Source organism: Eleutherodactylus coqui, chromosome 10 (assembly GCF_035609145.1).
Source record: "Eleutherodactylus coqui strain aEleCoq1 chromosome 10, aEleCoq1.hap1, whole genome shotgun sequence".
Lineage (NCBI taxonomy): Eukaryota > Metazoa > Chordata > Amphibia > Anura > Eleutherodactylidae > Eleutherodactylus > Eleutherodactylus coqui.
Genome location: NC_089846.1, coordinates 112,215,273 through 112,337,948, shown reverse-complemented (window position 1 = coordinate 112,337,948; position 122,676 = coordinate 112,215,273). Strand labels below are relative to the sequence as shown.

The window sequence follows — 122,676 nt, the reverse complement described above, 5'->3', positions numbered from 1 at the left end:
CTTGTCTAACTGAAGAGGAGCTGTTATACAACGCCTCCTCTAAGCTGTCCTAAAATCATTTATTCAGCTTCTCACATCTATAAAACAGTAAATAATGTCTTCCTAAATGCTGGTTCCTTATTATTTTTTGTCGCTATTATCCAAAGTGACAGAGCACAACTAAGAAGAGAACACACAATAGGATTAGGCATGATTAGATCTGACGGTTCATGATAGCCTCAGCTTTAACAGCAAGGGGAACTAAAATAGACAGTGCAAAGTATTCTGGGTAATATCTCTCTGTCCCATTCCCCCCCCCCTCCTGCATGGAAATAATTGCAAAACTTTGTCCTTGCTTTTACTGTTTCTCTTTGCTTACATCAATGTCCAATTGAATATTATTAATAGACAGCAGTCACATCCTTGAAGTGCACTCACTCCTTGTGTTTTGATGGCCTCTGACTCATATGACATCAGTGCAACGATATGTGTCACATGAGATCAGGAGAAAAACACTGAAGGCCAATAACAAAAAATAAGATATTTTTCTATTTATACAAAAAATTACATTAAAGAATGGCTTCTAGTATGAGTAAGTTGTGCCATCCAACTTTGATTTTCTTAGACCAGTCTGGCATTCTGATGGACAGGGCAGAGCAAAGACAAGTGATATTAAGGTGCCTTTACACTCTTCAATGATTTGTACAAGTCGACTTCTTTTCAATAATTGCTTATGATTCTCTGTATATAGTCGTACACCACCTGCTTAGTCGAAATCAGATCTAGCAGGTATGGTAAACATTTGGATTGTACAATCTGAAAATCTTTGTGTCTAAATGCAATTACTTAGATTTCTGGAAAGTAAAACCCCCATCTAGACTTTGGTGTCCCACCTCTATACCATGTGACTACAGTTACGATTTTATCGCAATATCAAGGCATCTCCAAATGTAAACATGTGTCATTCAATACCAACAGAAAATAATTGTGCTATCAAGAAATCACTGAATGAAACACATTTGAAGCATGGTAAGGCATCCTTAGTTGAACAAAAAGTAAATAGCGTCTGACACTTTTCTGGAGTTTTTTTTTGCCATAAAACAACAAGTCGCAGCCTAACCATGTGGTGCAGAATACAGTCAGGGCCGGTGTTGGGGAGGGGGACGAACTGGGCAATTGCCCAGGGCAAGCATTCCTAAGGAAGCCCCCCAGGTAATCTAAGGTACTGACTGCAAGTGTGGTTCATTTGGCTGGCTAATGCTGTGGTGTTCTCCAGCCAATCACCATCGGTCTGTGCACATAAATACCAGCTCTTCTTGCTAGAGAGTGCTGGTCATTTATCCATTATCCCTTTCCCACTCAGCTTGGTATTTGTTGTCATGCATGTTGACAGTTTGAGTTGCTTTCCCCACCTTTCCTGAAGATGGTCTGGACACCTGATCTTCCTGTCTGCGTGTTATGCAGACCCTTGCTCCCTTCCCTTTTATCAGGTGCAGCCTCCAGACATCTAATGTTCTGTACGTTGTCAGGTGGGTGATACCTGCCACTATGTTCTTTTATGTCAAATTGGTGTCTAACACGCTCGCCCCTTTTTCAATGTGTGGACACTTGAACTAGCTCCTGTTTATCTATGCATGCATCAAGCTCTTAGTGGGGTTTCCTTTGAAGGTGTGGACTATACTTAGTAGGAACAAGGTCCTGTTCAGTGTATGTCTAAAGGTGTGGACTATACTTAGGAACAAGGTCTTGTTCAGTGTATGTCTGAAGGTGTGGACTACACTTGGTGGGAACAAGGTCCTCTTCATTGTATGTCTGAAGGTGTGGAGTTCACTTGGTGGAATTGAGGTCCTGCTTAGTGTATGTCTGAAGGTGTAGACTATACTTGGTGGGAACTAGGACTTGTTCTTTGTGGTGTTCACCTTATGTTGCAGTCACTCGGTGTGAACAGGGTCGTGCTCTGTGTATATCTTTGGGTGTTGACTACACTAAGTGTGAACTGTCCTGTTCAGTGTGTAGTATGCTGTAATCCTCTTGCTCGGATGTTCCTGTCTGTTAACATCTAGGGTGAGCCTGGTTCCTAGGAACCAGCATGCGGCCGTCCCTATTAGGACAATTGCCTAGCTTGTAAAAAGGGTTACCATTTTGTGGTTTTAATTGTCTTGTAAGAGTAAGGACAACGAGGACCCTTGACGTGGGCTTGTGAGTTTCTGTATTCTGCTCAAAATACAAACGAATACCTCATACTTACTTACAAATATTTCCATCTGTCTGGTAGTTTAGTACATTGGTATTTTGGCGTCAGTTGTCTTTATGATTGTTTGTATGTGCGTTTGGTTTATGTTTGATGTTGGTGTCCAGTCGTGTATTCACGTCCTCATCTCCCCTTTCTCCTTTGCAGTCTTAAAATGTGTTGCATTTGTGTATGTCACTGTTTCCATGGCCTGCACGGACGTAACAACTGGACTTGCCAATGTGCAAGTGTAGAGACAGATTGAGGCACCCTCCCTGAGCAGTGGCTGAGCAACAGGGGTTGCAATTCTGGGGGCCAATAAGCTAGGGGGCCCAAGAGCTCCCCTAACATGCACTTACAAATAGCACATGTCCTGTCACTGCAGAAGGCCTTGAGCTGCTGTTTGTCGGAAATCCCTCCGTAAGCGATGTGGCCCCTCACAGCCCTGCTGTAGTGCTATACCTGCTACAGAAACTAGAGTACTTTTACACTTAGCAAAAAATCGCTCACCCCAGCCAACTAGCAAACGATGACACAGTTTGTTCACTCAGGTAGTCAGTTTAAATACAAAGATAGATTATTTTTTTCACAGCATCGTTCAGTCATTCAGTTCACTGAGCCAGTGAATGAACGAGCCAATGATGATTTTTATGCTTGCATGAAATGAACAATAAGCAAACAAATTGTCATTGATCATTCCATTGTTGGTTGTGCTGATACGGAACAATTATCGTTCAATTTCGAAGGATCTAGCGATTTCTAGAACATAAAAGCACCCTTAGTGACCATTGAATGTTTATATTGAATAACCCTTAGATTCCCTATTGTCTTCATTGCTGTGGGAGGAGCACGGGTCAGCTTTCCAGCAGAGAAAGGGTTACAGTCTGTTTCCATCCAGCATCATCAAAAAATAAAATACTTTCCTATCTGTATATAGTAGTCAAAAGAAATCACTGAATGCATTACTGTATGGTCTGCTAAGAGTTAACTTTTACTATTGCAACTAAGCATACATAGACACAAAAGTGTCTGGCTACACAAAAAGTGAGTTAGTTCAGCCACAGAACTTAAAGAGACCCCATCACTTAAACCTAGCCACAGTTTTTATTTAAAATCTCACTTGCCACCCACTCCCAAAAAATAAAATAAATATTTAACCAATTGGAACCCATTAAATTGTTTTTTGTTTTTTTAAAGAGGGTAAATTCCGCCCCATATCATCACCGACTTTTCCAAGAAGATCAGCCAGGCACTTATGGTTCATGGCTCCCGATGTGCCCCACAACTCCAGCATGCTCATGGCTTAAAGCTTTGTAAGGAAACTTTCAAATGGGTAGAATTCTCTACATTCCGCACAAAAATCCTTACAGCTTTGTGCAGATTTTCATGCATAATGATAGTGGGTTAAATCAGCCTGCAATTTCTGACTAAAATCCACAGTTAGCCCTGCGGATTTTGGTGCAGAATTGCATAGTGGCAAACTCCGCTGCTTCTCCTTGGAAATATTCTGCCTGTGTGAAAAGTCCCTTAAAGCAGTAAATAGCACAGTTTTCATATTCCAAGGTTGTGTGGAGCCGCAGGGCATGCCAATAGCTGTGAACTACAGGTTCTTGGCTGAGTTTCTTGGAAAAGTTAGTTAAGATACAGGCTGGTATGTAGTCTTTGTAATCGGTCCCAATTAGTTAAAGAAAATGTCAAGTGGGGGAAGCAGATGCTCCTGTCACAGTTACTGAGGATGATTTCACATCTCCTGTCACACAGCTATAATAGAGGAGATCACAGCTCATCCTCCTGACTGTATACTTATGGTCTGTATCTTACTTAGGTGAATATAGAAGGTAATGATAATACTGGGGAACAACATTTTTGGTGACTGAGATGTTAGAATGCTTTACAATCATACAAAACAACGACCTTGCACAAGGTTGTCCAGTGAATCTTAGAAATGCTGGTATTTAACGAGGTCCCAGATTTTTGGTCCATCGAATTTACCTGCTTTTAGCTTCTCTATACTCATTACAGGACATTTTCTACATTTCTAGCCAAAACACATTCCATTTCTCTTCAATCTCTTTACACTTTGTTTCATGAAACCAAGTTTGTTGCGCAGCGGTGGCGATATGTATCATATGTACTAATACTTAGCAAATGCTGGCGGGAAAATAAAGTACATGTAACAAAAATAGATAATGACATCAGAAATATCTCAAAAACTACAGCTTCTAGAGCGAAATGGATGGTACTTTCGGTATCAGCGGTACAAGAATACCCAGAATACCCAGTCTAAAATTTCAGGCAGCATGAAAAAAATATTTTTCGGACCCTGTGTAATTAAACTGTTCCCAAGCCAGCAGAAATGGTACAACCTGTAGCTAATGCACCATGGGACAGATGTGAAACTGAAACTGAAAACTCTCAAGATGGAGCCTGATAAGCATCAGACAGGGAGCTACACTGCATGGAAGTGGCTGCAATACACAGAGGATGCTTTCAGAGTGTGACAGGCAATCAGGCAAGGGGGTCATGGATGGAAAAATGTCTTTTCTCCAGATTGGCCCTTTAGTAATTTTTTGTCAATTAACTAAATGCAAAGGGAATGAACAAAAAATAAATGTAAATCAAATCAATATTTGGTGTGAACTGACCACCCTTTGCCTAAAAACCAGGATTAATTCTTCTAGGAACACTTATACAGAGTTTTTGAAGAACTTGGCAGGGAGGTTGTTGCAAACATCTTGGAGAACTAACCACAGATCTTCTGAGAATGTCGGCTTGCTCAAATCCTTCTGTCTCTTCATGTAATCCCAGACAGACTGGATTATATGAGATCAGGGCTCTGTGGGGCCAAATCATCACTTCCAGGACTCCCTGTTCTTCTTTACACTGAAGACATTTCTTAATGGCTGGATGTTTGGGGTCATAGGAGCCAATCAGAAACCTCCTTTTTTTTAAAAAAATCTGACTTTGCAGCATTTTTTCTACACCTGCCTAAAACATTTAAAGAGTACTGTATATACATAGGTCTGCCAGTATTCCTTGCTTCTGGGAAGCACAGTCTTTACACCAAGCACTCTGATGTGATAAAAATAACTGCCCCACTACATTATTGGAGCTGTGGTTGTGTAGGATGCCATAGGTCGAATTATATGGATGATTCCTTGTGCTTAAGGGGTTACACTTGGGACAAAATTGTGATACCGGACGCAACGCATTGACGTTTCTAAAAAAGATTAACCCTTTCCAATCCACTATCTGACATCTAAAGACATTCTGATTGAAGGCTGTACAGCTCCGATGACGGAAGACCTCTGGCAGGGTATTCTTACTGTAGATTACTGGCCGCTCTGTTATCTTGGGCCTCTCCAGCATGTCATATACCGCTCTAGCCAGCAGATGGCACCATTGTATAGTGGCAGAAAGAGAAAGCCCCCTAGGAAACCCTGAATCCAAAATTGGATTGCAACGGGTTAAAAATCTGTGAACCAATGTAAATAAATGTATGTGTACGATATAGTAGTTTTGTACCAATGTGTCCAAGAATTCAAGGAATACAATTAATTTCTGATAAAACTGTAAATCACCCACTCATATTCAGGGCCATTTCTAGCAATATTACTTCAAGCACAGCTCACCCGATCACACGATTAGTTCCCACCCATTAATGAGTTTCTATTGAGAACTTTGCAATAAATTTGTTTGCAATGGTGTTTGGACGTTATCCGATGAAATAGACTGCATGATTCCGGCGCTGTGTGTACTCAATATCATAAACCCATAATGCGTTAGAGCTTCAGTGACCCACAGGCCTGAGCTTTTATGTTTGTGGACTATACACATTTACATTTTAATGGAATAATTCTGACTTTAATGAATAGAATTCCACTGTAGACCAAGGAGTCATTGATGGAGAGTGACAGACATAGGTGAGACATGAAACAAGGTCCTACAGGCCTTTCAGAATTACAGCAGGTTAGCGGCGTGGAGGCATAATAGGCAATATTTAATCTAGTTGTCCATATTAGTAGGGCTGCAAATAACATATTGAGAGTTTCTACATGGTATGAAATGGAGACGTAAAAACTACTATTCAGACAGTCGTGTCAGTGAGTCATTCAGGAGGGCAAATTTATGCAGTTCTGTTGGTGCTTGATGCACATTTATTTCACAGACTCAGTAAATAGGATAATGCCGCCAATTTTTTTTTTTTTTTATAAAAGCGGTACAACACATCTCCTGGATTATGTTTACTCACTTTAATCTACTGTCTACCATGTACTTAAATGTAACGACATAGAAGGCTTATTTTATTAGGAGTTTACTGGTATCTCAGCTAGACAGACTATGCTGCGACGTTATTTTAACTCCTTAACCCTTTCCAATCCAATTTGTATCCTGGTTTTCCTAGGGGGCTTACTCTTTTTCTGCTGGTATACAACGGCGCTATATGCTGGCTAAAGCCAGTACTGCATGAGGTGACATATTGGATAGGCACCGACAGCAGAGAGGCTGGCAATATACAGTAAGAGAACCCCGACGGACGTCTTCCAACATCGAAGCTGTACAACCTTAAATCATAATGTCTTAGGACTTCTGACAGGGGATTGGAAAGGGTTAAAATTAGAGATGAGCGAGCATACTCACTAAGGAGAATTACTCGATCGAACATTGTCCTTAGCGAATACCTCCCAGTTTGGAAGAAAAGGTTCGACTGCCGGCGCGGGTGAGAGGTGAGTTGCGGCAGTGAGCAGGGGGGAGCGGGGGGGAGAGAGGGAGAGAGAGATCTCCCCTCCGTTCCTCCCCGCTCGCCGCCCACCGCCGGCAGCCGAACCTTTTCTTCCGAGCGGGCAGGTACTCGCTAAGGACAATGCTCGATCGAGTAATTGTCCTTAGCGAGTATGCTTGCTCATCTCTAATTAAAACCTATAACTCACAATTCTATATTATCAGAAACCAATCAGATTTTCACTTGCATAATGTTAAAGCATTATGTCCACGGGGAAAATCAGGCCCACTACGGATCCTCCATGGAGAATCCGCAGCGGGTCTCTCCTGCCCCGCGGACATGAGGCATTAAATCAGAATAAACTTCCCCGCAGCGGACCGTGCAGGTCTTCTCTTCTTCGCGGCCGGATCTTCTTTCTTCGGCCCGGCGGATGTGCTCGGCACGCCGGCAGTGTGCCGGGAGCATGCGCCAGGCACATCCGCCGGGCCGAAGAAAGAAGATCGTGCCACGAAGGAAAGAAGATCTGCATCGCCCGGAGCAGGTAAGTTTAATTCAGGCGTGGGTCTCCTGTGGATCCGGACGGCTTCCATAGGCTTCAATAGAAGCCTGCGGGAGACCCGCACCTAAATGGAGCATGTCCATTTTTTTTTCATGCTCCAGGATTTTTGTAATTCACTTTTATTGACCATCCGCCGGTATTTATCTACCCGTGGGTGGTCAATGCATCCCTATGGGGTGCGGATCCGCGTGCGGGTGATCCGCTGCGGATTTAAAATCTTCTTTTCCCCGTGGACATGAGGTCTAAAAGTGTTGCTCGATAGAAATAAGCCCCAAGAAAAGCCCTAGAATTTTAAGGACATCTGCAAAAGGTACATTTATGTACTAGTATTAACATGACGAGCACCTCTATTGGTAGCATTTTTCAGATTTCGGCATCGATAATTTTATTTAAACATTTAACTCCACTCTCCTAATTTTAGATTAATTGGGAGCAGAGGCATAACGTGAAGCTCCTGGGCCCCAATGCAAAGCTTGTAACAGGGCCCCCAACTATAATGCTTTATTCATAGTACTGGGCTCCCTATATGGAGAAGAGAGGCCTTATGGGCCCCCTACGGCTCCTGGGCCTGGGTGCAACCGCATCCCCTGCATCCCCTATAGTTACGCTAGTGATTGGGAGACGTTAACTCACTTCTCTATCAGTTGTCAATGTTTGATTACATTATTTTGTATGCAGCCGACATTTTCAGATGAGACCTATGAGAATGTTGTTATTGTACTTCTAATACTACTTTTCTTTTTTCTTGGCAGGCGTACTGTGGATATGCAGTATAAGCATTTTGTGACCTTTCTAAGGTGAAGTGGGAAGTATCTCTTTATCGGCTAGTACAGACACATGCAGTAGTGCAATGCTACAAGAGTCCTGCTTCTTTCAGAGCTTTGTATTCAAATCTACCAGATACCCCAAATGGACTGAAAGTGAATACCTTACATTTTCAACTTTCCCATCTAAGATTTTTCTCTGTTGGACAATTTTGGTTGTTTGTTTCCCACAGCTCGTAAACTCTCTCCCGTACAAAGTTGGTGTTGTCGGTCCTTGGACCTGTGACCCATTGTTTTCCAAAGCCCTTCCACATGTCGCTGCCAAGTTAGCCATTGAACGCATCAACAAAGATGCTACTTTAGATTTAGGACTGTCTTTTAACTATGTGATACTTGATGAAGATTGCCAAACTTCAAAGGCTCTTTCAACTTTCCTTACACACTCTTTGGTTGCATCAGGGTTTGTTGGCCCTTCCAATCCAGGATATTGTGATGCTGCTACTCTTTTAGGGAAAAACTGGAACAAGGCTGTATTTTCTTGGGCTTGCATCAACTACGAGTTGGACAATGTGAAAAGTTACCCCACTTTTGCCAGGACACTACCTTCTCCTACCAGGGTTCTTTTCAATGTAATGAAGTATTTCCAATGGGCACATGTCGGGATCGTTTCATCCAGTGAAGACATTTGGAAGGACACTGGCAGGAAAGTGGCAAATGCCCTTCGCAGTAATGGATTGCCTGTGGGAATAGTTGTGTCTATGGGAGAGGATGGTAAGAGTACTCGGCAAGTTTTGGAGAAAATCCGGAAGGTTGACAACCTACGCTGTAAGTTGGTAGTTGTTCTTAGCTTGTGTTCCTAGTTTACAGTTTTACCTCAAATCAGTTGTTAACGGTCACACAATTTTGTAGGGGAACAGCATTTTGATATACAAAACATATAAATTATACACACAGCCCTCCATATGAGGGTAAAAATATTCGAACATTGCATAATAAAATTACTTATCATCTTGAAGTGTTTTTCACAATATATGGCACAACGCATCAGCCAGCATAACACGTTGTATAACCTCTCAGGTTCTCCCAAACTGGAATCCGGGCCTTTTCCAAATATCCACAATCTATCTGAGATTTGGCAACTCCCTTCTAAACGGTTCTGCTCCATGTACATTCTTTCTGGTACACTCATACTGGTAGTTGCTGGGCTTCCACATCCAGTTTCCTCCCGCCATGGTCATGTGGAAGGTCCATAGCTAGGCACACTAAGCACACTACATACATCCCATCTACATCCAGGGGCATTACATATTCCTGAGAGCATTGTAGCAGTTAACACATGCATGGAAGCCTTTGCCAAGCATACGCTTAACCTGACTTACTTTAGTTTAGACTTTCTAGACCCTTCCCTCGGATTAGCATATCGAAACACCTTTCAGTAGGGTGCAGCCTTGTTGGATATATTGCTATCCGCAACTTTATCACAATTCTAATCACTATTGGACTTTACACATATAACTTGTCACATATAACTCAAAATGTAGCATGCTGCTTGCTATTACACTAATTATACTCTTGTGCCTTACTGTGCCATTACAAACATAATAAGCATGTAACATCCGATATGTCACTGGAGGGCAAGATGACCGGACTCAGACTCACGTATTTTGGCCATGTAATGCGATCAGAGTCACTAGAAAAATCTATAATGCTTGGATAGATCAATGGCAAAAGAAGACCCGGCCGCCAAAGGACACGATGGCTGATGCTGTCAGAGCTGATATTGGCATGGATATTAAGGCTGATACTGCCATGGATATCAAGGCTGATACTGGCATGGATATCCCACAACTGAAAGAAGCAGTGCAAAACTCGAAACATGGAGGGAGCTCGCCTTTAGGATCGCTGAATGTCGTTAACGACTAAACGGCTAACAACAACATTACATCGCAATAAAAATACAGCCATCACATCATCCTATCACATAACTAAGTGATAGGATGAAGGTTGCATCCATAGTTCGCCTTGCATGAACTACGGAGCTACCTTCACACTCCTTCCAAAAGTAAAAGCTATGCAATAACTAGCTTTCCCTCACAGTATTCAGAATATGTCAACGCATTTGCAAGAAGAAAAAAAGTACTAAACAATTCGGCTCATAACTCAATATCACATTACTGGGTACAACTACAAAACGGATAATGAGCATGATGCTGATATACACTGTGATCTGATGCATTGGATTCCAATGCAACAGATCACATGGCCGTATTCTCGTGCATAAAAGCGCCCGGCCGGCTAATATAGCGCCAGGTGTTTTTACGTCGGGCCCAAAAGATAGTCCTGGAACTATCTTTTGGGCCAAAATACGTCGTCTGCTGCATGGGCTCCTATGGGAGCCCATGGCAGCGGCCGGAGGTGGGAGGGAGTTTAGCAGCTTGGCAATGGCAGGGGGCGGGGCAGGGGTGGAGCTAGACTCTGCCCCCGACCCTTGTCCACAATCAGCAATGGAAGGAGGCGGGACAGGGCTTAGCTCAGCCACTGTCCTGCCCCTACCATTGCAAAGAGCAAGCAGGAAGGAGAGCAAAGGTGAGCCTGTGAGGGGGAGGGAGGGGAAAGGGGCGATGGCATGGTAGCCTCGGCGTATATGCACATGCCGTGTGAACGGGCGCACAAACGTTAGATTTGTGCGCCCGTTCAGGAGCTTTTACTCCACAGATGGTAGCGTATATTGGCTAACTGTAAAAACGGCGGCCCATATACGCTCGTGGGAAAGAAGCCTTAGTTCAAAGAAAGGGCCTTTTTACTGGGATGACCGTCAGGCGCAAATGTCCAACAGGCCATCCCATCGATGATTGTTCCTGTGCTCTTACACCAGAGCTAAGTAAATGGAGGCAAAGCGAGTCGGGGATCGTCCCGGCCCACCCGTCTTTATTCACAGTAAACAGGCAGTCATTCATAAATGAACAACTGCCTGTTTAGACGGGCCGATTGTCGTTCAGTTTTTATGCCTGCAAGAAATGACTGACAAACAGTAAGAAAACGAATCATTCATCGTTATGCAATTAGATCGAACGACAATCCAGCGTGTAGAAGGACCCTTAGGGCTCTTTCACACGGACGCCTATATACACTGCGTTTTCACACCTGACTGTATATACACTACCAATGGGAAGCATTGGTTTCCAATACATCCATTCACACGGGCGAATGTATGGCGCATAACAATTTGGAACCGTGAAAAATGGAACACATGCGACCAAAATATGCGCTAGCGCATATACGTTGGCCAAAAAGACAGCTCTGGAACTATCTTTTGTCCAATATACGCTGGTGGGTCCCATAGACTCCTATGGGAGCAGGAAAAAAAGGGAGTGGGAGGCATTTTTGCCTGCAAAAACCTTACAGGTAACTCTATGTAGGCATTGGAAGTCAATTCAGAGGATTTAAGCTGAGTGACGGTTTTCCGGGGTGCGACGTATTTTTTCGCTAAAAGTCACGGTCGTGTGAATGGGTGTGAAAACGCTAATTACCCTGGTGGAAAAAAAGTCCTTTCACACGATTTTATGGTGTCGGCGAAAAAACGTAAAAAACGCCTACGCTCGTATGAAAGATCCCTTATTCATACACAAAGGGAGAGCAGAAGTGCAGCAGTCAGGAATCCAGACACGGATACTCATCCTCATTCTGCATGCCGCTCGCGTTCATCATCTGGTCACAACAACTTGTTTAAATGGAAATAGGGCTGTTATCTAAATAAACAGAATAGGACATCGGCGATAACATTATCCGGCGTAAATAAGGATTAATTATTAAAATGTCTGTGTAGTGAAATCCTCTTTGGCTATGTTTCTTTTGAAGAGTAGGGCATGCTTATGTGGGTTATACACATTATGTAATAGAAACTCCAGAATAACAGGATGTGCATTGATCAAATATGCAGACTATAAATATGTGATAGCAATTATACTTGGAGCACAACGCTGCATTGTGGACATGTTTACTGCAAGCGCTTCTAACAAACCATTTACTCTTATGTTTATAGTAAGAACTACAGTTAATTAAGCAAATGCTATTTTAAGAATTTGGGCAAATGCATTATTTCCCGTCTCCTGATTTTAATTGCAAATCATGTCTTTTTTTCCATAAAGTGCATGATATGTCACAGAGCCAATGTCGGGCCATAGACTACAAAGGTGCAATAGCGTCTTTCCTGATAATGAGGCCCTTCTCTTCTGTTCTGTTGGAGTGGGTTACAGACATCACTTAAAGGGGTTGTCTCGCGCCGAAACGGGTTTTTTTTTTTTTCAATAGGCCCCCCGTTCGGCGTGAGACAAACCCAAGGGATGGGTTAAAAAAAAAAAAAAAAAATATATATATATATATATATATTACTTACCCGAATCCCTGCTCTGCGACGACTTCTTTTTTCCTTCTCCAAGATGGCCGCCGGGATCTTCACCCACGATGCACCGCGGGTCTTCTCCCATGGTGCACCGTGGGCTCTGTGCGGTCCATTGTTGATTCCAGCCTTCTGATTGGCTGGAATCGGCACACGTGACGGGGCGGAGCTACGATGATGACGCGGGACCAGCTCTCCGGCACGAGCGGCCCCATTCACCAGGCAGAAGACCGGACTGCGCAAGCGCGTCTAAAAACACCAGAAGACAGCGAATTTAGACAGATCCATGGCGACGGGGACGCTAGCAACGGAGCAGGTAAGTGAATAACTTCTGTATGGCTCATAATTAATGCACGATGTACATTACAAAGTGCACTAATATGGTCATACAGAAGTGTATAACCCCACTTGCTGCCGCGAGACAACCCCTTTAATTAAGTATTTAAAGGGGTATTCTGGCACTTTTACTATTGATGACCTATCCTCATAATAGCTAATCAATACTTGATTGGCAGGGCTCTGCTTCTCATGATCCCCGCCAATCAGCTGATCGTCCAACCTGCTGTGGGCTTATATCATCATCAGTGATCAGGGTCGGAAGTAGAGTATCCGACTTCACTCCCATTGAAATCAATGGGCGTGATGCCTGCTATTACATTTCTGGCTCTGACCGCAATGAGTTGCTATAAGTGTAGGAGAGGGCATCCCTTCTATTGATTTCAATGGAAATACAGCCAGCTATTACACTTCCAGCTCTGACGTCCGATGCCACCGATGATGACTTCAAGCCCCCTGCAGTGACAGCAAGCCGGCAGTCAGATGATTGGCAATGATCTCGAGCGGTGGACCCCTGCAGATAATGTATTAAAGTGGAAGAGAATCTCCAGAACTGCACCTTAGGTTTCATTCACACAAGCGTATCCCCTTAACGACCAGCCCATAGTGTTTTTACGTCCTCCCGAAGTGGGCTCTATTCTCTGAGGACGTAAAAACATGCTTCCTGCAGAGAATAGTGCCCCTCGGGCTGTGGACGTGACAGCTCCATGCTGTCGGTGTCCGCAGGTAGCTGACAGCATGGAGCTGTCATCCCGGGCTGTTCGGAGCCCCCCCCGGCATTGCGATCGGCGCTATGCAATGGATAGCGCCGATCGCAAAAAAAGTAAATAAAAGTACATAAAAGTTAAAGATTCAGCTGCTCTGATGGATCGGATCCATCGGAGCAGCTGAAATTACTCACCCAGGTCCTGCACGCTGCTCCCCGCTCTCCTGCCGCTCCGGGGCCCGAAGCCGGTCTTCTGCGCATGCGCGCCAGGCGGCATTACGTCAGCCGCATGCGCAGAAGGCCCGGCGGCGCGGGAGATTTAAAATCTCCTGGCTCCCGGCTTCTGTAGGTAGCCGGGAGGCAGGAGATGTCAGCGGGGACTGCGGTGAGCGGTCCCCGGTACCGCGATCGCCGTTATCCAATGGTTAGCGGCGATCGCGAAAAAGTTAAAAAAAAGTTTTAAAAAAGTCAGTTTCACCTCCCCTCATGGATCGGATGCCCCGGGGAATTTAAAATCCCTCTGCTTCTGGCTGCCATGTGTAGCTAGGAGCAGAGAGATTATACCGGGGACATGATCACTGTCATCCAATGGATGACAGTGATCATGTAAAGTGAAAAAAAAGTGTCAAAAAGTAAAAAAAAAAAAAGTAAAAAAAAGTTTTTAAAAGTTTAAAAAGCGTACGTTTCATCTCCCCTCATGGATCATATCCGTGAGGGAGGATGAAAGTACGTACCTAAGGCCCCCAGATTTATCCGCGGACCTTACCACAGCTTCTGCACACGCGCCCGTCGCCAAAATGGCGGGCGCATGCGCAAAAGCTGTGGATTGCCAGGATAATTTAAATTCTCCCTGCTCCTGGCTACAAAACGTAGCCAAGAGCATGGAGATTTAATGGGGGTCCGCGGTGAGCGGTTCCTGGTCACGTGTTCGCCATTATCCAATAATGGCGATCACGTAAAAGTAAAAAAAAAAATGTGAAGTTTCATCTCCCCTCACTGATGCGATCGGTGAGAGGAGATGAATCTTTTTACCGGAGGCCTGCGTATTTAAATCCCGACGCGATCTTCCTCCGTGGACCTTCCAGGATTCTGCACATGCGATTGCCGGCAAAAAGCCGGACACATGCGCAGGAGTCAGGGAGCCCAGGAAACTTAAAATCTCCTTGCTCCCAGCGACCAACGGTCACAGAGAGCCTGGAGCAGTGACGGGTGGCCTCGTTGAGCGGTCCCCGGTCACGTGATAAAAAGGTAGCGATCTACCATAGGCCGGTCTCACATGACCGGATAGGAATTACGGATTCTGCATGCTTCTGATCCGTGGTAATACGCAGATCAATCGCATTGGATTACACAATTCCGCTCACATTAGCGGGTCAGAATTGCGTAATCCACTCGCAGAAAAGAGAACGCAGCAGGTTCTATTTTACTGCGGAATCGGCAACATAGAGCCCATTGTGCTCCATGGTCGCGGATATACCCGCAGCCCATATGTAACTACCTTGTATACGGGCTGCGGGTACCCGCGTCATCGCTAAGCGATGGTGCGGGAAATACAAACAAAGGTGTACTGTGCATGACCGCCTGTGTGAGTAGGCAGTTATGCGCAGTACATTACGCGGCCGTACGCAGGGTCACAGCCGGGCTCACAGATGGGATCCGCTGTGGGCCTCCGCAAGCGGATTCCGCCTGCACCCGTGTGAGCCCGGCGTTATTCAGACCGCTACCTGTGATACGTATTTTACAAGAAGCCCCGGGAACGCTCGCTTTCCTGCAGTTCCAGGAGCACCTTGATGAGCGCCTTCTGTGTGAGACCGCCGCACCTCATCAAGCTTACGGAGACTCACGGAACGCCACTTTTTACACCCCATACCCGCCACTGAGGTCATGAAATACCCCCAAAAAGCATGGGAGGGGGGGGGGGGATACCCGGTTTTATTGCCCCATGGGCCCATTCCAACCAGCCTCCGTAATTACCCCTGTCTTCGGAAATACTACACAGTTCACATTTTTACTTTTATCTAAGATTTGCGAACGCCAAAAAGGGCGTGGAGGGGGAGGGGGGGAATTTTTAGGGAGTCAATCTTTATTCTGTACAAATAAGCAATGGGGCCTGGAATTTATTCAGTTGTGCCCTAAAATCCAACAGGTGTTCCGTCCTTTATAGGCCTTGCCATGCGTCCTGTAAGTAGATTAGGGCCACAATGGGTATGTTTCTGAACTCGGGACAAACGGGGGTATCCATTTTGGGGTGAACGTCTTCATTCCTATGTGCACTGTACAAAAAAACAGTTTTTAAATTGAAAAAATTGCCAAAAAAATTGAAAATCGTAACTTTTTCCTTTTGCTTTGCTTAGATTCATTCAAATACTGTGGGGTCAAAATACGCAGTACACCCCTAGATGAATTCATTAAGGGGTCTAGTTTTCAAAATGGGGTCATTTGAGGGGGTTCTTTATAGTTTTGGCCGCTCAATGGCTCGATAAGTGGGCAATGGGGCCTGAAATTTATTCAGTGGTACCCTGAAATCCAACGGGTATTCCTTTCATTGTAGGCCTAGCCATGGGTCCTGTAAGTCTATTAGGGCCACAATGGGTATGTTTCTGAACACGGGACAAACAGGGGTATCCATTTTGGGGTGAAAGCCTTCATTTATATGTGTGCTGTACAAAAAAAACTGTTTTTAAATTGACACAATAGCCCAAAAAATGAAAATCCTATTTTTTTCCTTTTGCTTTGCTTGAATTTATTCAAAAACTGTGGGGTCAAAATATGCAGTACATCCCTAGATAAATTCGTTAAGGGGTCTAGTTTTCAAAATGGGGTCATTTGTGGGGGTTCTATATGGTTTTGGGCGCTCAAGAACTCTACAAGTGGGCAATGGGGCCTAAAAGGACTTCAAGCAAAATCTATGTTCTGAAAGCCACCGATTACTCCTTTTATTTTGGGCCCCGTTGTGCATGCGGACATAAGATTAGGGCCACAATGGGTATATTTCTGAAAACAGCACAAACAGGGGTATCCATTTTGGGGTGTAAGTCTTCCTTCATATGTGTGCTGTACAAAAAAAGCTGTTTTTAAAATGACAAAATTGCCAAAAAAACAAAAATCCAAATTTTTTCCTTTTGCTTTGCTTGAATTTATTCAAAAACTGTGGGGTCAAAATGCGCAGTACACCCGTAGATAAATTCGTTAAGGAGTCTAGTTTTCAAAATGGGGTCATTTGTGGGGGTTCTCTATGGTTTTGGGCGCTCAAGAACTCTACAAGTGGGCAATGGGGCCTAAAAGGACTTCAAGCAAAATTTGTGTTCCGAAAGCCACCGGTCGCTCCTTTCATTTTGGGCTCCGTTGTGTATCCAGACATAAGATTAGGGCCACAATGGGTATGTCTCTGAACACGGGACAAACAGGGGTATCCATTTTTGGGTGCAAGTCTTCCTTCATATGTGTGCTGTACAAAAAAAGCTGTTTTTAAAATGACAGAATTGCCGAAAAAACGAAAATCACAATTTTTTCCTTTTGCTTGGTTTGAATTCATTCAAAAACTGTGGGGTCAAAATATGCAGTACACCCCTAGATAAATTCCTTAAGGGGTCTAGTTTTCAAAATGGGGTCATTTGTGGGGGTTTTCTATGGTTTTGGGCGCTCAAGAACTCTACATGTGTGCTATGGGGCCTAAAAGGACTTCAAGCAAAATTTCTGTTTTGAAAGACACTGACTACTCCTTTCATTTTGGGCCCCGTTGTGGACTCAGATATAACAATAGGGCCACAATGGGTATATTTCTGAACACGGGAGAAATAGGGGTATCCATTTTGGGGTGTAAATCCTGATTTTCATGTAAACTATAGGAAAAAAATATGTCTTTAAAATGACAGATTTGCAAAAATATGAAATTTTACTTTTTCTCCTCTAAATTGAATTAATTCCTGAAAAAAAACTGTGGGGTCAAAATACTCATGACACCCCTCAGTGAATACATTAAGGGGTGTAGTTTTTAAAATGAGGTCATTTGGGGGGGTATCTATTATTCTGACACTCATGAGCCTTTCCAATCTCGGCTTGGTATAGGAAAACAAAGTGTTCCTCAAAATGCTAAAAAGTAATGTTAAATTTGTACGTCTCCTAAATAGTTAAAAAAAAACGAAAGTTTTTCCAATGTGCGCCCAAAATAAAGTAAACAGGTGGAAATATAAATCTTAGCAAAAATTTCTATATTATGTTTGCACATATTTAAGATATTGCAGTTGGAAATGTGAAAAAATGACGATTTTTTCAAAATTTTCCCAATTTTGGCGCTTTTAATAAATAAACACAATTTCTATCGGTCTATTTTTTCCGCCTAAATGAAGCACAACATGTGGCGAAAAAACAATGTCAGAATCGCTTGGATATGCAAAACCTTTCTGGTGTTTTTCCATGTTAATGTGACACATGTCAGATTTGCAAAATTTGGCCTGGTCATTAAGGCGCAAACAGGCTTGGTCACTAAGGGGGTATATCGGCCATGCTTTCACGCCTGGCCGATATACACTGCCCATCTGATGCAATAATTTAAAAGGCCTCAGTTCAGATAGGCGTATTACTGCGGCGTAAAAATGCCTGCCCGGCTAAGATAGCGCATATGAGCACATTGCGGACAGATGCTTTTACGCTGGCCAGAAAAGATAGTTCAGGAACTATCTTCCTGGCCGGAATACTTCGGCCGCTGCCATAGACTCCTATGGGAACCTATGGTAGCTGCTGGAGAAGGGAGGTGGGAGGGAGTTTAGCAGCGTGTCCTCCGCCCCTTGCCAGCTGTTTGCAATGGGAGGTGGTTGTTAACCTCCCGCCCCCTCCAATTGCTGGCAGCCGACAAAGGGGAATAGAGGGAGCGGATGCTTAGCATACTAGCTCCGGTACTGTCCTGCCCCCTTCCTTTGCCAAAAGCCGGCGAGGGGGAGGAAAGGAGGAGGCTGAGCTAAACTGTCCCCCGCTGCCCGACGGCAATCCGGGCTCGGCGTATATGCACCGGACCTGGGCCGTCTGAACGGGTGCACAAACTGAAGATTTGTACGCCCTTTCATTCAATTTTCAGTCGCTCTGAGGCCGTGACACGGCTAACCGAAAATTGCTACGCTCGTGTGAAAGAGCCCTATAATGGCAAAATGTCTTCATTTGCGTTGCATGACATGATTAGTTTATTTCATTTTTGTCATCCGTGGTTTTATTGTTTGTAGGATGATTTTTTCTTTGTAGCATTGGAAGTTAGCATTGTCTTCTGGTGTGTTTGTTGTGAGACTAGTACTTAAGGCCCTTTTACATGGAACAAAAGCATTAAAAAAATCATTTAACCCTTTCCAATCCACTGTCTGACTTCTGAAGACATTATGATTTAAGGCTGTACAGCACCGATGCTGGAAGACGTCCGTCGGGGTTCTCTTACTGTATATTGCCAGCCTCTCTGCTGTCGGAGGCTATTCAGCGTGTCACCTCATGCAGTACTGGCTTTAGCCAGCAGATAGCGCTGTTGTATAATGGCAGAAAAAGAGTAAGCACCCTAGGAAAACCAGGATACAAATTGGATTGGAAAGGGTTAAACAAGCGAAAATGACCGCTAATCATTCAGTGTAAACCTAGCCAACGGTCAAACGATGGTCAATCATTGTTCATTCTATGCAGGCATGAAAACCATCGTTGGCTTATTTGCTAATCGCTCGGTTTCAATACGGATCGTTCAGTCGTTCTCAGTCACTTATAAAGCGGATGTGAACGACTAAACAATAGCAAGTGTATGAGCCAACTATTTATCTACCTGTATAGACAAGCTGCACGAACAAACGAATGAACTCTGGCTTCATTCGTTCGTTTGAATGACAGATTGTTAAGTGTAAAAGCACAGCAGATAATCTGACCTGCAGTAAAAAGCATGGAGGCAGAAACAGAGAGAGAATCATAATATATTGATAGCATAAAATGCCTACACGGTCCATCAAGTCTGCCCTTATATTATTTATTTTTTGTTTTCCTCTTAGGATAGATATATGTTCTTCCCAGGCATACTTAAAGGGGTGATACATTTTAAAGAAATTGCTGTAAATGTGATTAAACAAACGAAAAAATTGACTACCCCATTTTTTTGCCCCAAAGTTCCCTTGCTGCTCTCTATTTATATGTGCGTTGATTCCAATTGTACCGGCACGTGACTGCGGCAGCCACTGATTGGCTGCAGTGGTCACATGTTCTCCACATGTGAACAAGGACTCAAAGGACAGCAGGAGAGTGAGTGCTAGATTGCCAGCTCAGAGAATGGCTTAAGAGTAGTGGATGCTTGGAGCAAACTCCCATCAGATGTGGTTAGAAAATCAACAGCAGATGAATTTAAAGTGGTTATCCAGCTTAAAAAGAACTGCCACAAATGGGATAAAACAAAAAAGAACCAGTACTCGTAAGGCCTCATGTCCACGGGGTTAAAATCCACAGCGTTTTTCCCGCACGCGAATCCACACCCCATAGGGATGCATTGGACACCCACGGGTAGTAAATACCTGCGGGTGTCATTTGTCCCTTCAGGCGCTGATCCGTGTGCGGGGAAAAAAAATGGACATGCTCCATTTTCGTGCGGGTGTCCCGCGGGGACTGCTCCCGCAGGCTTCTATTGAAGCCTATGGAAGCCGTTCGGATCCGCGGAACACCCGTACGAGAATTAAACTCACCTGTCCTGGACGCTGCAGGTCTGTGCCCGGCGCATGCGCGCGGCATGCTGCCGGCGTGCCGAGCACATCTGCTGGGCCAAAGAAAGAAGATCCGTCCACGAAGAAAGGAAGATCCGCAGCGTCCGGAGAGGTGAGTTTATTCTGATTTTTGAGCCTCATGTCCGCGGGGCAGGATGGACCCGCTATGGATTCTGCATGAAGAATCCGCGGCGGGCCTGATTTTCCCCGTGGACATGAGGCCTTACAGTAAAATAATATTTTATGACTTTGCTTCTAATCATCCCCCCAACTAATCTCAGATTGTGCCCCCTTGTTCTAGTGTTAGTTTCCTAAAAAATACTTCCCTTCTGAATCTTATTTATTCCTTTAATGTATTTAAAGTTTTGATCGTAGCCACCTTTCCTTTCTGTGCTCCAGGATATGCAAACTAAGTTGTTTATTTATCTTCTAAATCATTTTATTCTTGAGAAATTCCACCATTTTTCTGGGCTGTCAAAAACTTACAGTGTAGTCAGACAGCAGGGAAAGGAAGTAGGATACTCAGCTGCATAGATAGAGGTATTACCAGTAGAAAGAGGGAGATTGTGATCCCGCTGTATAGAGCTCTGGTGAGACCTAATCTAGAGTACTGTGTGCCGTTCTGGAGACCTCACCTACAGGAAGACTTTGATAAAATGGAGCTAGTTCAGAGATGTGCTACAAAAATGGTGAAAGGTCTCAAGAACAAAACTTACTAGGAAAGACTTAAATAACTTAATTTGTTACCCTGGAGGAGAGGAGGGACATAATGGAAACCTTTATATATATTATAGGAGGAGAGAAGGGAGAGGGGGACATGATGGAAACCTTTATATGTTACAGGAGGAGAAAAGGGAGAGGGCAGACATGACGGTGGCCTTTATATATGCTACACGAGGAAAGAAGGGAGAGGGGGACATGATGGAAACCTTTATATATGTTACAGGAGGAGAGAAGGGAGAGGGGACATGATGGAAACCTTTATATGTTACAGGAGGAGAAAAGGAAGAGGGCAGACATGATGGAGGCCTTTATATATACTACAGGAGGAGAGAAGGGAGAGAGGGACATGATGGAGACCTTTATATGTGTTACAGGAGGAGAAAGGGGAGAGGGGGACATGATGGAAACCTTTATATATGTTACAGGAGGAGAGAAGGGAGAGGGGGACAATAATGGAAACCTTTATATATGTTACAGGAGGAGAGAAGGGAGAGGGGGACATGATGGAAACCTTTATATATGTTACAGGAGGAGAAAAGAGAGAGGGCAGACATGATGGAGGCCTTTATATATACTACAGGAGGAGAGAAGGGAGAGGGGGACATGATGGAAACCTTTATATATGTTAGAGGAGGAGAGAAAGGAGAGGGGGACATGATGGAGACCTTTATATATGTTACAAGAGGAGAAAAGGGAGAGGGGGACATGATGGAAACCTTTATATATGTTACAGGAGGAGATAAGGGAGATGGGAGCATGATGGAAACCTTTATATATGTTACAGGAGGAGAGAAGGGAGAGGGGGACATGATGGAAACCTTTATATATGTTACAGCAGGAGAGGAGGGAGAGGAGGACATGATGGAAACCATTGTATATGTTACAGGAGGAGAGAAGGGAGAGGGGGACATGATGGAAACCTTTATATATGTTACATAGAGGAGAGAAGGGAGAGGAGCACATGATGGAAACCTTTATATATGTTATAGGAGGAGAGAAGGGAAAGGGGGACATGATGGAAACCTTTATATATCTTACAGGAGGAGAGAAGGGAGAGGGGGACATGATGGAAACCTTTATATATGTTACATAGAGGAGAGAAGGGAGAGGAGCACATGATGGAAACCTTTATATATGTTACATAGAGGAGAGAAGGGAGAGGAGCACATGATGGAAACCTTTATATATGTTACAGGAGGAGAGAAGGGAAAGGAGGACATGATGGAAACCTTTATATATATATTACAGGAGGAGAGAAGGGAGAGGGGGACATGCTGGAAATCTTTATATATGTTACAGGAGGAGAGAAGGGAGAGGAGGGCATGATGGAAACCTTTATATATATTACAGGAGAAGAGAAGGGACAGGGGGGACATGATGGAAACCTTTATATATCTTACAGGATGAGAGAAGGGGGAGGGGGACATGCTGGAAACTGTTATATATATTACAAGAGAAGAGAAGGGAGAGGGGGGACATGATGGAAACCTTTATATATATATTACAGGAGGAGAGAAGGGAGAGGGGGACATGCTGGAAACAGTTATATATGTTACAGGAGGAGAGAAGGAAGAGGAGGACACGATGGAAACCTTTATAAATGTTAAAGGTATAAAATAATTTTCCAGAGAGAAGTGTATTTTTTAGAAAGCTATCCACAAGAACAAAGGGGCATTATCTGAAATAGCTGAGGGAAGATCAGAAACAACATCAGAAAGAGTAGTGGATACATGAAATAATAATCATAAAAGTAATGATAATGAAAAGATTTATTTAGCACCAACATATTGTGTGTTCTGTACATTGGTCCAGCCATGTTATATGAATAAGGTAATATACTTACAACTGTATGATTTGGTCTGCAACCAATATCTACATATGTATAAATAAGTGCATTAGTATGTATGAAGTGAAGGGGATACTGCAATCAGGTTTGGACAGAGTGTAGAAACAGGATAAATGGAGAAGAGTTAGATTAGGGGATATGATGCGCCTTCCTAAAGAGATGAGTTTTTAGGGCAGGCTTAAAATTATGGGTATTGTAGATTAACCTTATTGCCCAGAGTCCTATATTTGGGAAAACTTGAGTGGTTCAGTAAAAATGTCTTTGAGATATTAGCATGAGGTTTGAACTAATGCAGAACTAAGGGTACTTTTACACAGGATGACTGTTGGGCACTTAAGCATCCCAACAATTATTGCTCCTGCGCTTTCACACAAGACCAATAAATAATCACTAGCTGCATGGAAGCAGAGCGTGCCAGAGATCTCATCCAGCTACCCGCTTGTTAAATGGGCCGACAAGTGCTTGGTTTTTATCTGATCTGCAAACCAAGTGATTCCGACAAGTGAGTGTTTCTCGCTCACTTACCCTGTTGGGTCCTGTGTTTACATAGAATGACAATCACCCATAACCACTTTTTTTAGCGATTACTCAGGTGACTGACGGCCCATGTCAAAGTACCCTAAGTCTGAGGTCATTACAAGCACAGGTAGGGTGGTAGACATACACGAGGGAGGAGATTTCAGGTGGTGCAGAACTGTGGAGAGCTTCATGGATGAGAGTGATAAGTTAAAATGGTATTCTATAGTGTAGAGGCGAGAATCTGACTCTTTTCAGAATCCTGTGCGCCCGCTCTGCCATAGACAAGTATAGGAGAGTGCGTGTGCAGGACTCTGAAAAGAGTCCAATTTTCGGCTGGCATGCAGACTTAACAGGCAGGCACCGTGTGAACCACGAAGTGGGCGAGGATGAAAAATACTGCACCCGCTTTCCTTTCACCTGACCTAACAACACCATAAGTTAGTTTATGGTGCTTTAGGAAGGTGACAGTAAGTATGTTAGTAGATGGCGGATGTGGTTGGAAAATCAACAGTAAGTGAGCTTGGGCATGCCTGGGATAATCCTATATCTATCTAAAGAGAAAATTAAAATAAAAAATGATTAAAAAAAACAAAAAGGAAATAATATAACAACCAACTTAATAGATCTTGGGTTTTTTTGGCCATCAATCTTCTATGTTTCTATATACAGTAACTTGACTTTTATTAGTGTAATAAGTTACAGTAGTATACAGTATGTGACTTGGTGGACTCATAAAATGTGTAGAGAGGTCCAAGCACTGGTGTAACTATAGGGGATGCAGGGGATGCGGTTGCACCCGGGCCCAGGAGCCTTAGGGGGCCCATAAGGCCTCTCTTCTCCATATAGGGAGCCCAGTACTACGAATAAAGTATTATAGTTGGGGCCCCGTTACAAGTTTTGCATTGGGGCCCAGGAGCTTTAAGTTACGCCTTTGGGTCCAAATGCTGCTTTACTAGGTGCAAGAAAAAGTACCAGGGCCAACTTTGCACCTTACTTTGATGCAATTACATGACATGTGCTGTTTTTCCTGTATGACGGCTCAAGAAATTCTCATTGCCCCAAAATGTCTGTTCTGTGAAATTCTTCTGGTTTTGCTTCTCATGCATTTTGGCAATATAATATGATCAGGTTTAATATGTAGGTGATTTGTCTATATTGCAGTGATCATCATGTGCATGCATTCTGTACTCATTGGAGGAAAACCACAACGGCAGTTTCTGGAGATTGCACACGACATGAAGATGACTGATGGCACCTATGTGTTTATCCCCTATGATACTCTATACTACAGTTTACCTTACCATAAGACAACGTATGACATACTGAGGCTAAGCTCCAAGCTCAGGGCTGCCTATGATGCTGTACTCACCATCACTATGGAATCAGAGGAAAAAAGCTTCCATCAAGCCCTCCAACAAGCAGTCGACAACGGGGAGATCCTCTTCCCAGCAAACCCCACAGAGGTTCGTAGAAATGGCATGGTTTGTGATCACCAGTATTAATTGAAGCATCAGTAATTAATGTTATAGAATTCAAATGATTGGTGACCAACCAATACATAAAAAGAACATAACGTCATTATCGTAAACAGTCCGTTCATCAGGAGGACGCAGAAGGGTTCTGATAATATCTGTGGGGAATTAAAGTCACTCATGTTTGCCCTACAGGGGTAGAAACAAAATGCCGTTGGGTTTAGTATGGTACGGTTTGGTACGGTGTTCTTCTTCATAGTTGTTGCTGTTCATACATAACCCCATGTATGAGTTGTATGTAATACATTTAAATGGGTGTTCTGGTTAATTCATGTTTTTTCAAGTTTTCATCTATCCACTGGATAAGTGAAAACTGATAGATCAGTGGGGGTCTGATCCCTGGTACCCCTACCAATACCCAGAATGGGGATCCAGTTGTCCCTTAAATGAATGCAGTGTAGGGCGAGCAGGCAATTTGTTTCAATGAGAGCGTTAGAGATTGCCAAGTTCAAGTGCTGAGCAATTTCCGGCGCTCTCATTGATATGAATGGAGCGGTAGCACACCTGCACGACTACTGCTCCATTTATTTGGCATCCAACAGGACCCCCATTCTCAGGATCATTGGGGGTCTCAACAGTTGGCCCCACAACGATTTATCAGTTTTCCCCTATCCGATGAATGGGTAAAAAAAACTTTAAAAAACATTAAGCAACCAAAATACCCCTTTAACTTATATTTCTTTCGCCCAGTTTTGATCTTTGGCGTATACTTTTCCTCTATGTATTAATTTGTTTAAATGTATCTATCTCCAAGGAATACTGATAATCTATTTTCTCATGTTTGCCTACTTAGGTGTCTCCCTTATTTGGCACTATATACAATGCAATCTACTTTACTGCACATGCCATGAACAACAGCAAGAGGCACCACAATTGGGTCTCGGGGTCGAGTTTGGTGAAGCATTCAAAGAACATGGAGTTTTATGGATTTAACCAGATGATTAGGACTGATGTGAATGGCAATGGATTTACCGACTATGTCATTCTGGACACAGACATAAAGACCTGTGAACTGTACCGCACATATATTGTGGATATGGAAACAGATATGGTCAGATACATGGGAAGACCGGTTCACTTTCCAAATGGAGTCTCTCCAAAGTCAGACTCTTACTGCTGGTTTTCACATAGTAAAATCTGCACTGGAGGTGAGTAAATAGTTTGAATCGAAGCCAATGTATTGAATAGTGTGTGATTTGAAGGCGTTGTCCAAGAAGGTAACATTTTCTGAACCTACATAACGTTAGCATATATATTGTACTATTCAAAAATCAACTAACTATAAGGGCTGGTTCATACAGGCTTAATCACATTTTGGTCGGGATTAGGATATTATAATCCAGGACAAGGGGAGCCACTAAGCACAGGAAACAAGCCACACGTGGCACCCGAGCCATTGGTTGGACACCACTGTCCTAGAGAGTGGTTAGGATATGTCTGCAATAACATACGTTGCCAGAGTATTAGGATATTATAATCCAGGACTCACAAGGGGAGCCACTAAGCATAGGGCACAAGCCACACATGGCACCCGAGCCATTGGTTGGACAACACTGCCCCAAGGACTACACACGACCAGTGTAGGAAGTAGATTCGGTTTAATCAGCCCAAGCTTGTGTCAATCTCTCTTTTCCTCCACTCATCCAATAATGTAGGCTAGCATTGTTATGGGGCGTATGACTACAGGTTAGACTTCCTATGGGGTCACCGTAGCACATTATATTGCTATGGAGGCATTGTTGCTGATAGGGAGCAGTAGGAGTGATGTGATTGACTCTGTTTTGAAGCTACGATAGCTGCCCCTCCTGTAGTAGGTTTCTGATAGGGTACATTTTCCTGATTGTAAACTGCTCAAGTTAACAGAAATAGTTAAGGGCCTTTAACAGACTGTAGCAAAAACAAGAAATGGGCTAATTATAAAGCATAGACAGACTGCTAGCTAAGGGTCCTTATACAGGGGACAACCTGTCGGGCTCAGATACCCAACTGGTCATCCAAGCGATGATCACTCCTATGTAAAAGCACAGAAACGATCATTGCTGAGTGAATAGAGGCAGAGTGGGCCAGGGATTTTTCCAACTAGCCCGCCTCCATTCACAGTAAGCAGGAAGTTGTTTATAAATGGGCCAATTGGTCGTTCAGGTTTTTAGGCATGCATAAACTGAACGGTGAACGAATTATCGTTCGGGAATTCAGTTGAGGCATATTTTTACACTGAATGACAATAGTTCAGATTTAAGCTGATCACGGCAATCTGAACGATTTTTCGGCCCATGTAAAAGGGACCTAAGATATTTCATAGATATCTGCAAAATAGGATACATGCATTGAATGAGGATTGAAAGGTGATCAGATATACTTAAAGGGGTTGTCTGAGTTGCAGGTTTTCACTAAAACCCTATTCCCCATGCAGTAAAATAACTAACCAGCATATATGCTCCCACTATGTCCTCCCGGCTCCCACTATGTCCTCCCGGCTCCCACTATGTCCTCCTGGCTCCCACTATGTCCTCCTGGCTCCCACTATGTCCTCCCAGCTCCCACTATGTCCCAAGCCACTACTCCAGGTCTCGCCTCTCACGTCACGTTTACAGGCTACCCCAGCCTAATTATGGGACATGACATGTGCTGTAGCCAATGTACAGCATGGAAAATGGAGTTTAAGTAAAAATCTACAACTTTAACAACTCCCTTAAAACTGACTATGTTTGTTGTAAATTGATTATAACTCACCCCTTAATTTATCCAAACAAGATGGAAACTATAAAAAAAACTGTTGCACTAAAAGAATGAATTCTGCTCTATTTTGACTCAGAACTCTATAGCGGCATTAACCCCTTCCCGACGTGCACCCTACATGTACGGCGCACGTCAGGTGTCTGTATACGTAGCGGGATCAGGAGCCGAACCTGCTACATACACAGTGGGTGTCAGCCATCTTTGACAGCTGACAGCCACCAACAACAACACTGATCAGCGGTCACGTCAGATTAGGCTTTAATTTCCACTGACAGTGGCATTTAAATGCCCCATTTGAAGTTTGGGGGCCCTGAACGGCCCCTCGCAATGCGATTGGGGGTGCCGTTCGGCTGTCATTGCATCCTAAGACCTTCTGAAAGTGCGTAGGGCTGTCATGAGCTCTAGATCAGTGTTTCCCAAACCCTGGTCCTCACAATGTCCCCAGCAGGTCATGTTTCCAGGAAATCCTCAGTAATTGTAATTATTGCCAGACATTGCCCCAGATATTTATTTATGGGACTTTTCACACCTGCGGAATATTTCTGCAAGATGCACCTAACTGGCATGAAGAGTTCTTGTCTGATTTGTTATTACTGTGCTTTAATGTAGCGGGCAGAAAAATCCGTCAGCTTAACATTATTGTGTTGCAGTGGAAGGTACAGTACTTTCATTGCGTTGCATATACAGAAGCGTACAGCACGTGCCGTAAAACATTTGTCACAGCTTAGTACAAGTGTAATGCATACGCATAAAATATCTCTGACTTCTGGCTGAGCATACTTCTGTAGTTTAATAAGAAGAAGGGCATAAATGGCTGGCAGACGTCACTGGCACTGCCTATCTTCCAGGGAAACAAAGTATCGGGCATGTTAAACACCTATATGTCTGATCCTTGTGTTTCCCAACAGCAGGCATTGGAGGATAGTCAGGCAGGAACATACATGTCAATTTGTGGACATTTATCAAATGTGTATGGCTTGCTTAACCCTTTCCAATCCAACTTGTATCCTGGGTTTCCTGGGGGGCTTACTCTTTTTCTGCCGTTATACAACGGCGCTATATGCTGGCTAAAGCCAGTACTGCATGAGGTGACACGTTGGATAGGCTCCAGCAGCAGAGAGGCTGGCAATATACAGTAAGAGAACCCTGATGAATGTCTTCCAACATCAGACCTGTACAGCCTTAAATCCTAGTGTCTTCAGAGGTCAGACAGTGGATTGGAAAGGGTTAATGCTTCAAAAACTAATGATATTCCTTAGAATGAGTTGTTCTTTACCTAATCATAACTGCAGTTAGCTGTTAAAGTGTACCTGAGTTTTCAATATGTTTTCTAAAATATCTCAGGTTCTCCTTACCCTCTTATTTGCTGCTGCTTGCACCCCGTTTAATGTCTGTAAGTTCTGATTTTTATATGGTTTTTCTATTTTTCTGCTGTTTGCAATCCACTTTCAGGGAGGGGGTGTTTAGCAAGCCTGGTATTATGCCAGCAGTTCACTATCCTGCAGTTCCTTGCCTTTACTTTCCATGCTGTATTGCACTGTCTCTGGTCCAATCAGCAGGAAGGTCGTATCTGAATGCCCAGCCCTCTGCTTTCCCAGGAAGATTCAGGCATTTAGAGATATTTTGGCCAAATGGTTATTAAACACACAGACACACATGGTAACAGCAGGAGAGGCAGAGGCAGAGAGTGCACTAGAGCCATCTGTGAAAATAGCTCCCCCCTGTTGCTATGGAAAGTCCATGTGTCCTTGTTACTAAGGAAGCTGTGTACCTAACAACAGAGAATGGATTGCAGAGAAGCTGGAAGGGAGACCCCTTGTGCACCCATTTCAAACGTAATTTACAGCGGTAAAGCAACAAACTTTTAATCCAAGTATATTACAGAAATGATAAGACTAACTCAAGCTATTAGATGAGCAGATGTCCGAAAAGTTAGTGCCTCTTTATTAATATTATATTACCGCGTTTCCCTGAAAATAGGTTCTACCCTGATAGTAAGACTTATCGGGTTTTCGGGGGAGGTTTGAGATATAAGGCCTCCCCGAAAATAGGACCTAGCCGAGGTGCCCCCTACCCCCAAAAATCAATACTCACCTGGTCCGCGACGTCCCGATGGTCTCCGGCTGCGTCTTCCCCGTCTGCCTGCTCAGCTTCTGCTGGTGACTGGGCTTTGAATACCCCACCTCCAGCAAAGCGAGCGCTGTGATTGGTTAATCTCAGCACCATCTGCCAATCACAGCCGGCGCTTGATGAGCCAATCACAGCCATTCAGTGGATGACATCACTGAATGGCTGTGATTGGTTAATGGAGCGCTGGCTGTGATTGGCTGCTGGCACTATGATTAGCCAATCACAGCGCTTGCTTTGCTGGAGGCATGGTATTCATAGCCCCATCGCCAGAAAGAAGTTGAGCAGGCAGACGGGAAGGACACTTGCCGAAGCGCCGCCTGAGACCATCGGGACGCCGCGGACCAAGTAAGTATAAGCCCCCCTCCCGAAAATAAGACACTGCGCCCTTTTTGGGGCAAAAATAATATAAGACAGTGTCTTATTTTTGGGTAAACACGGTATTACCTTTTGAACCGTTGCCCATTGCTGTCATTGCAATTAGAAATTGTGATGGTGCACAAAACTCGCATGACTTTTATAGCCTATGTAAATGCACCGTAATACTTAAGTACTGCTGCTGAATTTTTCAGTTTCAATGTACGACTTTTATTTTATTATTACGTTGTACTGCATATCTTATAATTTGTGTGCAGTATCCAATATTACAAATTAGTTATTTGTACTAATCTGTGCAGAATGTGTATCTGGGAGTCAGGCAGTTAATATTTCCCAGAACCTATTATTTTCATGTATTCTCACCTGAATCATACAGTCATTCTAGAGTAAAGGAGTGATGGATCAAACTGAAGAATACTATCACTGAGCTGATTCTCTAAGACGTGGATTGATTTAATGCGTATTCACTTACGAAGGAGCATTGTGTGCTTGTAACTAGATGAGGGTAGCATGTAATGTTCAGTCATTTTCCTGTCAATCATCTTAGAACATTTTAGTTTGTAACATAACTGCGTATCAACTGAGGAATGTATCATGTTGTATAAAACGTATCAAGTCCCTATAAAAGTTCTACTAGTTTAAATGAAAGTGCAAAGTTATATCCATAAAGTATAATGTCATTTTTCTAGAATGGATTTTTCTTTCCTATTGTACATTAACTCACCCTTGGTATCACTTATATTATCTATACACGAACTAAAGCGCTCTTACTATCACTTGAATGGGACTAAGATTGTCATTCTAGCGCAATTCACAATGCATGGAGTTGTGCTAGTCAGGGGGCTCAGCAGCTCCAGCAAACAACTGATTGGCTGGGGTGCCACCCAACTGATCGGCTGGGGTGCAACCCAACTGATTGGCTGGGGTGCCACCCAACTGATTGGCTGGGGTGCCACCCAACTGATTGGCTTGGGTGCAACCCAACTGATCGGCTGGGGTGCCACCCAACTGATCGGCTGGGGTGCAACCCAACTGATCGGCTGGGGTGCCACTCAACTGATTGGCTGGGGTGCAACCCAACTGATTGGCTGGGGTGTCACCCAACTGATCGGCTGGGGTGCCAGCTGTTGGACCTCCAATGAACTGATATTGAAGGTCTATCTTCCAATATAATAGGTTATCAATATTATAGTGCCGGAAAAAAACCTTAATTCATAAGCGATAGCAATTTGTGATGTGCATTAGTAAACCTGCATTTCAGATTGAGCTTTTTTAAATGTTTTTTTGGCCCTTCTATGCACACACCTTTAATAAATCATGTACTTGCATTAGTTTTACTTAAACAAGTAATTTATATAGCAAATGTCATCAGTAGAGTAGGTCCTGTCCCCATTGGGGCTCACAATCTATACTTGCCCACTAGAATGTTTTTGAGTGTCGGAGGAAACCCACACAAGTGACTGCCATGCAGATGTTACTGTTGGTCAGATATGGACTCAGGACCCCGGCACTACAAAGCAACAGTGCTAACCACTGAGTCACCATCAGTCAGAAGAGAAGCCAGAAGTCAGCAACGAGAGGTCTTGGTTTGCAGTAAACCAATCACAGCCATTGCATTGGTTAATCCAGCGCTGCATTGATTGGCTGAGTAGCAGTCAAAGAACCAATCACAGCCATCGCTTCCTGGAGGCGGGAATCTTGTAACCAGGAAGTGATGTTGTATGAGCGGCCGAGGACTGCGGGAAGCGTGTTGGAGCTGTGGAGAGCAACGGGAGGTACCTGGTCCCAGCCTGCTAGATAAGTATAGTAAGACCTCCCCAGAAAATAAGACCTAGTGCCTCTTTTGGGGCAAAAATTAATATAAGACAGAGTCTTATTTGGGGGGAAACACGGTAACTAGGCGTCATCAAGGAAAAGAATGGGGTTATAAGATATACATGAGGTCTTAATAGAAGTTTCCTGTTGAAACATATGGAAGCTCATGACAAACAAACACTAGAATGCATTTATAATGGGGTCTGTCAATTGTTATATTCCTATAGGTACAGCTTGTCTAACCAGCTTCTTTCTGTTCTTCCATCTCAGCAGGGACGTCTCACAGAAAGTACTAAATGTAATGACTTACAAAGAACACTATAATCAGGGTGTAAAGGCACACAGCATAATATTAGAACGTTCCCCAAATTTATTCCTGAATTGCTTTGACTGAGGTGACAAAACATAGCTTAAATTGGCATCGTTATTTGCAATATTTGTCATAGGCAAATTAGGCAGTAAAGTCAAAACTATATCACTAACTATTAAAAGTAACAGTAAAAGTCATATCTTTAAGAGGAGTTTTCCATTTCAACTTCCATTGTAACTTCGGTGCCTTTGTTCTAAGGAAGCCTGTTTTTTGTACAGCTTGACATTCGGGATTCTGTGAAGTCTTTGCAACAAATACTCTGGAAACTGTAGAACTACAAATGTAGCAGAGCTGAATTAGCCAATGCTTAGAGCTGAGTTTATACACAGGATAGGAATTAATAATAGATCAATAGGGTCTGCCACACAGGACCCCCACCGATCAACTGTGTACTTTTCCACTGGGCTGATTTCTGCAGGAGGTGAACAGCTCTGTTTTCATTGCAGTGGTCAGGCTTGGTATTATGGGCAAAGTTCTCTTTGAAGTGAATGGAAATGTTGCCTGTAATACCAAGTCTGGCCACTGCAGTGAGAATGGAGCTGTCTGCTTCCTGTAGAAATTAGTTCAGTGCATGAGCACACTGGTTTGGTAAACAGCTTATCAGTGGGATCCATCAATAGTTTACAACCGGACAACTCCTTTAAGGAAATTACTGCACTTTATATATGGCTTTGAGCTTGTGTGTCCTGGTTCAGATTGGTATAGGATGTGTGCATATACAATTCAGTTGTGACAATATAAATATAAGGTAACAGCAGGAAGTCAAGTGAATTCAAGGAAGTAAACCTTCATCTAAACTCCTGCAGTACTCATGGATGAGTTTTGTTGACAGGGTCAACTTTGGGGTTCTTTCACACATGACATAAATGTTGTAGAAGGTGAGGTTCAGGAGCAACAGAATGTATCATCCAACAACTGGCTACTGATCTAGTATACTAAAGTTTGCTCACCACGAAATAGATTTTCCTGTATCTTAGGAAATTTGGCCTGTTAGTAGAAAAAGCTGTTAGTAAAAGCAGCATTGAGGACATTATACAGCTGTAAACCCAGCACTGGAGGAGTTAAAGCATTTACTGGAGCCATTAGCAGCATATGTGTATATGTATCTGCCTCTGTCTCGCATCTTTGATGCGTTCAAAAATTTGTGTGCCCTAGGCGGGCGTCACGGCGGGAAAAATGCTGCTAGCATCGTTTATCCGCTCAAAAGCGCTCGGCCACACGGCCGTTTTCTGCTATCCCATCCTGCTTCTCTGACAGCTGTGGCAGAGGATTTCTTCATCTCCGCGGGGAGTCCCATTGTCACTGGACACTGTGACAATGCTGTCACAGTGTCCAGTGACAATGGGACTCCCCGCGGAGATGAAGAAATCCTCTGCCACAGCTGTCACAGATGTGGCAGAGAAGCGTGATGTTCTCCCATTGAATTCAATGGAGCCGGCAATACAGCCAGCTCCATTGAAATCAATGGGATTCTGGCAAGCACTGCAGTGATTTTCTGGGAAAGGCTTCAAATATAAGCCCTTCCCTGAAAATCAATCTAAAAAAAAAATCTATACTCACCTCTCTGCAGCTGCCGGGGCTCAGCTGCGTCCAGCCGGTTCTTCTCCTGCACTGCTTTGAGTAGTATTCAGCAGGTGGGGATTTAAAATCCCCGCCTGCTGAATGGGCTGCCTCTGATTGGCTGAGCACTGTGACCAATCAGAGGCAGCGCTCAGCTATTGAATGACAGGTGAGCGCTGCCTCTGATTGGTCCCATCACTCAGCCAATCAGAGGCAGCACTCACCTATTCATGAATTTGCCGCAGTTACATGCATTCTATGAACCGGTGTCCTATAAATTTTCTCCTCAGGCTTTTTTCCGCATGTAAAATTCGCACATGTGACCGCTGCCATTAAAAAGCATTGGTTCTATCTAGTGCGAATTTTTTGACGTGCGGAAAAACGCATGTTAAAAATACCCGTGTGACTGAGCCCTAAGTGAGGAAAATGCCTTATTTATTTAATTAACTATTTTTTTTACTGAATGGTAGGGAATATAGGAAAAGAAGATCTATCAATGTACTGTACTGATGTAATGTACTAATAAAAGAAGAAAGTAATTTGTGGGTCCACTGATGAAAAAAACTTTTTAAAGCTCCAATATTTGATACTAAATTGGATGACCTTGGACAAACTAGCTGCATGGACATGGGGTGCAGAATATTACTCAATATCTACTTCCTGCAATCTCATTTAGACCTTTTCCCATAAACTTGATGCCTGCAAGGGACACCAATTTGGTGAATACTTTCTCCAAGACATTCTTTCTACTTAGCACCTCTACCTAGGTTGTTGGCTTCCCACAATGATTAAAGGAGATGTCCCGCGCCGAAACGGGTTTTTTTTTTTTTAAACCCCCCCCCCGTTCGGCGCGAGACAACCCCGATGCAGGGGTTAAAAAAACCACCCGCACAGCGCTTACCTGAATCCCGGCGGTCCGGCGTCTTCATACTCACCTGCTGAAGATGGCCGCCGGGATCCTCTGTCTTCATGGACCGCAGGGCTTCTGTGCGGTCCATTGCCGATTCCAGCCTCCTGATTGGCTGGAATCGGCACGTGACGGGGCGGAGCTACACGGAGCTACACGGAGCCCCATAGAGAAGAGGAGAAGACCCGGACTGCGCAAGCGCGGCTAATTTGGCCATCGGAGGGCGAAAATTAGTCGGCACCATGGAGACGAGGACGCCAGCAACGGAGCAGGTAAGTATAAAACTTTTTATAACTTCTGTATGGCTCATAATTAATGCACAATGTACATTACAAAGTGCATTATTATGGCCATACAGAAGTGTATAGACCCACTTGCTGCCTCGGGACATCTCCTTTAATGACCATTGTTAATTTGTGTACAGAAAGACTAAAGTAACACTTTATGAAGCTTCTATTTCGTACTTAATAAAGTCTACTGCATTTCAGTAGACTTTATTAAGTGTGTGTGTGTGTGTATATATATATATACATTATATGCATGTATGTACCCAGAGAGAATGGACTAATCATTAGATTCAGCACCCCAAGATTACATATAACTACCTGTTTTCTTTTTCTTTCTTTAGGTATCGATCCCGCCTTTGCTTTAATGGTGTTTATTTCCATAGTTGTTGCCATCGTCTCCATAAATGGACTTGCTTACATTATAAGGTATTTATTTAGCCTAAGTACATCATTTTAAGACTATTTTGACCACTGTGTACTGTATACTCTGTGAAAATATTACAAATCAAGGAAAGATAATTACAAATCTGGGCAAATGAGAGACATTCGTAAACCTTTATTACACCAAATATTGGAGCAAACCACTACGCCCCGATAAAACATTTACCGGCTTCAAAATGAGCCCTTTTGTTGTATATTTATTACGCATCATTTCTATCATTTAAATAAAGTGTCATATTAGACAAAGAGAACTTGAGTGATGCCATAGTAAGTCTTTGAAGATTGAACTCAATAGATAATCTGTGGTTGGACCTGAAAGTTGTAATTTTTGCATAAAAACTTGGCAATATGTCTGAATTAGGAGAGTTCTTTTAAGAAGAGTGAGGTCAGATTCTTCCATAGTGATACATTACCAAAGGAGGTGCGACCAACTTTTACATATTGTACCTTCAGGTGCCCATACACCTTCAACTATCAGCTGAACACTTGTTTGGCTGACAATTATTTCTCCCGCCTCCACCATGTACATGAATGCTCAGTTCGGATGATCGTTGATGTGTTTTCAATGGGCATAGGGAAGTAAAGGCCCATTTAGACACAATGATTATCGCTCAAAAGATGTCGCTCAAGCGACTTTTGAGCAATAGTCGTTGTGTTATTTATAGTGCAAGATGAGCGATCACTTTCGCTGCCAGCGGAGGATGCAGAAGACAAGTGGGGTGTCCCCGCTTGTCTTCTGCATCCAGCTGTTCCCCGCTCCGAGCGCCCGGCTGCTAAACGAGTACAGCCGAGTGCTCCGAGCGGAGGATGCAGAAGACAAGCGGGGTGTGCCCGCTTGTCTTCTGCATACAGATGTTTCCCCACTCTAAGCGCCGGCTATTATGTCATAGAGTAGAGCGCTCCCAGCAGAGGATGCAGAATACAAGTGGGGTGTCCCCGCTTGTCTTCTGCATCCAGATGTTTTCTGCAGGGAGCGTCCGGCTGTTATACAGCCGAGTGCTCCGTGCCGGGTATGGAGAACAGAGATGGACCGCTCTGTTCTTCATACCCAGCTGTCATCAGGGAGCGGGATACAGCTGCAACAATAGTATCAGAGTATCCCGCTGTGAATCCCTGATAAGGCTCATGGTCATCTTTCAGCACACTGAAAGACAACGATGAGCGATGTCAGTGCAGTTACACACAACGATTATCGCTCAAAAGACGGCTTTTGAGCAAATTTTGAGCGATAATCGTTGTGTCTAAATGGTCCTTTGGTCGCTGCCAGGCAGCTCTGGCAATGGCTTATCTTGAGGGGGAACAAAAGAATCGGACATTGAAATTCAATGTGTTTGATACTTTCTTTCCAGACATTATTTGTCAGGGGAGAGAAAGAAGACCTCCATAAACATTTCATAGTGGTTTGATACCATTGGAATTGTGAAGTTTCGATGACTGTTCCCTAATGTGGAAAAGCTGGCTTTGTAAAGGTCCATTTACACACACAGATATCTTTCAAAAGATTGAAAGATCAGTGATCATTTTGCATAAAAGTACTAATAGGCATTAATTGCTATTAGCACTTATCAGATTCATTTGCATGCAAATGAGCTTCTGGGAGCTGTTACAGAACTCAGCAGGAGGTCTGAGCTTTGTAATTATCTGTATTGTTCAGCCTCAGGCTGAAATGTCGGGCCTCAAGCTGTGAGGAATCTATTCTGAGTGCAGGAGTTTCCATAGACTCCTGCTCCCTTAGGAGTCAATGGAAACTCCTGCACAGCGCGCACCAAAGATAGCCAATGTTCTATCTTTGTTAGGTACATGCTGTTTTGTGCTGCTACATTCTCTCATGTGAGCGCTTTTATAGGAACCCATTGTTTTTTTTTAGAAGCGCTCATTTTGCACACCCAAAACCAACGGTCGTCTCACCGAGCCTTTATAGAGAAATCCCTGATGCGTCCACTGGCACCAGTGTACACTTTTTGAAATCTGTGTGCATGGGTGTTAGTTTTAATTCACATTTCAATGCAGCATAACTGGTGCATGCACACCAATGCGTGCCATGGATGAATAGACACACAATGGATCCACACAATGTGGCATGTCAGATTATTAGTTCTTCTAAACTATAAAGCGGTAGATTCAAAAATGCTGTGAGAATAAGTAATCACATTTATGGACCTTTTCTGCTGTGTTGAACATTGCTATGCAACATTACCTTACAAAATGTTCACTTCTTGAATATTCGGCATCAATATTATTATACAAGTGGTCCCTCAAGTTACCATATTGATTGATTCAAAGGTGACAACTGTAAATTCAAAATACTGTAACCTGATAACATAACTGTATGGAAAGACTGTAATTGGTTCCATATCCCCAAAATGTTAACCCAAAATAATACAAAATGAAGATAAAGGAAAAATAAGCAGATAACTAATATAGATAAAGCAAGTCCCTACACATAGAAGTCAGAAAGAGTTGCTGCGATCACAGCAGGCCTATTTACACGCAAAGATAATCTTTCAAACGATTGAAAGATTGAAAGTTTTAGCGATCTTTTTTCATAAAGTGTTAATAGACACTAATGTCCATTAACACTTTATCATCTTTTTTGCATGTAAATGGGCCTCCAGGAGCTGTTTGCAGAGCCCAGCTTGTGAATAATCACATGTCCTGCTGTGCAAAAAGCTGCATTGTTCTTATCGGAGCTGTCGGCAGAATACAATGTAATCTCCTGGCTCCCGTGGAGAAAACAGCATGTGGTCTGTTGACAGATACTTTATCTCTCTGCAGCTGAACGATGGATTTTAAGTTCACCTTAAAATCATCGTTCAGACGAAAAGTGCACGATGGCCGTATTTGCATGTAACGATTATTGCTCATTTTCTGGAGTTTGAACGCATTTTGAATGATAATCGTTACATGTAAATGGGCCTCAACTTTCAGAGCTGAGGACAGGAACCTCTTTAGAGTCATGTAAAGTACACACAATGCACCAAAAAAATAAAACAGAGCCGCCCTTACCTCGTATTAGAGATGAGCGAGCATACTCGCTAAGGACAGTTGCTCGTATCTCCCCGCTCGGAAGAAAAGGTTCGGCTGCCGGCGCGGGTGACAGGTGAGTTGCGGCCAGGAGCAGGGGGGAGTGGGAGGGAGAGAGAGATCCCCCCTCCGTTGCTCCCTGCTCTCCCCCGCAGCTCCCCGCCCGCCGCCGACAGCCGAATCTTTGCTCCCGAGCGGGCAGGTACTCGCTAAGGGCAATGCTCGATCAAGCAATTGCCCTTAGTGAGTATGCTCGCTCATCTCTACCTTGTATCTAAAGCAGCCGCTCATCCTTGCACCAGGAAAGTGCAGTACAGGGCATATAGTACCGCACTGTACTGTATAGAGGCAATACTAGACCACCAATCATGGCATTTACTTCACTAATATAGGAGTTTTGCCAGTTAAATGCTCATTTTGATTAGCTTGATCTTCCAGTCAATCACACGGTGTCAACATCTATATCACAGATCGGCAGCATTGGTGACATGAATACTGAATGTGGTTTCACGTTAACAAGCCCCAGAATATATTGTAACATAAAGCCTTTGTGATTTCAGACCATTGTATTATAATACTCTAATATAAATAATGTGAATGCAATTAACTGTGATTTTAACATTTCCTCCATGATAACATTCTAATGTACAATATAATCCAGCAACTTGTGTGTTAATATTTTTCAGGCGTCGAATTAATAAAATTAAATTAGTCAGAGGGCCAAATAAAATTCTGCTGACACTGGATGATGTCACTTTCATAAATCCACAAATGAGCATGAAGGTATGTAAAAGGTATTCCATTAGAGTACTGAAATATCCATGCATTTATACATAAGTGATGAGATTGTACTATATGTAAATGCTGACTCATCTCTCAATTGGGTATCTTTAGCCCCAATGTACACTGATAGATGATCGCTCAAATATTGCTCAAATGACAGTTTGAGTGATCATCTTTGCATAGTCTATAGTAGCTAAGTAGCTACTAAAGAGCTATGCAGGTGGAGCAAGACACCACGGATATTGGTCGGTGAACAATACAGCTGTTTTGCATAAGCTGTTTAAACTCCGCGCTGTGAACTACCAGCGGGACACGAGCTGAAAGAATCTTATCAGCGCTGCCGACTGTGATAACAGCCTGTACTGCTGATAAGAGTTCATCGCTCAATTCTAGAAAACTAGAATTGAGAGAGGAATGAATCGTGCATGAAAACTGCACGATGTCCGTGCATTTAGACGCAACGGTTATCGCTCAAAAGATGGCTTTGAGCAAATTTTCAGCAACAATCGTTGTGTCTAAATGGGCCTTTTAAAGCTATTTATACCTTTGACAATGAAAAAAATATTATTACATAAGCTCTAGGTTACATTCATAGGTGAACGACTGCCTGCTAATCCGTTGACCAGTTTTTACGCATGCAGGAACTGAACGACGAACAAATTTAGCGTTTGTCATTCAGTCATGCATGCATTTACACTGAATGATAATCATTCCAATTCTCGCTGATCGCCGGGAATCCGAACCATTTTTCGGCCCGTGTAAAAAGACCCCAACTAACAGCACTATTGTATTGCTGGTGGGCTAGATAAAGTAGAGATACATTGACAACACTTGGATTTTTCATAAGGAAGTGCTCATGAAGAAGATTACCCAGAGATCAGCAGTAGAAGAAATCAGAGGACTCTCCAATAGATCCGTTGCTAAAAGGGGTTGCCTGGTTTATGGACAACATTCCCCCTCAGGGGCGTAACTATAGAGGATGCAGGGGATGCGGTTGCACCCGGGCCCAGGAGCCTTAGGGGGCCCATAAGGCCTCTCTTCTCCATATAGGGAGCCCAGTACTATTAATAAAGCATTATAGTTGGGGGCCCTGTTACAGGTTTTGCATCGGGGCCCGGGAGCTTCAAGTTACGCCTCTGTTCCCCCTATACTATCAACTGTGTTAAAATAACAAAAGTATCATTACTTTCTCTTCCTCTGCTGCCACGATCCGACGCTGCAGCCCCACTGTGGTCCCGGTGTTTGTTGGATCGCTGGATTGTTGCGGCAGAGAAGGGTGAAATACTGATACTTTTGTTATTTTAGCGCAGTTGGTGCTTTTTCGATAACAGATTAGTTTCAGCTTTCTCCAGCAATTCCTTGTGGGAGGGTAACCCGCCAGCACCTCCAGGTCCTGGTTCGCTGTGTATAAATGGTAGCGGCACTTGGCTCCTGTCCTTACCCGGGTGATGGTCCAGAGAGTCGTCAAAGAGATTTATGCCCACTGATCTTCAGAGGGTATATAATAAGCAAAAATCCAAATACAGGAAAAAAACAGAAAGATCTCCGCGCTCAATGGACCGGGAAAAAAGTTGGTCGCAACAGTTGGACGATTGCAACTGCCTGCAAGTGATTGACCTGTATAGTTAATAAAATATGGAACATTAAATCGTCCAACTATTGCAACCAACTTTTTTCCCGATCCATCAAGATCTTTTCTTTTTTTCCCTGTATTTGGATTTGTCTATTACCAAATGTGACAACTTGAGTAAGGTCCGGAATGACCAAAACACCCTGAATGACTATAATGTCGAACTTCCAATTATTTACTCTTACATATCTTTGTAAATACAGTAAGCAGCAAGTCTTTTAGAGAGTGCTGTGATTTCTTCTACTAGTGGTGGCCTAGATAAAGCAGTATGGCAACATTATTACATACTTTACTATATCTTACTATACTATGGTCACTGGGAGAGGGGGCTGCACAACATTACTTCTGGGAGACTAAAATAATCTATAAAATTTCTCCATCAATCGACTTTCAGCTGCCATTAGAGGGGTTATACCAAGATTACAAGCAAGTTATTTAGGGTAGGGATAACTTGCTGTTCATGGGGTCTCTCCAATCTCGAGAACAGGGGTCCTATGCCCCCCTCTGCCCACTTCTTCCCCTACAGTGACATTAGAATGAATGGAGCACCAGCTCAGCATGAGTGGTCAGTGCTCTATTCATCTCATTGAGGCGGACGTAAATACTCAATATTCAATTGGACTGAGACCCCCACTGACGGCAGGGTGAGAGAATAACTTGAAATCTTGGTATAACCCCTTTAAACACAGTGACCCTGTGCTCCCGGTAACTCCCCTCTGTTGGGGAGTCTTGCAAGCCTATTTTTTATTGACAAGATTTAAGGGCTCCCATCACCAAAAATTGTAAAATTATGCACAAGACCAAACAAAAATAACCTTCCTTACATATGATATATTTAAGCAGCTCAGTCTTTAATACGTCTGAAGCAGCCTGCTTGTTCTTTAAGCCCAGAACTGCTGTCAGCAATATCATTTTGACACAATACCTGTTACAGAATGTGAGAACTCTATGTACTCACATGGTTTAGGGCAATTTCTTATTAGTCTTCAGCTTTAACATTTGGCCAAGAACATTTTTCAAAATGTCAATCAATCTCTCACATTGTATTGGCTCAGGTGTCGCTATGGGCTTTACTTACAAGATGAGTTTTTTTTCTTAGTCTGTTAGATGGTTTGCTGATATTCTTACTCTGTATTTATTCTTGGACTGTTTTATGTATTTTTATGTTGTCTGGATTGTTGTTGGCATCATCTAATTGCAGTATACGGCAATTTTTTTCAGAAAATGAGCAACGATGGAAGCCGCACCAGTGACAGCGGGCAGGTTACGGATAACAGAAGTATGAAGTCACCAATGAGGTCTGGCTCTACCAAGAGTCTCACTCCAGCTACCCACGAGAATTCCAATGTTGCAGTTTATGAGGTAGATTACACTTCAGAGTAACTCACTGCATAATGAACATTATGTATGTTTTCTCAGAAAACAACACATTTTCCATTGTGGAGATCAACATGTTTTGAAGCATCTGAGCGCTGTCTTCTCAGGATTCAGAAACCGTTAATTAAACTTTTGGGAGGTGAAACTTGTGAATTTGCCAATGGTATTATGGGTATTCCTGTGGCAGAAGTGGCAAGGGATGCTGAAAATATACTTTGTTTTATCTGCAAGTTCTGCTGTGAAGAGTACCAGTAACACTGATCTAATGGGTCACCACTAGAGATGAGTGAGCGTACTCATTAAGGCAAATTACTCGAGCACGGATCGGCATTTTCGAGTACATGCCTCCTCGTCAGAAAAGATTCGGGTGAGGGTTAGAGTAGAGCGAACATACTCTGCCGAGCTTGATGCTTGTTCCAGTATTAGCATACTCAATGGTGCTCGTTACTCGAACGAGCATCAAGCCGTGTTCGACCCTGTCCCAGTTTTCGGCTCCTCCCCGCTGTGATGTGCCTGTTTTGGCCCCTCCCTGCCTCAGCGCACGTCAATGGCAAATTTTTTGTCTGGCAAGCAGGGGGAAGAGAGAGAGAGAGACCTAGAAAAAAAAAAAGCTTGGCGTCCCCCATACAAAAATGCTCGAGTCTCCCATTGTAGTCAGTGGGGTTCGTTACTCAAGTAGAGCTCTTGAATTTTACGAAAAGCTCGACTCAAATAAAACGGACCCGAGCATTTGGGTGCTTGCTCATCTCTAGTGAGGGTGCCATATATATTATTCACATCACCTATTTATACCCAGGACTGTGACTGTAACAAGGGGCATTATCTACATCTAGAAGAAAGAAGGTTTCTACACTGACATAGAAGGGGGTTCTTTACTGTAAGAGCAGTGAGACTATGGAACTTTCTGCCGGAGTACGTGGTGATGGCAAACTCACTTAAAGAGTTCAAGAGGAGCCTGGATGCATTTCTCGAGTGCTACAATATTATATGTTATAATCATTAATAACTTCAAAAGGTTATTGATCCTGGGATTATTTCGATTGCCAGATTCTTTGCCGTACCCATGCTGAGTGTAGCTTCATGTATCCACAATATAAGACCTTTACACTTGAAAATGATTTTGCTCATAATATTTTGGTTTTCAGTATTTCACAAACTCAATATGCTGTTCTAAACTATTTTGTATGCAGCATTCATGCTATTGTATATGTTTTTATATCTTCTAAGGGTGATTGGGTATGGATGAAAAAATTCCCTTCTGGAGATTTTGGAGACCTGAAACCTGGAACAAGTGATGTTTTTGAAGTGGTATGATAATTCTTCGTAGCAGCATTTCTCCGTGTGTCTTACTATATATACTGCATGCTTATTTTACTGTTTGCTTTATCCTTATGGACAGATGAAGGATATGCGTCATGAAAATGTCAACCCATTCCTAGGTTTCTTCCATGATTGTGGGGTTTTTGCTATTGTCACAGAATTTTGTTCAAGGGGCAGTTTGCAAGATCTCCTTCGAAATGAGGATGTTAAACTTGACTGGATGTTTAAATCCTCTCTTCTACTGGATCTGATTAAGGTAAGAAAAACACCAAGATAAATGTGCAATAAATGTGAATTTAATGTCTTTAGGTTTATTTATGGTACACTTAATTACATGTTAACAGTCAATGGAGGGAATTTATCATCAGCCTTGGTGTGAAATGGTCAAAACTAGAGATGAGCGAGTATACTCGCTAAGGCACATTACTCGAGCGAGTAGTGCCTTAGCCGAGTATCTCCCCGCTCGTCTCTAAAGGTTCGGGGGCCGGCGCGGGTGACAGGTGAGTTGCAGCGGGGAGCGGGGGGAGAGAGGGAGAGATCTCCCCTCCGTTCCTCCCCGCTCTCCCCCGCCGCTCCCCGACGGCCCCCGAATCTTTAGAGACGAGCGGGGAGATACTCGGCTAAGGCACTACTCGCTCGAGTAATGTGCCTTAGCAAGTATACTCACTCATCTCTAGTCAAAACGTTCACGCATGCAGTATGTGTGTATATATATGCATGCCTCTTCGGATCCATTCCATTATGCCTTGATGAAGGACCCTGTGAGGTCCGAAAGCTCGCATTAACATCATGTATTTTTGTTAGCTATTAAAAGTTATCATATCTACAAGATTACTTGGTTTCTCTTACTGAGAGCAATCACACTTATATCAGCGATAGAATTACTGACTATTCTCTTCTCTTGACACATCTAAAAAGTAGCAAGAAAAGTTGATGGGTTTTAGTGGAATGGGTCTTAGCTCTTAGCCAATAACAGTCTGTAAAATGTTTTAGTTTAAAGCCAGAAAATGATGCAGGAAGCAGAGGACATCTATGCTTGATCATAGCAGGTATAGATTGCTTTTTGTAGCATTCAGACAGACCATAATATGCCTAAATTTGTTAATAGGCGTGTGCCTTTTAACCCTTTCCAATCCACTGTCTGACTTCTAAAGACATTATGATTTAAGGCTGTTCAGCTCTGATGTTGGAAGACGTCTGTCGGGGTTCTCTTACTGTATATTGCCAGCCTCTCTGCTGTCAGAGCCTATCCAATGTGTCACCTCATGCAGTACTGGCTTCAGCCAGCAGATAGCGCTGTTGTATAATGACAGAAAAAGAGTAAGCCCCCTAGGAAGACCAGGATACTAATTGGATTGGAAAGGGTTAATAGATTTTATACGTTATACTCTAATAAATTTCAATGTAAGACTGGCTTATGAAATATTAGTTTAAATAAATGTCCCTAAAGTTTTTATGTACTGCAACTGTTCCCTTTATTACCAAATGGTTCCATTCACCCATTACAAAATAGTCAGCACTGCCTTGAGGATTGATACAGGAGATGATTTGCAAGTTTTTCACATTATTTTTTCCAGAATTTGGGACTTTTGTATGCTATAAAACTGGGGCAACTAACTTGATAAGTTCTCCCCATGGAGGCAATGTCTGTTCAGTTAATACTCTCATTTAAAAGGGTTGTGTGGTCTTAACAAAGAAATGTTCAAAGGCTGGGCAGGGAAGTAAATTAAAAATACACTATACTTACCTGTTTTTGCCCCCCCCCCCCCCCCGGATCCTGTCAAGCTGCCCCATCCTCCTTTCTGTATGCCGATGGCTGACGGGAGTCAGGTGACCGATGTGGCCAATCAGAGGCTACAGTGTCGCCATCCGAATTCCTGGCATCAGTGCTCACTTCCTGAGTGCCATGATACCAGGAGTTCGCTTAGCTTCTGATTGGCTGCAGTGGTCACTTGACTTTGGGTGTCTGTCTGCAGATGGGCAGGAGGACGGGGCAGCAGGATTGGCCTAGCTGGGTCCTGGGGGTCCAAAGAAAGGTGAGTACACTGTGTAAATGTTGGCATGTATGTATCATGTTGCATTTTTAAAAGAAGTAAAAATGATTGCACACATATGTTCTACACAGGGTATGAAACACTTGCATCACCGAAAATTTGTTCATGGTCGGCTCAAGTCTGGAAACTGTGTTGTAGATGGACGTTTTGTTTTAAAAGTGACTGATTATGGTTACAATGAGGTTTTACAAGAGCAAAGGATTGCACATGAAGAGCCTTCTGCACTCGGTAAATATAACAATGATACTCTATGACTGTGTAAAGAAACAAGCCCTTAAAGTTATTACTGTAGTGAACCCCTTTAGCACCCCTGAAATTATGGCCATCTTTGCACCCAAGAACAGGCTGAATCTGTTCTTGAGATAGATGTGGGGTCCACCTCTTCGACCTGCAACTATCAGACATTTATGGCAAATCATGTAAATGATATAAATGTCTAAGTAATGCCCCTTAAAGGGTTTTTCCGGTGGAATTTTTTTTCTTTTAGGCCCTTCGGTCTTCACGTACTTCTGTGCACAGTGGATTATGTGCTATCTAGACTTGGGACTGCTGTAGTCAGTCAATGGCCTCAGCAGTGCCAATGCTAAAGCTAGTGATTTGCCAAGGAGGTCACAGGGCACAGGCCCCCTTTTAGAAAATAATGCGCCTCCAAAACACCATTCTGTAATTTCGGAATATTGGTCAGATAAAGCTATCTATTATTATGTACACTTAGGCTGACACACACAGATTGAGATGACGATGAAGGAATTAGGGCTACACTGTGTTGCAGATTTAGGCCTCCAGCATATTAGCGTACTTGGGTCTGTGTGCTATCCATCTTAATTCAGGGACAGTACATGGAGCCATTAGAGCCTATGGCGCTATTCACCTCCCGTTTTTTAATGTGGGCCAATGATTCACGTAAAGAAACTCATCACATGTCAATGCGTGGGATATCCATATATCAGATAGCACATGGACAGGTATCCTCTCGGGCACACGGCAAGTGTGTTGGACACCTACATAGAAGGAAATAGATTCCATACTTTTAAGTATTTGTGCTATAAATTTGAAATAGAGCTTAAACATTTTTTTTATATTTGCAATTATATTACTTACAGTGTTCAGTGACAAGGGGACTGGCCGTGGGGATGAAGGAATCCCCTGCACAGCTGTCACAGCTGTGGCAAAGGACCGCAATGCCATCCCATTGCTTTCAATGGGGCTGGCACTACTACCACCGACCCCATTGAAAGCAATGGGATGCAGGCAACCCTCGCAGTGATTTTTGAGGAAGGACTGGAAATATAATCATGCTGCTGTTAAATAAAAAAAAAAATAATACATCACCTCTCCGACGCTGTTGGGGCTCCGGCATGTCTTCTCGCTGGCTCCCCGGCACTCTTCTGAAGCTTCTTCTCTTGCCAGCGATTTAAAAATCCTTGCCTCCTGAAAGGGCTGTGTCTGATTGGCTGAGTGCTCAGCCAATCACAGGCAGCGCTCACCCATTCATTGAATGACAGCTGAGCGCTGACTGTGAGTGGTCACAGCGCTCAGCCAATCAAAGGCAGCGCTCAGCCATTCATTGAATTCAATAGGTGCTCAAAAAAAAACCCCGCTTATCTGACTGAGCCCTTCTTGAGGTAGACTGGACACAGAAAGTCTCTTCAATAGAAACAGCAGGAGGCGCTATTCTAACATTAGTCCTGGACTATCTGGGAAAAGAAACAGAAGCCTGAAAACTTCTGCAGCAAAATAATTTGAAAGGATGAAACCAAAACTGAACTTTATGGTCATAAATATAAACTCTGTGTGGAGGTGAGTCGGCAAGGCCTATGAAGAGAAGTATACCATCACTACCATGAAACATGAAGGCAGATATGTGCTGTTATCGGAGTCAATAAACTACAGTGGCAAAAAGAGTCAAAATTGATTCCAGAATGAATGTAGCATCTTATTGGAGAACTTGCATTTATCAGGTAGCAAGCTGCACCAGAGTGAACTATCCAACATAACACTGATATGAAACATAAAGGAAATTGTGGTCAGCATGTTATAGAAAAGGAGAAGCTGAGTAGATGAATATATAGTGTAACAATTTGTGTGGACCAGACGGATGGTCACACACCAGTAAATCATCTCCAGGGCAGAAGTTTTAGTAAAACTTGATAAATCCGTCCCTTATTTGTGGTAAATCAACATAAATCAACACATTCATCACACTGTTGTTCCTTGTCACAGTGTACACAAATATATACAAGTCCTTGGCCATCTGGATGCTAAATGACATGGACTTTATCCTGTCTACCAATACAGGCCTAGTGCTTTAACATATCGCATATAGTCCATCACATCATACCCATCCAGGTTATACCCAACCCAGGGGCCGTTACCAATGTCAGCTGGCAGCAGGAGCTCACTTTGGACTTCTCTGAGGTCTCTCTCCAATAGACCCCCCAGGGACCTAATGGGCCATGGCTTTGTCTGCAATGGATCTAGGCCTGAGCAATTCTAGAGGGTTTCTTTCCCCTCAGCCACACCCTGACAGGCAGTGGCATAACTATAGGGCATGCAGTTACACCCGGGCCCAGGAGTCTTAGGGGACCCATAAGACCTCTCTTCTCCATATGGGGAGCCCAGTACTATGAATAAAGCATTATATTTGGGGTCCATGTTACAGAATTTGCATTGGGGACCAGAAGCTTCACGTTATGTCTCTGCTGACAGGTATTACCTGCATAAACTCTTTCCCTGACAAATATTTATTTAAGTAAACTTCGCTTAAGCCCTCTTATGGCCGTTCACTCAACTGCGTTCCTACATATTTCCTCCCTCTGACTAAGGCTGTAGGTCTTGTCACCTGATTTAATCCTCCAGGTCAAAGCTCCTAGACTCAAAGATATTATCTGAAAGACACCTACACGTTCTCTTCACTGTAACTGGTACATTCTCCTTGTGACTCAAGCATCCCAGACTTTGACGCTTTCCATTCCTTCTCTGCTTTCACTTCCAGCACTTGTCTGTCTTCTGTCAGACACACCAACTCATATTTACTGCCATCTTCACTGGTTAAAACACTTATGTCTTCCAGATTTTGTCCAACAGTTTTCTGACCAGTAGTTTGAATTTTTGGATAGGTTCTCATCATTATTGGGTTCTACTCCATGCCCCCATCACATCCCTCTGTATTACTCATTTTGGTACTTTAACTAACCTTTTCTTTCACTGTTGACATCATAGATTTTTCAAACACTGCTGCATCTGCACCCCATTCTGGCACAATAGACTTTCCCAATGACTTGACTTTACCTCTAAGTGTTAGGGTTTCTGGACCATGGCCACAGCCCACCCTCTCAGAAAGCTTAGTTTTCATACATCTCTTAACCTTCTTAATAACAACCTGATTGACAGCCAACAGGTGTTTTACTTCAGGCCCAACTGCATTATTAGCCCCTGTAATATAGCCTTTCCCTTAAGGACATCTCTCATCTCCATCTTCTCTTGGAGCGCTTTCCTTTTCAACAATCTATTTAGTTGTTCATTCTCATCTGCCTTCTGCTGCAAGGAGACCTCAGCCTTTATTTTCTTTTTCAGGAATCTTCTTCTTTCAGCCTTTTGTCTGGCACCTTCTTCTTCTGTCGTAGACCTTCGCCTCTTGGCCTCCCCTATGAGAGTGCATTATCTGACAGCTTCCTTTTCTGCCAACAACCATTGCTTCAGTGCTTCTTACGTATGAGCACTCAGCCTGAGAACTTCTGCAAGTTCTCTTACCTTGCTTTCTGCTTCCAGTACCCCCTGGTTAAACTCTTCTTTTACAGAGCAACACTTCTCTTCTACTTCAGCACGTACCTTTACAACTTCACATCTGAGGTGGACACACTCCTCTTCCAGAACCATGCGCTGCTGCTCAACCTTATTTGCCTTTGTCTTCAGCCACATTATTTCTAGAACAGAAACTTTTAGTTCAGCAGTCCACTCTCGCTGCCACACCAGGTACATCTTTAGGAGTTCCTCCATGGCAACTCCACAGCAGCAACCGTTTTTCATCAAGAATAAAGACAGTCTCTCATACACAGTTGAAGTTGCAGAGCCCAACAGCACTCAAGTCAAAGAAATCCAAACAGGATGAGGTGGAAAAAAATGCAGAGCCAAACCGGGAACCAGAATCCTCAGATTCCCCCAACTTCACATAAAAAAGTGGCAGCATACATGGTGACATTTAAAATATGAAGATTTTTATTCTTCCATGTTAAAGACAGGCAACGTTTCGACCTTCCTGGTATGCTGTCCCTTTTTATATGTGAAGTCTTTCATACACAGACACTGGGCTGACGGCCATTGAAGTCTTTGCAATTCCAGCAGCAGACTTTTCACATGCAGTTTCCAGCTTTCAGCCTTCCTGGCTCTTTAGTTTCAACATATCACTTTTTATCCATAGAGACCAACACTTTCCACTCACCACAGGACATCGGGCCTTTCAAGCCACCATAGCAATATTTGTGCGCCATTTTCTTGGCAGCATCCAAAGCACCATATGTGACAAGTTGGGAGTTATTAGCTCATTGGATCACGTTTTTTCCTCCACCAGATGTATGGATGCACACCAGTAAACCACATCCACACCAGAGGTTATAGAAAAATGTGATAAATCCGTCCTTTATTTGTGGTAAATCAACAGCAAAAAAACCCTATGTTGATATTTGTCACAGTGTACACAAATATATACCAGTCCCTGGCCGCTAAATAACATAGACTTTATCTTGTCTACCAATACAGGCCTAGTGCCTCAACACATAGCATAAAGTCCATCAGCCTAAGAGCTGTTCACCCCTGATAGGTTCATGGCTTTTCAGCCGGCAGCAGGAGCTCACTCTCTCTCTACAATTACCTGCATGGACCTCTCCAAGGTCTTTCTCCAATGGACCTCCCACGGACCTAATGGACCATAATGGACTATAGTTCAGCTTGCTCTGCTCTGTAATATGCTGCCTGCAGTTTAGACACCATGTCCAAAGCGATAGGTGCCCCACAAGACCAAGTTGGACCTTAGGTGGCTGCAGCAGAATAAGGTGAAGGTTCTGGAGTGGCCATCACAATCTACTAACCTCAACATCACTGAGACACTTTGAGGAGAACTCAAACATGTAGTTCATGCTAGAAAAGCAAAGCATTTACTGGCATTTACTGACTCTTGAGGTTTGTTACCAAGAGGAATGGGCAGCTGTAACACATGAGAAAATAAAGGGCCTCAATCCCAGCTATCACAGAGGAAAACAAGCCATTATTGATGAAAAAGAAGACAATATACAATGTTAAAGGGAATGTGTCATCAGAAAATGGCCTATTGTTTGAATCAAGTTAAATCAAGTTTAAAGCCGCAGCCAATTTTACCTATCCAAGGGATTCTAAGACTATTTTGGTCAATATGTTTTGTGTTTACTAACACTATAAAAAAAATCCTAAATTTACAGAAAAGTTTGTAGAATTCACAATTTATAAACTGAATTTTTCTGTGTATAAGGCCGACTTCACACGGCCCGTCATGGCGCCCCCCCCCCCCCCCCAGAGATCCCAATACTTACCTCCGGATCCGGCGTCCTACGTCCTGCAGGACGCTTCAGCGCGCATGCGCAATAGAGCACGTGACGCGCCGCAGCGCCATGTGACGCGCTAGCCTCGTCATATGACACACCTACAGCGTCACAGTACGTGGCTGGCGGTAGGCGGAAAAGCGGTTTCACGCTATCTTCCGCTGTGCTACAGCGGAAGATAGCGTGACGGATGGCTTCCATTGACTGCAATGGAAGCCGTCCCTGCGTAGACCCGCAGCAAATAGAGCATGCCGCGGGTGAGGTCGGGTGATTTCATGGTGCGGAATTCCGTGGTGGAATTCCGCACCATAAGCATTGTGCTATTAGGTTCAATAGAGGCTAATAGCTGCGGGCAACGCAGCAGATTTCCGTCCGTGGGAAGGAGCTCTAAGACAGATACATATGCCACACAAAAAAAGCCAATAAACAACATTTACCGTACGTCCAGTTTATGATGGCATCATTTTGTAAGTGTCCTCTTAGTTTTTTTTAGACATCAGAAAGCCTATAAGTACAGGGAGAATTTTTCAAATTTTGCAGAAAATATTCAAAAACTATTTTTAAGGGACCAATTTAGTTCTGAAGTGACTTTGAGGGAAATATAATATATTAATAATCACCTAATTTTAAAAATGAGCACCTAAAAGTTGGCACTTACAAAGTATCTTATCTCTTTAGGTGTTTCACAGGAATTAAATAAAAGTAATGAAAAGTAAAGTATTGTAATTATTCATTCCAAAGCAAAATTCTAAAACACTCCCTATATCCTTTATGATTTCCTTAAGGTGGGGTTTTCTAAATTAAGTCTTTGGAAGGTGTTTTTATATGTCTTGGCACCTCAAGGTCTCTGCAAACCTGATATGGTGCCCAATAAAAAAAGTCCCCAAAATCAACAAGTTGCTCTTTCATTTTGGATCCTGTGTTTGAGTCATGCTGCACACTAGAAGGAAACAAGTTTGGTGCAGTGTTAGCCCGAGGAAGAACTCTAAGTAGGTTCGAAAGCTCGCTAGAAATATCACATATTTTTGTTAGCCATTAACTTTTTTTTACGTCAACCTTGCAGCATAAATCACACAATACATTTTGTTCTGCTGGTCGGTACAATTACGATACCAAAATTCTTTTTGTTTTTTTTTTAGATTTTTCTACTTTTCTGCAATAAAACCCCTTTTTGGAAATTATTTGTTTTTCTTAAAGTCCTATAATTTTTTTTATTTTTCCATGTACGGAGCTCTGTGAGAGCTTGTTTTTTTGCGTGACACGCTGTAGTTTTCATGGGTACCATTTTGGGGTACATAGGGCTTTTTTGATCCCTTTTTTATTTATTTGTTTTTTAGGTGTTTTTTTTACACTTTTTGCTGTGCAGAATAAAAAGTGTGTTCAATTTGTTGTATGAGTCATTACGAATACCACGATAGCAAATATGTGGGATTTATATATTTTTTATACTATTAGGGGAAAAGCACATAAAGAAGTTTTTAAACTTTTTTTTTTTGCATTTTTCCTTTTTTTACACGATCTTTAACTCCTTTTTACCCTTTTCATATCCCTGTTGGGGATTTGTACTATAGCTGCAATGATTGCTATGATAAAGCATTGCAGGACTTCTGTCCTGCAATGCCTTATCACTTGTACTAGCGATCATAGGCAATGGCAAAGCAGGACGCCTGTAGCTAGCACCCTGTTGCCATGGCAACCTGTCAGCCCTCCATTTTATCGTGAGAGTCTGAGGACGTCATAGAGGGAGCGTGCTTCCTCTGTGAAGCATTTACATGCCGCAATATACATAGATCGCGGCGTGTAAGGGTTTAATAGCAAAGGTCGCTGTCCCGATGCATCCCTGCTGTTGCAGCAGGAGTCCAGCTATCGGTGACAACTGCCTCCCGCTGCCGGATAGCATGGGATCTCTTCTGATCCCGCGCTATCCCCAAGGCGTAAGTGTATATCCTGTTGCGTTAAGTCCCCCACAGCCAGGACATACATTTACGTCCTGTGGCATTAAGTGGTTAAAAACATTTTACTGCTTTTGCACAATAAAAGCATTTTACATAAAAATAAATATTTTTAGTTTCGCCATATTCGGTGCACCATAACTTTTCTAGTTTTCCATCTACAGAGCTGTATAGGGCTTTGATGGGATGAGTTAATGTTTTCATCAACTCATTTTGGGGTGCATATCACTTAATGATTGCTTTATATTTCTTTTTTTTTTTGGGGGGGGGGGGGGGGATAGGACACCAAAAACAGCAATTCTAGAATAGTTTTTTTTTTTTTTTTTAATAGTGTGTCATTACAAACATGTCAATAAATTTGTCTTGTTTTTTTTATTTTTCCAATAACATACGAAAACAGTATATTTGTTTTTTTTTGTACAATTTATTCATCCCACAAGAGAGCTTGAAGTTCCTGTCATCCGATGGCTTACATAACATAACTTATATAATGTAGTATATATTGTCTGTCACTAGGCCTATTCAATCCTGCCTATGGTTCTGTCTAATGGGCCACAGTAAATGGCAGACTGGAAGGCCATGATTTGGTCTCTGACTGCCTTAGCAATCATTGACACACTGCAATCAAATCCTGAGGGTGCCATTAGGTGGAAGGAGGGATCCCCCTTTCCAAAACCCATATATGCCACACCTTGTGGATTGACAATGCCATCTATGGGGTTAAATTGCCACGATCTCTGATCTTGGTGGCCCTGTATGTACATTACATGTTGCCAATTGGTTAGACTTTTTTTAATTGAATTTTGGTGCTTTAAAAAAAAAATTGTCATGTCATTATTTGTATAATAATAATAATAATAATAGTGTAGTCCCCTGACTGATACTTATCAGGCACCATCCTAATAGTGATATATTTTACTTTCAGTTTCACATCTATCCCATGATGCATCAGCACAGCATTAGCTGAGGCTATACCATTTTTGCCTGCTGGAACAATTAAATTATCATTGCCTTCTATATTCTTCTAAATAAGCTACCGTCCATAAGTATAGAGTCAGGGAGAAGAGCTGTGATCTCCTCTATTATAACTGTGTGACAGAGACTGTGTGACAGGAGTGTGTGTCCCCATCTAAGCAGTTTTTGAGGCAGAGTCCATGCAACACTATCACACAGACTGAGAAACTGACTAGAAACTGAACAAATAAACCCAAGTAAATCTGAGCTTGTGATCACCTGAGTAGAAAGAGGTCAGAAGTTTCAGATAGAAAGGAATAACTAACCCAGGTAATACTAGACAATTTATATATACTGAGGGGGTAGCTACATAATGAATGAAAAAAAATTCAACAGAGCAGATCTTTAATAATCGTGTGTGTGATGCATAATAGTTTAATCTGAAACTATGCCTGGTGTGTAAACCTTTGAGCACGACTGTACACACTAACATTTTTTGGGTTAGGCCTTAAATGTAATATTTTATATCCTTCTATCCTCTTACAGAATTACTCTGGACAGCACCGGAGCTGTTGAGAGACGCACGTGAAGCTCTGCATGGCTCATTCACTGGAGATGTTTATAGCTTTTCCATCATTATGCAAGAGGTAGTGGTGCGGGGGCCCCCGTTTTGTACTTTGGAACTAACTCCTGAAGGTAAATACATTGTGAATAACATGTTGATTGCGATTAATGTTTATCATTTAAGGTTTTAACATTGTTAGCTGTTGGTTATATATTTGCTTTTTATATTGTACTTCCAAAGTTCAATGCTGACCGCTTCTTCACTTGCAGTTTCTAATGAAGCAACTGAAACAAAGTTGCAAGCCATATATGTAATCTACAAATGTTTTCCTTCAGTACAATTCAGGGCGCAGTCACACCAAGGTAAAAGCACAATGTCCCCGGGTTCCATCATAGGGTACTGTCTGAATCCTTGAGAACAGAATTCAAACGAAACCCAGAAACAGAACAATAAGGTTTCCGTTTCAGCAGGTTTCTGTTCGCTTCTGTCATTTGTACCAGACTGAATATCATGGTTTAATTGCGCTATTCTGTCTCGCACAAATGGAAGCCTGCTCAGCCGAGACTTTAATGATCTCTTTTTAAACAATGACAGCCTTTAGTTCAGTCTCAGGGTTCCAGATAAATCCCATTTTTGTGGATTCAGTTGGAACCCTCTGATTTAACCCCGGGACATAGTGTTTAAAGTGGTGTGAATGGCTCCTAAGCCTCTCTAATATATTGCCATTTTATCATCTAGCCTTAATCTAGATGATAGAACTACAAAAGGTGCATGCATTCTCTTTCTCTCTATTAGGCCCAATGCACACGGACGGATTTGCATTGTGGAATCCGCAGCGGGCTTCCGCCTCCGGATTCTGCAGCAAATACCTGCCATAGCATGCATTCTAAAAGCGGGTTTCTATGCCCATGAGCGGAAATTAATTGCAATTTTTTTTTTTTGCTTGCGGGAGGAAAATCGCAGCATGCTCTATTTTGAGCCGGATTCTGTGTAGATGGCTTCCATTGATCCGCGTCATCGCCTAGTAATGGCACGGTCACATCTGTACTGCGCCTGTGCGCCAGTGCTCAGGTCAACACATCCGCAGTACAGAAGAAAAAGCATTCGGACAGGCATGCAGGGCTGCGGGATCTCACATGCGGTATCCGACCCGGTGGTGTGCACTTGGCCTAACAGGAGCATAAAGTATTCACACTGTGTTTGGGCTAGAGTTACGCCCACAAAGGATTGGTTTTCTGAAGACAACCCCAGTCTGTATGTCCTATTAGGGCTTAAATGAGTTTTCCATTCAAATACTATTGATGACCTATCCCCAGGATAAGTCGCCATTTGGATGGGGTCCACCGCTGGGGACTCAGGCCGATCAGCTGATCCGGCGACCACTCTCAACACAGAGGTATGGAGCGGAAGCAGTTAGTTCTGACCCCTGCGTAATGACCAGTGCTTGTAATTGTAGGCACAGCTCTCATTGATTTTAATGAGACCCCAGTTTGTAATTATGAGTTCAGGTCACTACACAAGTTGGAGCTAACTGATTTCACTCCGTACCCCTTTGTGCTGTGGCACCAATAGCGGGCGCCTGAACAGCTGATCAGCCGGCACGGTGGACTGTAGTCAAGCAACTATTGATTGCCCATTCTGGGGATAGTATTTGCCCAGAAAACCTGTTTAAGAACATCATACAATGAGTTCCCCTGCCCAGGACCCTCCACTATTAACCAGAACAGAGATCCAACCAGACCTGAGCTATCCTTGTATTTTACATGGATGCCCATTCATCTGAATACATTTCCCAGATAGATACTACTCAGCGCTATTTTTGTGGCAAGTCTTGACTTCTGACAGAATCAGTTGATGATACGAATAACATCCAATTTAAGGTTTTAGGCTGGATGTATTGCCTAAATGCTGTGTGATCGTAGCCCAAGCAGTACTAACACAGTACAATTTTTTCTTTGGCGCATAAGACAAAGCCAATGTTTATCTAATTATGCAAAAGAAGAATGCAGTAGTAATGTCTTAATTAGAGATGAGCGAGCACGCTCGTTTAAGGCTGATGCTCGAGCGAGCATCGGTCTTTTCGAGTAACTGATTACTGGTCTGAGCACCATGCGGGGGAGTGACGGAGAGAGGGGGGGGGGGGAGAGATCTCTTTCATTCTCCCCCCGCCCCCCCCCCCCCCTGCATGGTGCTCGGACGAGTAATCAGTTACTCGAAAAGACAAATACTCGCTCGAGCATCAGCCTTAAACGAGCTTGCTCGCTCATCTCTAGTCTTAATGTATATTCAGATGACACTTATAAAACGTTATTTTGCCCATAAAAGTTCTGTTTTTTTCACGATTAGAGAGGGTTATATTTTATAGTCATTCATGGTCTGGGACATTAAATATCACAGGTCATAGCAGAATCTTCTGAAATGTTAATATTGATGGACAAGGAGCACTTGGCCAAGTGACATGAAAAGTCACGAGAAAAACAATGTAACTCTTTTTGTTTTTGCTGCTCTAATAATCATTATTTGGTCTTCTTTGAATGTAAGTACATATATATCAATGTTCAATATCAATACTATCTGCATTTCAGAAATCATCCCAAAGATTAAAAAACCTCCTCCTTTGTGCCGTCCTGTGGTGTCTCCTGACCATGCTCCTATGGAGTGCATTGTGCTCATGAAACAGTGCTGGAATGAAGTGCCGGACAGACGTCCTACCTTTGATGAAATATTTGACCAAGTGAGAAGTTAATTTTTTGATACAAAATGTGAAGTTGATACATGTTGAATAACTTAAATTGCATTAAAGGGGTTGGAGCACCAACAACATTTATCACATATCCACAGGATGGGTAATAAGTGTATGACCATTCAGGGTCCAACTGCTGGTCAAACAGTATTCATTAGGCAATCAACATTCATATTCCCCTTCTATCTATGTCTTGTGCACAAGGGTCCAGAAAGCTACCGTAGGATGTGATATGTTGTTTGTATCTGTCATAGCAGTACATGTGTGCATGAAGAGAACATTATGGTCGTTGGTAATCTGTAATGTCTTAAAGGAGTTGTCCAGTTGTAAACTGTTGATGGTCAATTCTAAGGATAGGCCATCAATAGTAGATTGGCAGGTGTCTGCCACCACAGATTCCCTCTGATCCACTGTTCTATGGGCTGGTGTGCTCATACACTGAGCAGGAAGTAGACAGCTATATTCCCACTGCAGTGGCCAAGCTTGGTATTGCAGAAAACGTTCCCATTCACTTCAATGCCTGCAATACCAATCCTGGCCACTACAGTGGAAATGGAGCTGTCTGCTTCCTACAGAAATCAGCTCAGTGTACGAACACATCGGCCTAAAGAACAGCTTATTGCTGAGGGTCTTATCCAGCAGACCCTCGCCAATCTGCTATGGATGACCTATGCTAAAGGATAGACCATCAATAGTTTACAATCCTTTTGACCATGTAAAGCCAGGAAATTGTGTTCTTTTAATGTATCAGGAAAGGCACAGGAATGACTAAATCAGTTCAGTGTAAAGACCTCATGAAATATCTCCCCAACGTCCTGGACCATTGTGAATGTGAAATACGATGTTGCAGGTAACTACAGTGACAGCTGAATTTTCGGATGTTGTAGGTATCAGGTAAATGTAAATTTCGAGCTGCCCAATCACTTCGCATTTTAAGTAATAGTTAAAAATGAATAGCCATTCCTTCCCCCTAAAACCTGTTCCAATAGACTAGGCGGGGGATGGGTAAGTATAAACTCCCTACAGCTAATTTATACAGTTCTGATAGACCGATTCAGTTTGTGAACCGTAAAAATATACTTTTTCTCTCTTTAATGTGCAGTTTAAAAATATCAATAAAGGGAAGAAAACAAACATCATTGATTCCATGCTGCGCATGTTGGAACAATACTCAAGCAACCTTGAGGATTTAATACGGGAAAGGACAGAGGAACTAGAGATAGAAAAACAGAAAACAGAAAAGCTCTTAACACAAATGTTACCTCCGTAAGTAATTAGTCAGTGTTTATCACGTTGCAGACTTTCTGATTAATGGCTTTATTATATGAACGGTAATACATGAATGTGGAGAACAGACTCTGCGTTACTTACAGTAATGGATGTGTGTCGATGAAGATCTGTTAGACTCAGATAGTTAGATTGTGTGTTAAGATGGCAACTACAGTGTTTCCCCGAAAATAAGACAGTGTCTTATATTAATTTTTGTTCAAAAAGGTTTAACTTTTTTACATGTATAGCTGCCTGGACACTATTTAAATTGACTTTTTAAAATAACTGTTAGCAGGGCTTAATTTTGGAGTAGGGCTTATATTTCCAGCATCCTCAAAAAGCCTGAAAAATCATTTTGCATCCTCAAAAATTCTGGAAAATCATGCTATGTCTTATTTTCAGGGTATGTCTTATTTTCAGGGAAACAGGGTTGATGGAAGGGTATATTAACATGTTGCAGGTAATGCTATAATTTTTTTGGCTCACTTGTGCAAAACCATAATGTTTTCTTGTGATTTTGCAAAAAATATTATGACCACAAAATATTAATATACCTAAACAGTGTTTTTAAAAAAACTGTCCTCAAGGAAGCCCAAAAAGCCATGTCATGAGGATTTTCTTAATGTTATACATGAGATTTAGGGCTTATTCAGACAGGCGTCTATCGGTCAGGTTTTCACGCCCAGCCTATATACGCTGTCCCTCTCTGCAAGGGGAGGAGGCGGGCCTGGCCGGGAGCTAGTGCACTGAGCAACCGCCCCCTCTCCGCTCCGCGCCACTGCTTGCAATGGGAGCTAAATTCAGTCTGTCCCAGCCCCTCCCATTGCAAACAGTGGCAAGGGGCGGAGGGAGGGCAGAGAGGTGGGTTCTCAGTGCACTAGCTCCAGGCCAGGACCGCCTCCTCCCCTTGCAGAGCGGGGCAGCGTATATCGGCCGGGCCTGAAAACCCGACCGATATATGCCTATCTGAATAAGCCCTTAAGGGGTTTCAGTAGAATCATAGAACGGTAGAGTTGGAAGGGAGTTCCAGGGTCATCGGGTCAACAAAGCCTTATTCAAAATCACTCAGATTTATAGATTTTGCCATTCTAATGTGGATTCACACTGAGACTGACCCATGAAAAACTTGCTTACTTGTATTTATACTGCACTCTGGGAATTTACAATTATGAAAAGGCATGTCTCTAAAAAAGGTGGCTATTCAGTGTATACTATATAAATGTGTTTTTCTATACTGGTTGCCTACTCTACTATCTATTTGAATTTCAGATCCGTTGCAGAAGCTTTAAAAATGGGCTGCACAGTGGAACCAGAGGGGTTTGATGAGGTTACAATATATTTCAGTGATATAGTGGGTTTTACCACAATATCAGCAATGAGTGAACCTATCGAAGTGGTTGACCTTCTTAATGACCTCTACACATTGTTTGATGCTGTGATAGGAAGTCATGATGTCTATAAGGTGGGTCAGAACTTAATCATAAAGTCATAACTTAAGGAACAAATATCCTTACCTGTTTCAACATCATTTAAAAATATACTTTTTCTACACATACTATATATATATATGTTAGAATTCCTTTTATAGTCCATTACAACATATGAACAAGAAAACAGATTTTCATTTCCTGAACCATTCTACCATGCCAATGATCTGGTTGCTTGTTTGTAGTATATATATGTTGTATTTACCTGAATAAATATATTGATGGATTATATGTAAACCAGTATAGCCTTTTTCCTATAAGCATTGAGGGAGATGTAGCAATACATGTGCAATAGAAGAATGGAGAAGTTGCCCATGGCTGCTTTTCAGATTGCTGCTTTAATTTTCCAAAGGGCCTTTGCAAGTGAGAAGTGGAATGTATTATAATTATATAATATTTACTATTGGCTACAACACTTTTGCTCTGCACAAATTTTGATACAGTTCTCTTATTTCTTACCTAAGCTCCAGCATCACCACATTCCTTCAAAAGTGGCCAACAATGGCATCTTAAGAATAGTCCGTAATATGTAAGGAATTGTTCCCTGTGTTTTTTCGTTAACAGGTAGAAACCATAGGAGATGCCTACATGGTTGCATCAGGCCTTCCGAAGAGAAATGGAAATAGGCATGCCGCAGAAATTGCTAACATGTCTCTGGATATCCTCAGTACTGTAGGAACGTTCAAAATGAGGCACATGCCTGACGTCCCTGTTAGGATACGTATAGGCTTGCATTCAGGTAATATTCTCTACATTCACACACGCCTGTCATCTGCCAGCATCTCACAAATACATTGTATGTTATTTCCTTAACATATAATTCTATGTAGCTTATCATTTCTTCTTTTCAAATCTAATATTGTTTGTTTTTCTTCCCCCTGGCTTCTCTTCTCCATGCCAACAGGAAGTAAAAAAAAGACATTTTTTGGGGACAGAAAGACTTTTTTGAAGATATAAAGTTATTAAATAGAAATTCCATATAAAATTGTGTGCCGATTTTATAACATTTTTCTACATTTAATTTATCAAAGTCAGGCTGCGTTGAAGACTGACTCCATTAGAAGTCTCTGTTGCAGATTCTGGGCTCAGTCACACGGGCGCCGATCCGCCCATGCTCCTGCACGATAAGACAATCGCACCGCTTGCGGGCGACTCTCTGTATGATCGGCTCCATTGCCGGCCATGTGTTCTTTCTATTGGCGGTGCGGTCTGAAGCGTGCAGGAACATAGGTGGATCGGCGCCCTCTCTCAGAAATGCAGTATCCAGTGCTTTTTTTTCTGTAAATTGACAGAGACGATGATGGAAGCCCAACAGACTCCGTTATAGTCAGTGGGGGTCCATCAGGCACTGCTAGTGCCCGTCATATAACTGGCACTGCCATCAGTCTAGTTTGTTCTGCTCCTATTATTAAACAAAATTGAATTGATGAACGCAAATGTGAACAGTCCTAACTATGTATCAATGCATCATGTAACTGTTACACACAATCTTGTTATTATAAAACATATTTACTGCATTTGCTAAAACCAAAACACTAGTAAATGGATACTAAATAGTCGTCTTATGTAAAACAAATTGTATTCAGCCCTCGACTAGTTGTCTTTTTAGAGCAAAACTAACTGCTTTGTGGCAATTGCAGCTTCCACAGGGTTGCTACCCAATCTGTCCAGACTCATAAATACAAATCTCATGATGGATCTTCTGGTCCGGTATCACAGCTACACAGAACGAGGCCTTTTTATCACGTTTTCTTGCAATTTGGGGGTCACCTCTTAAAGGAGTTGTAGAGGCTGTGCTGAAAAAAGGAGAGAAATAACGCATAATGCATACAGAAGTATCACAGTTTTGGACTGCCTCATAGTTGTACATCACCTATATATATATATATATATATATATATATATATATATATATATATATATATATATAATGTCCTTTCTGCATCTGCTTTTGCATACGATTTCTTACAGATGCATAGAGTTTTTATGGTAATTAATGAAGCATGCCATTTTTTACTGTCAGGTTAATATGGAATCATACAGAAAAAATATGAAGAAATTTAGTCCTTTCTTTATATTTCCGATTTTGTTTTAATCCACTTCTAAAAAAAATGCACAAAAACTGCATTAATATTGGCTGAATGTGACTTTGTATTTACAGACAATGAGTTAAATGAGAGTTTATCGACTTTCTCTTCTAGGGTCTGTGGTTGCAGGTGTAGTGGGCCTAACAATGCCAAGGTACTGCCTCTTTGGAGACACAGTAAATACTGCCTCCCGCATGGAATCAACAGGGTCACGTGAGTAAAGAAAATGACCGATTAATGTAAATAGGCATGTTCTGTCATCATGTGACTGTAACGCAGAAATGTCTGTATTTGTGGTGCTGAATCGTAGGGACAGAAAGAGTGACTAGATCTTCACATGTTGCCAATTTGCCTTTATGTCCAACAACAATATAAATAAGGTGGCTAACAATTACTGGTTTATATTAACAGGAAACAGATATTTTATGTGCGTTTTACTTTTCCAGTGTCACAGTCGGTTAATGCCTATATTCCTTTACAGCCTATCGGATCCATGTTTCCCAAAGTACTGTCAAAACCCTCAGAACTTTAAATGAGGGATATATTGTGGAACTGAGAGGAAGGACAGAGCTGAAGGTAAGTGACATGTTTATCTGTATCATACACAATGTTCCCTGTTAGACGTCACTGATGTTATTTGTTCCAATTACAAGCTGAGGTCAGTTCTTGAGAAATTTCCAGGAACTAACGAGCTTAAATTCTTGACATATCTGTGTAGACTGGACACCCACATCACTGGATTTTACCTGAATTGACCATAAATTGTTTCAGTTAATTAGTAACCCTATGTGATCACGAGGGTACCTTCACAAGTGTCCTTTTGATGTAGTCCTTGAAGCCAAAGCATGGAGTGAATTGAAAAAACAAGAGAAGTAGAATCTTTGCTATATACTTTTGCTACCTTTAGTAATATAATCACTTTTTTTCTCCGGCTTCATTAACTGCATAATAAAAACTACTTAAACGTGACGCGACAAAGCACCCTCGTATCTGTGCATGCAAGTATTTAATCACTTGTATTGTTTAATCAGTTGCAAACACTTCAGAAAAGTTGGTTTACAGTAAGGATGCTCAACACGTTGCAGCCAAGTGGTGGTAAATGGAATTGCAAGTACAGGTGAAATACGGCAACTAGTCATAATCTGTGTGCGCTTACTACGGCTTAGCGGCAACATGTTCCAGCAACTAAATTACGTCACATGTTGATGCCTGATCTTCTATGTTTTAAAGGCATACTTCATTTCCTAATGGGTTCAAATAACTCTTGATATGTGCCTTAAAATGTGATCTAGGGTTCCTACCAGGAAGTTTCACACGAGCGGAATATTTCCGCAAAGACACTGAAAATTCTGCACCAAAATCTGTGCAGGTTATGGAGCAGAAATCCACAGCAGCAGATTAAACTGTGTCTTTAGGTGCATTTTTAGATGCATCTCGCAGAAACTTTCACCTGGGAAGCATCCTTAGGCTGGGTTCACACGGGGCGGATTTGCCACGGAATTTCCCTGCGGAATTTTGCTGTGGCAAAAGGAATCTATATCTCATTTGGTCTCTATAGATCTAAATGGGACCAACACAAGCCCCACACAACAAAGGGATAGGGACTACTCTGTATTTATGTACTCATCTATTAAGTAATGGATTGAGCAGTTTGCAATATACATAAGACTAGGGCTACACGGTGAAACAGCTCACATGTTCAAAGATCACAGGGCAGCCTTTGCCTTATATATATGTTGCAAACGGTATTAGTGCATCTTGACGCCACCAGAAGCTAGGGGTTTGACAGGAGGAATACCCCTCTCACACCCCTAGCTTCCGATTGGCTAAAAAGCTGAAGGATAGCCTAGCTTCAGTTCCCCCCAGCCTTCCTCTCTGCTCCCCAGCCTGCGATGCTCACCTCCCCCGGCTGCACTGCGGGCTACAGCGCTGCGCTTAAAGGCTCATGTCCCCCTGTCTTAGCTCCGTGCTCGGCCAATCGCGCTGCTCACCTCACCACCGGCTGCTCTGCAGCCTCCAGCGGTGCACTTCAAGGAGTTCCTCAGCTCCCCTTTGTCTCCAGTTGTCCGCGCTGTGGTGGACTCCAGCAGTGTCTTAGCACCTCCGGATCCTCAGTCATGTACAATGTTCTGCTCTGTCACCCGCTGTGCTCCACGCTCACCACTGGGTTCCAGAGTCTGAGGTGGGGCTGCCTGCAGTCTCCCCCGTGCTCCGCTGCAGGCTCCGGCATTGCTATGTCTGCGGCGCTGTTCCCCACTGCCGCTGTGTCTCACCCGGTCCTCCGGCTCTGCAGTGGGAGGCCTCACTAAAGTCCTCCGCCGCACCAAAAGCAGCACCCAACGGACCCGCGCTGAACCACAGAGCAACGAGGCGCCCGGCTGGTGAGTAACACTGCTGCGGGGGCACGGCACTACACGCTCACTAACTGCCAATGCGGAGGTTAGGGTGTGACAGGGCCGTCCCTCTATGTAAGCCCCGTCACATCCCTACCTTCCGGTGGCGTCAAAATACACTAATACCATTGCAAACTGCTGAATGAATTAGTTAATAGATCACACTGTAGTCATGTGACCTCCTAATCTGATAGAAGTCAATGCAGGTCATGTTGCAAGTTGCTGCAAACGCGACCAACAAATTGCAAGTCAGCCTTTGCTACATTGAATTCTTGAGGATTGCGAGATGGCAGGGCTACATTGTGATCTTTGGGCTCTCTACATCCTATGTTGCCGCCAAAGTCACTGTGTAGCCCTAGCCTAAAATGTGCATGAGGCATACGGGTGAAGATCTGTCTCTACGTTATAAACCACTTCTCAATTATTTTCTTAAGGACACAGTATTTTCTTAATGATCGTAATCTCCGTTTTATGTGTGATGCTATATAGTCGCTGTATCGCATTGCGTACACTTTGCTTCTTGCTTGAGAATATGTCTGTTGTTTATTTGTACACTGTTGTTCCGAAAAACACACTAGCCTCTTCATAAGTGACACAGGGCTCAGTATATGATGCAAAGTACAGCTGCACCCATGGCCACACAAACAACATATCAGAATGTCCTCTTATGTGCTCGTAGTTTTCTACTCACGGCTTTAAATGATCACATAGGCAGCTTTTGTTTCAATTTCTACTACTGGTGTCGCTGGCTTCAAATGCATGGTTTTTCTCATAACCGGGGTCATAGGTGCATATGTTTATTTTTTACAGTATTTTTAACATGTTTGGTTAATATGTGCTTAACTCTGAATTTGTAATTCAAGAGGTTGTCCAGTTGTAAACTATTGATGACATATCCTTAAGATAGACCATCTATAGTAGATCGATTGGGGTTTGTCGTCCAGGACCCCTGAAGTTCACCAGCCAGTGTGATTGGATTTCTACAGGAAGAAGATAGCTCCGCTCTTACGTCAGTGGCCTGGCCTGGTATTACAGGTAAAGTTTCCAGTCATGTCAATGCCTGCAATGCCAAGCAGTAAGAACGGAGACATCTGCTTTCTGCAGAAATCAGTTTGGTGCATGAGCACACAGACACAATAAATAGTTGATCGTCGGACGCTCCAGGCGGTGAACTCCCACAGAGCTACTACTGATGACCTATCCTACAGGTAAGTCATGAATAGTTTACAACTGGACAACCCCTTCAAACATCTAACCGAAGGGTACAGTCACAAATCCCATTATTTGTGAAATGTAACTATTCAGTGAAGTATTTGCTATCAATTGGATTATTTATGATTATCTAAGTTTGATTCAAAAGAATCGCAGGAGGTCTAAATATTGTGGATGTACTAATGGCCATATTATGGTCATCTGAAAATGGCTTTAAATGGATAATACTGATCCTTTTAGTAACTGGCACAAATGTTGGTACATCTACTACTTTTATGCAGATGCTTGCTCAAAATGTGTACAATTGGAGCAAACTATGAATGTAAAAAAGCATGATTATATTCACTGATAGAGATTCCGAAAGTCATAGCGATTTAGGAGTTCTAAGTAGAGATGAGCGAGCATACTCGCTAAGGACAATTACTCGATCGAGCATTGCCCTTAGCGAGTACCTGCCCGCTCGGAAGAAAAGGTTCGGCTGCCGGCGCAGGTGAGAGGTGAGTTGCGGCAGTGAGTGGGGGGGAGAGAGGGAGAGAGAGAGATCTCCCCTCAATTCCTCCCCGCTCTCCCCCGCCGCTCACCGCCCGCCGCCGGCAGCCAGATCTTTTCTTCCGAGCGGGCAGGTACTCACTAAGGACAATGCTCGATCGAGTAATTGCCCTTAGCAAGTATGCTCGCTCATCTCTAGTTCTAAGTAAACTAAAAAGTTGCATATTTTCTTCATTACGCAATCATTCAGCATTTTTTACACAAAACCAAAAAACTCTCAGGCCCAAATGCACACGTCTGGGTTTACATTGCGGAATCCGCAGCGGCGTCTGACTCTGGATTCTGCCGCAAATACCGGCCATAGACATGCTATATAGGCGCGGGTTTCAATGCCCACAAGCAGAAATCAATAGCGATTTTCCGCTCACGGGTGGAAGTCAATGGAAGCCGATCCACAGCCCGTGACAGCAGTGACAGCTGCGGACGGGCCGTGGGATCCGCGTCATTGCCTAGCAACAGCGTGGCATCATCTGTACTGCGCATGTGCCGGCCGGTTAAACCAGCACATCCGCATATACAGATGAAGACACTGCGGACAGGTATGCAGGGGGTCCACAGTTCGGATTCTGCTGCGGGATCCCGTATACGGAATCCTATCCAGTCGTGTGCATTCGGCCTTAAACATACGGATTGTCAGCCACACATTTGTATGAAGCACATTATGACTCTGATTCTTGGAAAGAATGATGACCAGCACTTAGTAAATATAACTTTTAGGGCTCACTCATATAGGCGTCAAAATCGTGCGGACAATAGCCGTGCAAAAGAATTGCAGCGAAGTCGCTCAAAAATCGTGTGAATGGATGATTTTCTGCGATCAAGTTCAGGGCCTCATTAGCGTTTAAATCGCCCATTCACACAAGTGTGGGAGCTTAAAAAATGGCATCCGGGCAGCACAAAACCTACATACACCCATTTAACACTCTCTATCAGCACTCCCCGCTACTTAACTCACTCCCCCTCCCTCTGGCATTGTTTCTCACACTCCCTCTCCCTACCATTGCCATTGTTTATCAGCACCCCCCCCTACCCTCTGATAATCTCACTCCCCCTTACATACACTTCTATAGCACTATAGTCAAGACCTATCTTTTTGCTCAGCCGCTGATGTCCTATCCTTTTTTTTTGAGTGGCTTAAAATGGTTCATCTGAAAGTTTCCATTGGAAACCGTTGGTTTAATTAGTTGCAATTTTTTTGCGTGTGTAACATAGCTGCGCAAAATCGTCCATGTGAATGAGCCCTTAAATCTAAAAAAAAAATCCTTTTCCTGAGATACAGTGGACTCCCAATCACTGGATAAAACCAGGTTTTTTTTGTACCTTTATATTTCACTATACTGAATTGGAGGCTTTTATTTAGCCCGACTTTGGTGGAACAGCGGGGGTCCTCCAAAGCCACCTGGTAATTATGTCCTTTGTCTCTTTTGGATAAGGGTAAAGGTATGGAAGAGACATACTGGCTGGTTGGAAAAGAAGGTTTTACAAAACCGTTACCTGTCCCACCAGTGATCAAGCCAGGGTAAGCGGAGCCACCATGCGGTCCAGGCGCAGGATATCCTCTTGCTGTCCACCTAACTGTGTTTTTGTATTTTTTCCGTCACTATTTTGATATCGTTCACAGGCAAGTGGGTCATGGTTTTCTGCAGGATGAGATAACCGCTTTCAAAAGAAGAAAAGCAGAAAAGCAACTTGCAAGGAAGAATATCTGAGGTAATGTTATGCATGAAAATGTATAACATTACATGCTATATGTGTCACCACTTCTCCTGCAGTCTAATGGCAACTTCTCTCCTAATTGCATAGCAATAATCAGGAGGTTCTCTATGCATCACTTTTAGGCTGGAGCTATTTGGAGACTTTTTGGAGCACAACTTCTACAACTTCCCGACTATTGAGCAACAGCTGGACTTCAGAGGAATGCACTCGGTTGCATACAGTTCACAGTACTCCCCTGGACTGCAACTGTACTTGATAGTTAGAATTCAAAAAGTTGCACTTACAGTGTCTCCAAGTAGCCCCAACCTTACTGTGTGACCTTACTCTAAAGCTGGCCATACATTACTGATTTCATGTAGTCACTTTCTAAACGACGTGTTGATCATGGTTGGCCTGTGAAGGTTGTTGTATTGTTAAAATGGCAAATCATGGATGGATCTCTGTCTTGACCTACAGCTTTAGTATGGGCTTCAGGATGCAAATCTGTTGTTGGATGGAAGACAGTCGAAACAAAATCCAACACTACAGATCAACTTTTCACAGATATCTGCCTTCGATCAACATCTGTCATGCTCTTTGGTCAGGAGAAGGTGACGAAAATGCCTTTTTCGGTCATCCAAAATCTCTAGTGTATAGCCAGCTTAAAGATAACTGTCTTCTTGTTGGCCAAAAGATACTAATGCCAACCAGGCCAGATAACGGTAGTAAAGGTAGGAAACCATCGGGAGAAACTTCCCTTTGCTTAAAGCACCAGTCTCTTAAACAAGCGTGTACAAAACAAGCTTAAATTACTACTGCGAGAGAAGACTCAAAAAGAGAAACACATCCTCATGCCCTCATTTGCCTTTTAATCACCCCCCACACCCCTCAAGAACTCAAGTCAATCAATTATACTTTAATAATTCTTAATTTAAAGAAGACAGAAATAACTCATATTTTTAGCTTTCCTCGGATGAATCTACTGGTGATCAGAAGACAGGAAAAAGCGAGTAATGGTATGTCTGATATCATTTGTATTTGTCTGAGAAGTTACACATAAGGAGCTGGTGCTTTAAACTGACTGTCCACCGTGTCTCTTGTTGTTTGCTCAGCTTTTGCAGATCCGGCTAGCTGAGAAAAGAACAGAGGAGCAGATTCTGGGTGCTGGTCTAAAGATAGTGGACAACCATCAGCAGCATTGAGACTTTTGGCCAATCAAGTTTGTTCCATCCCACTTGCTCCTTCCCTTTTTTCATATAAACCTATTGAACATGCATATGATAACTCAACTAGTCCCAGTGCCTGCTTAATTTACTGTTCTCTCTTCATGTTCCTTTAATGTGAACCATGAAATGTCAAGTAGAAGGAAGATTATTAAGTCAATATTTTGCTTATTAGTAAGATCTAAAATCCAAATGACCGATTCGCATTTTTAGTGTTCTGTGTCGGAAACTAATATGGGTTTGTATATTATGTTCATGTATAGAAAGGAAACTATATTCTATGTGGATGACATACAATCCATGGTCCATACAAATACAATGAGACAGTTTTCATATTACGACCAATTAGGTGTATGTTTTTTACAAGGGTCGTCATTCATAATTGGAAAGATATTGAACGCTGTGTAAAATATTGCCGACAGCAAATAGACTATATCTTTGGGAGAGATTCTGTAAGCTTTATAGAGGTTGCCTGGACAATCATAATTAAAGGAAACGGTCTTTGATTCACGTCAAAGTGTACAGAATCCGACCCTCTATCTTACATATGTATGGGCACGCTTCATGTTTATGGAGTAAGAATTTAAGGTTGTCTTCTGGGCAAAAGCTATTCATGAGCTATCCTCAGTTAATCATCGGGGACCCACCGCTCAGATTTCCTGGAGATGAGCTGATCGTCCGGGCCGCTGTCAATGCAGCGAGGCCAGATGTTCATCATAGGGCGCGGAAGTGCTTAGCTGGCTACTCTCCCATTGAATTCTGTGGGAGCTGAAGTGGCTATTACACTTCCACAGTCGTCTCGGGTGTCGGGGGTGGAAGTGCCGGAAGTTTAATAGCCAAGTGCCGGAAGTTTAATAGCCAGGTTTAGCTCCCAATTGATTTCAATGGGAGTGAAGACAGCTAAGACACTATCTCTCCCATCCTCTATCATGCACATCCGGCCCTAAGAGTAGGTCGGGTGATCAGCTCATCGCCAAGGATCCCAAGTGATTAGCTATGGTTGACCTATGTGGATGATAGTTTTTGCCAAGCAAACCCCTTTAAATTCACAAATTTACTATTTCTACTCAAAACAATTTGAAGATATTGTAAGACAAATTGACTGAATATTAATTATCTCTCAGTGCACTACTAGGAAATGTCAGCAATTGCTATATCTGTGTTGCTTTCAATACATTCCATTTTGGATTTTTTTTTTTAGAGTTTTTCAAGAAATATTGCCACATAAGTACTGTATTGAAGGGTTTTTTCAGGACTAAACTATTGATGACCATTAAGCTAGAGGCATAAAATAGAGAAGTGCCGTCTTTGTATTGAAGAGGCTATTCTGCTTCTTCTGTAATTATACGTACTGTATGTTATTTTTTAGGCAAATTCTAAAAATTATGAATTAAAACAGCCTAATAGAGATGAGCGAGCACCAAAATGCTCGGGTGCTCGTTACTCGGGACGAAATTATCGCGATGCTCGAGGGTTCATTTTGAGTAACGAACCCCATTGAAGTCAATGGGCAACTCAAGCATTTTTGTATATCGCCGATGATCGCTAAGGTTTCCATTTGTGAAAATCTGGGCAATTCAAGAAAGTGATGGGAACGACACAGCAACGGATAGGGCAGGCGAGGGGCTACATGTTGGGCTGCATCTCAAGTTCCCAGGTCCCACTATTAAGCCACAATAGCGGCAAGAGTGGGCCCTCCCAACAACTTTTACTTCTGAAAAGCCCTCATTAGCAATGCATACCTTAGCTAAGCACCACACTACCTCCAACAAAGCACAATCACTGCCTGCATGACACTCCGCTGCCACTTCTCCTGGGTTACATGCTGCCCAACCCCCCCCCCCTGCACGACCCAGTGTCCACAGCGCACACCAAATTGTCCCTGCTCAGCCTTCAGCTGCCCTCATGCAACGCCACACTCATGTCTATTTATAAGTGCGTCTGCCATGAGGAGGAACCGCAGGCACACACTGCAGAGGGTTGGCACGGCTAGGCAGCGACCCTCTTTAAAAGGGGCGGGGTGATAGCCCACAATGCTGTACAGAAGCAATGAGAAATATAATCCTGTGCCACCGCCATCAGGAGCTGCACACGTGGGCATAGCAATGGGGAACCTATGTGCCACACACTATTCATTCTGTCAAGGTGTCTGCATGCCCCAGTCAGACCGCGTTTTTTTATAAATAGTCACAGGCAGGTACAACTGGGAATCCCCAACTCCGCAATGGGAATTCCGTGTGCACCCACAGCATGGGTGGCTCCCTGGAACCCACCGGCTGTACATAAATGTATCCCATTGCAGTGCCCTGGACAGCAGAGCTAACGTCAGATTAAATGCAGGTGGGCTTCGGCCCACACTGCATGCCCCAACCTGACCGGGCTTTTTAATTCATAGACACAGGCAGGTACAACTCCCTATTGTGAAGTCCCTGTGGACCGACAGCATGGGTGGGTGCCAGGAAGCCACCGGCGGCACATAAATATATCCCATAGCATTGCCCATCACAGCTGAGGTAATGTCATGTTTAATGCAGGTGGGCTTCGGCCCACACTGCATGCCCCAGTCAGACTGGGGTTCTTTAGAAGTGGACACATGCAGTTACAACTCCATGTGGACCGACAGCATGGGTGGCTCCCTGGAACCCACCGGCGGTACATAAATATATCCCATTGCAGTGCCCAGCACAGCTGATGTAACGTCAGCTGTAATACAGGTGGGCCAAAAATTAATTGGATTACACTGTAGGCGAGGGCCACAAAAAATTGGTGTACCAACAGTACTAATGTAACTCAGAAAAATGTGGCTTAATTGGTAACTAGGCCTAGAGGCAGCCCAGTTAAAATAAAAATTGGTTCAGGTGAAAGTTTCAACGCTTTAATGAGCATTGAAACGTATAAAAATTGTTTAGAAAAATTATATGACTGAGCCTTGTGGGCCTAAGAAAAATTGCCCGTTCGGCGTGATTATGTGAGGTTTCAGGAGGAGGAGCAGGCGGAGGAGGAGGAATATTATACACAGATTGATGAAGCTAAAAGGTCCACGTTTTTGATGGTGATAGAGAGCAATGCTTCCATACGTATTGTTTAGGTATCGCTGCTGTACACTGGTGAAGAAGAGAAGTCTGGGGAAATCCAGGCTTTGCTCATCTTGATGAGTGTAAGCCTGTCGGTACTGTCGGTTGACAGGCGGGTACGCTTATCCGTGATGATTCCCCCAGCCGCACTAAACACCCTCTCTGACAAGACGCTAGCCGCAGGACAAGCAAGCACCTCCAGGGCATACAACGCGAGTTCAGGCCACGTGTCCAGCTTCGACACCCAGTAGTTGTAGGGGGCACAGGCGTCACGGAGGACGGTCGTGCGATCGGCTATGTACTCCCTCACCATCCTTTTACAGTGCTCCCGCCAACTCAGACTTGACTGGGGAGCTGTGAAACAGTCTTGCTGGGGAGCCATAAAGCTGGCAAAGGCCTTGGAGAATGTTCCCCTGCCTGCACTGTACATGCTGCCTGATCTCTGCGCCTTCCCTGCTACCTGGCCCTCGGAACTGCGCCTTCTGCCACTAGCGCTGTCGGATGGGAAGTTTACCATCAGTTTATCCACCAGCGCCCTGTGGTATAGCATCATTCTCGAACCCCTTTCCTCTTCAGGAATGGGAGTGGAAAGGTTCTCCTTATACCGTGGGTCGAGCAGTGTGTACACCCAGTAATCCGTAGTGGCCAGAATGCGTGTAACGCGAGGGTCACGAGAAAGGCATCCTAACATGAAGTCAGCCATGTGTGCCAGGGTACCTGTATGCAACACATGGCTGTCCTCACTAGGAAGATCACTTTCAGGATCCTCCTCCTCCGGCCATACATGCAGAAAGGATGACAGGCAAGCAGCATGTGTACCCTCAGCAGTGGGCCAAGCTGTCTCTTCCCCCTCCTCCTCAAGCTCCTCCCCCTCCTCCTCCTCCTCAACGCGCTGAGATATAGACATGAGGGTGCTCTTACTATCCAGCGACATACTGTCTTCCCACGCCTCCGTTTCCGAGTGCAAAGCGTCTGCCTTTATGCTTTGCAGGGAACTTCTCAAGAGGCATAGCGGAGGAATGGTGACGCTAATGATTGCAGCATCCCCGCTCACTATCTGGGTAGACTCCTCAAAGTTTCCAAGGACCTGGCAGATGTCTGCCAACCAGGCCCACTCTTCTGTAAAGAATTGAGGAGGCTGACTCCCACTACGCCGCCCATGTTGGAGTTGGTATTCCACTATAGGTCTATGCTGCTCATAGAGCCTGGCCAACATGTGGAGCGTAGAGTTCCACCGTGTGGGCACGTCGCACAGCAGTCGGTGCACTAGCAGATTAAACCGATGTTGCAGGGTCCGCAGGGTGGCAGCGTCTGTCTTGGAGTTGCGGAAATGTGCGCTGACCTGGCGCATCTTTCCAAGTAGGTATGACAAGTGTGGGTAGCTTTTCAGAAAGCGCTGAACCACCAAATTAAAGACATGGGCCAGGCATGGCATGTGCGTGAGGCTGCCGAGCTGCAGAGCCGCCACCAGGTTACGGCTGTTGTCACACACGACCATGCCTGGTTGGAGGCTCAGCGGCGTAAGCGAGCGGTCGGTCTGCTCTGTCAGACCCTGCAGCAGTTCATGGGCCGTGTGCCTCTTCTCTCCTAAACTGAGTAGTTTCAGCACGGCCTGCTGACGCTTGCCCACCGCTGTGCTGCCACGTCGCGCGACACCGACTGCTGGCGACGTGCTGCTGCTGACACATCTTGATTGCGAGACAGAGGTTGCGTTGGAGGAGGAGGAGGAGGAGGGTGGTTTAGTGGAGGAAGCATACACCGCCGCAGATACCAGCCCCGGGCTGGTGCCCCCAATTTTGGGGGTGGGTAGGACGTGAGTGGTCCCAGGCTCTGACTCGGTCCCAGCCTCCACTAAATTCACCCAATGTGCCGTCAGGGAGATATAGTGGCCCTGCCCGCCTGTGCTTGTCCACGTGTCCATTGTTAAGTGGACCTTGGCAGTAACCGCGTTGGTGAGGGCGCGTACAATGTTGCGAGAGACGTGGTCGTGCAGGTCTGGGACGGCACATCGGGAAAAGTAGTGGCAACTGGGAACCGAGTAGCGCGGGGCCGCCGCCGCCGCCATCATGCATTTGAAAACCTCCGTTTCCACAAGCCTATACGGCAGCATCTCCAGGCTGATCAATTTGGCAATGTGCACGTTTAACGCTTGAGCGTGCAGGTGCGTGGCGGCGTACTTGCGCTTGCGCTCAAACAGTGGCGCTAGCGACGTCTGGACGCTGCGCTGAGAGACATTGCTGGATGGGGCCGAGGACAGCGGAGGTGAGGGTGTGGGTGCAGGCCAGGAGACGGTAGTGCCTGTGTCCTCAGAGCGGGGTTGGATCTCAGTGGCAGGTTGGGGCACAGGGGGAGAGGCAGTGGTGCAAACCGGAGGCGGTGAACGGCCTTCGTCCCACCTTGTGGGGTGCTTGGCCATCATATGCCTGCGCATGCTGGTGGTGGTGGCTCCCCAGCTGATCTTGGCGCGACAAAGGTTGCACACTACTGTTCGTCGGTCGTCAGGTGTCTCTGTGAAAAACTGCCACACCGTAGAGCACCTTGACCTCTGCAGGGTGGCATGGCGCGAGGGGGTGCTTTGGGAAACAGTTGGTGGATTATTCAGTCTGGACCTGCCTCTACCCCTGGCCACCGCACTGGCTCGGCCTGCGCCCACACCCTGACTTGGGCCTCCGCGTCCTCGCCCGCGTCCACGTCCTCTAGGCCTACCCCTACCCCTCAGCATGCTGTATTACCAATAGTGCAGAAACAGAACGCTGTAATTAAATGTGCCACTTATTGGCCTGTGGTTGGAGGCTGACTTCGCTTACGGAACGCACAGCAGAACCAGGAAATAATTTTGCGCAAGCCTGCTGTAACACTTAACTGGCTGCGTATGAATTAGAAGGACAACTACCCCCAGCACAGACCCAGTACACTGAGGACAGTCACAGGCAGCCCAAATAGATTTTTTTCCCGAAATGTTTTTGGAAAGGCCCACTGCCTATATTCAATAAATATATGTCTTCTGTCCCTGCCTCACAATAGATGTCTTCTGTCCCTGCCTCACAATAGATGTCTTCTGTCCCTGCCTCACCACTACTGGCCCTGCAGTATGTATAATTACTGCAGGGCGCAATGCTCTACACGGCCGATATACAAAAAAAAAAAAAAAAGTGCAACACTGCAAAAAGCAGCCTCCACACTACTGCACACGGTTAGATGTGGCCCTAAGAAGGACCGTTGGGGTTCTTGAAGCCTAAAATACTCCTAACACTCTCCCTATAGCAACTCCAGCAAGACAGCACTTTCCCTGATCTCTGTCAGAATGCATGTGTGGCGAGCCGCGGGAGGGGCCGATTTTTATACTCGGGTGACACCTGATCTCGCCAGCCACTCACTGCAGGGGGGTGGTATAGGGCTTGAACGTCGTAGGGGGAAGTTGTAATGCCTTCCCTGTCTTTCTATTGGCCAGAAAAGCGCGCTAACGTCTCAGAGATGAAAGTGAAAGTAACTCGAACATCGCGTGGTACTTGCCTCTAGTAACGAGCATCTCGAACACGCTAATACTCGAACGAGTATCAAGCTCATCTCTACAGCCTAATCAATAAAAAATATTTCGCTAAGTTTTCAGAACCACCAGGGACCTAGTTTTATTTAAAGGGGGTGTCCAGGATCAGTGAGGGGCCCGACTCCGGACACAACCAACTGTCATCTGTTTGAAGAGGCTGTAGCCAATGTTAGCCATCATTTGTTGATAGAGAGCTACGACAACCAACCGGACTAGTATGTGTTTTTGTTGGAAGAAAGGGCAGATCTAGTTAGCAGCTACTTACTTACTTACTTAAGATTCAGTAATCCTTTAAAGAAAGTGGTAAGTTATTGCTACAGTTTCATAGCGAGTTACATTGTAATTTGGGATTCACAGCAGAACTTCCCAAGCTATTTATCATGCTGAGAGTCTTTCCTTGGGAGTTAAAATAGGGCATTTAATTAAGGATTGGCATCAAATTCCTTGTTAAAATATACAGTTGTGTGAAATATTAATGCAGCTCTACTGGGGCGTATAAATACATCTGATTCTGTTCATAATGGGGAAGTTAAAGCGGTAATAATTCTCGGGGTATTTTATTTTTCATCTTAAATGACGCGTTCTTTCTTCTATAACGCACTCACTCTGAAATTCCTGCTACCTTCTCGATTTATTCCTTTTTGAAGTAAGAAACAAAACAGCAAATTGTCGGGGAAAAAAGATAACATCATTTGTATTTCTACACTAAATTAACTCTTTCTAATGGGCCTGTAGTGCACTGAAAGAAGCATTTTTTAAACATTGTTTAACTACACAAGCAAATAGAATGTAGACCAGGACTCATTTAGATGAGCAAATTGTATCAATGTTTAACTATTTGTATTCCAAACGAAATACATAAAGCCCCATGATGCTACTAAATTGAACTTACAGCATCATAGGTGACTACAGCACTGCATATTCAAATACAGAGAACTGCAGGAACCCGGGTGCTACAAATAGTTAATGACTAGAGATGAGCGAGTATACTCGCTAAGGCACATTACTCGAGCAAGTAACAAGTGAGGCGAGGGTGACAGGTGAGTTGCGGCGGGGAGGGGGGAGGAGAGAGGGAGAGAGAGATCTCCCCTCCGTTCCTCCCCGCTCTCCCCCGCCGCTCCCCGCCCGCCACCGGCCCCCGAATCTTTAGATACGAGCGGGGAGATACTCGGCTAAGGCACTACTCGCTCGAGTAATGTGCCTTAGCGAGTATACTCGCTCATCTCTATTAAGTACAGATACAATATTCAGTCTGAATGAAGCCCAAGGATGTTTCTGTGTTTCACATTTCAGGATCAAGCCAAAACCAGTAATAGTCCACTCCAAAAAGGAAAATGTATACTTTAACGGGAACCTGTCATAACTTAAGTTCTGGTGCTTATACTTTAGGGGGCGTGGAGTCCAAGGAGCCAAGGAGTCTCTTTTCACACTCACCAGGTCCCCCCATCCTGCAAGGTCCCTGGCAAAGTCAGCCTGTGCTCCAGTTTGATTGTTTTCAGAAGCCCATGCCATAGAGATGAATGGGAAGGCATGATCAGTCTTCTCGAAATTAGTCATGCTGGCTGTGCATGCACTGACTTTGTTGGGGGACACTGCAGGAATAGGGGACCAGGTGAGTATGAAAAGAGGCTCCTGGACTCCTCGTCAGCTAAACTATAAGCACCAGAACTTAGTTTATTGGGCTTATAGTTGATGACAGGTTCCCGTTATGGATCTACTCCTGGTTTTGGCTTTATAAAAACAACAGAAGAAGTAACAGAATGAAATAATGGTCCTATTTTTAGTATTTCTCATCGTTTTTAAGTCACATGTTTAATTTTTAATAACGTTATATAAGAATGAAATTATTTATATTTGGGGAAGTCATAAAAAAGGTTCCTTTGAGTCCTTTGGTTGCTGCCAGCTGGTTACAATGTGTTGTCACATAGTTTGGTATTTTGTCCTTAGTTGACAGATCTTACTGCTAGGGCCATATGTTCTTAATATACACAGTTAAGCAATAATGTTTTAGTACGAGAGGTCCGATGCAATTCCTTCCTTTCGTGAAATACACTGCTTTAATTAAAATGAATTGCAAACTTGTAGCCATTAATGGTCCCAGTGCACATTGTGCCTCGAATATAATGATAGCTGAGGGAACGGCAGCAGATGACCACCCATCCAAGTGAGATAAGAACATTAGGGGGAACGTGTCAACGGTTTTGACTCCTCTAAACCACTATGAATGCCGGGCTAGGTAGACCTTTCTGGACATATAGATGTGTGCCATTAGTAGTAAAGCATATTTCATAAAAAGCTTTTTAAACAATTCCTGTGCCATATGCAAATTAATCTCCAAGCTGGGGCGTAACTATAGAGAATGCAGGGGATGTGGTTACACCTGGGCCCAGGAGCCTTAGGGGGCCCATAAGGCCTCTCTTCTCCATATATGGAGCCCAGTAGTATGAATAAAGCATTATAGTTGGGGGCCCTGTTACAGGTTTTGCATTGGGGCCCAAAAGCTTCAAGTTATGCCTCTGTGCAGCATGCTTTAGGTATGGGTACGGGTACAGATACAGATAGAAGGGGGCCCCAGCTCACCTTTTGCATTAGGGCCCCTGAGCCTTTAGTTACGCCCCTGTCTCCAAGTGTCTACTGGGCAGTTCTTCAGCAGGCAGGTGTCTTGTGATACAACCCCTCCCATCTACACTTCATTGATTTCCTTCTGATACCTCCTGCACCATCTACAGTTCTCTACAAAGAGACAACAGTCAAGCCTACATGAGAGTCTACAAAGATCACAGAACACTTGACTGATGAAGAAAGGCTCAGCAGACAGATTACTTGCATGGCGGGTAGGAGTTCTTCAAAGTATTTTGACTAGGGTATGCTATATTACTGATGGCACACATAGATAGGTTCACAAAAATCTCCCTAGCTCCTACATAGTGGTGACAGAAGTTTAGGAATGGATCAGAACAGCTGACCGGTTCCCTCTAAGGGTGTTTTATGGCAACTTGACAAATTTCTCCGAACAAGTTGCAGTTATGTTCTGGGATAGGACTGGTGGGCTTTGGTGCAAATCACTGCTTCTACTACAGCTGTCATTGCATGTGCAAATTAGAAAACTATACTGAAGAAAGCCGTACATACTGTATGATAATCCCCAAAAGCTTTCGGAAAGTAGTGACTAGGAAATTCTGAAGTATCTCGGCGGTACTTCCAACTGTCCATCCTTCAATTTTTATCTTTTTCTGAAAGTAAAGAATCACCTTCAAGGCTAATGCTTCCAAGAGAATAGCAACATAGAAAGGATAAAACAGGGTGAAAAAACAAAAATCGGCTATAGGAGCCAGATACGGTGTTTTACCAGCTAAGATAAAAGTATTTAGAAAGTACCCCAGAAAGAAGGTCATTATGATGAAAAACAAACTTGGTATGTGTTTATGTCAGTTGGGTAAGCAAACTAATGCAATATGACTATATTATTAAAAAAAGTAATGGCAGGGAACCTTACTTTTTTGACTTCCCCCGATTATATATATATATATATATATATATATATATATATATAAAATCGTGCAAAACGTTTGGTTGCATGTCATGTAGGTCAGCCAAGCATAACTATTATTGAGTATTTCTTGCTAGCACATGTCTTACTAAACTTTGTGCCATGGGTTTAATGGCAGCTGTAGGTGTAGGGCCAACTTGTTAATGTTCCCATAAGGGGAGATAGGGATTTATTCATCACTTTTTTAATGATTTTTACATGATTCTGTCCTTCATGTGTGTACAGCGGTACTGTAACAGAGCTATAGGAATGTTTACAGGGGTCCTATGTGTAGGGACAAGTTGTGCTTGTTTAACGGAACACTAAAAGTTTACAATCTTTATAACTTTTACATTTGAAAGGAAGGAAATCTAACTTACCAAGCCACATAACCCATAATAAAACATTTTATTTGTACAATAATAGACCATAGATTTGATAAAATATCACAAAAATATAACAATCATAACTGAAGTGGGTTAGACATCTATCTGTGAGATCAGAGGCGTAACTTGAAGCTTCTGGGCCCCAATGCAAAATCTGTTACAGGGCCCCAACTATAATGCTTTATTCCTAGTACTAGACTTTCTATATGGAGAGGAGAGGCCTTATGGGCCCCCTAAGGCTCCTGGGCCCGGGTGCAACCGCATCCCCTGCATCTGCCATAGTTATGCCCCTGTATATATTGCAATTTACCAGACATAAAGCAAGGAGCAATGCACACATCTAACATTCTAGCGAGGACTTGTGTCCACTGAGCAACTTCTGTCTTGTTGTCTACTTTAAAGGGGCTGTCCAAGTTGTATTTATTCAGTAAAACCTGTTCCCCATGCTATAACATATGCACCTCTCCCTATATCCGCTGCATCCCACGCTGCTGCTCCGGGTCTCCTCTCTGACTTCACATTTACAGGTTGCCCCAGCCTGTTTACGGGACATCATAGGTGCTGCAGCCAATGACAGAGCTCAGCACTTGATCAATGAGCTCTGTCATTGGCTGCAGGGCATGTAACGGCCCGAAAACTGGCAGGGACTGCAGCCTGTAAACAAACAAAGGAGCCCTGGACTGAGTTGAGTATATGCCGGTTACTTATGTTATGGGAACAAGGTTTTACTGAAAAAATAGAACGCGGACAATCCCTTTAAATATTTTGCCTGCCAAACACATTAGTGTCCGCTAGTTACAATTAGTATACTGTAACTAGCTGCAGCTTCCACCTTAATCCCCGACATATTTTTAGTATGAAAATGAATAAAAAAGCCCAAGATACGTTGTATGTTATTTTATATAAACTGACTGCCTCTTATTTGATACTTCAGTTCTTTCTGGCAGCTTCCACAACGTATATCTCCATACAGTTGCATGGAGTCATAATAACTAATGCATGGTCAAATTACAAGCGCCAGGAACCAACTTTAAATATAATGTAAATTAAACACTATCACTGGCCATTGGCATCAGAACTGTTTTCTGACAGATCCTATGGAGGTCTAAGAGGTTAGATGTTATCCACAGGAAAATACGATATGAAGTGCTCCCCACTCCTTAATAGCAAACCATTAACCAGCACCGTCTTTCTAAAGCAAGGTCCAGCAGAAAATTATCCAGAAATAGAAGAAAATACCAGGACAGCCCCTGAAATAATCTTCTCCTTTATTTATATATTCATTAGAACATCATGATAAATGTATCCGCACATAACTGTATGCCCCCGCACCATACGTGGTCCAAAGCTCTAAGGCTTCTTGATCACAGCATGGTGGGCAAAACCATCACAGTTCCTTTAGAGTTTCAGAAGTGTGCTGCTATACACTTTCTGACAGAAGCTACAACTTGTTGAAATTGGGTTTTTAACTCCTTAAGGACTAAGCCCAGTAAAGTTATGGCGCTTGGTCCGGGGCTTTTATCTCGTTCGATAATAAAAATATGTCGTGGGACTAAAGCTCTTGTTCCTGCAATGTAGCAGGCTGTTAGTCGCAGCTGAGCACCTGAAGGAGAAGGCAGAAGCAGTTTTTAACCACTTCTGCCTTCTCTCTTTCAGGCTACATAGCGCTCAATGATCACTATGTAGTGAAGAGAACAGAACAGCTCTGTTAGTGACTACTGTTACTACACGGCTATGTTTTCTCCTGTAACTGAGCCTTCCATGGATGCTGCTCCTATTGATGCCCCAGGTAACAGTGGAAGAGTGTGAAATAAAAAGAAAAAAACAATGTAAATGTCCCCCAGAGGTCTTATATGACACCATGGGGGACATAGATATTAAAAAAAACTACTTAAAAATAAGTAAAAAACAATTATAGGTTTAACCAAAAATATATCTAGATTAAAGAAAATGACCCATCGCCGACACCAACCAAAACCATTGCCATAAGCACCCTGTCATTCAAATCAACACCTTATAAATTATATATCAAAACAGACAGAATCAAAATGAGGAAACCATTCCCATACTTTATTTTAGCATAAAAATACTAATTTTAAAAATAAACAACCATAAATTTAAAAATAATTTTCTTAGCTTTTAACCCCTATTGAAACTCAAAAAACAAAAAAAAAAACGCAAAAAAAGTCAGTGAAAAAAGTTGCAGCCCTACATGTCATGGGAAAAAAATAGTTTTGGTAGCTGAAGAAAAAAAAGAATAGGGCAGTAAAACTACCACATAGGTAAAATCCCTAAAAAGTGTCTGGACAAAAACACCCTGGCCCTTAAGGGGTTAATGGAACTGTGATGTTTTTGCCCACCATGCTGTCATCAAGAAGCCTTAGAGCTTTGAAATGCATCTTCTGAAGGCATATATACCAATTCAGCATTGACTGAGTTGCGCTGCCGATTCCAGCCACCTGATTGGTTGTTGGGTACACACAACCCCTTTGGAGATCTGCACGAGTGGCCGGCCCGTTAAATAAGCAGCAGCAGGGCCGTAGGAGGGTCAGCAACTAACCCTAAACCTAACCCTAAGCCCTAACCCCCCGCTGGTCTCGCGAAGTTGCACTCATGCAGATCTCCTAAGGGGGGGGGGGGGTGTACCCAACAACCAATCAGGTGGCTGGAATCGGCAGCGCTACTCAGTGTGCTACTCAGTCAATGCTGAATTGGTATATATGCCTTCTGGAGGGGGCATAAAGTTATGTACGGATGCATTTTATCATGGTGTTTTAACGAATATGTAAGGGCTTAGTCACACGGGCGCATCGGCGTTACTGCAGGAAGAAGGCAACCGCGCTTCAGGACGGACATCTCTCTGCAGCGCCAGAAGAAAGAACATGTGACCGTCTCCATTGCCGGTCATGTGTTCTTTCTTCTGCGCTGCGGGGAGTCGACCGTCTTCTTCCTGCAGTAAGGGCTCAGTCACACGGGCGCATTGGCGCCCCTGTACGGGCGCTAATGCGCCCGTGTGACTAAGCCCTAAAGGAGAAGATTTTTTTAGAAGCTGGCCTGGTATTTTTTCATTTCTAGGTTTGATTTTAACCTGCTGAATACTTTGTTTTCCTTGTGATGCTGGATAGTAGATGTTAGTCGCAGGACTGATACCTTTGGCTGAAAGCCAGAGTATGTCTATATGTATATCTATGGCCAATTTAAAGCAATTTAAAGCACTTTTAGTGGACAGATAAAGGAGCCATGCTGTCTTCAACACATTCGACCTCTTTAAAAGTGTCATTGGCTTAACTGCAATCGCATTGATATCTTTCTGCCTTACCATTATACCAAACTGTAGGATAAAGATATTGCTCTGCCAATACAGTCTCCAACTGAATATAAACATAATCTTTTTTAATTACTTTTTTTCTTGATATTTTTAATCGCTGTCATCTCGTTATTAACTTTCCATGGCCGGGATAGCAATACCGAAGCTGCTTGTCATATATGAAGAGTAGAGAGCTACCTATAATCAACTTCATATACTATATCGTGTTTAGATTTCCACTCTTACCCTCTTTGCTTTTTAATAGGGGCTCTCAAGGCAGAAAGACATCTTTGCGCAATAGTTCCGAGGAGATACGATATTGTTTCCTTGCACATTGTGTCTTTAGAGCCTAGGATTATTTTCTTGATTTTGGTTGAACGCGAAATGCAGATTCTGCTGATGTAATGTACTTTGTGGTGTATTTGTAGGGATGAGATAGCCTTCCGAGATCTAAAGCGACTCCTGAAGACGGCTGTAAAAAAAATATCACAGGTCCGGCACATTACCGCCCTCATGACACCTGAAACAGAAAGTGGATAAATGAAGCTACAGATGGTGACCTTAATCTTATGGATTAAACCAAGTCTGAATCAGATAAGAAGGACACCTTTCAGGAGGTCATACTTAACAGGATTTACATATTACACCAGATAAACCACCTACAGATGGATCATTGCTATGCAAAAGACGAAATCCCTGCATTTACCCAATCATCAGTCTCTGATCTATGCAAAGTTTTTATACCCCAGGATTGTTTTGTCCAATACAGGGTGTTTTGTTGTATTACGTACGCCCAAAAATGCTATGCTGTGAAATACCCGCCTTTCTGTCAGGGAATGGGCTCAATGCATAAAAGAAGAAGATCTCAATAACATGTGCATGGTTTTCATATTCAATGTGATTATTTTTATGCATATTTATTTTTGTCTTAGAAGTAATACTAATAAAGTACCTGTATCATTTCTAGGCAATAAAAGGTAGTATATGGTAAAAGTTGTGTGGATCCATTTTACTCTCCTGTTTTCATTGCTGAGAATATCAAAAGGGGCTTACTCTTTTTCTGCCATTATAAAATGGCGCTATATGCTGGCTAAAGCCAGTACTGCATGAGGTGACACGTTGGATAGGCTCCGACAGCAGAGAGGCTGGCAATATACAGTAAGAGAACCCCGACAGACGTCTTCCAACATCGGAGCTGTACAGCCTTAAATCATAATGTCTTTAGACGTCAGACAGTGGATTGGAAAGGGTTAAGCCCCATAAACTCATGTTATGAGCTTGGTTCTGGTGCTGTATTTGTGTACTGAGGTTAGTCATGATGCAGTATTTATAAGTGGGTTTAGGATGAAATGACAGGCTGTGGCTGGCTACGCATGGCCAAACCTTGGCTACCCGCAATGGTCGCACAATTTTGCTAGTAGTTTGTGTGACCATTGTTTTGTTCTGTGTGGGCAACTGCACTGTGTGTTTCTACCCTACGGGTGCATTAACATGTGGTAGATGTGGAGCTTCCACAGTGGAAAAATCTGCAGCAAATCCACACCCAAAAATCTGCACTCTTTGGTGTAGATTTTGACACTTATTTTGGTGTGGATTTGCATCAGATTTTACCATTTTGGTTATTCTGTACAAAGCACATAAAGGACGGGAGGAATTGCGCTAAGCAGCGTATGTGAAAAAGACTTGGGTATACTAATAGATCATAAACTGAACATGAGTCAACAGTGTGATACAGCAGCAAAAAAAGCAAACACAATTCTGGGATGTATTAAGAGAAGCATAGAGTCTAGATCACGTGAGGTCATTATCCTCCTCTACTCTTCCTTAGTCAGACCTCATCTGGAATACTGTGTCCAGTTCTGGGCACCCCACTTTAATAAAGACATAGACAAACTGGAGCAAGTTCAGAGAAGAGTTACCAAGATGGTGAGCGGTCTGCAAATCATGTCCTATGAGGAACGGTTAAAGCATCTGGGAATGTTTAGTTTGCAAAAAAGAAGGCTGAGAGGAGACTTAATAGCTGTCTACAAATATCTGAAGGGCTGTCACAGTGCAGAGGGATCAGCCCTATTCTCATTTGCACAAGGAAAGACTAGAAGCAATGGGATGAAACTGAAAGGGAGGAGACACAGATTAGATATTAGACAATGAGCGTGATCAATTAGTGGAACAGGTTGCCACGGGAGGTGGCGAGTTCTTCTTCAATGGAAGTCTTCAAACAGATGCTGGACAGACATCTGTCTGGGATGATTTAGTGATCCTGCATTGAGCAGGGGCTTGGATCCGATGACCCTGGAGGTCCCTTCCAACTCTACTATTCTATGATTCTATTCTATTATTATAGGAGAACACTAGAGATGAGCGAGCATACTCGTTAAGGACAAATACTCGAGCGTGTATCGTCCGCAAAGATTCGGGTGCCGGCAGGGGTGAGCGGTGGGTTACAGGAGTGAGCAGGGGGTAGCGGGGGGGGGGGTTGGAGAGAGAGATCTCCCCCCGTTACACCCTGCCGCCCCCCGAATCTTTGCGGACGAGCAGGCAGATACTCGAAAACGACGATACTCGCTCGAGTGTTTGTCCTTAATAGAGATGAGCGAGTATACTCGCTAAACGCTATTGCTCGAGCATTGCCTTTAGCGAGTACCTGCCCGCTCGAGACTGAAGGTTCGGGAGATCTCTCTCTCCCTCTCTCCCCCCCGCTCCCTCCTGCTGACTGCCGCTACTCACTGCTCCCCCGTGCCGTCACCCAAACCTTCAGTCTCGAGTCGGCAGGTACTCGCTAATGGCAGTGCTCGCTCGAGCAATTGCCTTTAGCGAGTATACTCGCTCATCTCTAGAGAACACTATTACTAATGGAGGCATTATTACTGCTGGGCGCACTACTATTGATGCTAGCAGTCTGCAGAAGCAATATTACTATGGGGGCACTATTACTAATAAAGGTATTCAAATGGAGTATCATTACTATTGAAGGCACTGTTATTAGTTAAGAGGGTACTCTGGGGGAGCATTACTGGTGGGGACACTGTTATTAATCAGAGCATTATGTGGGAGAGTAATGATTATTGGTGCAATATTACTCATTACACAAGGCATAATTACTAATTAAAGCATACTGGAGGAGACAATTGTGAGGGTATTATTAGTATGGATGGCCCTGACAGTGACAATTGGGATCACTATGTGGTAGCATTATTACTGCTGAGGGCTTTTTTGTTAGCATAGTTCCTTTTAGGGGCACTGCATAGAAGAACAGCTAATGTTGGGCACCCTCTGCTTGGCACACTTATTTTTGGGGGTACTGTGTGGGCACAACTACTGTTTTGGGCATTCTGCTTCCCACAATTTTTTTAAGCACTACTTGAGTATTATTACTGTCAGGAGTGCTATTTAGTTGTTAAAATTCTTTTTCAGGGGAATTAGTGGATGTTATTACCGTTAAGTACACTAAGTGGCACTATTACTGTTAGGGACACTGGTTATAAGGCACAACTATTTTTGAGTTCACTGTGTAGCATTAATTACTGTAGGGTGCACTCACTATCTGTGTGGTACTAGTGTTTTCAGGGCGACGATCTGCATGGTAATAATATGTCTACAGTACAGTATTTGGTGGCAATGACTGCCCAGAAGGCACAGTATTAGGAGTAGCAGCAAAATGACACTGTTAAAGTGCCAGGGTGGGAAGTTTGTTTTAAGAAGGTAAGAATGATGGAAAAATGAGGAGTCTAAGATGTGTGAGCGGTAAACTATACAGACACAAGTCAAGGCTGGAAGAAGTCATCATGGTTGTTTGGACCAAATGGAGAAGAAAAGGAAAGAAAACAACTCTAATAAGAGGCAACATTACTTGAGCTACTGAATGTAACAGTTTTGTATTCTGACTGTGATAAATAATGCATTCCCCTGTATGTTCTGTAGTGTTCAATTTAATTTAAAAGGTATTATCTGTTACAGCGTGCAGTTCACCCATTGTACCTAGGCCTAGCAAGTAAAATTTGCCTTTGCTTGAGGGGGCAGGGATTTTGGTACATACAGTATGACTTGGGGCTTGTGCCTCTGATCCTTTAAGACCATAGCAATATGGTCTTAATAGTGTTCTAATAGGTTGAGATTAGCATCTCCAAAGCTAAATGCTCATATCAAGCTATGCTGCCACTTCAAAATTAGGCACTGGCCACAGGCATACCAGTAGGCATTCCATTTCCAGGTACCACGGATATGAAACAACTCTACTGGAACATCGTGCAAATGGCACAATCATATGCCACCACTACGGAGTAGGGGACATAGGTAAAAAGTACATGTAAGTATTGTCATATAAGATAGAATCAGATAGTGAGAGGCTTATTTTGAGATAACTTCTTTAAATGTAGGTATAACTAATGAAACTTATCTCAGAATTGACTTTCATCACCTATCCACACAATCGGTGCTAAAACTTTTTGGGGGTTAACCACTGAAAGCCCCACTGATCTTGAAAATGGGAATCCCATGGCCCCTTCTTCTTCTCACTGCTCCCCATGCAGTGAGGAGATTCTTGAATGGACTGTTGGCTGAGCACCCCAGTTGGTGCTCCATTCATTTCAATGAGACTGCCAAGTGCTTGACTATCTCTGGCAGTCCCATTGAAATGAATGGAGCAACAACATACATGATCGGCCACTGCAGCATTTGAGTTCCTGTGTGTGCAGGGGTGGAGGTTCAGCGAAAACCAAAGGGGGACATGAAATCCCTATTTTTGAGATCAGAGGGTGTCTATGTGGTGAGAATTCCACCATTTAGACAGTCAGCACTAGAGATGAGCGAGCACCCTCGGATACAGCAGTTACTCGAGCGAGCATCACTCATCTCGAGTAACTGCTTACTGGTCCGAGCAAGCTCGGGGGGCGGCGGGGGTGAGTGACGAGCTGCGGGGGAAAGTGAGAGATCTCTCTCCCCCCCACTACCCCACGCCACCCGCTGCTCACCTCTGCCGCCCCCCCGAGCCTGCTCGGACCAGTAAGCAGTTACTCGAGAAGAGTGATGCTCGCTCGAGTAACTGCTGTATCCGAGCGTGCTCGCTCATCTCTAGTCAGCACTTATCCTTTGGATAGGTGATTAAAGTCAATTCATTGAATCTATCTAAAGTTAAAAAGGAAACCAAGAAAAATTGTATTGGTCCCTATTTTTGTTTATCGACTGCATATATAGAATATTAGGGGGGCCCATATTTAACACTACATGGATATGTTAAATGTTCTGAAAAGATAACAATTGAGCAAGAGGCTCTTCATAGAGTATAAGTGGTTTATAGCTGCTTCTGCTTTGTAGATTAATGTTTCCACTTCAATCAATGAACGCAGTTTAGACATAACAAATTTGCCATGGATGTTCAGTACAAATGCAGCCGTGCGATCAGCAGATACTGGAAGGATAAATCATCATCTGTAATAAAAATATTAATAAGAATTCATTTGAGGCTGCAATCTGATATTCTGACTCAATCTTCTACTCTTCTACTGCCGATTCTCCAACAAACCCAATGGACACGATGGCTGATACTGTCAGAGCTGATACTGGCATGGATATCACACGACTGAAAGAAGCGGTGCAAAACCGGAAAACACGGAGGAAGCTCGCCTTTAGGGGTCGCGAGTGACAAAACGGCTAAGAACAAACACCTCTCAAAGATGATCAAGAGAAATGGGAGGCCCCAGAGCTAGGTCAATACAAAATCTTAGTTTTTCATTTTTTTTTATTTCTAAAGATTTCTAACATTCTGTTCACACTTTGTGACTATGGGGTAGTGAGTGCAGAATGACAGGGAAATACTTGATTATTTTTTCAATTTGCACAAGGTCATAACTAGAGATGAGCGAGCACGCTCGGATTAAGCAGTTACTCGAGCGAGCATCGCTCTTCTCAAGTAACTGCTTACTGGTCTGAGCAGACTCGGTGGGGCGGTGCGGGTGAGCGGGGGGGGGCAGCGGGTGTTAGCGGGGGGTAGAGAGAGAGAGAGATATCTCTCTCTCACTCTACCCCCCGCTCACCCTCGCCCCCCCGATGCTTTAGTTCCACACCATATATTTACCATTGGCTGGGATTAAAGCCCAGGACCAAGCTTGGTCCTTAATGTGTTAAAACTATAACATACCTCTTTGATTGAACAATTATGCTACTGTTATGTTTTGCTTCTGTCATGGATACCGGAATTCCATTTCCCTGTTGATAGTTTAATTGTCAATTTCTAGTCGCTGAAGAAATGGAAATGCCGGAATTTCCCTCCCACCTCATTCTGTAAGAAGGAATCTCTCCACAAATATTCTTCATTCATACCATGAAGATCATTTTCCTTCCCACCTCATCCTGCATGAAAGATTGTTTCCACAAATATGATTGCATTCTTTTAGATGAAACTTAGAATCTTTCCATTGTGTCAGCCACGACTTTAAGTATACAGCGGATTAATGCATAATTAAGCAATATATTTAATTATAGGAGATACACTCTAAAGATGTGTTTGCAAACCGAATATGGTTCTTCTGGTATTTCAGCCATCCCATTGTAGCTGATTAGTATTTCTATTTACGTATTTTTCTTTCTCTTAGTTATTTCCCCTCAATGGGTCTTGTAATATAATTTCCACTACTTCAGTCCTTCACACATTAGTCTAATTTAATATGAAGCCAATTAACCTACCGATATGATTTTGGAGTATGGCTGGAAACCAGAATGCTGTGGCCACTCTTAGCGGTCAGGGGTGCTCACCTCAGCTCTCCTCTCTGCCAGTTGCAGCAGTCAGCATCCTCTGTTCTCATTGCATGGTGGAGTACCCCTGGCTATCAGATCTTCCTTTAGGGTACGCAGGTGCTCGGTTCACCATTTGAAGGACCAACGCACTCCTTTTTCCCATCCTCAACAAACCTGGACACTTCATGAGTTATTGGCTCAGCGCTGAGCCAATCAGGGGGCAGGTCTGACTCACACCTCCTTCACACCCACTGCAGGCCGGCCACGCGGAACTCCGGCTGCCGGGAGCAGGTAAGTATATATATATTTTTTATTTTAACACTTTTCTGGATGAATTGCAGGGAAGGGCTTATATATTTAAGCCCTTCCCGACAATTCATCCCACACTCGCCCGCAGCGCATTGCTTTCAATGGAGCGGGCTGTATTGCCGGCTCCATTGAATGCAATGCACTGGACAGCTCCGGCCCGTTTCTAATGAAACGCGGCTAGGAGCAGATTTTCGGGCGATTTTCGGGCACCGGTCGCGCGATTTGTGGATGCGCATCCGTCATGCGATCCGCAAATCGCGCGAAAAAATGCCCGTCTGACTAAGGCCTTAGACTGCATCCACATGGGCGACTTTCTTGCAATGTGACAGTGCTACAAATCGCATGTATGTAGAGCCCATGCTTTCCTATGGGTTCTTCCACATGAGTGATGTTGTGTCCCCTGCAAAACTACAAAATTGCATCATGCTCTATACAGCTGTGATTTGCGATTGTTTTCTAGCCCATGTTTCCCTATGGAGCCTCCCTTTTTGTTGCATCGCATCAACTGAAAACACAGTTTTCGTGCTGTGCAATGCAACTTTGACAGTAGGAAATCCCACTGTTAAAGCCCTAAACTAATTCCTAGTCACAGTAAAAAAAAAAAAAATACATTACCTAAGAGGCGCTCTCATCTTCGGAGCAAGTCTCCTATTCAGCTCCGGCACTCATTTTCAGTCCTCTGCCAGCCCTTCCTGGTTTGGAAGATAAAAATTCCCGCCTCCAGGAAGCGCTGGCTGTGATTGGTTCATTGAGCACTGGCTCTGATTGGCTGAGCCTCCCGCAGTCGTGTACAAATCACAGCCAGCCCTTCCTGGAGGTGAGGAGTTTGATCCTCCAATCCAGGAATGGCTGGCAGAAGACTGAAGACGAGTACCGGAGCTGAAGAAGAGACCCGCACCGGAGCCGGACATCGATTTTCATGCGATGCAACTTTTACAGTGGGAAATCCTACTGTAAAAGCCCTAAACTCAGGCCTAGTTGCAGGAAGAAAATAAAAAAAATAGAATACATCACCTTAGAAGTGCTGTCAGCTCCTCTGTATCTTCTTCCTGGTCTCAAAACTGTTCTTTATCATCTCTTCTGGCCAGAGAGTGAAAAATCCCTGCTTCCTGGAAGCGCTGCCTCTGATTGGCTGAGTGCTGTGACACTTTGCGAATCAGTGCCAGCGGTCGGTGAATGGCTATGATTGGTTCATCAACATTTTTTTCTGCAGCTAGAGCTTATTTTCAGGGCAGGGCTTATATTTCAAGCCACCTCCCACCCCTCCCCCAAAATCCTTGCAAGTGGTGCTGCAAAGTCGCGTGACATTGTACCACCACTTTTGACTTTGTAGCCCCACAAAATCGCAGTATCGTTGCAAGAAAACTCAGTGATATTACACAGACCCCCAATAGCGTTGCTATGTAAAACACAGCCCCGCTGTCCACGAGCAGAGAGTCATAGCGATTCTCCACTCGCGGGATTCAAATCACAGCATGCTGCAATTTGCTGCGATTCTCCGCGGTGAGCCTATTTGTCAGATAGGCACAGCACGGAGAGCTGTCAGCTCTCCCCTGCTTCCCGGTGGCGACTCCCACGGCGGAGATTCGCCGCTGGATATCGCTACACCCGTGGAAAGGGGGTCTAAGGCTGTTTTCACACGGGCTACAAAATCGCATGTATGTGAAGCCCATGCTTTCCTATGAGTTCTTCTACACAAGCGATGTTTTGTTGCCTGCTACATTGCGAGACTTCAAAATCGTGTCCATGCTCTATACAGCTGCGATTTGCTATATTTTGCAGCCCATTTTTGTTTCCCTATGGAGCCTCCTGGTTTATTGTGTAGCACGAACTTGCAATTTTCTTGCGATGCGATTTTAAAATTAGAAAGTCCTATTAATAAAGATGAGCGAGCCTGCTCGGATAAGGCAGTCACTCGAGCGGGCATCGCTCTTCTCGAGTAACTGCATTCTCCTCCCAGCAGGCTCGGGGGGCGGTGGGTAGAGAGCGAGGGTGGTGGGGGGAGAGAGAGATCTCTCTCACTCTCCCCTCCGCTCCTCCCCATGCCCCCTCGAGCCTGCTCGGACGAGAATGCAGTTACTTGTGAAGAGCGATGCTCCTCGAGGAACTGCCTTATCCGAGCAGGCTCGCTCATCTCTACCTATTAACTTTCTTGCTACAAAATCACGTCATTTTTTTGCGTGACAAAATCACAGGTGGCAGCGACGCAATGCTACATTTTCCCAAGGAAAGAAGTATCACTGATGCTACAAAATCGTGTGTACATAGCAGCGAAAGAGGCCTTAAAACCAAGCAGCAGTTAAGCCGGCAGCCAATCATAATCATTGAATAAGACCAGAGGCGTAACTTGAAGCTCCTGGGCCCCGATGCAAAACTTGTAACAGGGCCCCCAACTATAATGCTTTACTCATAGTACTGGGCTCCCTATATGGAGAAGAGAGGCCTTATGGGCCCCCTAAGGCTCCTGGGCCTGGGTGCAACCGCATCTCCTGCATCCTCTATAGTTACGCCCCTGAATAAGACTGATTTTCTGGTAGAATCCATTGATAGTATGTAGCATATATTATGAACGGACTGCCTACTGTATGCAGCAAGACCAACATAGCAGCATCCTCTTCACTCGGTTACTGAGCTTCATTCACAGACAGAACGACTCATTTTATATGAATGAATGAATCGAGACAACAGTAATGAAGCCAGTGTCTGCTATACATGGGACCAAACAAATATCTGTCGGATGAAATATGTCAGATTGTCTATTCTAGGTAACAACTGGTGGGCGGTTATCTGTATAGCCTTGGCTGACAATACAAGACGGGATGCATACCTGCAATTTCAACGTCCTTTCTTTTAACTCTTCCTAGTTTTCCATCTTCATGTTAGCCTATGTACTTCTTTCAGTAGAGGTTTTCTAAGCAGTTGACAGAATTTAACCATTTGATGGATAATGACAAGTGTGTTAATCAGGAGCTGCAGTTAGCAATATCATGGCATTGTGATTGTGTGAACACGGCCATTGTGCCGCTGCCACAATCCTGTTCTAAATTTGGAGATCAAAGAAACCTTTGATCTCCTGTGTTTAAAGCCCCTGTATACAGTAATATAGGAAGGCAGTTGCAGCTGAGATGGTGATTTATTTTTTAATCACTCATGTCACTCTCTATATTAAAAATAATCCTGAAGCCTTGCAGTTTTCCCACTGGCCACTGATGCTCATAATAGGCTGACACTTACTGTTCTGTAGAAATCACTTCTCGGTAATCATCTAATAGTAACATAATATTTTAGGCTGAAAACAGACTTATGTCCATCCAAATCAGCCTAGTTTCCTACAATGTTGATCCAGAGGAAGGCAAAAAAAAACAATTTTCCTTTTAGGGAAAAAAAAATTCCTTCCCGACTCCAATCTGGCAATCAGAATGATCCCCGTTTCTCCGACCCTTCTGAAGTAATCAGTGATTATAACCTGTAATATTGTTACACTCAAGAAAGGCGTCCAGGTCCCTCTTGAACTCTTTTAGTGAGTTTGCCATCACCACATCCTCAGGCAGAGAGTTCCACAGTCTCACTGCTCTTACAGTAAAGAACCCCCTTCTATTTTGGTGTAGAAACCTTCTTTCCTCTAGACGCAGAGGATGCTCCCTGGTTACTGTCATGGTATGCTCTGTATTGTCCCCTAATATATATATATATATATATATATATATATATATATATATATATACATATACATATACATATACATATATATACATATACATATACATATATATATATATATATATATATATATATATATATATATATATATATATAATTAAATAAGTACAATTTAGGTAACCTCTCTGGGTATTGTAGTCTGTCCTTTTTTTCAAATATTAATTTAGTTGACTGCCTTGAAACCAGCTCAGTTTCTGATATGTCTTTCTTGAGTACCGATGCCCAAAACTGTACACAATATTCCATGTGTGGTCTGACTAGTGATTTGTGAAGAGGAAGAACAGTGTTCTTGTTTTTTGATGCACCTCATGATACTATTTGCATTGGCAGCAGCTGACTGACACTGGTTGCACCAATTAAGTTTACAGTTAACTAAAATGCCCAAGACCTTTTCCATGTCAGTTTTACCCAGTGGTTTCCCATTTAAGCCTCATTGAGACAAGCGTGTGTTTTGCACGCTCATAATGCATGCTTCTAAAAGAACCAATGGGTTCTTACAAAAGCGTTCATATGCACAGAATTTGAAGCGCAAAACAGCATGCGCTTAAAAAAGATGGGACATAGATGCGCATTTTGCAGAAGTTTCCATTGACTCCTATGGGAGCAGGAGTTAATGTAGCAACAGATTCCCTGCTGCTAACAGCAGGACATTTAAAAGGTGCTTCTGTCCCGCTGTTAACTCCTTCGTCCCTGCGGGGATGAAGGGAATCCTGGAGGGTTTCATTAATACCCGAGGAGAATCCCCTCAACACTGAACACACTGTGACAGCACTGTGACAGTGTTCAGTGATGAGGGGACTGCAGCGTAGACGAAACACTCCCCTGCAACAGCTGTGACAGCTGTGGCACGGGAGTGTGATGCCATCCCATTGCTTTCAATGAGGCCGGCGCTACTGCAACCCCATTGAAAGCAATGGAAGCGGATCGCTATACCCTGCTGTGGCTGTGACTGCTGCAGCAGGGGATTCCTTGGATGTGAATTCCCTGAATGCTGTCAGATCTGGGGGCTTCACCTTTCAATGGGGCGGCAGCAGCACCACCCCATTGAAAACAGAGAGAAGATCGCATTCCTCTGTTACAGCTGTTAGAGGACCGCGATGCCATTCCATTGCTTTAAATCGGGCTGTCGCTTCTGCCGCCCCATTGAAAGCAATGGGGTGAAGGCAACTCCTGCAGCGATGATTTTCAGGGAAGGGCTTGTATTCCATCCCTGTAAACCCCCCCCCCCCCCCCCCAAAAAAAAAGCATTAACTCAACTAGAAGCACTGTCTGGCTCTTCTTCCTGTCCCCACAGTCATCATCTGTATTCTGCTGGCCAGGGATTGAAAAATCCCCGCCTCCAGAAAGCGCTGCCTCTGATTGACTGAGCGCTGTGACCAATCAGAGACAGCACTCAGCCACTGAATGACAGCTGAGTGCTGCCTCTAATTGATCACAGTACTCAGCCAATTAGAGGCAGTACTTTTTCATGCGCAAACTTTACCCACTCACACTTTTTTCACATAGGCGCGCAAAAAAATACGCTCATGTGAATGAGGACTTAGTGTGTAATGGTAACATGGTACCCCACCCGTGGTACTTTACAGGTAATGGTGACTCAATCAGAGTATGTACCATCAATAACCACCCTCTGCTTTCTATCATTAAGCCATTTACTTACCCACTTATACACTGTTACATTTGTGTGGGCTAGTGAACACCAGGCCCACATGAACACTCCCAAGATAGGGAACAACAGGTAAAACAACCACTGATTAACACCTCTCCCTATCTTCTACAAAGGAAGATGATCAAGGACCTACCTGAGCGAGGACATCGCCCCAATAGGGGGTGGCCCAGTGGTCTTCAGAACTGGGCCCTTGCTGCCCCTAGGAACCCACACACCAAGGCTAGGATGCATACACATGCTACAACCGACAAGGAGGACAGGATAAGAAAACACACAGAGCCAAAATCACACCATACAGCAGCCAATACGCAAACACTAGTAGCAGATATTAATGCTGTAAATGCCAGGTGTTTGTTGACATTTTGGCCAAAATATGGAAGCTAGCGGCCACATCATGGATCCCGGCAATACCGCTAGTCACTACTCTAACCAGGAGTCCAGCAAGATAACCAAACAAAACCAGAAGACACAAACCTTTTTTGCAGCCACCACACATAGAACCTGCTCACACAACACAGAGAGAGAATGAGAACAGAGAAAGCTGAGCACACCAACACCTGGGAAGACAGCTTTTATATGTACCAACCTAGAGTAATTAGCTAACTGGAGACACACACACGCCCAGCCAGCATAATCCCCACACCTGAGCAGGAAAGCTACACAGTACCTCTAGTAAAACAGACCTCAGGAGACAGACATGACACACACATTTTCACCCAGACTAGGCATTCTCATTTTATATAAAAACCTTTTACACAGAATAGTATCAAGCGCTTTGGAAAAATCAAGATATGCAAAATCCAGTGACTCTCCCTGGCCCAGTCTAGAACTTAGCTCATTGTATAATCTGATCAGATTGGTTTGACAGGAGCGACCTCTCATAAACCCATGCTGATATAGAGTTACACAGCGATTTTCATTAAAGGGGTTGTCCCGCGAAAGCAAGTGGGTCTATATACTTCTGTATGGCCATATTAATGCACTTTGTAATGTACATTGTGCATTAATTATGAGCCATACAGAAGTTATCAGAAGTTATTCACTTACCTGTTCCGTTGCTAGCGTCCTCGTCTCCATGGTGCCGTCTAATTTTCAGCGTCTACGCGCTTGCGCAGTCCGGGTCTTCTGCTTTTCTCAATGGGGCCGCTCGTGCCGGAGAGCGGCTCCTTGTAGCTCCGCCCCATCACGTGCCGATTCCAGCCAATCAGGAGGCTGGAATCGGCAATGGACCGCACAGAACCCCTGCGGTCCACCGAGGGAGAAGATCCCGGCGGCCATCTTCAGCAGGTAAGTAAGAAGTCACCGGAGCGCGGGGATTCCGGTAAGCGCTGTCCGGTTTTCTTGTTTAACCCCTGCATCGGGGTTGTCTCGCGCCGAACGGGGGGGCTGTTGAAAAAAAAAAAAAAACGTTTTGGCGCGGGACAACCCCTTTAAGGTACTGCAGGACTGTATCTTTAGAAACCCCTCAAAAATTTTACCTACAATGAAAGTTAGACTTACCAGCCTATAGTTTCCAGGTTTGCTTTTGACCATTTTTGAATATCAAAACCACATTGACTATGTGCTAATCCAATGGGACAGACCCCATCACTAAAGTCCTTAAATATAAGAAACAATGGTCTGTCTATTACATTCCCTTAGGACCTGGGGGTGTATGCCATCAGGACCCCTCGATTTGATATTTTTAATCTTTTTAAGGTGGCTCTGCAGTTCCTACTGGGCTAGACTGGTGACTTTTAATGGAGAGTTTACTTTATAACTCTGCATTTTATCTGACATCTCATCTTCCTGAGTGGACTGGACTCCTACCATTGATGGCTATGGATAAGGGGCAGGGAGAGGGCAGGCGCTTAGCTCTACCTCCGTCCCACCCCTTGTCCATAGCCATCAATGGGAGGAGGTGGGGCAGATCTGTGCTTAGCCTGCCCCCGCCCCGCCCCCTCCATTGCACAGAATGAGCAGGGAGGAACGAGAAGTGAGCCTGCAAGGGAAGGGGGGGAGAACAGAGGGAGGGAGTTTAGCAGCCACACTGCTAAACTCCCTCCTACCTACGGCCCCGCAGCAGCTGACGTATTCCGGCCCAAAAGATAGTTCCAGGACTATCTTTTGGGCCTGACGTAAAAACACCCAGTGCTTTATTGGCTTCGCTGGGCGTTTTTATGTCTTAGAAATATGCCCATGTGATCCAATGCATTGGAATCCATTGCATCAGACTACAGCGCATATTGGCCGGCTCGTGGGAAAGAGCCCTTGGAATGCAATTATGGAAATTAAATTTGTCTTAGAAATGGCAGGGCCAGGCACACTGAATGAAGGAATTCGTAAACATGTGTAAGATCATCGGGTTTATCTGCTTTTAAAGTTATTCTTGTGAGTCTAATTTAAGGCAGATCTTGGAACTTAAAAATAATATTCCAGAAACTGTAAGCGGTGATATTAAATATGTCTGTTGTAATCAGGGAGATGTTTCCAAGGAAGGAGTGGGCTTCCCATTATTAACACAAAGAGAAGCCTTTTCCACTAGATAATACAGATTACGGGATGACTTGGAATCCGTTGATCTCACTATCAAAACATGTTAGTTGTGAAGTATCTGTTATGGAGACACCACGATGTTCCATCCTCCTCCACACTAAATATGGCTCGTAGTAAATAAAGAGGAGCACATGGAGTGGGAGATGTTGGCTGCTACTGAAATTCCGACCACCAGCAAAGCACATCTGCATTAATTTCCCATCACCACCTGCATATCAGGGGTGCAGGAGGCGGGGATGAGGGGGTGGAATAAGATAATATGTTAATAAAACATTCCTTTGTATCCGTCGGTGATAGTAATAATAGTGATGATGTATAGGAGAGCACCACTCAAGGGCCTGGAAATCTTAGCAGATTCATTGTTTGGAAAATATTGCTGCAGTCTGCTACTTACCTATTAACCCCTTCCTGCTGCAGATCCTTTTCATTTATTAATTCATTTAAATTTTTCCATACACACTTAAATAAAGATCATAACGTTTTTTGATCTTTCCAGCATCATAGCTTCACAGAGGCTTTTTAGGGTGATAAGTTGTATTTATGAATGGTACCATTTAATATACCATATAATTTATTGGAAAAAAATTTACCATTTTTTTTTTTGGGGGGGGGGGGGAGGGGGTGAGGGAGGGGTGTCTGTGTTCACTGGCACTCACTAACATAACATGTTATTTTTATTCTGTGAGTCAATACGACTATGGTAATACCAAATTCACATAGTTAAAAAAAAAATTGTTTTTAATTGCTTTCCGCTGCCATTTTTACCTCATTACTAGAGATGAGCGAGCATACTCGCTAAGGGCAATTGCTCGATCGAGCATTGCCCTTAGCGAGTACCTGCCCGCTCGGGAGCAAAGATTCGGCTGCCGACGGTGGGCGGGGAGCAGCGGGGGAGAGCGGGGAGGAATGGAGGGGAGATCTCTCTCTCCCCCCCGCTACCCCCTGGCCGCAACTCACCTCTCACCCGCACCGGCAGCCGAACCTTTTCTTCTGAGCGGGGAGATTCCGCTAAGGACAATGCTCGATCGAGTAATTGCCCTTAGCGAGTATGCTCGCTCATCTCTACTCATAACCTTTTTTATTTTCCCACTAATGCAGCTGTGTGAGGGCTTATTCAGACGACCATATAGCAGCCGGGTATTCACGCCCGGCTGATATACGGCGTCCCTTTCTGCAGGGGGAGGAGGCTGTAAGAATCGTGAGCAGTGCACTGAGCTCCCGCCCCCTCTCTGCCCCTCTGCACTATTTGCAATGAGAAGGAGCGGGACGGGAGCGGAGCTAAGTTCCGAGACTTATTTCCGCTCCCGTCCCGCCCCCTCTCATTGCAAATAGTGCAGAGGGGCAGAGAGGAGGCGGAGAGGGGGCGGGAGCTCAGTGCACTGCTCCCGGCTCTTTGAGCCTCCTTCCCCCGCAGAGAGCGACGCCGTATATTGGCCGGGTGTGAATTATGAACTTGGTGATCCAGCTCACAGGAGATGTTGATTAAAATCCATATCTTTATTGAAAACAATTAAAAGATACACAAGCTGGTGACCCACAAAGAAAGCAGCAATGCATTTCAGATTTAATACACCTCCTTAATGATGGGAGTTTTTATTGGTACCATTTTTGGGTACATATGACATTTGATTGTTTTAAAATCAACTAGTGCCAGTGTTTCTGGTGGCACAATGCACCACTTATTAATATATCATAGTGAAAGAGATTGGAGGTGGTCAAAATATTTCTGTGTGCTAGACGTGACTTACAATCTTCAGCAGATCACTGAGGAGATATGTTGGCTTGTTGCTTTGACATATAAGCTGCACGAGATTTATAAATTTCAGCTGTTCGCTTAGGATGAAATCGTGGCTTGTCGCTGTGTCATGTAAGCCACATTAGCTTCACAGCGCCGTTGAACCCTTTGTGGTGACATGTTTGCATGGCAGCAATGGTTTGTTACAACACTGAACAACAGCTGACGATAAGATGAAGATTGGACTGATGTTGGTGGCATTAGCGCTTGAGATGACCTGATATCTCGTTCAGAAGATGTGAAGATGGTGGTGAAGGACTATGCTTCAATGTTGTTGGTCAATATTCACCACCAGCTATGTATGTGGACATTTGTGAGGTGTCATTTATTGGAGTCTCCACACAGGTGTGCAGCTATCTCACAACCGGCTACAAACTGCCAGACTGAGTACTGCTGTTTCCATAGCAACTGAAGCCATGGGAGTTGGTAGGGGATATAGTCCCTTCCTCCGTAATCTCTCATTCAGTGCACAGGGATGGAGGACCTGTGATGATGTCATCGTCATGTGATCAGGGGCAGAGCTCAGAGCCCCAGTGACTAATCACATGACAGTGACATCATCACATGTAACTCACACAGTCATTTCATTACTCACAGCCAGATGGTTGTTAGTATTTAGATTTTTTCTTAAAGACAATGTGATCAAAAAAGTGCAATTTTGGCATTGCATATTTTTTTATGATGTGTTTTCCCCATTTTACTCCATTTAGAATTTTTAAAAAGTATTTCAGTATATTTTATGGTACATTAAATAGTACCATTGAAAAGTATAACTTTTCCCATAAAAAACAAGCTCTCAGACAGCTATGCTGGTGGAAAAACAAAAGTGCGATGATTTTTTGATAAGGTAGAAGTCCAGCCAGAAACAACGGACACCATCATAGCCAATGTAGCCTGTTTCGTGCCGTTTAGTTCCATCATAAGACGGATGAATTCAACCAGGGTTTGTTGTTTTCCCGCTCCCTAAAATGAGCAGGAAAACACAACTAAATGCTTGAATGCTGATGTGAATGAGCCCTTACCAAGTGGTAAAACCACCCAGGCCACATGTAGGTAAAGGTAAAGTCCTGTGGTGCGAGCACCGAGTCATGACTGACTCCTATGGTGACGTCACACTGTGACGTTTTCTTGGTAGACTGCTTTTGGAGGGTTATTTGCCATTTCCTTCTTCACTCATCTTTTACCCCCAGCAAGCTGGGCACCCATTATATCAACTTCAAAGGATAGAAGGCTGAGTCAACCTTGAACCAGCCTGCTACCTGAACCATGCAGGGATTGAACCGACAACCTTCAGGTCGTGAGCGAGAGCTTAGGACTGCACTTCTGCTGCCCTAACACTCTGCACCACACGGGGCAGTACTATGCCATAAAAATACCACATGTATTACCAGGGCACCTCCACTGTTTACATAGGAAAAGTCTCTATAAGGGCTCATTCACATTAACATATGGTCACAGCGTTTTACTTGCGCGGATTTTGCATGTGTAATACGCTGTACCAATCTGCCATAGCTCCCATGTTACCTCTCATATTGCGCAAAATACGCTCACAATAATGATCGCAGCATGTTCTATCTTGGTGCGTATTATGTGTACATATGCACCAAAACAGTGCAAGACATTTGGCGGCACGCAGCAAGTATGCAATGTTATTGGGTACTTGTTGCACGCCGCAACTGACTCACGCGGGCGGCGTGCAGTGAATTACGCTCTTGTGAAGCCATTCTAACCGATCTCTACTCTGTTTTTGTAAAACATAAACTAGGAAGCCGGATGAGGCAGATAAACCCATTAGCTACAGAAGAGTCGGGGTCGATGTTTATATCACAGGCTGATTCTAATGTCTAGCAGTTAGTTTTTAGGCTGCTTTCACGCTTGCATTCGGGTCCATTCAGGTTTTCCGTCTCTCTGTTCCATTTTTGGAGGAGAGAAACTGAAATAAAACAAAAAAACGAAAAAAAATATATACAGTTAGTCCCCGACTTGCGAACCGGTTCCGTTCCGGGAGCCCGTTCGCAAGTCCGTTTTGTTCGCAAGTCGAACAAATGGTTGTATGGAGGGGATCGCGGGTGGATCCCGCTCCATACAACGTCGGGTGCCGGCTGTTCTTACAGCGGGCACCCGGCGGCAGCAGTTCCGACGAGCCGTGGCGCTTGTCGGAACTGTTAACACTTTAAATACCGCTCTGACAGCGGTATTTAAAGTGTTAACAGTTCTGACGAGCGGCGCGGCTCGTCGGAACTGCTGCCGCCGGGTGCCCGCTGTAAGAAACAGCCGGCACCCGACGTTCAGGGGGCCCGTACAGCGTCCCACGATGAGATCGCGGGACACTGTGTGGTTGCTAGGCAGCCGGAGACCTCCTGAAAGGCCCCAGGGCTGCCTATGCAGAGTGCCTATCAAGCGCACGGCTTGATAGGCGCTCTGCATAGACAGCCCTAGGGCCTTTCAGAAGGCCCCCGGCTGCCCAGCAACCGCGATGTGACCGGACAGGCTTCTATCAGGCTTGATAGAAGCCTGCCCAGTCCCTGCACAGTATGATGTAATGCCATAGCATTACATCATACTGTGCAAAACAGATAGTTCGTATCTAGCGAAATTCGTAAGTCGAATGTTCGCAAGTCGGGGACTATCTGTATATATTTTTTCCCTATTGATTTCAATGGGGTTAAAAAAAAACGGAAAGCAAATGGTAAGGCTTCCATTGCCCTCCGTTCTTTTAGGTCTCCGTTTTTTTTTGTAATGGAAAAATAGCGCTGTCTGCAGCGTTACTTTTCCAACCAAAATAACGGAAAGCCTTTCCATCTTTTTTTGTTTTTGAAACCCCTATTGAAATAAATAGGGAAATAGAAATCCGTTTTTTTTTTCGTTTTATTTCAGTTTCTCTCCACCAAAAACGGAGCGCATAGATGGAAACCCTGAACGGAGACCTAACACAGGTGTGAAAGCAGCCTTGTATGTTCAGGCTTGTTAATGTGAAGCCTTAATAGAAAAAGTGTTGCTAGGCCAATACTGCCCAACAGGTGGCGCAAAAGCTGCAGGTACTGTACCTTGTCTTAGTTTACTACCCTGCATGACTTTTCTTTCTGGCTTCATTGATTTTGTTTCATAGATGAGCTTGACATAAACTGACTATCACACATTTTTCCTGGGGTCAAACATCTCTGTAATGATTGCTCATCTCTGTAGAGTAAAGGTTAAAAGAACAGGATAAGTAAAATCTATTTACCTTCCTGGCACAAACAGCACAAGTACAACATAATGAACGGCCTACAAAAAACCAACGCTTCTGTGCAAAACACACTAAGCTTTTCTGGAAATTCAATTTATTTCTGGGAATAGACCCCTATATATTATTTCAACACAGGGGTGGAGGGAGAGGGGCTGGGGGGGGGGGGGGGAGGGATGCAGATAAAATTGCTCCTGCAGCTTCTGTTGGAATTTTATTTGTTTCTATGCCTGGATGGGCAAGCAGTGCAGACATACGACAGACTAGAGCAATTTGCCCCCTTCCTGTATTGCTAGTGCTGCTGCAACGGGACTGACAAATGCTCACTTACTGAACGTTCCGGACCCAGTGGTGTTAATAGGACAGGAAGGCATGCAATCTGCACTGGAAGTGGGATGCTGACCTGGAACCGCACTGATTTTTATTTCATCCGCATCTATAGGAGGTACAAGGATGCCATGAGGCAGGCAGGATCTGGCCTGGTTTGCTGCGTGACAATGGGGGAATTGGAAAGGTATTATATTATTGGTTTAATATGCACAGTAGTGATGTAGTGGCCCAGAACACCATCCTGGTCCCCTCCATAAATGTCATACATGTTTGTCCTATGTAGATGCACTGTGCAAAGCTTGTCCTGTCATATCCAGTGTTTGTGTTGCACAGCTGTGGCGCTTGAGAGGTTAACTTTAATAAAATCATTGCCTGCATGTAGATGTATCAGTTTGTCATGTCATGTGGTGTGAGTGAAGGTATAAATAGGAGTGATTGAGAGCGGGAAAAGAGTTCTAGTTCTAGTCCATCTTCTGAGAGAGAGAGTGCTAACACAGAGCCACATGGAAGCACCTTCAGCTTTCATGTAGGTGAAGATGGAGGAGAAGGAGAGATATCCTGTAGCGATTGGAGTCTGGATGTGAGTGGAGTGAGTCCCAAGAGCAATTCCAAACAGTTCTGTATAAAGGAACCCACCGTACAGGTACCAATTCACACTACAGGATTTTCCTGTGCAGCCGTCCATAGTCAGGATCACCGCACAGAGGTGCGCTACTGAGACAAACCCACACACCTGCGGTGTGGGGTGTTATTGTTTAAGCCTTCATAAATAATCGTCTGCCGGAGTGTCTGTGGAGTGACCCCTACCCCCCTTTCTCCTCTAGTCCAGGAGCGGTGCCGTACAGATAACGTGGACTGTAGGACCAGTTTTCATTCTGTGTATCCTCCCAGGTCTACTTGCACCTAGGAGCATTGTACCTGCATTGCCTTGAATAATTGTTTGTGAAAGTTTTTTTCTTCAAGTAAAGTTATACCGGGCCCTAACCGTTCCTGGGGAACTGAGGTACAATACACAAGTCTCTGTGTTATTTCTCTGCCGCGTAGCAAACCAGTGTGTGGGAATGGTAGCGTCACGAGTGATAACTACTACTACTCCCATCAACCCATTTATTGACATTCCCTATCCTAGGGGTGTCGAAGGTGGCCTGCAGTCCTGCTCTGGCCTTGGCTACGTGTCATCTGGTACCAGAGCCTGGTAAGTGCCACTGTGACAAGCCAACCCTCCCAGCTCTACACAGTAGTCAAGTGTCCAGGGTCATCCCTCTGGGGTGTTGCAGTTTGTGGCACTTATTTACAGGGGCACTACAATAGTAGATATTTACATGAGGCACTATGATGGCAATTACTCACAGGAGGCACTATAGTGGCAGTTATTTTCAGGGGGATGTCTGAAAGTCAGAAGCCAGAAGACATTTGGGTGGCAAGCTCTGAGAGGCAAGTTGTCAGCAGCAAAATTCATCATGGTAGTCTGGGCCACATGAAAGAGAAAAGGAAGGAGAATGATGTCACCTGTTGAATGTAGATATTTATTCTACCTGTGACTGTGTCTATGGGTACCTTCACACTGTATGACTGTCAGGCGCATAAATGCCCATTAGTCGTCCCAGTGACTATCGTTCCCTGCTTTCACACTGGAGTGATAGTCCATCATAGAATGGAGGCATAGCGGGCTGAGATCTCTTCTGGTAGCCCTCCTCCATTCACTGCAATCAGGCAGTTGTCAGAAATTGAGCAACTCCGGTTAACACAGAGCGAGACGTTGGTCAGTAGTCATTCCTTTACAGCTCACTGAAACAGAATGACTAGTAATTCCTGAGTGACTTCTCTCTCAGTGCCCCTGGGGGGCCGTGTTTACATAAGTTGACAGTCAGCCATAATTGCTCCTTTGAGTGAATATTTGGGTGAGTATTGGCCAGTGTAAAGGTACCTTAGGTACTGTGTCCTCTCATATGGTCTACAACATTAAAATGGGTGGCATCATTCTTCTTTGTGAAACAGCAAATCCCAACAGGAGCTCCTGAGCCGGCCAAACATTTGGTTGTGATGGTAATGGAACTAAGAAGGGCCACTCGTCATAACAAGTGTGTTCCTCACAGAGGGGAAAGAGACCTTCTCCAAGTTGAAGGGAATGAGGGTATTGTGTTGCATCATTACATGGGGCAGGAGCAGATAAATACAGAGGGAGGGAGATGGCAAGAGGTGGTAAAGTGTGCCCCTCTGAGGTGTCCTTACAATTTTAGCTGCACCTGGGTGACATGCCCTGATTCCCCCACACATGGCTATGCCCTTGCTTCTATCGAGAGAGAAGAACTGGTCTATCTAATGTGGAATACAACTTATAACTGCTAGGGAATATAGTACACAATAAGAAGCACATCATTATTTTAGTACATCAGTTGCTAAAATGCCATTTTTCAATGCAGTAATGCCAGAAAACTGATCCATTCTCAGCTTAATTAATGAAATTTGCTATTGATTGGACTTCCCCTCACTAAACTCTACCCTTTCCAATGTTTCCTGAATGCAGCAGCCAAGCTTCTCTTTTTCGCTACACTGATGTCTCCACCCTGTGCCAGTCACTAAACTAAATCCTCCACTCTGTGCCAGTCACTACACTGATGCCTTCACTCTGTGGCAATCACTACACTAGTGATTCTACCCTGTGCAAGTCACTACACTGATGTCTCCACCCTGTGCTGGTCACTACACTGGTGCCTCCACTCTGTGCCAGTCACTACATCAGCAATTCTACCCTGTGCCAGTCACTACACTGATGCCTCCACCCTGTGCCAGTCACTACACTAGCAATTCTACCCTGTGCCAGTCACTACACTGATGTCTCCACCCTGTGCCAGTCACTACACTGATGTCTCCAACCTGTGCCAGTCACTACACTGGTGCCTCCACTCTGTGCCAGTCACTACACTAGCAATTCTACCCTGTGCTAGTCAGTACACTGATGCCTCCACTCTGTGCCAGTCACTACACTAGCAATTATACCTTGTGCCTGTCACTACACTGATGTCTCCACCCTGTGCCAGTCACAACACTGATGCCTCCACTCTGTGGCAATCACTACACTAGTGATTCTACCCTGTGCCAGTCACTACACTGATGCCTCCACTCTGTGGCAATCACTACACTAGTGATTCTACCCTGTGCCAGTCACTACACTGATGCCTCCACTCTGTGGCAATCACTACACTAGTGATTCTACCCTGTGCCAGTCACTACACTGATGTCTCCACCCTGTGCCAGTCACTACACTGATGCCTCCACTCTGTGGCAATCACTACACTAGTGATTCTACCCTGTGCCAGTCACTACACTGATGTCTCCACAGTACTATGAATAAAGCATTATATTTGGGGGCCCCATTACAGATTTTGCATTGGGCCCAGAAGCATCAACATTTGCCTCTGGCTCAGGCATATTATAACACTCCATGCACAGATGTTCTCAGGGCAAGGCCCCACCATGTGGCAAAGATGGAAGTAATTTAGCAGCAGGAAAGTTCATTAAAAGCAAGCGTTTATTCCATTAATTTCAAAGCCACCAGGCAGTTCACATGGGGACTTAGTTGATGCGTTTTGCATAAAGCATCTTAAATCGTAACATTATTGCCATCTTTACCCCATATCTCCTTCCTCATTTATCTGCCACCTATTGACTTCAAGGGCATGTCCATGTTACACCTGTGGTAAGCGGTTTTGGGTGAGATTAGAGGTACATCCCAATCCTACTAAATGTCCGTGGGTAGATGTGGTCTTGACCATAGAGCTGGGATGCGCAACCTTTTATGATTTGAGGGCCACATTGTCAGTCACACTCTCAAGGGCTCAAAGTGTACTCTTATCCGAGAAATGTATGATATCATCAGTATTTCCAGACAATTGTGGGACGCACTCTAAGGCGGGAATACATCACTGGCTGTATAGTGCACCTCCGGCTAGAGTACGTTTACACGGACTGACAGTCGCCAGAGTGATTGATGATATTACGGGCGACTATCTCTCTGTGTAAACAGGGGACCCGACAGGGCGAGAATCGCTCACTCGTCCGGGGCACTGGGTTGTTAGCTCACCTAAACATCAAGTGACCGTCGGTCCGTTTAACCAGGGAGTTGAACATTGATGAATGACTGCCTGTTTTCTCTGAATGGAGATGGACTGCTAGAAGAGATCCCCAGCATGCACCACCTCCATTCAGGGAGCGATCGTTGCTTCCATGTTTTAAAGCTCAGGATTGATTCTCACTAGGATCGCTGTCAGACAGTCAAGTACCTAACAATCGTCTCGAGTAAAAGTACACTTAGGCCACCTTCTAACGGGGTGGAATCACTGCAAACATTCTGCAATGAAGTACCCGCAGTAATTCTGCAGGAATCCCACGGTGGCCAAACCCCCACCTAAATAGTACAGATTTGGCCAAGCTTTTAAATGCATTACAGGTGCGGAATTCAACCCTTATATTTCATTGACTGAATTCTGCAACAGAAATCCGCAGCATGAATAGATAAGTTGCGGATATAGAATCTGCAGCGTTTTTTTAAAAAACGCTGCGGATTAATTGCTGAAGATTTCTGCACCATGTGAAGGAGATTTCTGAACTCTCCACATGGCTTGTACTGTAAACGCTGCAGAATATACGCAGCAATTCCGCTGCAGCGTTTACTACATGTGTGAAGGCAGCCTTAGAGTTTTTAGCCATGAGTGTGATGTGTGAAGAAAGCTAGGTTCATTCATTCACTATCTTCAGTATTCACGCTGAGCCGATATACGGTGTCCTTGTCTGCAGGGGGGGGGGGGGGAGAATGGAAGAGCCAGGAGCAGGAACTGAGCTCCCACCCCTTCCCCGCCCCTCGCCACTATTTGCAAAGGGAGAGGTGGGATGGGGCGGAGCTAAGCACGGGACTTAGCTCCGCCTCCGTCTCACCCCCCCCTATTGCAAATAGTGGCAAGGGGCGGAGAGGAGGCGGGAGCTCAGTTCCTGCTTCTGGCTCTTCCATCCTCCCCCCCCCCTGCAGACAAGGACACCGTATATCGGCTCGGCGTGAAAACCGAGCCGATATACGGTCGTCTAAATAAGCCCTAAGGGTGTAAGGAGAATTTATGTGTTTATCAAGGAGAAGACAATCGCAGATCTCATGTAGACGTCTGAGCCCAGGAGAAATACAAATCAGAACAGCCTTATTGCGGTATCAAATGATTTCTAATTTATTCTAAGGTATATGTGGTTTATATACCATAAATGACATCACAGGAAAAGTACATACCTCCAAGATTAATAATAATACATGATAGAGTACGACTAAAATGATTAACATAAGTTACACCTTTTAAGGGGTAACTATAACATACAATGAGACCGTTATAAATTCAGTGAAAAGGAATGCAAGGGGGGGACTGAGAGACTCTTATCTTCTGTCTGTCTCTAGCCATACCATTCACTGGTATAGAAAAAGTTTCGTTTAACCCCTTCACTACTTATACTAGCATCATGCTATATCTTTCCAGTCTACAAGCTAAGGGTGCATTCACACGAACGTATATCGGCTCGGTTTTCACGCCGAGCCGATATACGTTGTCCTCGGGTGCAGAGGGGGAAGGATGGAAGAGCCAGGGCCAGGAACTGAGGCTCCCGCCCCCTCTCTGCCTTCTCTCCGCCCCTCTGCACTATTTGCAATGAGGAGAGGCGGGACGGGGGCGGGGCCAATTCCCGGACTTTAGCCCCGCCCCCGTCCCGCCTCCTCTCATTGCAAATAGTGCAGAGGGGCGGAGAGGAGGCAGAGAGGGGGCGGGAGCCTCAGTTCCTGGCCCTGGCTCTTCCATCCTCCCCCCTCTGCACCCGAGGACAACGTATATCGGCTCGGCGTGAAAACCGAGCCGATATACGTTCGTGTGAATGCACCCTAATAGAAAAACAATTAACTGATATATTGATCTACAATTTTCTTAACAAAGGGCTTCACACGAGTGTATGCGCAATTGCGCGACTACATGCAACGTATTTGCCCTATAAATGAGGCTTTTAACGCTTATCGGTGCATTTTACTGTAGTTTTGCATGTTTTTTTGTGCAAGGGACACAGCCACACCCTGATTTAAAGACTCATATGTGTTCTTTTTCCAGCGGAATTGTGCAGCGTATGTGCATCTTTTTGGGTATTAAATGCGCATTTGCGTAACCCCCATAGACTTCCATGGGGACTTTTGGTGCACAAATGTGCATAAAAGTAGAGCATGCTGCGTTTTTTTGCAGGCAGATTTTAATCCATTTTCAATTCTGCATCCAAGTTCGCAGGCAGCCTGTGGATTCTGGAGCAGAATTGACTGCGGCTTCCGATGCGTCATGCGGCATATTCCATCCCATGTGAAAGGTCCCTGAAGCAATTTCTTGGGAATGTCTGCCGTATGTGTAAGATGTGCGGGCGTGCCTCTGTTTATACAAAATATGAAAGGGCCTGAAGCTGCCCTGGAATATAATTACGGGCACATTAGAGGATTTCTCCGACTTGTTTACAGACTCTGACAAGAGTTCCCAATTGAAAGCGTTTCATTATGCAGACGTATCATTTGTTTTCCTGCCCTGTTGTTCTTTTGTCAGTGGGCGTTCTATCACACACCTCAATGAAAATATAGCATATGATTCCCGCTCGGCTTCTAATTACCTCCACAAACGTGTCTCAGGCTTATAAAGCAAAACAGGTTACTGGCAATGGAGCATCAGTCATTCTAGGTACTCACTAAACAATTGGCAGTCATGAGCGGATGTCAGACACCATGACTTTTTGTAAACAATGATGGATGGTGTAATATATAAAAATAAATTAAAGGAGCTTCCCAACTAATGACTTTTATTAAATGCCAATCAGACATGCGAGGGTGTAACAAGTTTCCATGGTGCTCCGCAGGAAAACTTATAATGGGGCTCCACTGCATCAGGACATAAAATGATGATTATTTGGGTCTCCACCCTGTCCCTTGTGTCTTTTCCTCATTTCTGTGGTTTCCCTGTGATCTGCACTGATTTGGCCACTCCTGCCTTTTATCATCCCCAATTATAACTAAATGCCCCCTGGAGTGGAGATGCCCCTTAGCTGTTGGCCGCAAAGCAACTGCAAAGCCGTTGATTACATTCATGCAGGCATGTCATAAGAGTGTCGTTATTGGAGCTTGATGGCCAATACTTACATCTGCCAGCACTGAGTTTCATTTAGACCTTGCTGTACAGCTACCTATTGAAATCAAGGTAACTTATGGCGTGTTTAGACGGAACGTATAACTGTTTCCAATCCACTGTCTGACTTCTTTCTACATCCTGATTGAAGCTTGTACATCTCTAATGTCAGAAGACATCCGACGGGGTATTCTTACCATCTATTGCCATCCACTCCGCTATCGGAGCCTCTCTGGCGCACACACACTGGCTTTAGCCAGCAGATGGCACCGTTGTATAACAGTAAAAAGAGAAAGCCTTTTAGGTAACCCTGAATCCAGCAGGCGGGTTACACAAAATACCCTTGTTTCTTGTGCTATTGGGACAACAGAGCTACAGAAGACTACTGGGTGAAAAAGGAATGGCCCCCAAGAATCAGTTTGATGGCTGGTGACAAAACTGTCTTTAATGATCCTCTTCTCCCCACTGCACATAACACTTGGTTTGATGAAGCAATTTGTCAAAGTCATTGATCATAGTGTAGACCGCTTTCACCGCATGTGTTTAACCTTTCAAAGTCTCCCCACCCTCACGCGGTTCCATGCTGTGACCTCATGCCCCCTCTTGGAAGCTCTCGCCTACCAGCTCCAGCGCAGCGCCTCCCCCGTGCAGACTGTCCCCAGAAATCTCCCATCAGCGCTCCAAAATCTGCGGCGCTTTCACACTTCCATGGCCAGTGGCTGTCAGTGGCCCCGCCGCTCTGCCTTTAGCCCTCCGTGTCCCACTGCACTCGCTCAGCTGCTGTCAATCTCCTCGCCGGACTCGCATTACACCAGGCATATGTGATGGCAGCGAGGAGACTCACAGCACAGGAGCCGGGAATGGGGACAAGGCTGAGCGGCGGAGGGGTGATTGATAGGAGCCAGCAGGGGAAATGAGGCCCACCCATTCTCCTGCCCAGCCAATCCAGATGGGGGCATTGCTTGTGGACATGCATCTTGTCTCCACCCATTCTCCTGCCGAGCCAATCCAGTTGGGGGCGTTGCTTGTAGGCGTGTATCTTTTCTCCGGCCAATCTTCTGGTGGAGATAAGATATAAGTACTGGTGAACGCTTTCATCAAGATACTAAAGTAATGGAAGAACTCTACCAAGGCCAATGGGACTCCAATATGATGGCAGATTACTGCTGGAGCTTAATGAGAGATGTTCCAAACGCTGTGCATCAAAGAATGTCAAAGAGGACGTTTATACAGCTGTAGCACGACCAAAATGAATAAACTTTTTGTATCTCTCTAATTTTGCTTCTTTCCCTATAAGCATAAAATTACAGTTTCTAGCGAAAATGCAATATCTCACATCTCGAAAACCGATGTGATGGACAAAATCTCATGACCTATTTTGATTTAGCACCCCAAAAATAGCTAAAATCTATTGGAAAACCTTGTGCCAGAAAAATTGTGTTGACCAGTGTAATGGTTTGGTCTAAACCCAATCCAATGACTGACCGATAACTGAGAATCATTCGCTTCTCGCTCGTCATTCATTTTATGCAGCATAAAAACCATCGTTGGCGCGTTCACCAATCGTTCCATTTAAACAGCGCTGGTTCAGTGTTTCACATAGGGAAAGAGAACACTGAACTAGAAGTGAATGAGTCAACGATGAATCTGGCAGTCTAAACAGGCTGTTGCAGGAAGTGCTCCTTCCTCCTGATACTCGTATGACATGTCTGGTTAATGTGTTAAAAGGGTTGTCCACTTATAAACTGTTGATGGCCTATCCTCAGGATAAGGCTTCTTTCCCACAAGCGCATATCGGTCACTGTTTTCACGGCCGGCCGATATATGCTACATTGGGAGCAGAAAATCTGGTGAACGGGTGCACAAATAAAACGTTTGTGCGCCCGTTCAGAAGGCCTGGCGAGCCCGGCCAAATGTGCCGAGCTCACCAGGCCATGGCCCATTTCCCCTCCCTATTGCAAGCTCACCTCTCTTTCTCCCCGCTCATTCTTTGCAAGGGGAGGGGGTGGAACGAGGCGGAACTAAGTGCCGGTCCGCCCCGTCTCCTCCCATTAATGGCTAAGGACAAGGGGGCGGGTAGAGGGCGGGCGCTTAACGCCGCCCATGTCCTGCCAATTGTCCATATCCATCAATGGGAGGAGGCGGGGCAGATCGACGCTTAGCCTCGCCCCCGTCCTGCTCCCTCCCATTGCACAGAACGAGCGGGGAGGAAGAGCGGGGAGCCTGCATGGGGAAGGGGAGGAGAATAGAGGAGAATAGAAGCCCATGCAGCAGCCAACGTATTCTGGCCCAAAACATAGTTCCAGAACTATGTTTTGCGTCCGACGTAAAAACACTCGGCGCTGTATTGGCTTGGCCGGGCGTTTTTACATCTCACAAATACACTCATGTGATCTGATGTATTGGAATATACGCTCCTGGCAAGGAAGCCTCAAAAGGTGAAAGGAGAGTGGTGGATCTACTCTGTGGGTGGAAACACAAAGTTTGTTGGTTAATAGTGGTACAAGTGCACGTCGGAGGTGTTGCTGGCCAGACATAGACCTGTACAAGACAGGTCAAGAAGTACACAGTGGAAGTGAAAGAAAAATGGCTCATGGCGCAACGACTCCAAAAAATGATGATAATGGTATGATATAAGAAGATTTTATTATATGAACAGCAGAAAAACGCGTTCAGGGGAAAAACTTCTTCAGTAGATGCTGGGGCATAACATGTTGGATGGCTACGGCCAATAAGGAAACTATAGGGAGAGAACCAGGCTGCAGGTGTGGCTCCTGGTGTCTGAAGTGTAGGTCGTCAGGATAGCCCATCAATAGTAGATCGGTGAGAGTCTGCCACCTGGTACCCCACCAATCAGCTATAAGCTGGGCCATTCGACTAGTCTATCAGCACATGCACGGGGATCCAGCAACACAGCTCAGGCTTCAGAGTGGTGTGTGAATGACACTGCTGATGTCATCCATGTGTTAGAGGGGAAAAATGCAGCCATGAGAGCTGGTCCAGCAGCTTCCTGGACCGCTAACCTGCATTTACATACAGGGCGGGGGATTTCAAAAAGCAATTATGCTCATATGTTTTACTGACATTTATAACAAAGACAGTCTGGCAAAACCATCAGCATTACTATTGTGGTGCTCTTATTGGTTTGTTCTACTGAAAACTGGTGACAGGTTCCCTTGGAATGGAATGGAATGGAATGGAATGCAATCTATAGCAAGCTGATCATTAGCAGGGCAGCTTATGAAATTGGAAATTCCCCGAGAACCCTACTGTATTGGTTTCCCTACTAACAGGAACAATAATGTTAAACAAATGATATTAAGAAACAACCATTTAAAGTGTAAAAATAGTGAAACGCGCTCATGAATACTTCTGTTCTCTTTTTCACTTATAAAAGAGCGGTTGGGACTTCAGAGCTGATTCTTCCACTCTAATGGAGTTATTCACATGAGCATTCTTTGCCCTCTCAGCGATGCTGCAAGGTAAAAAATCACTGTATGTTTTATCTTTTGGAGTTCCCTCAGAACGCCTCGCCCATTGTTTTCAATGGGACCTAAAAGACATCGCACGCCGTGCGATGTGCACGCAAGTGCAATGTGATGTTTCCCATTGAAATCAATGGGAGACACTTATGATGCTCTGGCGTGCGTGAAACAAGCGCCAGAGTATCGGAACTTCAGAGAAGAGATGCAAGGCATTTTTGAATGCCTCGCATCGGTGTGAAAAACGCACGTTGCATGCACGATATGAATGTAGCCTTGCTGAGGTCATACATCTCCAGATTTAGTCCTCCATGTTTGAAGGTGTAAGGGTGGTTTCTCACCTGCGTTGGGGGTTACGCTTTCCTGCTTCAATCAGGGAGCAGGAAAGGGGAATCCCAATGGCTCTGTATCTGGACAGAAGCCAAGAGCGCCAAACAGACCCCAGTGACTATTGTCCATTTGCTCCTTGCTCAGCTGTCCAACTTTTAGCGGGAAGAAAAAGCACTGCATGCAGCGCTTTTCCTTCCAGTATTTTGTGCTAAGTCTGCAATGGCGCCTTCAACCGGAGGTTCCAACACAGATGTGACCCCCCCCCCAAGCCTCTTTCCCACAAGCATATATCGGCCCGCCGTTTTCACGTCCGGCCAATATGCACTATGATCTGATGCATTAGATTCTAATGCATCAGATCACATGGCCGTATTCCCACAGCGTGAAAGTGCCTGGCTGGGCCAATATAGCACCGAGCACTTTCATGCCGGCCCACAAAGATAGTCCTGGAACTATCTTTCGGGCTGCAATATGTTGGCTGCTGCACAGGCTCCTATGGGAGCCAACGACAACGGCCGGAAAAGGGAAGTGGGAGGGAGTGACTGCTAAACTCCCTCCCTCTTCTCTCCTCCTCTCCCCAGCCCCCTCCGGCTGTTTGCAATGGGAGCTCAGCTCCCGCCCCCTCTTCACAGCCAGCAATGGTAGGGGGCGGGAGCTTAGCTCCACCCCAATCCCACCCCCTCCTGTTGCAAACAGCTGGACGGGAGGAGAGAGGAAGGTGGGGGGGGGGAGGGGAGGCCCAACGTAGATTTGTGCGCCCATTCACATGTTTTTACAGCATCGGCAGACGCACATAAAAATCCTTACGACTCTGTGAAAGAGCCCTTAGCCAATTATTTAAAATTGATGGCCTATCCTTTGCTAAACCAAGTACTCCAGTATTCCGTCAGGAATACTACCTATGAAATGATAATGACACAGGGGTGCACAAAAATGATAGCAAATATAATATTGATTTTCTAGAATACGTGGACGGAAGGCGGATGAGAATAGTTCCCACCACGAACGGCCCTGACACGATGTTCAGATTGTTTTTGAAACATTATTTAATTCAAACATATTAAATTGCCAAACACTCTGGGAACATGTTAATGATGAGCACTTAGTAGGGAGTGGATCGTCAGATCAGTCTCTGTGCATTACATCTGGTTTTCCAGATAACAACTTCAATTAGATGGATGCCATTAATAAGCATTTGTTAAAGTCTATTTATCTTATTTTTCTACTGTCACGAGCTCATGAAGCTGGTAAACTGCTCCTTATCCTCTTAGCACATTCCTCATATAGAACATTGACATTCAGACACAGTTGTACCTCACTTCATGTCATATTCACCCTGTTCTCAGAGTCTCTTATGCGGCTCCTGTTCTCTTAACCTTCAATGCAAAATTATTTTCGGGCTCCTACCATTTAAACCCTCCCTGTCAGGAGATTCCATATATATATATTTTCTTTCAGATGGAGTTCACCATTAAAAAGGTGATATTTTAATAATCTGGACTTTTGTGGATATAGTGATACCAAATTTTTATTTACTTTTTACATTTTTCTTATTTTTTTCATGAGATGACTGGGGAAAGGGTTTTGTTTTTTTTTCTTTTGCAACTTTTTTGTTTTTTCTGATATTTAATAAAACTTTTTTTACATTCTTTTCAGTCTTCATAGGGCACTTGAACTGGCAATCATTTGATCACTCTTTGGCCTCATGTCCACAGCCAGATTTGATTTGCGGGAGTGCCCCGCGTGCAAAATCCGCTATTCAAGCTGCCCATAGGGAAGCATGGGCATCCGCACCTCAATTAAAACATGTGAATTTGTTTTCCGGATTGCGGAAAACAAATCGCAGTATGCTCCATTTTAGGGTGGATTCCGTGTGGATGGCTTTCATTGAAGTCGATTGAAGCTGTCCGATCCGCGTCCCATTCGTGGATTCTGCGGGAAAGCAGGAGTTTAAAAAAACAAACAAAGCAATTGTACTGCGCATGTGTGCCGGCCAGCACTTTCACGCACATGCGCAGTACAGAAAATAGAAGACCTGGACAAGTATGCAGGGTCCTCGACCATGGGTAGGGTTGGATTCCGGTGCGGGCTCCCAAAAGCAGAATTTCCACCTGCCCATGGACATGAGGCATTACATTATAATAGTGTACCACGTTGTGACTAGCAGTCTATCAAGACACGCCACAATCATGCCTTGATAGGCAATCATTCATGGTAACCCTTGGGGCCTGCAGAAGGCCCCAGGCTACAATGACAACCAAACAGTAATGCCCACTTGTACGGCAGGGGGGGCATTCATGACCCCCAAATGCCAACCAGGGCATTTAATTGCTGCTGTCAGATTTGACAGCTGCGTTTAAAAGGTTAACAGCCACAATCAGCATGATCACTGATCACAGCTGTTGCTGGCGGGTGGCAGCTGTCAAAGTCAGATGATGCCCACAGTGTATGGAGTGGGATCGCTTCAAACACAAACACTCGGCATGTGCTGTACAAGTATGCAGCACACCGGAAAAGGGTATTCTAAATACTCATAAAAACAGTATGTTGTCATAATTAATAAGTTCTACCCTTATTCTATGCTGCATAGAATGTATCTATTAATGACCCGGAGGAGGGATTGTACAGCAATATATTAACATTTGCAGATGATACAAAACTATGTAAAGTAATCAATGCAAGAGAGGACAGAAGCAGTTGCAAATGAATGTGGATAGGTTGGGGCTTGGGCAGAGAAGTGGCAAATGGGGTTTAGGGGCGTAAACAGATGAACGCGATTTTGCCAGGTTTTGCGGCTGTGAAAATCACAGCCGCAAAACGTGATGGAACAAAACCATTGATTTAATGGTTCAGTTTTCACTAGCGTGATTAACAAGTGAGAAAAGATAGGACTTGCTTATCTTTCGTCTCTTTTTACCGTGCACAACAGCGCGGAATTTGAATGATTTAAAAAAAAAAAAAATTTTGACTTGTCCACGCGCAATTACGCTCCACAGTGGCGAGCATGTTTGTGCATACACTCGTCTGCTTAAGCCGTCACACTGATAAATGTAAGGTTCTGCACATGGGCAGAAGGAATACATGTCACCATTACACACTAAATGGGAAGCAACTGGGTAACACTGACATGGAAAAGGACCTGGGGACTTAACTGGAGCAACCAGTGTCAGGTAGCTGCTGCCAAGGCAATTAGGATCATGGGGGGGGGGCATCAAAAGAGGTCTAGGGGCACATGATGAGAACATTGTTCTTCCTCTTTACAAATCACTAGTCAGACCACACATGGAATATTGTGGACAGTTTTGGGCACAGATACTCAAGAAATCCAGAGCTTGAGCGGGTATAAAGGCCGGCAACTAAAGTAATAAATGGAATGGGTGGACTACAATACCCAGAATGGCTATCAAAATTGGGTTTAGTTAGTCTAAAAAAAAGTCGTCTGAGGGGCGACCTAATAACTACACTCATTAAAAGTAATGCACTAAAAAAGAGTTGTTGGAATCGGATGAAACTTTGTATGTGTGAACGTATTGATGATATATGGAAGTGATTACAATATTAGAGCAAAAGGAGAAGTTTATTGGAGAAAACTCTACAAATCAAAGGAGACTCTAGCATCCGATAGTCTGGATACGTGATGAGATGTCATGAAGAACATGAGAACATGAAACAGAGAGACGGAAAGCTGAAACGGAGACTAAACACTTGTGTGAACCCACCCTCAAACAAGTCATTTTGAACAATAGCTGTCCCATCTAGACACACAACCTGACCAGGTACTGAGCAAGAAATGGCTAGTTAGTCATTAGCCGCTTCGTTTCAGCTCACTGAAATGAAGCTAGTGAGTAATTTCTCGCTCAGTGTAAACAGGCAGTCGCTCGTCGTTAAACGACTGCCTGTTCCCAGCGAATTGAGGCAGGTGGCTGGAAAGGATCTGTGGCATGCTTAGCCACTAGAGATGAGCGAGTATACTCGCTATGGCGCATTACTCAAGCGAGTAGTGCCTTAGCCGAGTATCTCCCCGCTCGTCTCTAAAGATTCGGGGAGGAACAGAGGGGAATCTTTAGAGATGAGCGGGGAGATACCCGGCTAAGGCACTACTTGCTCGAGTAATGTGCCTTAGTGAGTATACTCGCTCATCTCTATTAGCCACCATTCACTGAACGACTATGGCTCCTGTGATAGTTGTTGGGTGCCCAACGGTCATCCCATGTAAAGCCACCTCTTTAGACCACTCTTCTTTGGACCCTTTTGCATTATTCTTTGTGACATGAAAGAACAGTGAAGTATCAATCATGGTAGCAATGACTAAAGAGTTTTTCCAGTTTTTTTCCAATAGGAAGAGACTGACATATGGGTTAGGAGACATAGCCTTCCATTCCAACTGCTCGGGGGAACATGATAAGACCATGGCTTTCAGAGAATGGGTGAATGGTAATTCTATTGTTTGTTCCACAAACGATGTTCTCTCTCTAATTCCCATTTGATTAGACATGAGGATAGCATAATGGTTTAATAGTATCATTGAGAACAGTGACAGGTCTGAGCAAACATTAGCATGTGTTACCATAATGGTCTCTTCTTCTGTTGCTAAGGCAATATAGGCAGCGGGTCCAAAGTCTTTACAAGAGCCCTTGATAAATGCAACCAATAAAGCTGTTGTTTGCATTTACAATCATCATACCTGTGGTAGGAAGTAAACACTTCACATGTTATCAGGAGTGCAAGGAGGAAGAGCCAAGCGCCTTGTTTTCTGACTTTGCTGTCCTGTAAAGGGGGACAGAGTTCGAGGCCATGAGCTTTGGGATGAAAGGCGTACGTTGCAGGGATCATGCATACAAATTGTGACATCCCTCTGACAAACCTGATACTATGCGAGGGCTATACTGGGCTATCGCAAGGACAAGATGACCCTCCATTGCTATTGGTATCTGTACGGAAAAGCCACATCCTTAACATCACAATATATTTTCAAAAGTTAATCTGATTATATATAATTAATATATATATATATATATATATATATATATATATATATATACACAGTACTCTGCAAAAGTTTTAGGCATGCGGGGAAAGTGCTGCAAAGTAAAAATGCTTTTAAACATAGTATCGTTAATCATTTATTTTTGTTAATTAACAACATGCAAAGTGACTGAACAAAAGAGAAATGTAATCACAACAATATTTGGTATGACCACCCTTAACTTCAAAGCAGCATCGGTTCTTCTAGTTACACTTGCACAAAGTTTTTGAAGGAACTCAGGAGGGAGGTTGTTCCAAACATCTTGGAGGACTAACCACAGATCTTCTGTGGATGTAGCTCGCTCAAATCCTTCTGTCTCTTCATGTAATCCCAGACAGACTGGATGATGAGATGAGGGCTCTGTGGGGCCAAATCATCACTTCCAGGACTCCTTGTTCTTCTTTACACTAAAGATTTTAGTTAACTGTAAGTTCAACTGGACAACCAGTGTCAGGCAGCTGCTGCCAAGGCAAATAGGATCATGGGGTGCATCAACAGAGGTCTAGGCGCACATGTTAATAACATTCTTCCTTATAAGTCACTGGTCAGACCACACATGGAATATTGTGCACAGTTTAAGGCACAGATACTCAAGAAGGACAAAATTTGGAAAAGTAGGGATATCGGTATAGGAACTAAATGCAGAATAGGGCAAACCACCGTTTTCTCCATAGTCATGTATGGTCGTGAAAGCTGGACTGTGAAAAAAGCTGATAGAAGGAGGATTGATGTGTTGGAGCTGTGGTGCTGGAGAAAGCTTTTGCATATGTCCTGGACGGCGAGAATAACAAATAGAGAAGTCCTGAATTGTATAAGACCTGATATATCACAGGAGAGTGAGATGGCTGGGCTCAGCCTCGCGGAGGATAAGATGAATGGGCTCGGGCTCATGGAGGACAAGATGACCAGGTTCAGGCTCACGTATTTTGGCCATGTAATGCGAGCAGAGTCACTAGAAAAATCTATAATGCTTGGACAGATCAGTGGCCAAAGAAGACCTGGCCGCCAAAGGGCGCAATGGGTGATACTGTCAGAGCTGATACTGGCATGGATATCACACAACGGAAAGAAGCAGTGCAAAACCGGAAAACATGGAGGGAGCTCATCTTTAGGGGCACCAAGGGGCGTGAACGACTAAACGGCCAACAACAACAACAATTCAAGAAGGACATATCAGAGCTTGAGCGGGTACGAAGGCGGGCAACTTAAATAATAAATGGAATGGGTGGACTACAATACCCAGAGAGGTTATCAAAATTGGGTTTATTTAGCTTAGAAAAAAAGATGGCTGAGGATCGACCTACTAATTATGTAGAAATATATCAAGGGACAATACAAGGATCTCTCCCATCATCTGTTTATACCCAGGACTGGGACTGTAACAAGGGGGCGCTGCCTACGCTAGAGGAAAAAAGGTTTCTACACCAACATGGAAGGGGGTTCTTTACTGTAAGAGCAGTGAGACTATGGAACTCTCAGACTGAAGATGTGGTAATGGCGAACTCATTAAAAGAGTTTATTAAGGGTCTGGACGATTGCACGGTGCAATCGAATTTTGCAGTACACCCATATGAAGCTGCCCTTATAGTCTATGGGTGCATAATACTGTGTATTGCGTATAATACATGTAAGAAATATGCGCATAATACGCAGGCAACATATGCCCATTTGAGTGAGCCCTTAGGCTAACTTCACATGGGCGAGCGCGATATCGGGTGGAGGATTGCAGAATTTCTCCCATTGTTTACAATGAGAGACCTTGAATCGCATACACCTAGCACGTGGTGCGATGCTGCCACCGGCCCCATTGAAACCCATAGGAGATGTGATGCGAAAACTTTTTCTTCCGGCTAAAAGCCAGGCAGCTGAGCAGAAAGCAAACTTGCACCATTATCGTCAATGGAGTCTGTTCTGTGCTATTTGGTTCCATTATAAGACGAAGCCGTTCGGCCAAACGATTCATCTTTTCTGCTCCCCAAACTGAGCAGGAAACTGGAAGCCCCGATGCAGATGTGAATCTATTCTTCAAGACAGTGGAAAAAAATCTTCGGATGTTTATGGACTAGTCAGGACTAGAGTTGAGCGAACGTACTCTTCCGAGCTTGATGCTCGTTCGAGTATTAGCATACTGGATGGTGCTCGCTACTCGAGCAAGCATCACGCCGTGTTCGACCCCGCCCTAGTTTTTTGCCCCTCCCCACTGTGACGTGTCATTTTTGGCCCCTCCCTGCTGCGACGCAGCGCATGTCAACGGCAAATTTTTTGGCTGGCTGAGAAAGAGAGAGAGAGGGAGAGAAAGAGAGAGAGAGAGAGAGAGAGGGAGAGGGAGAGGGAGAGGGAGAGAGAGAGAGAGAGAGAGAGAGGGGGAGAGGGAGAGGGAGAGGGAGAGGGAGAGGGAGAGGGAGAGAGAGAGAGAGAGAGAGAGAGGGAGAGAGAGAGAGAGAACAAAAAGCTCGACTCGAATGACAAGGACCCGAGCATTTGGGTGCTCGCTCATCTCTAGTCAGGACTTTACACACGGTTGGCAATTTTGCCTAGGGTGATAGCTCAAGAACTGAGAAGGATATGCTTAGCTGCTGAATATATTGTAGTTTCTCCTTCAACATGGAGAAACTACGCTTTTTTCCCATCAAAACAAGTAACTCCCTCCTTGTCCAAACCTGTTATTTTTGTAAACACCTGGCCATGCGCCCCATCATGGTAATAACTATAGTCATAGATTTCACATATACTTGCAACATTCTTCAGCACTTCAAAAAGAAGGCAATTTTACGAGGTGAAACATGTCAACAGGTATGACTAATACCAGCAACAATGGGAAAAATCCATCTAGAATGTAGTCACCCAGCGTACGTGGTACACTGTAAAAAGCTTTGTTTATGCCAAGTAATTCACAGAGCTGCTTCTAGAGAAGTATTTCATGGAAACGACATTTTGTAATATAAAGGTCACAACCAACAG

General features: G+C 44.0%; 1 protein-coding gene across 1 annotated transcript; it reads left to right on the top strand.

The window, feature by feature from the left end:
• The first annotated feature begins 7,395 nt into the window (after positions 1-7,395).
• GUCY2F (guanylate cyclase 2F, retinal) lies at positions 7,396-84,077 on the top strand. Its single transcript, XM_066582111.1, has 20 exons — positions 7,396-7,473; positions 8,170-8,288; positions 8,392-9,080; positions 24,656-24,957; positions 25,820-26,174; positions 35,551-35,635; positions 39,361-39,457; positions 42,309-42,449; positions 43,692-43,772; positions 43,864-44,040; positions 45,910-46,066; positions 54,864-55,013; positions 57,468-57,616; positions 58,728-58,891; positions 60,164-60,356; positions 60,946-61,120; positions 62,583-62,681; positions 62,950-63,044; positions 68,056-68,141; positions 83,812-84,077. The coding sequence occupies exons 1-20, from the start codon at positions 7,396-7,398 to the stop codon at positions 83,921-83,923; spliced, it is 3,504 nt and encodes a 1,167-aa protein (XP_066438208.1). The 3' UTR covers positions 83,924-84,077.
• Positions 84,078-122,676: the final 38,599 nt, after the last annotated feature.

Excerpts from the sequence above, each read along its gene's own strand:
- GUCY2F (XM_066582111.1), top strand. The coding sequence starts at position 7,396 with ATGCGCCAGGCACATCCGCCGGGCCGAAGAAAGAAGATCGTGCCACGA. Across the intron at positions 44,041-45,909 it reads TTCTACTGGATCTGATTAAG|GGTATGAAACACTTGCATCA; the intron begins GTAAGAAAAACA and ends TGTTCTACACAG. Across the intron at positions 46,067-54,863 it reads TGAAGAGCCTTCTGCACTCG|AATTACTCTGGACAGCACCG; the intron begins GTAAATATAACA and ends ATCCTCTTACAG.